This window comes from Onychostoma macrolepis, chromosome 06 (assembly GCF_012432095.1).
Source record: "Onychostoma macrolepis isolate SWU-2019 chromosome 06, ASM1243209v1, whole genome shotgun sequence".
Classification (NCBI taxonomy): domain Eukaryota; kingdom Metazoa; phylum Chordata; class Actinopteri; order Cypriniformes; family Cyprinidae; genus Onychostoma; species Onychostoma macrolepis.
This window is the reverse complement of record NC_081160.1, coordinates 32460762-32604940: the sequence shown is the minus strand read 5'-3', so window position 1 is coordinate 32604940 and position 144179 is coordinate 32460762. Positions and strand designations below refer to the sequence as shown.

General features: G+C 37.6%; 5 protein-coding genes and 1 long non-coding RNA gene across 8 annotated transcripts; all 6 read right to left on the bottom strand.

Moving 5' to 3' along the window:
• Positions 1–564: 564 nt before the first annotated feature.
• igsf8 (immunoglobulin superfamily, member 8) lies at positions 565–15682 on the bottom strand. Its single transcript, XM_058780212.1, has 6 exons — positions 15324–15682; positions 11481–11861; positions 8847–9299; positions 6930–7340; positions 5030–5455; positions 565–4160 (listed from the first exon to the last, which is right to left on the bottom strand). Exons 1-6 carry the CDS (start codon positions 15361–15363, stop codon positions 4027–4029), a joined length of 1845 nt encoding a protein of 614 aa, XP_058636195.1. The 5' UTR covers positions 15364–15682; the 3' UTR covers positions 565–4026.
• Positions 15683–27392: 11710 nt separating this feature from the next.
• On the bottom strand, positions 27393–32250 carry sp7 (Sp7 transcription factor). Its single transcript, XM_058779454.1, has 2 exons — positions 32124–32250; positions 27393–30285 (listed from the first exon to the last, which is right to left on the bottom strand). The coding sequence occupies exons 1-2, from the start codon at positions 32142–32144 to the stop codon at positions 28984–28986; spliced, it is 1323 nt and encodes a 440-aa protein (XP_058635437.1). The 5' UTR covers positions 32145–32250; the 3' UTR covers positions 27393–28983.
• A 15288-nt stretch (positions 32251–47538) lies between these two features.
• Positions 47539–72774, bottom strand: LOC131542597 (helicase with zinc finger domain 2-like). Of its 3 annotated transcripts, none has more exons than XM_058779439.1 (21): positions 72598–72774; positions 69938–70539; positions 69670–69853; positions 69297–69407; positions 67986–68106; positions 67467–67857; positions 66734–67375; positions 64270–65059; positions 64081–64156; positions 60510–63969; positions 60331–60419; positions 60055–60198; positions 59819–59959; positions 57040–57184; positions 52668–52784; positions 52320–52512; positions 50586–50720; positions 50112–50321; positions 49133–49286; positions 48784–48951; positions 47539–48515 (listed from the first exon to the last, which is right to left on the bottom strand). In XM_058779439.1, the coding sequence occupies exons 2-21, from the start codon at positions 70516–70518 to the stop codon at positions 48373–48375; spliced, it is 7995 nt and encodes a 2664-aa protein (XP_058635422.1). In that variant the 5' UTR covers positions 70519–70539; positions 72598–72774; the 3' UTR covers positions 47539–48372. The 3 variants fall into 3 exon arrangements, 2 of the variants coding, with proteins under 2 accessions (XP_058635422.1, XP_058635423.1); XM_058779440.1 differs by lacking the exon at positions 72598–72774 and adding an exon at positions 72278–72458; XR_009271736.1 differs by lacking the exons at positions 47539–48515; positions 48784–48951; positions 49133–49286; ... (1 more) ...; positions 50586–50720; positions 57040–57184 and having other exon boundaries at positions 52373–52512.
• Positions 72775–76504: 3730 nt separating this feature from the next.
• On the bottom strand, positions 76505–108220 carry LOC131542697 (helicase with zinc finger domain 2-like). Its single transcript, XM_058779611.1, has 20 exons — positions 108149–108220; positions 103527–104116; positions 103259–103442; positions 102882–102992; positions 98660–98780; positions 97412–98519; positions 92148–92937; positions 91958–92033; positions 88398–91854; positions 88169–88257; positions 87871–88014; positions 87654–87791; positions 80256–80400; positions 80006–80122; positions 79653–79845; positions 79373–79507; positions 78993–79202; positions 78249–78402; positions 77823–77990; positions 76505–77471 (listed from the first exon to the last, which is right to left on the bottom strand). The coding sequence occupies exons 2-20, from the start codon at positions 104093–104095 to the stop codon at positions 77329–77331; spliced, it is 8052 nt and encodes a 2683-aa protein (XP_058635594.1). The 5' UTR covers positions 104096–104116; positions 108149–108220; the 3' UTR covers positions 76505–77328.
• A 2184-nt stretch (positions 108221–110404) lies between these two features.
• On the bottom strand, positions 110405–112922 carry LOC131542699 (uncharacterized). The gene is made up of 3 exons (XR_009271767.1): positions 112754–112922; positions 112477–112613; positions 110405–111918 (listed from the first exon to the last, which is right to left on the bottom strand). It is a non-coding gene; the product is annotated as an uncharacterized LOC131542699 (long non-coding RNA).
• A 5553-nt stretch (positions 112923–118475) lies between these two features.
• On the bottom strand, positions 118476–143471 carry LOC131542698 (helicase with zinc finger domain 2-like). The gene is made up of 21 exons (XM_058779612.1): positions 143454–143471; positions 139651–140245; positions 139383–139566; positions 138987–139097; positions 138384–138504; positions 137845–138235; positions 137118–137759; positions 135920–136709; positions 135726–135801; positions 132140–135611; positions 131965–132053; positions 131676–131819; positions 131439–131579; positions 130758–130902; positions 130524–130640; positions 125728–125920; positions 124548–124682; positions 123479–123688; positions 122479–122632; positions 122027–122194; positions 118476–119385 (listed from the first exon to the last, which is right to left on the bottom strand). The coding sequence occupies exons 2-21, from the start codon at positions 140220–140222 to the stop codon at positions 119243–119245; spliced, it is 7998 nt and encodes a 2665-aa protein (XP_058635595.1). The 5' UTR covers positions 140223–140245; positions 143454–143471; the 3' UTR covers positions 118476–119242.
• Positions 143472–144179: the final 708 nt, after the last annotated feature.

The following is a 144179-nucleotide window of genomic DNA, read 5'->3' as shown; positions in this document are numbered from 1 at the left end:
AGAAAGCAGTATGACAAAGATTGAATCCTAACATTTTACTCCAAGTCTTTATATATACACTGCATAATTAAAGTAGTTGTAATGCATTAATTATGCCTTGTAATGCACCATATAATGCATTATATGATATTATAAATAATTGTAGCCACAGTTTTAATGCATTATTATACAATGTTGCATCTTTTCAATGCATTAAAAAACAAAACAAATATATAATTCATTCTATCTTTGGTGACAATTGCTTATGAAAGAAAATAATGCATTACAGCGTACATTCTGAATATAATGCATTATATATATATATATAAAGACTAAGTATTACTGTCTGAATCCAAGATAATGCAGCATAGTGAGGGATTTTCAAGCAATTTTTGAAAGGCTGGGCATTTTTGACCACAAACACCAAATTAGGTAAAAGTTTTTCCGCAGCACAAGGGTTAAAAAAAAAGCAAATGAAAGCAAAAACGCATTCTGTGTGAGTGCAAAACCCACAGCGCAACACTAGATTTCATGTGCGATTATTGCAGCGGTGCATTACTGTGTGCCAAATAACAATCTGACATCTCATATCAGGACGTGTTTTATTCAGGAACCTCAAGCACCATCAACACAAAATAAAAGCAGACAACAAAACCACTGACTACAAAACCTGGCAAACGCAAGAACATACAGTGTTACAAAACCGCATTACTGCATATTATATAATGCACATGAAAAGGTAAGACAACAAATGTTGGTGTCTGAGCGCGAGAGCTTCCAGTCTTGTTAATTTATTCCCAATCTACAACTCTGAGCCAAATTCAAACAATCAGAGTTTTTTGTCGTCTTGTTAGGCAGGATTGACAACATACAATTCTTTGAGCATTTTATCACAGCGTAAACCAGAGATGCCCAAACCAGGGCCTTTGATTTGGCCATGCCACATCTGAAGAGGAGGGGAAAAAACAAGCCATTGAAGTATATCTTGATTTGTAATTTATATTTGAGCTTTAACATTTTTTTTTTTTTTTGCATTGTAATTAAAAAAACAATATAAGCCAATTTGATTAAAAAAAAAAAAAAACTTTTGTTTTACTTTTGCATTGAAAAAAAACAAACAAAAACAATATAAACCAATTTGATAAAAAAAACAAACAAAAAAAAAACACTTGTTTTACTTTTGCATTGAAAAAAAAAAAAAAAAAAAAAAAAATTAAGCCAATTTGATTAAACATTTCTTATACACACAGATTTTTGTTTTACTTTTGCATTGAAATAAAAACAAACAAACAATATAAACCAATTTGATTAAAAATATTAACAAAATAATTCTATAAAATTGAATAAAATTGAATACAATATATTTGGAATTTTCACCCACAGTCCTTAATCAAATTTGATTTTTGGCCCTTTGTTTTAAAAAGTTTGTGCACCTCTGGCATAAACGCTGCAATTAAAATGATGAAAGAGAACAAGATAGCTGTCTGAAACCGAAAAACTGCACGAATGTCGTGATGAGAGGTTTCAGACCATAAACAAGAGGATTAATATCCAGAGAATATTCAGCTCTCAGCGTTTAGTCACGTGGCGTAAGAGGATAAATCAGATCTCAGAACACTGTAAATAAGTAGAGAAACACAGAATCCCTTTTCTCCATGTTAATGTGGCTTTCACATTAGTACAATCCCAGAGAGCGACTGCAGAACAATCTGCGCTAACACATCACAATCGCAATGATTCAAGTCCATTTATCTAACCCATATTCTGGTGAATGCATAGGAGAAAATGAATCAGTAATAACAGTACATCTATCATCCATTTCTTCACAAAACACTACTTTATCAGACGGGTCATTCTATGAAACGGCTGCTTTCCATTTAAAAAAGCAGCAAATTAAACAAAGAGTGTGTTAATTGCATTACATTATCTCAAGCTAAATGAATAAATATTAATAAATGGTGAAATGTAACTGTGGCACAACAGGATAAGTGGATGAGATTGCTAAAATGTCAATTTTTCAAAAATAATTCATTATATATATATATATTTAAAAAAAAAAAAAAGAAAAAAAAAAAAGAGTCACAGGTTTGAGCATGTTAGATCGTATCTTTCCAAGAAAGCTATCAAAATATAAAATATTGATTAAAGAGGAGACATATGCTGGTCCTTGGCAGAGAACAGCACAATATTTTAACCTGGAAACACAAACTCATTGCTGGAGTCATTATTTACATGTTAATGAGGGACACAAAGGCACCTGTTTTGTGGAATGACCCAGATGCACAAAACAGTAAAATTACAGTATAAAACCGCCAAACAGGTTTTAACATTGGGATGATTTACAAACATACAAGATTTGGTCCATGTCCCACTCTGGTCCTGTAAGTGCAGTGGGAAATCCTGGCAAACGTTATTAATAAACAGCATTTCAAGTAGACTCTGGACTCAAAGCTCCAGTCGTGTTTATGTGAGCAACTTCATTTATCTTTATATGAACTTCTCTCTTCTCACTTCTGTGTCTTTTTAAGGTAAAGTGGTTGTCTGATTCTCTAGGTATCATTTAGGAAATATGCTTAACTGCCTAACTCCTCGTAGCTTATTCAGACCTTCTCACTCAGTGGTTCTGATCACTTAATATTCATATTCATATATATATTTATCATATTTAATGTATTCAGATGAATCTGACAAACCCAGCAAGAAATGTCTGGGGCGTATTTGACCCTAAAATATAAAAACGGTGGGGTCTTTTGATGCCTTTCTGCATTTCCCATAATATTTAAACTTTTTTTTTTTTTTTTTTCACCCACAATTTTCATTAGTGTAATGCAAAAAAGCAATTTTCTCAATACTATTTTTTCAGTTATAAAAATAATATATTGGTTGATTATTTTATGTACAATTAGTACAACAATTATTTGCTGTACTGAATTTATGACAATATACAATGTCCAGACAGAATGCATTATAGAAATGAAAATTTGGGTTGTAAATTTGCTTAGTAAAAATATTATGTGGGATATGCCCATAAAAAATAAAAAAAAAAATAAAAATGTAAAAAGCATTTTATTCTTTAGATTTTGGGATAAAATATGACCCAAACATTTCTTTGTGAAATTCAAAATCTAATTTTCAATGCTTTTTAATTACAAATTATATTAAATAATATATTATTAGATATTTTAAGTACAATTAGTACAACAATTACTACAGTATTTTAGTATTTGATGTACTGAATTTATGCCAAACATCCCACAATGTCCATTTAGGTTGTAAACTTAATTAGGTTGTAAACAGCTTGATTTTCATGAAAGTATTATGAAAACTAAAAAACAAGCAAACAAACAAAAAATGCACAGATGCAAAAGAAAAAATTTTTCCTTTAGATTTTGGGGTAAAATCTGACCCAGACATTTCATTGTGAAATTCACCATATACAATGCAGAACATAACAACGAACTAACTTTATGAACACGTCACTGATAAACAAATGTGCACTAGAGAGGGATTCGCTCCCAATTCACTGGAACTGCTCAGGATATTCAATGCATTTCATTCCATTACAAAACATGAAAAGGTGAAAAAATATGGCATGCCGTAAAGTGTTTTATACTAACAAGTATTCTGTTGATCTTACACTGCTATGAAACGTGCTCATAATTCAGTGGATTTATTATTAGTGGTTCTCGAAAACATACCTGCATTGAGACTCTAGTCCAGACGTCCTTTCATTCATTCTGAGCAACCGCACAGAGAAATTAATATTCAACTTCGTCAAAGTGGAATGAATAGAAACAGTGCAAATCACAATGTCACAGCTTGAAGTGAATCTACATGCATGTGTGTATATGCAACTGTTAGCATCCACATATGGATTAATAAAATGTGATGATCCGTTACGTGTCAGTATCGTTCTGATTTCCTTCCCAATTGTGAGTGCACATTATGTCAAGACTGCCAAAATACCTTAAACCTGTTTAAAACCCGTTTTTCTTTGCTCCATTCAAGTCATTGAATGTTTTTCCATGAGAGTCTCTCTCATACTTCCTACTTCCGTATGCGGGAGCGCTGTCTAGCCAGTCTGTTCATGAAGCAGCACGTCACAGTGGCGATAATCAATATGCCCACGAACAGCGCCGACGACACGCCGATCACGAGAGGTAAGAGCAGCAGATCAGTGACTGTGGAGAAAAGAAATTAAAACATGTCAATAATGAGTCTTTCAGTTCAACACCAGATCACGCAAGCATGCTATGGCTAAATGCGTTTTCTGTGGTGAACAAGAATTTTTGACGAGGAAGCCACTAGAACAGGACTTTTCAAAATAGGGTCCACAAAAACTTAAGAAAAAAAGAATATATGAAATGTATTTTTTAGTGCTTTCAAATTTATTGTGCACACATGAAAAAAAGGACGGAAAAAAAACATTTATTTTGAAATAAAAATATATTGTATTCTAAAATGTATGTGTGTGTGTGCATATAAAAAAAAAAATATTTGTAAAAAAAAAAAGGTTAAAAAAAAATTGAGGAAAAAAAGAATATGTAAAATGTATTTTTAGTTGTATTGTATTTTTTATTTTTAATGTGCGCACAAAAACAACATAAATATAAAAGTAAATATTATTTATATTGAAAAAAAAAAAAGCGGAAAAATATATTTTATTCTAAAATGTATAGCTAATATATATATAGTCAATATATTTGTATTTTAATATAAAAATGTGTATATATGTATGAAAAAGAAAACAATAAGGTTAGCATGTCATTTTTTTTCTTTTCCAAAAAAAAAAGTAAATATTTTCCAGATAGTATTTTAACAATTTGAAAATATAATATAAAACAAATATATTCATTTAAATTTTAAAACAACAATATAAAATCTAAAATAATATATAAAATATATAGAAACCTTAATATTTTAGGAAGTGGGTCGTTATGTTTGGGAGCCCTTGGCATCAAAATCTTTAAAAACCTCTGGCAAGGGAACTAAATAGTGTTCAGGTTATTCCTGTACAGAAACAGCTTTCACTAATCTGATCATAACTCACCTCGTGCGTACAGGTACAGGTGTGCGGTCACTGACTGGGCTTCAGTGCCGGTGCTGTACCATCCGCCGCGCGGATCCTGCGCCCAGACCTCGGCTCGACACTGATAGTGTCCCTGATCCTCCTCAGCGGCCGAGAAGATCCTCAGCCTGAAGCAGCCGGCGGACACGCGGTCCACGCTCATGTCGCTGCCGTTGCTGTAGATGAGCGTCAGGCCGTCGTGGGTCAGAGTCGCCAGGAGGCGGCCTTTGCTGTCCTCAGAAAGCGTGGCGTCTTTCCTCGCCGGCTCCTCCGGTTTCTGAAGCCACTGGACCTCGACTCGTGAAGCTCCGCTGGCTTCCACAGAGACGTGGCAGAGCAGGGTGACGGTGCTGCCGCGCTTCAGGAGCGGCCGGCGCGGCAAATCAATGCTAGCAGATACACGCACCTCTGAACGAACACAAACACAATGCTACGTTAATAAACTCTCAACACGGCATAAGGGTTCATCTAATCCATCCCAAAGAGGCACACAATCATCGATGAAAACATCCTGCAAAGTTTTAAATCTGAAAGAGCACCGTGTATAAAGTTATTGTCTCTCAAAAGAAAGAGTCGACTCTGAATCATTGAAACGAGTCGTTTTTAAAACGAATCCAAAGCCATTTCTAGTTGCCGTCAACATGAAACATTAGCATATTGCCGCCCACTTGTTGGTCTTTTAGCGTTGGTCTGAATGAAAATGCTAATTCATTCTTTGCCACTAGGTGCATTTGCAGCGTTAAAAATAGCGGTTTCCCCGGTAACGCTGTACACAAAGCAGCACTGCAGCACAAACACTGCTTTATCAGACATTACAGGCGAGATGAAATGAAAATGAGACCAATCGACCAATCACCGCAGATTAGCGTCACGCAAATTAGGGATTTGGAAAAATAAATCGTTGAGCGAATCGTTTGGGAGTCGTTGAGGAAATAAGGTAAAAATAAATACATATTAAAGACAATGAAAGTGTTCTTTGACCTTGCATGCATGTCAACCTGTTCTTGGGGACTCCCAAAACCAAAATATGAATCTTTCATTAGCCATATTAGGGGCACTTTAAATGTTCCCTCCTGGTGGAAAGACCTGCTCAACTCAATCCCAGCAGCTGAGTCCTTAGCCATCTTCAAGAATATGCTAAAAACATATCTCTTCCATATTTATTTGACCCTCTAGCACACTCTGTTCTAATTCTATTCTTAAAAAAAAAAAAAAAAAAAAAAAACTTTGTTCAATTACTAACTGCTTTAAAAAAAACAAAAAAAACTAGCTTCTCTATTCTTTTTGTATTCTATTTATTTATTATTAGTGCTGTCAAATGATTAATTGCGATTAATCGCATCCAAAATAAAAGTTTGTTTGCATAATATATGCGTGTGTTCTGTGTATATTTATTATGTATATATAAATACACACATACAGTATGTATTTTGAAAATATTTACATGTCTAAATTTATATTCATATAATTTACATAAATATATTTAATATATAAACATAACATATTTTACTGAAATATATACATGCATGTGTGTGTATATATAAATAATAAATATACACAGCACACATACATATATCATGTAAACAAAAACGTATTTTTTTAAATCGTTTGACAGCACTATTTATTATACAATTAACAAAAAGCAAAAAAAGGCCTCTAACACTAGCTTGCTCCATTCTGCTTTCTTTTATTTATTATATAATAAAAAAAAAAAAAAACCTTGCTATGCGTACTGCGTTAGGCTAACTGAGACTTGTCATAGCACTTGCATATCATTGCTCTTTTGTTGATTTTGATTGCTTCCATTGTCCTCATTTGTAAGTCGCTTTGGATAAAAGCATCTGCTAAATGACTAAATGTAAATAAAGACTTCCTCACGCACCTTCAGTCTTCAGGCTGACGGTGACCCACTCTGATCTCTGTGTGATCGTGGCTGGACTCTCCGGTGCTGGTGTTTTCCTCCCGGCGTAGACGCTCACGGCGCAGCGGTAGAGTCCGGCGTCAGCGGGGCGAACAGAGAACAGGCCCAGAGAGAAGATCCCGTCGGCCTCCTTCTCCATGCTGCCTCCTCCTGCCCGGCTGAGATCATCGCCCCAGGCCACCACGCCGTCGGGATCCACGCGAGCCACCTCCACCTCCACGCCGCCCGCCGGCCCGCGCCGCATCCACTGCACCTGCAGCGCCGAGCGCTTCCACGCACCCACACCTGACACCTGACAGCTGAGGCGGAGCGGCGCGCCGGGCCGCAGAGAGACGCCACCCTCCGGGACAGAGCGCACAATCAGTGTCTCCGCTGGGGAGAGACAGCAATAACAGACTGGTTATTATATTCATAAGGACTAGAGCAGCACTCTCACACCGTCTGAGCTAGGGCTGTGCAATTAATCGAAATACAGTTTAGATTTTGATTTCGGTCTCCAACGATTATGAAAATCCAATAATCGAGATAAAACGGTTATTGCGCCCATTCGCCCCTTTCCAGCGGTGCGCTTTCGCTCCTCCATAAAAGCCATAATTTCACGTGCAATTCACGTAAAATCATGTGACTTTTGCAAAATGGGACGTGCTTGATTTATTTAAGTTGATTAGATTTATTCATGTTCACACAACACAGACAAGTGAAGTCATCTTTTAGCAAGTTGTGCGCCTAAACGATCAAATACATGCGTCAATAATGTGCGATTATTCACATAAACCCTCACAGGTTATGTAATAAATGGACGTAAAGAGTTGAGAGTGAAAATACATGTGTAACAGTAAATTGGATGCGTGCGGCTCTTAAAGTGACAGCAGCCTAATATTCCTGCTGCTGACTGTGAGCTTAATATTAAATCAAACAACAAAAGACAGACAAAATCACTCGCTGCTCTTGAGTGAAGGACTTTTGTAGCATTAATGAGAAACAAATGAAGTTTAATTCTTACAGTGAAAACTATGCTGTTTTATTTCACATTTGATTATTAATTTATTATTAATAGGCTGTTAAACTGAATACAAGCACATTTTGTTTCAATTGTATTTTTTTTTATTCTATTTTATTTGTCCTTTGCTTTTTTATTACTGACAGTTTTATTACTTTCAATAATTTTGAGAACTTTTTAAAAATTTTATTTTACTAATATTAGTTACTAATACTCTGCTGTGGTATTGAGGATTGTGACATTTCGCTGGTCTCTAAAATGTAGATGTCATAGCAACCATATTTACAGAAAATATATATTTGATATATATCGATATCGTTAAATAAATCATTCATATGCAGTTTTGGTCATATGGCCCACTCATAATCGTGTTAAATAATCGTGATTACAATATTGACCAAAATAATCGTGATTATAGGGGTTGCTATGTATGTTATTTTACATAAACTAATAGATCAGATGAAATAAGAGAGGTTGTTTCTATTCTATTCTATTCTCTATTCTTTTCCTATCCTATGTACTTATTTTCTTTTTATGTAAAAATTATCCTCTAACACTAACGTTCTCAAATATTTCTCTATTCTATTGTAAAAAAAAAAATAATAAAGAAATGTTCTCTATTCTTTTTCTATTCCATCCACTTGTTTTCTTTTTATTTATTATAAAAAAATAAACCTTGCTACGCATACTGCATTAGGCTAACCGAGACACTTATTATATTATTATAATTAATATTATAAATATTATTGTAAGTAATATTACTTATTAATAAAATAAGTATTAATAAGTCTGCTAAATGACTAAATGTAAATGTATTGCTTTTATTGTTGCTTTGGATAAAAGCATCTGCTAAATGCCTAAATGTAAATGTTTCTAACCAAGCGGTTGAACGGTGAGATTCCCGAGCTCCATGGTCCTCTGTGCGATGCGTTCCCATTTGCCATCCGGATCTCTGATCCACTGCGCAGCCTCGCAGAAATATGACCCAGAATCCTCCGGTGCCAAAGCGCTCATCTTCAGCACGTACAGATCCCGGCCTCCGTCACCCTTCCGCTTCTCCACAGCGATCTCTCCGTCCCGGTATCTCGTCCCGTAGGTGCCGCTGTGGCCCGGCGTCACGCGCAGCTCGCGGTCGACGGCGATGATCTCTCTGAGGTTGTGACCCAGAGACTCCGGGCCCCTGCTGCTGCGCACGCCGAACGTGACGGACACGTGAGTGTGCTGATCCGATTGGACAGACGCGGCGCACGTCAGCTGAAGCTCCGTGCCTTCGATAACAGGTTGACCGCTCAGAATGCGAGAGTGTGTTATGAGCAGCGTGTCGGGAATCACTGCGGAAATAAAGGACAAAATGCTTTCAATTAATGTTCATATGTAAGAATCAGGGTCAATGAAGTGAAAATAGTTTTAACTGTCTATAAAAAAAAAAAAAAAACTAATTTGTCTTTTAAAATTATTTTTGAAATTTTTGAGGAGCATGAATTCAAATGTCTAATCAGTGCAATTTAACAAAACAAAAACCTCAGATACACTAATGAAGGTGTAATTTTTAAAATGTGCTTTTTTGTCCAATTTAAAGACATGACACAATAGGTTATATCAAATGTTAAAACAGCAAAACCTAAAGAAAACATCATACGCATGATTTTAAAAAAGCCACCAAATTTACCAAGAAATATGTGTTTTACCATATTACAAGAAATAGCACTTTTTAATTATATTTATTTATTAAAAGTTGTGTATACTCAATTTCATTCAAGGTGTAAAGAAAATGTGTTATTACTTTATCCTGCTTTAAAATATTTGATGAAAATGGTATGAACGTTTAAAAAAAACCAGGAAAATTATATTTCATATACAGGATTTCTGCAGGTTTCAAGAAGGTACAGTTAAGACGTTGCTAAAGGACTTTTACGCGTTTCTAATCGTTGTATTTTAGTTGTGTTAACAGTATAATAGTTTAGTTGTATTAGCAAAACATTAAAGTTTGAAAATGCAACTTCCAATTAATCTGTTACTTTGTAATTAATTTCCCAAAAAGGCTTGGACAGCTCTGCTCCAAACCATTAAAATATGGAAATATTACTACCTTCTGATCACACAAAGTGCTAAAAAAAGCTGTTTTGTCAGTATATCTGTATTATTTCTGAAGATTTTCTTACTTGAGAAGCAGTCTTGTTTTGTGTGAAATCGATCAAAAGTGAGTTTATGATTAAACAAGAACAAATATCTAACAGATATTTTTGTCTTGTTTAAAGAATAGACTCACTCACTTTTGATCAGTTTTTCAAGACTTTTTACATTTTACATTTGTATCTCAAGTAAAAGTATCCTGATTTAAGGATGCTTAGATATTGATATTAAAAAAACAAAATACAGAGGACGATGTTCAATGTTTGCAATGCATGCAACATTTAATGCCATGAATTTAAGACTTCCTGCTCTGATTTAATACCTTTTTAAGGCCTTAATTACACCGTGGTAAGTGCTTTATAGAGAAATAAAAAAGCAATGCATTAAGACCTTTTTTTTAGCATTTGATGTATCATAAATACAACGTTTAAAAAATATTTTCATACTTTCTGCATACTTGCACAAAATTACAGCTTGATTGGAAATAGCACACAATAAAAATAGTGATATGTAGCATTATTTTTCTTCATATTTTATCTCAATCTTTTGACTAAAAGCTCTTTAAAAAAAAAAAAAGACCCTTATGACTGGTTTTATGGTCCAGGGTCACATTTATAAAAATGTTTTGTTCCATTTCAGCATGTCATGAAATATAAAATAACTATAATATATTGATGATTCCTCATACCATGAAATAAATATTATAGAAATATTAAGATAAAAAATAAAAATGTATATTAAAAAACTTTATTAAATTACTATAAATCTATATATTAATATGATAATTAAATATGATTCTATGGCTAATTATAACACATTATATATATTGAATAACTATATATAACAAATATATATTAAAAATGTAAGGATATTAAAAGTATAATTGTATAAATAATTTATTAAATTATTAACATTATTTAAGATGATAAATAATGTACTGAAAATATTAAAAACAATATAATATTTAATTTAGTAATTTTATAAATAATTTATTAATTTTTCTAAAAATATTTTTTCATTAATAATAAATACATTAAAATATATTTCATAACATTTATAATATTATAAACAAATGTAATATTTAGTACTGTCAAACGATTAATTACATCCAAAATAAAAGTTTTTGTCTTCATAATGTGTGTGTACGGTGTATATTTATTATGTATATATAAATACACACACATACAGTACATATTTTGAAAATATTTACATTCAAATAATTTATATTATATATATAAATAAAATGGGTGAATTAAGACTTTTTAAGGCCCGCAGAAACACCTAATAAGAGTTTAGCACACGCATTTAAATTATTATTTTTTTTAAATAATCTTCATCATCATCAACTCATCTGTCATTTTTTCTGATTTACCACCTACCTTTGACCACCACCGATGAGCTGTAGTTCCCTAGGAAGCGGGAGTCAGTGCTGGGCGTGTAACACTCGTAACGGCCCTGATCGTCTGAACGGAGCCTCTGGATGATCAGTCTGGCTTTGTCGCCCGAATCCCTCTCGACTCGAACCTCGCCGGCCTGCACGCGACCCTGGAACGGCGCATACGGAAAGCCCGCGTCCCGTGTGGACACCACACCAATCTGCCGACCCTCAGCATCCTCCCGGTACAGATACCACTCAAAATCCTGCGTCCGCGGTCCTTCATATCCAGAAACGGCGCAGGGAAGGGACAGCGAGAAACCTGCGACCCGGTACAGCGGCCCGGCCGGAAGAGTGACCTCACGGCACACGCAGCACTGGAACTCTAACACACAAACAGAACAAATGTTAATCAGTCTGAAGGTTAACCAAAGGGATCAATACATGCAAAGCGGTTTTCCAAGTGAGGTCGATAAATTAGCTCACACTGCACAATATTTCCACTCAAATCATCTCATTTAAATGGGAATATTGTACAAAAAATTTAATTTAATCTATTCCACACCTACTGAAGTACATGTGATGCTCGTGGTGTTTTCAAGCATCTGTAGTCTCAATATATGAGGACATGAACAGACAAAACTATTCACACACACAGTGATCGTTCATACTGTACATATACAGGTGTTTCTTCACCTAGGCTGCTTTTAGAAACTAAACTGCATATCTTCTAGTCAGCATTTGATGCAGTCTAAATACAATCTTAAAAAAATATTTTAACATTTTCTGCATATTTGCACCAAATTACAGCTTGATTGGAAACAGTACACAATAAAAATATTGATATTTACCTTGATTTTTCTTCATATTTTATCTCAATCTCCTCACTGACACCTCTCAGAAACTAGTTTTAGAAAATTAAATCTTTAATAGGCCAGAATGGTTGGTTGTGATAAATTATGCAATTATTTTCTACAATTCAATCTGAACTGGTATATGTTTTATACAGTATGTAGTGATATGTGTTGGTCATGGTTTTATTTCTGGTATACGTGTAAAGCGTTTCAACTTTGGTTGTTTTATTGGTGCTATACAAATAAAAAAAGAAATAATTGTTATACAGTAGGGATCAACACATGCAAAGCAGTTTTCTGAATGAGATCAATAAATTAGCACACTGCACAATATTCCCACTTAAACGAGGGCACAGTCAAATACCGCCCCATATTCCCGGGACTGGGCGCACGTATTGTTTATTCATGCCCACCCTTTGTTTGAGCATGTTGTAATGCGTCTCTGAATGAAAGGGTCAGCGTAATGAACACTAATGCCATTCTGACAGTCTACGCCCATGTTTTACAACCTGTGAGCTCACAGCTGAACTCATCGTTTTCATAGAGTGAGTCATTTTGCAGACCTGTCTGAGGGTTATTTACATACTCATTCTGCTAAAGGAACCAGAAATAAACCAGACACTCTTAACTATATAAAGCTATTGCATTACATCTGATTCATGCAGTTATAAGACCTTTAAATGATCGACATGATCAACATTTGCTGTTAAGCCTGTAGCACTCAATCTACTCCATGTCTTCTGTTGTCTGATTGATAGTTTAGAGTTTATTTATCCAGTAAAAGCTCTTTTAGTGTAATTGTAGAAGCGTCCAGCTTCAGCTGCTGCTTCTCGTGTCAAATCTTGACTGATTTTTTTATCAAGTAAACGTCATATTTCCAGATGAACACTTACTGGACTGAAGCAGCTCAGCTTTACTTGATTATCCATCAATCATTTTTTGGTAAAATCAGTGCGTCTCAAATCTGATCATCAGGATCTTTTGAGGAGCTTTACTTTCACTGTTCCTCAGCGGAGGAATGATCTTCATCTCACATCTTCTGAGGAGCATTTATTTCTTCATCTCTCCATCAGCATTGCATTATATGTTTGGATCATTTCAATCTCATCTTACTAAGAATTTTTTTTTGGAGATATAGAGTGACCACTGATATTTATATCATTTTATGTAATTAGGCCTACCTGCAGTACTGTTATAAAGATCTCATTGTCTTACATTACAAGCATTACAATTTCATCATATAAATATCAGCATCTGCAGCAAATTTAAGCAAGGTTAAATAACAGCTGAAGCATTTCTTCACTCATTTTCTCGCCAAAAAAAAGAAGTTTATTTGAAATATTTATGCTGAACTAATTCAATAAAATAGGGCAATTTCAGAGGTAAATTTGGGTTTGACGCACTAGGTAGCAAGAGGTAAACTTCTGCATCCAATGCAAAACCCTTCCCACAGTTTAGTGAGCTGTCTGTGTGACTCAGTGTTTGACTGCTGATTGTGAATGCAGATATGTAAACAAGATCAGATAAACTAGGCTATTGTAACACGGTTGAGTGTTGACATAAGCATGATGTCACCTCTTCTGTTTAACCACAACCTGAAAAACAAGACAGGTGTTGACATGCTTCCATCACAAACATTTACCACTGTGTAAACTGTTTCGCCCCCAAAATACCATAGTACTCAATATAGTCCCTGCAGGACAGGTTACTACAACTAGTGTGACTCCAAATCCATTTGCTATTTAAAGGAGAGCGCATTTTTATTAAGCAAGAAATCTGTCTGTCATTCTCATTTCTTTTAAAGAAGTATTTCTAGCTTACTGTTAAGACCGTAACTAACAATTACTGTATTTTTGTTGGAAACTACGGTTATTTCTGTAAGGTTATTATCAGGCTCTTCTGGCAGGTCAGTCTAGTTTCGGTGACTCATGGGAAGTGACCACACACACACACCCCCCGATAATGACCAGAGAACAGAAGCTGTAAGCGGATCAGACGTGTAATTAAAGCGCAACCAGAGCAGCAAGCCACTGGAAATCCTGCACAGCTTAAACGTACATTATGATGTCAGTATTACACCGTGTGGAAATGAAAGGATCGCTGTACTGTAATAAAGTACTGTTGCTCAAACACTAGCAAAGCCAAAGGTCATGGGTTCGATTCCTAGGCAAAGCAAAGCAAGAACTGGTAAAATACTTTAAATGCAATATAAGTCGCTTTGGATAAAAGCATCTCCCAAATGCATAATACAATAAATCATTGCATAAAGCTCCTGTGACGATGCCAAAATGAAGGGTCAAATAAGTGTGTCTGAACACAGTTTCAGTCTTTCAAATATTGGTAATAAAATTAAAATAGACACAGGATCAATGAATTGTACACACACACAAAAAAAAAACTCTATCAGATGGTAATACCAAAGTACATTGATATACATGACACCAAATGACCAAAGCACAATGCATTTACAAGGTACTTCCTTAAAATATATTCCAGTGGAGTATGGCGCTTGCGACAACAAGGTTGTGGGTTCGATTCCCAGGGAATGCATGAACTGATTAAAACATATCTTCAAGTCACTTTGAACAAAAGCGTCTGCCAAATGTATAACCGTTAAATGTCAAAAAAACATGGTATTTACTATTTTGTAAGTATGACACTCTCGTGACATATCCAAAAAAAAACATTGAAACATAGCTTTGAATGATTAGCATATTCCTATACAATGGTATTTACATGCTACTCCAAGCAATACCACAATAGACAACATGGTATTACCATGTTACTTTGATATACATATATATACACACACACACACCACTAAATACGTACTTCAGCTTAATATTTACTTTAATAGTAGTACATAAAGATTCCACTATGGTATTATTGCACCATCTCCACAAAAACAAACATGCTAGTATAATATTACCTCACTGTTATTGGAGGATTGACACGGATTATATGGACATTAAACATGAGCAGGTTGGACTCACCCCACAGTAAAGCGATGAACGCGATCCACCGCGATGCCATTCCGCGCTGATCTCCAACACACTGCCGTTTACACCGTTTTACTATAGTAAAAACACATGCTAACGCGTGCTGTCCTCGGGCTGGTGCTGAAATCAAACATTCATGTAGTCACGACTAAAACAAACAAACACGCGCGCGCTTCTGCGTTTTCCCGCGGATTATGTCCCAAAGAGCGCGTGTTATAAACCAGAACTGCAATTGCGCAAACGGTTCGGTGTTCCGTTCGTTATCGCTCATTTACGCCTCCTTTTCCCTCGCGATCACACCGTCCGAACGATTCATACATAAATCAGGCGGACGACTGAAAGTAGTGCGTGACGTCACGGGCGATCAGACTGACGCTCATCGGTTGATCACCGTCCAATGAGGTGACGCAGCGCGGACGAACACAGCCAATGGGAAGCCAATGCGATGTGACGCTGGAATCGGTTGTGTTTAAATCAATGTTTGAATGTAGGCCAGCACTTCCATTACCGCGAAAAAATGTAACGCTAATGGTTTCCATTAAAACACAAAAATATTTAATTATTAAATAACATTCATTCCAGTCGTTTATTTACTAAGTTACTTATATTTAACATATCTTTCTTGTATCCCTCTTCCCCTAGTTTCCTTAATTTCTTTATTTAATTAACATTATTTAGTTACTACTTTCTCTACGTAGTTACCTAATATTCTCGGACAATATTATAAATGTTAAATAATTATGTCAATACGGTTTTGTTGACTCTTGATTATTCCTCCAGGGGGCGCTCGACGCCGCCACATTAATATCAAAACAATAATTTACACCTAAATAATGAGACTGAGAAACTTTCCTGTATTTATTTATTTATTTATTTTACCATGAGGCTGTTGAATGCTTTATTCTGAGCAAATTAAACTGAATATATTTCTATTAATTGTACATTTAGGCTTCAAAACTTAATGAATAATCTGTTTTAATCACCACATAAAAGAAAATCGCTGCTCAGTATAAAAACTTTAATTTGGAGACCAGATCGTCATCATAATCATCATTAGTGTCTAATCAATATCAACTTCACGAGAATTCAAGTACATGTGATTCTAAAATGAATCAAAGTTATATACTTGACATTTAATTCCAATATTTTATTTTACATGTATTTGTTCTGTCACTTTTGATAAACCCAGCTGCTTATCAAATACACATCTATGGCTCCATCTAGTGGAGAAACAATTATTTGCTCATAAACAGACAAAAATTCAACCTCTTCTTTGTATTGTTTACAAAAGTGTCCCAGTCTAGTGTTATTAAATTAGTGGTTTATGTTTAGTTGATTAAATGTTTTGACTAAAATGTAATGTGTGAATAGTCTAATGAAGTTTGCTGAACCCACGTAAAGCTCATGTATATTGTTCATAATTAGTGATTTTAACAAATATTAAACTATTATTACTTTTATAAGTGTTCAGACTTTGAACACTGAAGAAGGTGTAACAACCATATGTGACCCTGCAGCACAAAAGCAGTCATAAGCAGCACAGCTATATTTGTAGCAATAGCCAACAATACATTGTATGGGTCAAAATTATACATTTTTCTTTTATGTCAAAAATCATTAGGATATTAAATAAAGTTCATGTTCCATGAAGATATTTTGTACATTTCCTACCGTAAATATATGTAGAGTTTATTTGCAAAAACAGATAACTCGTTTTTTTTTGTGTGTTTTTTTTTTACATTTTCAAAAATCATGTTTTTAATGTTATCATGTTTTTATTGTGTTAGTCAGCTGTATTTTATTAGTTATTTTTTTAACCCATTCAAACTAACCCAACTGCAGTTTGATTGAGATTAATCGGATGAAAAAACACGATTTTTGAAAATTGTTAAAAACAGAGTTATCTGTTTTTGCAAATTAACTCTTCATATCAAAACTTAATTTTTGATTAGTAATATGCATTGCTAAGAACTTCATTTGGACAACTTTAAAGGTGATTTTCTCAATATTTTGATTTTTTTGCACCCTCAGATTCCAGATTTTCAAATAGTTGTATCTCAGACAAATAGTTGTCCTATCCTAACAAACCATACATCAATGGAAAGCTTATTAATCAGCTTTCAGATGATGCATAAATCTCAATTTCAAAAAATGGACCCTTATGACTGGTTTTGTGGTCCAGGATCACATATAGATATGTATATATACATACATACATATACATATCTATGGTAACAACAACCATCCTAGCCACATCACAGAAACTTACATTGGGGTCTTTTTGATTAAGGTAAGCAACCAATCAGAACACCCCAACAACCGCATAGCAACGCGCGAAAACCAATCAGAACAGCTCAACAACCGCATAGCAACGCGCTAAAAGCCCTACAGCAAAAAAACATGAGCAAAATCTCATCCAATCACAACAACGCCCTTGCATAATAAACCGGATTTTCTTCAGGAAATGCACATTACATATTTTTATTATTTAAGATATGCAATTTTTTTGAAAGCAAAGTTTTTGTTGTTTCTTTCATTCTTTATGTGCAGCTCTCATGTCTCCTCAGAGGGGCAGCATTGACCTGCCCTCATTTCAAATGACTGCTAAACCAACTTTTTATCATGGGCCATTAGTTTAATCTCACTACAACATAGTATGCACATAGAAATAAACATCTTCTCAGCTTAATTAAATATTTACACAGAGTAAACATTTAATTAAACGCATCCCTTTTGTCGACTACAATGAATCCCTGGTCAGCGTTCCACACAATGAAGTTATAATATGTGTTGGAGCAGAAAAATGCATTGGAAATGATAACATTTCTATGTATAAATCTTTGGCTGTAGCAGTGCCATACCGTCTCATTTATCAAGCTTTAATCTGAGCATTTGACGAGCTGTTCACTGCCGTCTGAATTATTAAAGTAATTGCCATTGCTGAATGACTTTACTATAAACCACCACTGCAGGCAATTTATTTCATCAAATCTCCATCGAGCTCACAACACACACACACACACACACACACACACACACACACACACACACACACAGCAGCCTTGGCCCCGTCTGTAGATTCGATTTTGTGGCTTCGCCAGGAGCCAAAATCATCAGCAGATTCTGTGTATCTTATAAGAAGTCGAGTAAAGTTATATGAACAATTTTTTCCTTCCCCCAATATGCTGTGTTTCCTTTTTTGTGTGTGTTTTGATCCCGGCTCTTGCGGCGGGCCGCTCTGTGGTGAGGCGCGGGCTGGAGTGGCGCTGCTGTGTTATTTTTGGCGGCAGCGGCGGTTGGTGGCTCTAGAGATGGAGTGGAGCGTTCCGGATCCAAACCCAGGCTGTTTAAGGGAATTCTCATCTGTAATGATCAGCGTCATTATGGGCTCACACTAACTGCAGGATGAGCCGCGCGTTAATTTCAGTACGTCCCTCAACAACACATCGCCTCTCCATACATGCATCTTGACATGCATCATGCTACATGAATGTAAGAGACCAAACCTCCTTCTTCTTCTTCTGAAAGAAGAAACAAAACATCATTTTAGACTGGGTGGAACTGAAATATTGCAGTGGCCTTATTGTGTTATTTTAGTACCACTGATATATTTAAGTTTTTATGTTTATATTTAGCCTAGTTTCCATTTGAGTTTGAGTTTTAGTAATTTTGTTGTTTTTGCCATTTTTATTAGCTTTTGCTTTTTAAAATATGTTTTTTATTTATTTTTTATTTCAGCTTTAGTATGTTATGTTACTATTTCAAGTTAAACTGAATAAAAATGAGAGACATTGGATTGATAACTTGCTGAAATTTTGTATTTTTTTTATTTCAGGTAACAGTGTAAAAGTAACAAAGTAAAAATGTTTTTTTAAATGGTTCTACCTGGTTAAAAAAAATAAATAAATAAATAAATAAATAAATAAAAAAAAAATATATATATATATATTTCAAAGTTGTAAATAAAATAAAGATGATTGATTTTACAAAAAAAAAAAAAAAAACGATTTAAGTTTTTCTCATGTTTAATTCAATGTGTTACGTGCTGTTTCTTTGTAATTGTGAAATTTACTTGCGATTTACTTGTAAAAATTGCATCTACACCAAGTTTTTTCCATGTAGTTTGAGTTTAAGTTAACAAACTAAACAAATAATGTCTCTCAGCCAACTTCAGTTTTAAGAAATAGTGGTTTTCATTAAGACTTCATAATACTAAACATTAAAAAGTACTTTATGCTTCACGAATCTTCTTGTATGTACCTTCAGTGACCCACAAGAGTCAATGGATCCATGGTTAAAAACCCTAGTCTTATTCAATAACATTAATCAGACGTTTGAGCTATTTTTCATTTCATAAATAATATAAAACAATATATATATATTTTTAAATAAATGTAAAAGCAGTGGCATTTTTTGATGTTTTTATTATACTCATCACTTCTATTTAATCATTCGCATAATTTAAATGATGTCAACTCATATAATAAAACACAAATAACAAGTTCTCCAAATGTGTGCTCTGCCCTGTCAAGCATTTTTATTGTTGAACTAGAACCCTTTAACAGACTGAATGAAGATTGTCTCCACTGCTATCCTCGTATATTTTTGCAGTAAAAGTTTGCTTTAAGTTACCGGCGCTCAAATAAACACACTTCCGCCCGGCGTAACGCGGCGCACACTAGGTCAAGCGTTGCAGTTGTTTAAAGTCAGTCTTGCTATTAGAAGCCAAACTGGTTTGTGCAGCGTTGAGCATTTTTCGTCCTCCCATTACGTGCTGTAACATCATGTTAAAATGTCTCTCTAACCACTCTTGGCATTAAATGAGAGAATGAGATGATTTCAGTTTATATATTTATTTTTGGTGGTGAGTGCGCGCAAATGCATGCAAAGTCTGCGTGCTTGTGTGTGCGTGCAACAGCGTGCATGATGCCAAACAGTTGTGTCTGAGTGCGCGCATGCATGTGTGTATCGGGTTATATGCCGGCGTGCATGATGTGTTTGTGTGCGAACCCACAAAGATATTTCAATTTCTGCTGGATATTAAAGAAGCATGCGGTGGCAGCGGCCCTCGGCCTGCCAGCGGGTGAGTTGAGGGGGGCGTTGTGGCCGTGACCTGGGACGAGGGGAAGTGGCTCATGGTCAGGGCCCCTGCTGGACACACTGGCGCCTCTTTCTGGAGGACTTCAGAACCACCACACTCCTCCACCAGAACCCTGCCAACCCAAATCACTCACTTCAACATCCTTCCATTTCTCTCTCTCTCTCTCTTGCTCTCTCTCACTCTCTCTCGCCCACTCTAAAGCTATTTTCCTATCAAATTTTAATTTCTCTGAACATTTGTTTATGCAGTTTTCAAAAGTCTTCTTCTAATACTTTGGGCTGCATTTTAAAAGGAAGCCAATGCTGCGTTTAAAAATTGGATGTAGCCTACAATTGTAATGTTGTCCCACTGTTTTATAAATGATGTTGAAATAAAATGCTGAGACAAAAAAAAAAATAAAAAATTACAAAAGTACACAACTGACAATATGTTATTTCAGGGCATTAGAACATGACAGTTATAGGCCTGTGCCTACTGCAATGTATTAGATGGCTGACAGTAGTCACGATAATATGTTTTATCTCTTTATTTATTAATATTGCTATTAGTTATTATCATAAGTTATAATAGTAATTTAAATCTTAATACTATTTTAGTTTATACTTGCATGAATGAATATTTACAAGCTTGCATTTTGTTACACCATAAAAAAAATAAAAAAATAAAAAGATATATATGACTTTATCCCTGGTTTCACAAACAAGGCTTAAGCCTAAAATGTAAATCTGAGTGGTTTCAACTGAAAGAAACTTGCACTGACTGATGTTTTGTCTTTAGATGCACACCAGTAAAGGTTTTTTTCTAAGCATGTTTATAAAAATGACTTAAATGTCCTAATTGAACAATGGCTTAATCCTGGTTTAGTCTAAGCCCTGTCTGTGAAACCGGGCCTATATCTCACAATTCAGACTTTTCTACCAGCAATTCTGTGTCTATATCTTGAAATCATGAGTTTATACACTGTAAAAAAAAAAAAGTTGTTTCAACTTAAAATAATTTGTTACCCCGCTGACTTTAGTCAACTAAAATATTTGAGTTGTCCCTTAAATTAACATTGAGTAACTTAAAATTTCAAGCTGACTAAACTTAAAAAATTAAGTCAGTGGGGTAACAAATTATTTTAAGTTGAAACAACTTTTTGAAACAATTTTTTTTTTTTTACAGTGTATCTCACAATTCAGACTTTTCTGAGTTTATATCGCAATTCAGATTTTTTTTTTCTCAGAATTAGAGAAAAGTCAGAATTGTGAGAAAAAGTCTGAACTGTGAGAGAAAAAGGTCACAATTACCTTTTTTATTTTTTATTCTGTGGCAGAAACAATCAAAAAGGTTTTGAAATGTTATATTTATCGCAGTTTTGCACTTGTTTGCTCTTTGAAAAAGCAAAAACTCCAAAATAAATGTGGAAAAAACTACTTTCGTAGCTTTACACACTAAGAATGGAAGAAGTCAAATGTTCATTAAGTGAATAGACGAATGTAACAACAAGGAAGTATTAAACATCTAGAATTATAAACTCAAGGAATTAAGAGTGGATGTCTATTTTGAAATGTCACAGCTCATTTCCCTAACTTCCATTTCTTTTTTTTTTCTGGAAGCAATTTGTCATCCAGGGGACATTTAATAGGGAACATATTATCTTTTTACAGGGGCATGGAGTCTGCCACAGCCTGCCCACAGTTCCTATAAACAGAATTGGTCCATTTAGTGGTGCGTTTGATACATTTCAGGGCACCAGCGAGTTCAGTTACAGACTGGAGCCCGTAAAGGCTCAGATAAGTGCTTCTATTCACCAAACCGTTGCCAACGCAGTTAATTTAAATGAGCTAATGATGATCAATCTTCATTTGTGTTGCCAAACTGAATGCTCTCTTTCCTTTTTCTTAATCAGTTTTCCATCTGACCTTCCCTGACCTCAGTTTCTTGTTTTAGGTTACCTGGTTTTCTCTCCTCTTCTCCTTCATCATTTGTTTTGCAGCCATTGTTAGACGCAGCAGAGCCCGAGGCGTCACGGCCCTAAAACAATGAGGCGCTCACCTGCGCACACCTGCGCCCTTTCCTGTGGAAATCTGCCTCTCCCGCTCCCGAGGGCGTCCCGAGGGCGTAAATAAAGGCCTGTGGATGAGTGTGAGGGCCATTGTTACCGACTACAAACAATCAGACAGAAGGCAAACTTTTAACATTTAATCATTCAGCTACAAATGCATGCAAACACAGTTCTGTTTAATTAGCGGTGTTTGTTCAGTCGAGCAGCACTGGTTCCGTTGCTCATACTTTAGAGGGTTTCAAAACCCTAAAACTTTAGTTTTAACCCTTGCGGGTCAATTTGCCTCAGTTTTTGAGTTGTTGAAAATACCTATGATTTTATTCTTGATATTTTGTGACTTTTTCTTATTTAGGAACATGCATGCAAAGTTTCGACACTCATGGAATGTGTGTAAAAAAATCTGTTATGATTATTAATTTCATGCTTAATGGCAGCTGCACAGAAACTCACCAAAAACATATAGTTTTGAAAAATATATGTTTTTGACAATTATACTAATTTTTTTTGGGGTAAGTGGTTGCAAACAATTTATTTTAGCTACATTTTATTTGAAAGTTAGTTAACTAAATTTGTTTATTTAAATGTAGCTAAAATAAATTGATTGCAACCACTTTTAAAAATTTTGTAAATTCAATGAATAATTTTTTTCATGCGTAAATGTAAAAAGAAATATATGGGTATATATACTCATATATTTATTTTTACATTTATGCATTTAGCAGATGCTTTTTTTACGTTGATGGTGAACAATTTGGCTGGGAATCGAACGCATGATCTTGTGTTGCGAGCGCCATACTTTTACTGACCGAGCTTCAGGAAAACACAGACGTGCTTTTCCTAACTTCTTCTGTTTAAATGTTTTAAAAATGTTAAAAATAGTGTTGCATAGCATTCATTTATTTGTAATGAGAACTATTCAAAAATAAAGGTTTACTGTTTTTATCCGATTTGATATGTTTTTCAAAGTGTGATTTTTGGGGAATTATACTGAATCCAATTAAGGACATTTTTTTTTTTTTTTTTGGTTTGTCAGAAATACTGGATGATGTATTTTATTCTTGATATTTTGTGATTTTTTTTTCATTTAGGATCATGAACATGCACGCAAATTTTAGACACTCATGAAAAAAAAAAAGTATATTTTGTAATATATTTAGTAAAAAAAATATGTATTTTGTTAAGTCAGTTTTTTCATAAGGGTGTTTACATTTACTTTTTTGGCAGATTCTTTTATACAATACGTGTCAATGGTATTACATTTATTTCAAAAATACTGTTTATAAAATGTACAATTAATGAAAAAAAAAATGAAATACAGTAATAAATATTTTCTCTATTTTTTAAAAACATTTTTTAAATAAGTTCTCATGTTTGTTTATTTATTTATTTTTAATGTTTGAGACTTATTATTTTTTAATTTATTTTATTTTTTATTTTTGGTGAATTATATTGAATCCAGTTACCCGTACCACGATCATACCCAGATTTTTAACATAATGTAAGTAAGTTATCCTACACTGTTTGTGCTTGAGCACCTAAAGAAAGACTAAACTCCCTCTGAACATCTTAGCAACAGCATTGCATCCACTCACACCAACTTGTGCGCAAGAAACAGTAAAACTCAAGCTCGTATTTATCCACTGACCATCTGAGAGTCGCGTTTGAGGGGGACGAACGGGAGGAGTTCGTGCTTCCCTCTTTTCCTGTCATCTTCTTTTTTCTTCTCTTTTTCTCTCTCTCTCATGGCCCTGAGTATATTTATCTTTTTATGGCTTCACTCGAGGCAGATCCTCGTCTTTCCTTTTTTTCCCCTCCAACATAAAGGTACAAAAATAAAACAAGGTTACCGCCACCACAGGGGAGTATAAAAGTTCAAAAATAATAGTCAGAAGCCACGGACCCTCCTGTACCCCCCATATAAAGCTCCTACACCCCCACCCACGGACGCACACCCCACCCAACCCTCCACCCGCCCGGCCGGGCCTTTAAAGCTGCGGACGCGACCGCCAGCCCACTTCAGACCACCATAAACATGTCAGGCCCTGATGACAGAGCCGGCCCCGGGATGCTTTATACCAGCTGACCTCAACTCCAGCTCATTAGAGCCAGTAAATTAGAACCATACATCCCGAGTCAAAGAGGAGTCGATGAGAAGAGAGCACACTGTATGAGGGGCGATGCATGCATTTGATCATAGAAATAAAGTCTGTGATGTGTGCAATGCTTCCGGATCTCACAGCTTTTGCTGCTGCAGTTTTCACCTGCATCTCGTCATTTTTATAATTCACACAGACTTGATCTCATGCAGGAAAAGCCCATTGCTGTGTTTCAAAATCTTTACTGCATAAAAGATCAAATAAAAAGGAAAAAGTGTAATTACAATTCTGTATGCAAACTTGTTGAAGCCAAAATTCACTGAAAGAAAAACTGGTGTGTACTTTGCACTCAGAAATGGCTAGATTTCACAAAGAATTACAAAGTAACACGTTGAATTAAATGTGAAATTTTGAGGTATGAAAACTGAGATAGCATTTATTTATTCATTAGGCAAAATGTACACCAATAATCTTATTTTATTTGCAACATTAAAAGATCTTTTTTTTCAGTGAATATAAGTGGGAAATTTTCAAACTTACCTAACATTATGCTTAAATTTCATAACAATAAAAGGTTTTTAAAACAAAAATAGATAACATGCATAAGGCTGAGCTGAGTTAATTGAAAAAAAATTGTAATGAATAAAAAAAGAAGAAATTTCAAAGGTTTCCTCACAAGCACTGTAATAAAATAAAATAAAATAAAATAAATAAATAAATAAATACTACCCTCAAAAAAACACCCTCAGTGTATGAGGAGTCTCTTCTTTCATAAAATAGAATAAAAACAAGAAAGAAAGAAAGAAAGAAATATAAGTGGGAAATTTTAAAACTTTAAAGTTAAATTTCATAAAAAGAATAAGGTTTATAAAAAACAAAAATATAAAAAAAAACATAATGCACACCTGAGCTGAATTAATTGCAAAAAAATCATAAAGAATAAAAAGAGAAATTTCAAGTGCTTCCTCACAAGCACTGTAATAATAAAAGAAAAATAATAATAAAAAAATAAAAAAATAACCCTCACTGTATAAGGAGTCTCTTCTCTCATAAAATAAAAAAAACATAAAATAAAATTAAAAAAAAATTAATTCCATATTCAAACATGTTGACACCTTCTTGTCACTTAAGATTCCGAATGTGGAACATTCTCTCAATGTATGTGGGACATTTTTAAAACTTCATAAAAATATAAGGTTTAGAAAAAATTAAAATATTTAAAATATTTTTCAAATGCTTCCGAACAGACACTGCAATAAAATAAATACATAAAAAAATAAATAACTAAATAAAATGGAAAAATCCTCAGTGCATCATTTCCTCTTTTTAGTGGTCAGTCGTCTCCACCGGTCATCTCCTGCCCCGTGCTGGCCGTTATGTGGGGTAATTGTCCGGCGGTGGGGCCGGTGGGGGTAATTGGTCCTCGCAGACAGCGGGGGAGGTTTAATTTCCTCGAGTGGCGTTCTGAGAGACTCTTTGTGTGACTGAGAGCTCTGCTTTGTTTGTGCTGCTGCAAAAACTAATTAAAGCATTTGTTGAGCCGTAAGACAGTACGAATGACAGAGCAGGAGCGAAGAGCGAAGAGCAGAGAGCAGAGAGCAGAGAAACTCAAAGAAACTCAGATCGTGAGGAGTATATGGGAGCTTGATGGCACGAGGAAAACTTATCTGGCTTTATATTCTTTCCCTTCATGATCCATTACTCACGGGCCAGACATTCAAAGCAATGACACTTCATTTCTGGAGAAAAAAGCTTTTGCTCACACTTTGTGGTCAACTTATTCTGAGCATCAAACATTTGATTTATGACATCCCACATGCAGCGTCTCTGGATTCAATATGCTGGTGTGATACTGAAATATAAGCATTTTCAGGCCAAACCTCACAACATGGCATTTGGCTGAACATAAAGATGTTGTTTTTTACACAAACCGTGAATATTTCAGTATTTTCTGTATCCGCAGCATGCAGGTTTTTGGTTATTTAGATGGTTGCAGATATGTTTTTTAATATATTAAAAACAGATGCATCATGAATAAATGTGAAGGAATGTCATGAAAACATCTGCAGGTCATATTTCAACCCAAAATGACAAGAGACACAAAATTCAATATTTTTATACAGAGAATTAAGATAATTTCAGCTAATTAGGTTCATTGAGATGTTTTGCATCGCGATCCCCCTTCAATTCATCATTACTGTAACGCCTCTGAATGATTATTCTGTACTGCCAATACAAAACATCAATTCTCATAACCGTAAACAATGTAAATTAACATATATTAAAATAAATGATAACACCATCTTTTTTTTTTTTTTTTTGTATTACAGTAATGATAATTTGAGGGAAAATGTGCTAAAAATTAAAATTATGGTCCTAATAATATTAGGTTAAATTTTGGTTAAGCGTAATATTTTTTTTCTTTTGATTTAAGGGTGAAATAGGACCCGAGATGTTCTTGAAAATTTTTGTCAAACAAATAAACATTAAAAATGTAAAACTCTACTGCTTTGCACAGCCACATACAGTATGGTGGTTTAAATGCTTAACTAAATTGCTGTATATGCTTTAAGTTTGACTTTTACTGTAATCAGTTCATGGAAATCTGCCCACTGATCTTATTTCCACGATTATTTAGGATTTTACTTCCAAAATTGATATTCCATACATAATGTCTTCAGTGTTTTCTGTTTTAAAAATCTGCTTATAATATTCAGAGTCAAAAGAACTTTAAATCAATCCATCCAAATAAAAAAATAAATAAAACCATCACATGAATGAGAAGATTTAATTTATTCATAAATGACTCGCTTCATGGTCTACCTCCATTCAGCAAAACCAGTGAAACACAACATTGTCTCATAATTTAAAACATAAATTAGATTTTATGTAAATAGGAAATTAAATAAAACAATGACAAGCGACAGGACCAGTAATGAAATAAAAGAAACGATTCACTGTACACCAGATTGCCTCTTTGCAGCCTAAACTGAAGATTACGTCCTGATCAGTTTTTATCAAAGTAATGAGTCCTCAAGAAAGCATTCAGGATTACAAAAATAAAAGAAATCAATTTGAATTAAATAAAAACAGGACGAAATGTGCATCGATCGAAAGCCCGAATGTCAGATGCTCTGCTGACAGAAACTCAAGCTGGGCTTCAAAAACAGCCGTCCCTAAAAGTTGTCAAAAAGAAGCAATCTAAAACAGAGAATAAGAAATAATTCAATAATAATTTGTAGACATTAAAACGTTTAAAAATACTCCCCAAAATGTAGGCCTCTCCAGACAAACATGTGTCTGATGTTCTTTGTACATTACCAGTCAAACGTGTACAGTAAGATTTTTTATGTTTTTAAAGAATTCTCTTCTGCTCACCAAGCCTGCGTTTATTTGATCCGAAGTACAGCAAAAACAGTAAAATTGTGAAATATTTTTACTATTTAAAATAACTGTTTTCTATTTAAAATATATTTTAAATGTTATTTATTCCTGCGATAAAAGATAACTTTTTTAGCATCATTACTCCAGTCACTTGATCCTTCAGAAATCATTCTAATATTCTGCTCAAAAAAAAAACATTTATTATTATTATTATTATTATTATGTTGAAAACGGATGAGTATAATTTTTTCAGGTTTTGTTGATTAATAGAAAGTTCAGAAGGACAGCATTGTAATGTTTTGTAACATTATAAATGTCTTTATCATCACTTTTGATCAATTTAAAGCATCCTTGCTAAGTAAAAGTATTAATTTATATAAACCCCCTCAAAAAAAAAAAAAAATAAATACTGACTCCAAGCTTTTGAATGGTATATAGTGTATAATGTTTCAAAAGCTTTTATTTCAGATAAAGGCTGATCTTTGGATCTTTCTATTCATTAAAGACAAATCATGACAAAAATGTACTCAACTGTTTTAAATATTGATAATAATAATAAATGTTTCTTAAACAGCAAATCAGAATATTAGAATGATTTATGAAGAATCATGTGACACTGAAGACTGGAGTAATGATGCTGAAAATACAGCTTTGATCACAGAAATAAATTACAGTTTAACATAGATTCAAATAGAAAACAGATATTTTAAATAGTAAAAATATTTCAAAATTGTACAGTTTTTGCTGTACTTTGAATCAAATAAATACAGGTTTGTTAGCAGAAAAGTCTTCTTTAAAAACATCAAAAATAGCACTGTTAAAAAACGTTTGACTGGTAGTGTAATTCATTTCTCCAAGTCTAGAAAATGTTCATGATACGCTGCTCTCCGTGGAGCACATTCGACTAGTTCCTAAAAACAGATTGCATAATAAAACACAGGATTTCATTTTTTATACGCAGCTTAGCACCAATGCAACAGTAGCTCCACTTGTCAGAGTCTTCATCCGATTCCTCACACAGCGCTTTTATATCTCCAGCAGCCCGCTGCTGCCGTCCACACCGTTCCCCGTGCTGCTCTTTTCGTCTCCGCCAACCGTTGGGTCCTGCATGCCACCGGCGGGCCCCTGAGGAGCCACTTTACCGGAATCCGTCGGTTCCTCGGTTGCTCTGGGCTCTGCCTCTTCTTCCGGACCTTTCCCTTGCAGGCTGGCTTCTGTGTGGGTTTTCTGATGTTTGCTGAGATGGTCGCTTCTCGTGAAGCGCTTATTGCACAGGAGACAAGTGAACTTCTTTTCTCGAGTGTGGGTGCGGACGTGGCGCTCCAGCTCGTCGGAGCGAGTGAACCGCTTTCCGCAGAAGAGCCAGTTGCAGACGAAGGGTCGTTCGCCTGTGTGCCAACGCAGGTGGGCTTTAAGGTGCGAAGCCTTGCCATAAACCTTCCCACAGCCGGGAATGTGGCAGCTGTGGACGGGTTTCTTGCGCAGGGATGCAGCCGAGGCGCCAAGCCTCTCCAACTCTTGGCAATTTGGGCAATCGCAAGTAGACCTTCCGGTTGTAGATCCGCCGGTGTATCCGGGAGATCCCCGAGCCGGTTTGAGCCCCATGGAATTGTCCAGGATTCCAGAAGTTGGGACGGGTTTGGGCTTGTACATGTCCTGAGGGAGCATGTGCTGGGAAGACTGGAGCGAGCTCAAGCCAACAGACGGATATGGCGCCGGATTTAAAGGCGTAAAATCGGGAGTGTAACTAGGCATCTGGGAATTGAGGGATGCTTGAGGAGCGACGGGTTGGAGGCTCTCAGGTTGAGGTTGTCCAGCGCTTAGCCAGTTTGAGTTGGTATGGACATCCCACCAAGAAGATGTTGCGTTTGCAGGAGCAGCCGTGATCCCGGGATGGATGCCCTTGTACCAGGAGCCATAGGGATGCGTCATGTCCAAGTAGGTGTTGACGCTGGCCAGGCAGTCCGCTGTGGCTTTGGTCCCCAGGAGCGAAGGGTCCTGAGAGGCACTGGAGGTTTGGAAACTGGAGAACGGGTTGTATTCGGAGCCGTACGCTCCCGTGGGAGCAGGAGGAGGGCTGCCAGTCGGGGTTAGCAAACCCCCTGCGGAGCTAAATGAGCCGCTGTAAGAGTCTGCGACGCCCTCATTGCCGCGCACGTTATTCTTAGGGCTCTGGAGTTCAGAAGTCATGCTGTAGGCTTTCTTAACTGGTACCGTGCTTCCCGGTTTGCCGGGCGTGGCGGAGTCTCGGACTGGACTGGTGTTTCCAAACTTGTTGCAGGTGGCTGTTAGCATAGCCAAGGGACTGGATCCATAACGTGTTTCCTCCTGAGAAGACAATAAGAGATCAGAACGCAATCTATGTTGCTTTAAATACAGTCACACCAAAAATTATCCAGACACCACTTTACTAGTGGGTGCAGGACACTATAGTTCATTTATGCAAGTGAGGATAGAGAAATAAAGTGAGCTGTGATACAATATACCCAAAAATTCTACCAGTAAAATTTGGACACTTTGATTATGAATTGCTAATATGACCTTTTTACACACAGACTGAACAAAATTAAGCATTGCTTGGTAACTGGTTGAGCGAAACTGGTATTATCTAATACTTAAATTAAACAACTGAATCATTTTTTGGTTGATTGTAATCCATTACCTTATCTGACATTATCAAGACAAATTTGTTCTGACACAGTTTAACTTTGAGTTCTTCTCATATTGTATTACCATTTTCTAAACCATAACGAATAAACTGTGATAATGTGAGAAATGTTGAAGGTGTCTGAATAAATTTTGGTTTGACTGTAGCCATCATGATGTTCTCTAGCATAAAAGAGAAGTTGTGCAAACATCCTTCCTGCGCTATTAGTCTAGACAGAAATATGCACCAGCGTTGACAACACAATAATTAATGTCACCACACATGGAGTTCCTGTTTAACATGTTTACATCTCTATAGTGACCATCTGTCTGTGAAAAACAGGCGACAATATGATATTGTTTGGAAGAACAAACAATTGTTTGGTTTAGAATACTCTAATTGTGTTGTCAATCAATGTGTGTCAGCTGTGCATTTGAACAAATGCACAGGAATACAACATTTAGAGATAAAAAATGGTCAATTATTCTCGCATTGATCCAAGCACGAAGTGTTTATGCCAGTGCATGAACACAGCCACAGAAAAACATGTGGTAACCACGTTTACAGTCAACTTTGAGTAATTCAATACGGAATGACAAAAAGTTCTCAGTTTGTTAAATTAAAAAGCAGATTGGCATTTTAGGATTCCCACGACCCTAACTTAAGAGTCCAAACATCACCTTACAGTCACAGACTACGGTTGGACTTCGCTTCATTTGGAATGGCAGTGGTCTGCCCTATTTTCCGTTGGGAAGTGATGATAAATGAATGAGTAAGGCACAGTGTGTGTGATGATATTTCCCGCTGAGTGTGTGCGGTTCATCTTGGCAAAGGTTTTGCTCCCGTTTCCAGGTTAATTGCTCTCCATTACCGCGTGGAGCTTAAATTTGATGCCTACATCCAAAACCATTGCCACAAGAGTTTTATGTCCTAGACTCCTAGTTTTTTTTATAATTCAGTGTCTAGGCTGAACTATCTGGTCATAAGTTTGAAAGCTTTTTGATTGTGTTGTTTTGATTGTACTCTTAACAATAAAGGTTCCTCAGTGGATCTTAGGTTTAGGTTTAGCTTTAACTCTTACTTTTTTGCTCTGCAAGGTTCATTATGGGTTATTCACATCAGTGTATTGGTGTCTAGTTTCTTAAACACCATTAAGGTTTCTAAAGGACTACAGAATAAAAAGTTTTTGAAGAACTTTCAAAGAATGCAAACCCTACTTTTTACTGTGAATTTAAGTGCTTAGTCTTCCTGACAACATGGACTGGATTTCAGTGTTTTCTTAATCAAATTAGTTATTTTCATTCTACTTTAAATTTCATACACAAGCTATCTAATAACTTTTACACCGGACTCAGAAGAAAGTCTATGCAAACCAATAACGCACAAAACATCCATATAGTGCTAATTCAAACCTCCTCGATACGCGAAGCTACTTCATGCTTATAAATATGAATAGAAATCCGATATAAAACCAGACTGAAAGCATACACAGGTCTGAGATCATCAGTGTTTTCCATACCTCCAGAATCGACGCGGCCATCCCGGAGGAAGCAGTCCTGTGAAGTTCAGTCCAAAAGCAGGAGAAGCTCTCGGTCCAGAGTCTGATTGAAATAAACTCCGCTGAAGCGCAGCGACTCTTCTATGAGGAGACCCGGATACCGGGAGACCCGCCTCCTAATGACAGCAGACCGAGGACACTTTGAACAACCGCCGAGAGAGAGAGAGAGAGAGAGAGAGACCCAAATGGATACCTTAAATCAGATTACGAATTATTGGGGGGTTTGATCCTCCTAATTAAAGTTTGGGGGTCTTAAAATAATGGATTGCTTTTGTAAGTGTATATAGGCCTACTTTTCAACAGCGTTTTCAAACAACCGCAAAAAGTTACTTCAAGAGATACATTTATTCGCTCGCGAACAGAAAGTAAGGAGTAACCATAGCAACAGTTTCGCGATAGCGAACTAGACTTTAGGCCTTCCGATCAAAGCCTATATTAAGACGATCTCTGTACTTATCACATTATCATAGACCCCTAGGCTATATTTAGCCTACACCTCGAATATGCCATAAAAATCCTGTTTTGATTAAAATGTATAAATAGTACATAAATTTACGACTGACGATTTTCGCAGTCAACTGCGCTATAAAATCACTGACAGATTCTTTTATTTTTTTTAATCAACTACTTTGAAAATAGTAGGTGAGAATTCTCACATTTGATCGGGAATAATTATCACAAGGGCAAATATAAGTTTTACAAAATGCAGGAATGCTCGTTTTCTCTATCAGTGGTTTTGCATGTAGGTTTCTAAAAAATATAGGCTACACTAGAAGAATTCTCTGATTTCATAAATGCATTTATTATGCATTGACCAAAACTATCTATCTATCTATCTATCTATCTATCTATCTATCTATCTATCTATCTATCTATCTATCGCTAAAAAAATTGAATTTTTACTTCATATGCAAATGTTATATTGTGTGCATCAAATGCCAGTGCATTCATGCCTTTAATTGGTTCCATATTGTCACATTGTAGAAAAAACGGGCTTGATTGGTGCTTATGATCAAAAATTGTAATGATTTTCTTATGTGAATATATGGATGAGAGAAGTGCGAGAATGTGTCCATTTAAAACGTTTCAGAAAAATGAATAGGCCTAGCTAAAATCAGTAAACTAGTCGATTCCCATCTTATATCAGACATGCAAATAAGGATTTTTCCCGTAAGCAGTTTTGCAAACTAATTTTTTTCACACATTACGCTAAGCATAGAAAAAATACTGTTGTAAAATGATGCAAAAATGACATTTCTAATCATATTTTATCACAGAGTTGAGGAATACATTTCAATAACAATTCATTCAAATCAAGTGAATCATACAGAGTCCTGTTATTAAAGTGGTGTTGGTGGTTTCAAAGCGTGTAATGAACAGTCTATAGATGCAGAGCAGAAAGCATGAGTACTGCTATCCTGCCAATTTAAAGGCTAAAACAAAATCTCAGCTAATCGAACTAAGAGAAACAACACAATTTGATTTTATGCAGTTTCTTATGAGAAATAACAGCAAAATGATTGTAATCAAGCCTGGAAACAAAATCAAAACAAAAGCACGCACGTCCCTGGAAAAACTCCCCAACAGGGTGCTCGACAAAAAAATTGATCATGAAAATAGGAAAAAGTTTTTATGTCATAATCTGTTATTAAAATTTTTGTATCTCTGGAGTCCAGGTGTGCCGACTTTTTTCTATTTTCATAATCAACCCTTAAAAACACTTAAAAAGGTGAAATTATGTCTTCTGTGTTCCAAAATAAAAATAAAAATGTGCAAAAATTTTTTTTTCTCAAGTGCATGAAAGTCAAAGATGCTTTTAACAGCCTCGCTTATAAACTTCATTTGCAATTTGTTTATTTTCTTGATTTTGACAATACACAACTGAAATACCCTTTTGCTTTCTTTCCTAATTTTTCCATATTTCACTTCATGCACCGCACAGAAGTTGTCAGCTGTTAAGAGTCTCGCTCTGGCTTACAGACATCCATCAAGTGAATAAACAGTTGGAGCGGCCTTCCGACAGCCCATCTTGGTTTTGAGTGTCCTTGTGGGTGTTGCTTTTTTTCCAAAATGAGGGGAGAGAAGATTAAAATTGTTTTCAAAAATAAACATGTAATTTCATTCTTTATTTTCTCCCTCAATTACAAGGCATGGTCAGAGCAAGCTTGTAGTTTGTGAGAGTTTGGCCCTTACAGTAACACACAGACTATATTTAGCAGTCTGCTCTTCAACTGACCCTGCGTCTCTACCTTGCCGAGCACAAAATGAAATACACACATTCACAATCATGCAACACATTAATTTCTGCAATCATAGTATTGAACTGCACTGGCTAATTAGATTGGTGCCATAGGGGGCACTGTTATTTCTAACGACATGAATCACGTTGCTGTCAGAAACATTGCAGTAAAGACCACACAGTGATTTATTGGCAGATTTAAATGTTAGATTAGGTCATTTTTGGAGCACTTAGCAGCCGTAATCCACAGTCCAAGTAAATAACGCAGTAAACTCTCCCATGCTGGTACGAGATAGGAAAACCATTTAAAGACCCTATGAAATCAGTTTTGTGGCTTTTATGCAAGACTGCTAACTAAACAGTGACAAAATAAACGTTTAGCAGGTATACATATTTAAAATGCACAGTTTCTTCCAGCAAATCAGTTAAAAATACAGATATGCCCATCAAGTGATATTTTAGTAATATACCACACACTATAATTGGAGGAGGTCGAGTGAGTGTTGAAAGGTGAAGAATCATTTTCCAAATACTAATGCATGTGCATTTGCAAATTGCTGGGATGGCCTAATAAGTTTTCGCTCATGCATTTATCTCGAGTCACATCTGCTCATCTGATCCCTTGACTTTACTTCTCAAATGAATGGAAACATATGCAAAGACATGAGTTACTAAAACTGTGATGCAATTTGAAGAATGGAATGATTCATCGAAGAAGAAATGTAGACTTGTAATGTGGCCCCGAATTTTATTTTATTTTATTTTTTGCTTGATTTGTCTTTTATCATACTGCATTATAAATAAACATACAATAAAAATGAACACAAATCAGCCTTCTGCATTTTGAATGTATTAACATTAAGTATTTTTATGAAGTATTATGAAGCCATGAATCAAACCAACCATATACGAGGAGAATGACAATACTACAAACTTTAATTTGAAGCAAAAAGTATATGAAAATGGGATAAAAAGACAGGTTCAAGACTGTAATTTTATCTATTTGAACCATGTATTTTAATACACACACACACACACATTTAACTTGGAAGTGTAATGAAACTGATTCGCTTACCCATTTATGGTGGGTGGAGCTTTGCTCACTGCAACTCTGTGATTGGTGGAATCTTCTCTACAGCATCATGGGTAATGTAGTTTTTCACTGCAAATTATGCTATTAAAAAATTATTTTAAAAATAAGCTGAATTAAAGCAAACCGATGGGTTCAACAAAAGCATATACAACTGATTAACAAGCTCACAACAGGTCTGCCTTTAATGGTTTATCAGTTAGCATTAAAAATCAATATGGAGAATATGACTGGAGTTTTTCTGTTGTGGTCTATAGCAATCACATAATGAACAGAATATCACATTCGTATCCTCTAGAACTTTGGAAGAGATCTCAACAACGTCTTAAACTCAAGATTTGCCAAGTCTACAATCAAATGATCTCATTATGAACTCATACATTTCTCATCAAATGATCTAAGCTGCTCCACATTCATTTTATAGCTTTATACACTTACTGCACGACACTAGTGACTCATTTGTGCCTACTTTTATTTCTTTCAAGGCATTTAAGGAGCAACATCTGAGACAAAGTTGATACTTGAATGAAACACGAGATGTATTTGTGTACATACAGGACACAAACATATTCATCAGAGTGAAAAACTGAGGTTCAAATGGGTGTGCCTTTACACAATTTACTGAACACGCAAAGATATAAACTGAGGAGTGCGGTGCCACATGTGGAGGCTTCAGCACAGTTTGAGGGAACTGCCTTCCCAATGATTTGCATGTGGTTTCCCCATTTGGCCTAATAGCTTTCCTATTTCCCTTTGAGGATCAGAAATCCCACACCCCGAACAGGCTAAAATTGAAAGGAGAGGTGCAGCAGTGGCGTATAAAGAGCCGCTGGATGTAAGTAGTTTATTGGGATATCCTTTATCACTCTGAGGAGCTGTAAATGCTTGATCCCCACTAACAGCTTCCTTCAAAGTGGCACGAAAGCAATCTATAATTAGAGATTTAGAAGGAAACTGAAGGAAAACATTTTGTGTTTTTTATCTTTTCTATTTTTGCATTTTACATTGAAAAGTCTTCCTCTCTGGGCGAGGTAATGGCTTGTAAAAGCACCGTTGATTATTGTGTTAATGAAGGGCGTGTGTGAGCCATAAAGTGGTTTTTCCTAATAATTTACATCAATGCTGATTGATTGGTGTAAATCAGCGGTTCTCCGGCAGTTCAGATTCAAGATCCAGGTTTTACTTTGGGCATCACATGGTTGGTTGGTTAGTCGCTGTTTTAACGCCATGTCAGCTTTCTTGGCAAGTAATAAATTGAAATACTATAAAAGATCAATTTAAAAACATAAATAAAGTTTGCTTTGGATAAAAACTCTAATGCAAACCTAAAAATAAAAAACTTATTTAGAGATGATTCTTAATTTTTTTTTTCAAGTGTGGACATCAAATGGCGAGAAAAAACAGTTGTTTTATGGCCTTAAATTAATTTGTATTTTTGCATTTAACGTTGTTTCTTTTTTACCTGTTGAATGTGATCCAACAGCAAAATGGCCTTCAATTTATTAGTATTTTTTGCATTTAATATTTTCTTTCTTTTCACCTGTTGACCAAGATCCAATAGTAAAATGGCCATAAACTTATTAGTACTTTTTGCTTTTACCATGGTTTCTTTTAATCTGTTGACTGCGATCAAACAGTAAAATCGTCTTAAATTTATTCGTATTTTTTGCATTCAGCATTTTCCATTTTTATCTGTTGACTGTGATCCAATAGTAAAATGGCCTTATATTAGTATTTTTTGCATTTTACAATGGTTTCTTTTTACCAGTTGACCATGATCCAATATATTTTAGTATATATATTTTTTTGCATTTAACATTTTTTTCTTCTTACCTGTTACTGTTCTTACTTTGGGTCATAAAGCAGCACTTGAGAATCACTTATGTATGTTTCAGCGTACGTAACATTCACCAAGCAGTAGTTCACAAATGCCATGGATTTGAATGCTCTCCAAAAAAGTACCCTTATAAATCAAATTTACTTTTTTTGGAGCGCCTTTCCATTTTACATCCATTTAAAATCATTGCGACCCAAGACGGCACCATTAGCTGAAATATCAGCATTTTTGGCCAGTTTATAGATATTAAATATACGAATATACGGTCTTTTAGCATAACTCACTTTGGGCCAATTTTACAGTTTTGGGTTTTTAAGGTCTATATGCTTTCATCATTAGTCTCCGTATCAGAGTACCGAGGATTTCATTGTGGTTAAATGGGAATCAATGGAATAATTCTCCCTGAATTCCTCCCGGAGCCCGGACCCTCAGCAAATTAAACTCCTTAATAATGCTGCCACGCAAGGAAAAAGTGAAATGATTAGACGTGTGTGAGTGGCTTTGGAGATGGAAATGTGGTAAGAGGGAGATACAGGGTCAGGGACAAACTCGCCTCACAGCGAGATGGCTTTTTCCAGACCGTGTGGTCACAGAAACAGGAATTTCTATGGAAAAATAAGTGAGAAAGACCGTCAGATGGGATAAAAAAAGGGAAAAGCTTAATATCATCTACAATAGACTTTTCTGCAATAAAAAACCCAGCTTTGGTTGTGCTTTACGCAGGTCATTAACTGAAGACAGTGAAATACTCATGAATTGGATGTCAAACTGTGTGGGGCCTGAAGGAGCCAGTATGATCATAACAAAGAGGCCAATTTTATGAATTACTGGTTACTCAGCACTCTAGACTATACTAAACATGGCACCGAGTTACCACTACTGCTGCCGTCCGCCCCCGTGAGCTCCACCACAAGTGTCCTCCACAAATCATCAGTTTAACTGAGTTTAACATCACTCATGAAACGCTCTCAAAACACAGGAGCAATGAAGACAAGAACTCAGAAATACACATCGCATGGAGGGAGAGAGGAAGGGAGATAAAGACTCATGAAACCTGTCAAGAACATGTTATGTTTCACCTCAAAATCTAAATAAAATTTGAAATTATATTTTGCATAAAGAAAAGAAAACACATTATGACTTCCTTTACAATTTTCATTACAATTAAGCACTTTTTACCCCCAAATCAGGTACATTTTATCCCAAAATTATTCAAATTAAGCACGTTTTACCTCGAAATTGTTACAACTATGCACGTTTTACCCCAAAATGTTCATGAAAGTTACATGAAATAAATGCTGTATTATTTATATTGTAAAATATTTATAAACCAGTTTATAGTATTTGCATTTTCAAGTTAATTGAAGTAAAAAGTGATACAGCAATTTGAATAAACACTGACAGTAATTAAAAGGTCTAGAATGGATGAACTGAAGAAATGAGAATTTGAAAGGAAATTGTTAAATGTACTTAACGTTCATGAAAAAATATTGTGAAAATCTTAATAGACTAAAAGTACCCACCATGTTATGGAAAATAAAATGCATTATTTATTCTCCATAACATTACTGAAAAGAGTGAGCAAGCAGTCCATGTAAAAGTAAGCAGATTTTACTACAAAATCATTACAATTTTTATTACTATTAAGAACATTTTAGCCCCAAAATGTATGTAAGCTTGTTTATGCCATGGAATAAAAAAAAAAAAAATTAAAAAGGTAAGTGTGACTTTTTATTTCAATATTCTGACTTTGTTTCATGCAATTCTGAGAAAAAAACAACAACAATTCCAAGATATAAACCTGCAATTCTGAGAAGAAATGTGAGATGCAAACTTGCAATTGTAAGAAAAAAGTCAGAATGTTGAGATATAAAGTTATAATTAATTGCCTTTTTTATTTCTTACTCAGCGGCAGAAAAAAAAAAAACAGAACTTCGATATAATCTCAGAAACAAATTCAGAATTTTGAGATAAATTGTTGCAATTACTTTTTAAATGTTTTTATGTTGGAAACAGGCTTCATTAAAAAAAAAAAAAGTATAACCACAATGGAAAAAAATAGGCTATATCCTTCTGTACTATGAAAGAAATGCAGCTATTTATATTATAAAGTAATTTCAAACCATTTTTTGGTATTTTCAAGTTAACTGAATCAACATTGAGAATAATGAGAATTAAAATGTCTGGATGCATTGCATCAATGAAAATTGAGAAGGAAATCATTAAATGTGCTTAACTTTCATTAAAGTAGACCCTCATTTTATGGAAAATGAAATTTCGTATTTACTTTCTGCATGTTTTCATGAGTTTCAGCCATATAGAAAGAGCGCGAGCGAGTGGCCCGTGTAAAAATAAGCACATTTTACCTAAAGAGAGCCCTTCCTTTAAACACCAAAACAAAACACGGCAGGTCAGAAACCCACAGCAGACGCTCAAGGAGAGCTCGGACCACCCAATGCTGCACCCACACCCTGCAGCTAAAGCACAGCGACGGTGGTGAAATAAGAAAACACTGAACTCTGGGACTAAAGCTCTTTCCACCTCCTCACCGTATGGCCGTTCCGTCTCACTCATGCGCTCAGCAGCGCTATAAATGTCAAGACCACCATCAGAAACTGACATTGGATGTTTAGGTCAAGGACGGTTTGGGTTTGTCGTCCCAGACTTTGAGTGGAGGAAGTGATTGTAAACAGACTTTCCCAGATGTGCAAGTGAACGACATGCATGCGGATGCTCGGAGCGAGCGAATGCCACGCAGTCTGGGCTCCAAAATAAAGCCGAATGCTTTGACTTCCACCGGCTGGGGCGAGCGGTCTCAGAGCCGCTCTAAATCTGGAGGCCTGGCTTGAAGTAACGCGCCGTCCCCCACAGAGAGCGAGCGCGGTGGGTGTGGCCCCTGAGGAGATGGTTTTTGAGGGGGCCCCTCCCGAACGCCGAGCTGCATGCCAGCGCCCAAGGGCTCCAGTCTGCCTGACCAAAACCACCGCGAGCTACCCACGCCACGTTACACGGGCCAGCTTGGTGAACGACGCCCCCTACTGGAGCTGCAGGAACGGACAGATGCACCTCTGCACATCCCTCCACCTGCAACGCACAAAACACACGCACACAGGCTGACTTTTCACTGTTCTGTCTGATTCTCAAATGTTTTATGCATATGTCCAACCAAAATTGTCATAACCACAAAGCCACATGTTAATTAAAATAAAGTGATACAGAATCAACATTGAGAATAATGAGAATCACAGGTAAAATGTGTGGATGCAATTTGGGAATAAAGTGTTAAATGTGTCTAAACAAACACAAGTGAACACTTGCCGACTCTGTAATTTGCATTACAATTAAGCACATTTTACCTCAAAATATCTAAATTTTTATTACAATTAAGCAAAATTTACCACAAAGTTACTACAATTTTCATTAGACATTTTACACAATGCAAAAACATGTATTCTTGCTACTGTAATATGATTATTTATGTTGTAAAGTATTTACAAAAAGTTTTACATTTACATGTTAATTGAAATAAGAGTATTTTGAATCAACATTGAGAATAAAGAGAACGTCTGGATGCATTGCATCAATGATAATTTGGAAGGAAAAATATGATGAAAATCCTAATAGACCAAAAATACCCCTCATTTTATGGATTTATTTTCTGCACATTTTCATTAGATTCGGCCATATAGAAGGAGCGTGAGCTGTTTATGTACAAATAAGCACATGTTAGCCCAATATCATTACAATGTTTCTTACTATTAAGCACATTTTACCCCAAATGTGGGGAAAACTGTTTTTGCCATGGAACAGAAAAATAAAAAAGGTAAAAGAGCGTGAGTGAGCGTCCATGTAAAACTGTCATTACCACAATGCATTACCACAAAGTCACATTATCATTACTGCACTACAAAAGAAATACTGTATTATTTTATTTAAATTGTAAAGTATTTTCAGGCAGTTTTGCATAAAAGTGATGCACTGATTTAAGTTAACACTGAGAATAATGAGAATTACATGTACAATGTCTGGATGCATTGTACTCAATGTAACTCAATGCACACATCATAATACCATAGGAGGCAAACAATTATGAAACATCTTCCCTCAGGTAGGCTATTTATATTTGTATTTATTAAGCACCGATAAACACAACAACAGTTGACCATAGTGCTGCACAAATAAAATAAAAACCAGTAAAATGAATAACATCAGGAAACTCAAAAGATAATTTAACATACAAAGTTTAAAAAGCCAAGATAAGAAAATAAGATTTCTATTTAGTTTTAAACTCATAGACAGAATTTGAAGCTTTCGCTAACCTGTCTAATATCCTCAAACTGGACAGAATCATAGCATGAAGCGAAGAAATCAGAGTCTGTGACCATTATAAACTACACTTTCCAAAAGTGGGGTTTCGCAGCGATGCTATAGAAAAACCAATTTGGGTTCCCCAAAGAACCTTTTGTGCATTGAATAGGTTCCATGGATGTTAAACGATCTTGATAGAACCATAAATGCCAATAAATAATCTGTATTTTTAAGAATGTACACGATTTTCTGTGAAATCTGACGACTCAGACTGCCTGTAATTGGCAGACAGGCTCTGATTTTCATCGACTAGCATTGATTTGTCCAGACCGCAAAACAGGACAAAAGCAATGCGGTGTATCCCAGCCTTAAATCGTTAGTTCACAGTAAAAATTACATAACACAGCCAATCAGAATGTGCTTGATATTTAAATACACCATTAAATGCATCAAACCCATCGAGGTCATTTATTTCTAAAGTGGACAAGACGAACATACAGCAGATACTTACATTTAAAACCTATAGTCTTTCTTTTCCAGGAAAACAGACCAAAATACCGATGACATGATCTTGCATTCTTGGTACACGAATGGTTAGCACAAATTTTGTTGTAAATCTAAAATTTAACCATAGAGATTGGTTATCACTTGTGCTTTATTGCGTGTGGTTACTGTAAATATTTAAACTCAATCAGACTGTGTTTCACCAATAAAAAGTAAAAAAAAAAACATGTTACTCCCACCACAAGGCCTTCAAAATGGTTTTGTCTTGAACTTTCTGTATTTTCTTTTAGAAAAATGTTGACTACACACAGTATTTTACACACAACCAGGGGAATCCTTGCTGTATTTTTCTTGTCTCCTCTAACGTCTGCCTGGAGTTTAACGTTTCTTGCGATACCACGCTAACCACTCAAGCCAAACTCAAGCTGGATTTCTGCTACAGGGTTTCCATCAGGGGATCTCAGCATTGCTTTAGCATTCAGAAGGAACAACACAACAAACACTCACTTACTGGCTTACAACCACATAGCATAAGACAACCACATTTCTGACATAAAACTGGGAACATTTCTAGTCCAGCAGTCAATATATCACTGAAATTTCCAGTGTTATTATCTACGAAATTAAAATGTTCCATGACAGTTCAGTTTTCATCCATTTTGATCATTATAAATGGCAATCAGCTATATAATACTCCACCATACTACTTTAAATTGCATTGTGCCCCTAAGATAAAACTTTAAAGGCTCAGAACAAAGTTCAGTTTCAATATAACAGATGAACAAGCAATTACTACAGAATTCAGAAACATGAGACAAACAACAATAGACACATTTGTTTTTATAAAATTACAACACTTTTTCATAGCTCCGATTAGCCATAAACAGAAATAGTTTAGCAACATTAAAATATTGAAATATGATCAAACATTATAGTGACATTCATAAACATCTAAACTAATATTCATATAATTGTTAAGTGTTATTCAAATTACTAAATGAGTAACTACTTCACATTAATAACAACTGGGGTCTTCAATTTACAACTGACGGGCTTTGCTCATGAATATTAAATATGTTACGTGGAATTCGTCCAGCCTTATGGTACTACGACATATTTCATAAATGTTAAGTTATTCATAAATATTCAGTCTCTGATACTGTATCACGGCATGTGTGCGTGACTCAATTAACTGTCACACATAGCTACAATCATTTTGTATCGTTACGCCAAAAACGGTTCATGGCGCAAGACGCTAAAAACATCGATATGCCGCCGAACGTGCAAGAATTGCGCGCGCTTTTTAACCCGTGTGGAAATGAACGATCGCAACGAATCGCGATGTAAAATGTAATTTGCGTACACAGTTTATTGTAGATGTATTTTTGTGTTTAAATGTTTGTATGTGCCTTACTTGAGTACGGAGCCCTGGACATGACATGCAAGAAAAAATAAATAAATTGTGCACAGGATTACTATTTTGTTCCCTCGATTTTCTAAATCGTGCACTCGATTTGCTAATTTGTTCCCTCGATTTATAAATCGTGTGCACGACTTAGCAAATCAAGGGAACGAATTAGTAAATCTTGCACTCGATTTAGCCTACTATTTTTTCCTGCATGTCATGTGCGGGGCTCCGTAGTACTTGAGGATGATCATCATAATACGGTGCTACTCTTGCGGTCGTTCATCCTGGTCCAATTTTCAATGACAACCCTAGCGTGAGCTAAAGGATTGAAGCTGCTATAGCGAGCAGAGCCCTCTGTTGGTCAAAACAAACTTTTGCATTATTTCACTTTGCGGGCTGTTTTGAAGTTACCGTAAAAACTGGATATTGCGGGAACAGCCATCAAAAACCTTAGTCCTAGTCACATTAGATGCCATATTGAATTCAATGTGGATGAAAACAATGGCACTGTATAAAAGTTTTAGATCAAAACTATCAAAATTGTTTTATGATTTTTTTGGAAAGACGCTTCATGAGCTGAGCAATCCCCTTTCGAAAATTAACCATGGATTATTAGTAAAAGTGATTTTTTTGTTGTTGTTGTTGATTACATTTGTATAACCACAGTTTTACTACAAATACCATGGTCAAACTATGGTTAGTTTAGCAAATTCATGGTTAATTTGTGCCATTGTTTAACTATCCATGTTTTTTGGTCTTATTTGTAGTAAAACCATAGTTCATTTTGGTAAGGGTCGGTATGTTGTAAACAACAGTGCAATCCATTGAACGCACTGTACTTCTACCCTGACTAAGGTCTATCCCTGATATCTAGCATATGTTGGTTAGGTATGTTTTGAAGCATGGCTGCTGGTTTGAGCTGGTTTAAGCTGGTCCTAAACTGGTTCTGAGCAGGAGCTAGTTGCTTAGGACCAGCTAAGGACCAGATTAAACCAGCACATGACCAGCTGCCATGCTTCAAAACATACCTAACCAGCATATGCTGGATTTTTCCAACAGGTATTCCATACCAATTACCCAGAACACCCTAGTAAATGCATAGTATGGTGCTAAAAAAAAAGAGAGAGAAATGCCCTAGTGGCTTGTAGTATTAATATATTGAAATATAAGTCTCATTCTTTTTCTTTAGATGTATTTATACAAACGCATCATGGTAGCAACACTTGCATGAACAAATACCACACTGGAATCTAAAAAAAAAAAGAAATCCTTGGATTATTGAAGTCACACACATTATCTTTATTCATCCATGTAAACACCCACGTTTCCCTCTCTCAGAGAGCCGTTCACTCACAGCAGGCCTAAACAGTATTCTTCCAGTGACCTGTAATTATTTGATAGATTTTTAGAGCTAACTGCTATTTAGTAAGTTTGTAAGTGCTTCCTAAACAATCAGACATAATATGGGACTAATTTAAAGAGTAAGGCAGGCAGTTTTGGCAGCACCGGAGGGGCTGGTTTGAATCAGCGGAGGCCCCTCGCTCCAGCTCTGGTTTTAAACTGTTCTTCGTGTTTGTGGAAGTGCGGCTGGCGGTCGACTGCGAGGCCTGCGAGGCAGCGCTGTTTAATTGGGCTTTGTTGTGGAAAGAAATGGGGGAGCACGGTTCACTGTGGTCACATCTGTACAACGGTGGCGACCGGAGCGAAGAGACTCACACATGTACGTACGCATGCAAAAACACGCACGACACAGGACGTCTAGTCATAAATTGTCATAATGAAGCTATGCAGTCAGGTGACTTTATTTAATATTTACTGAATACGCACAGAGCGTGACTCGGTGTAACAACAGGATGATGATGCGTTTGCTTTGTGCGAGTGGATTTTAGCAGCGTATAATTATCACATTTACAAAACAGAGCTTCTGAATAATAAGATGTTGGATTTGCACATGTGACTGCTTGGCCTGCAACTCTCTCATGTCCTGTGGTGACATGCTGTACTTTATCTAAAATGAGCATTTTTATAATTATTGTAAAATCATTACGCAGGCAGTTTTATGAGCTCATTCTAATTGAGCTTACATGGAGTATTTGTACTGTTTGTACTTCTCAAGATACTATAGACCTTGTTACTGTTGCCTTTGGCTTGCTTTGGGTTTAAAAGACACTTACTGTTCAGTAATATTATTGATTTGATGGCACTGAAACCTTATGATGAGAACAAAACTTGAACTGAATTGAGCTTAATTTAAGATTAGTTTGAGTTTAAACAGCAGAATTTGTCTAATTTTTGATGTTGTTTGCATCATATTTTCTTGTGAAACACTGTGAAGCTGCTTTGAAACAATCTGTATTATATAAAGCACTATAAATAAATGTGACTTGACTTGACCTCTGTGGTCCTAACAAAGGCACATAGAAAACTGTTGGGAAGCAATCAATACATGGCAAAAAAAAGAAAAAAGAAAAAAAAGTAGCTTTTTTTGTCTTCTTTTGTTAGTTTTTGCTTAAAACAAGAAAAACAATATCTGCCAAGTAAGAAAAACCCTCAATTCAAAGGGAAAACAAGACTATTTTCATTGTCCCATTGACAAAAAAAAAACACTTAATTTCGATAAAAAACTAAACTAAGTCATTATGCTTCTCACGTAAATGTAGCTTGATTAAAAAGTGTTTAGATTTATAATGGAAAACAAGACAAAGCACAAGACAAATACCAAGTAAGAAAATCATTTTTGTGGTGTATTATTAATATCATGAACTATTGATATTGAATTATTGAATTATTTTATTAAGAAAACATCTGCCAAAAAAATAAACATAAATGATATAATAACTACAATTATCAAGAAATGGACCATAAACAGTGCGAACAGACGAAGCAAGAGACCATAATGTCCTGAATTTCATCATCGTGCAATAGAGAGATTCCGCCCCCCTTCCCTATATATCGCTCCTACTTTTCATCCCACATCTTTTCCCTCCATTCTCCACTTCATCTCTCCCTGTCTCATGTGGCGCTGATTGAACCCCATCAAAGGCTGCGGTGAGAGTAGACGGCCTGCTGCAGCTCCAGCCTCTCGCAGCCTAATGAGACACACACACACACACACACACACACACACACACACGCACGCATGCAATTCCAAACAAGACATGCACTACACTCATGCAACACACAAGCACATACTCACAGCTTCTTGATGCATATTTTTTATGCAATGCACTACAAGAAAAATCATAATAATTTTTGTCTTGTTTTAGAGTAAGAATATCCTTAAAACAAGATGCATTTACTTAAGAATCAATAATTACAATACATTAAAACTTGTTTTTAGAGAATGCTTGTTCTTTTAAATTTATTTTTCTCCCATATATGATATATATGCAACACACATGCAATTCCAAGATGTTCTCTCAAAACAAATCTTCATATTTTACACAATTGTGCTTCTCAAGTAATGTCTTTTCTTCATTTGTGCACTCTCATCAGTGGTTTCTTTCTCTCTTCTTGCCATGTCTCGTCACACTCCCGCAAAACCACAGCTCTCTTCAGAGTCTTTTCCAAACCAGCCTGGCGTCTGTCTCCCCTTACTGACACCCCTCTGTGTGTGTGTGTGTGTGTGTGTGTGTGTTCTTACATATCAAAATATAGCCCCAAAAAGCATTTAGACACTAATATCACACTTTTTAAAAAAAGAAGTTTGAATGTCTTTACATTAGATACAATGCATCAAAGCAAAAAGAAGCACAAACACAAGCAAAACATTCAATGGATGTGTGTTGGGTTTGAAATGCTAGATGTAGTGTTGAAGATGAAGACAGTCAGTATTGTGTTAGTTTGTGGATTATGTTAGTTTATATGATTCTTTATGCCTGTGATTTTAAATGACTTCAAAACGACCTGATTCAAACATATCGAGACTCAAACATGAAGACCAGCAACATTAGTGAAGAGAAAATAATTTGAGACACGCAGATACAGATCTAATCAATCACATTTTTATTTGTGACTTCGGTGTCCAAATACATTCTGCAGCTCTTGTATCGACTGTTGTGCAAATTATGTAAAGAGCTGCACAGTAAACATAAATTATGAAATATATACATCTTTAATAGATACATCTTTATGCACGTGAACAAATAAATACAGAACATTCAGGTTCTTGCATTACAATTATACACTCAGACACAACAGAAAACATTATGAATACAACTGAATACAAATAATTCAACAACATCTAAAAATAATTCATATACACGGTTACTAATTGCAATTTGCCTTAGCATTTGCTTTATATGCTAGTACAGCACCTCTAAGTGGTCAAACATTAACATTGCAATAGTCAGTCTAGTGGTGCTGTTCTGGTAAACTTGATTTGAAGATTGAGGTAAATAAAAATGTTACTTTATCTTTGTCTTTTTTTTCTTCTTTTTTTTTGTATTTATATATACAAAATTAAGATTTAAAAAAAAAAATTCTTGAAACTTACAAACTTGAAATTTCACAAAAATGCTGAAATTAAAATAGATATACAATCCAATTTCCAAAACTAAAACAGACTTAAAAAAATTAAAGATATTTAATATAAAATTAAAAGTTAATGTACACTAAAGTGCCATTCAAGAGTAGTTATTTTATGATGATATTAATGTATAGCACAAATATCCAACAGATCTGACGATGCAATGTTCCCTGATGTCCATTTTTCAAAACATTCACAAAATAATGCATAAATGAGTGAATGTAGAGTATATAAGTGCACATTTAACACAGCTATAAAGTAAATGCAGCTACAAAAATAAAACTGCATGAAGCACATCATCTTCTAGCAGTTCTCAGCAGACTTCTAGTGGGTTTTTGAACCTGGATGTGCCGGGCGGGATTCACTACACATCCTTTCTCCTTATAATGATCCAGAAGTCTTCTCCACAACACACTGCACCGCAGCAAGTTCTCATTACCTGTCAAAATAGCAGAATCAGGGCACTGTAATCCAAGCATCAAATATAAAACTGTTGATAATAATAAAATTCATATAAAAAAGGAGGTTTAGTGTTATAATAATACAATTTTATTAAACCTGACACTATTAACATAAACTGTACACACAAAAAAAGTGTGAATTAAAACTGCAATATGTGTGTTATTTTGCATTATTCAAATAACAGGTGTTACAGATCAAATTTTTCACACATTATTGACTCCACAAGCCTAGACGGTGTAACTAACCAATGATGCACAGGCCTTCTTGAGCCCTGGTGATGCCCACGTTAACTTGGTGTGGGTCCATGATGAATCCAAGTCGTTTCATATTCCAGGATTTGGCTGGGCGTTTTTCTATTTCAGATTCTGGACGAGAGCGCACAGTTGACATGATGACATATTTCCATTCACTTCCTGTGGCCAAAGAAACAAAGGAGAAAAGATCAAAAATAATACACTGTATTGACATGCCAAGTGTCAAGCTAAATAATGGTTAGTTCTAATGTACTGTGATGGGTTCAGGTAAACAAGTTAATGCTTAATGGTTCACTGTGCCATTAGTGATGTGAAATAGCATTTGTAAAATTGTTCTTACCTTGACTCCTCATGATGGTGTTGACCGTGATGTCACGTAAACCCTTATCAAACAGGAACTCATTAATATTTGCCACTTGAGCATTATATGGTGTGAGAATGGCAATGTCCTTGGTCTTTATCCCAGCCTCAGTCAAAAGAATGGCGATCCGCACCTGTAGGAAGTTTATTACAATTATCACATAATAATAATAATATACAAATGAGTTTTTTCTAGCTCGTGAAGTCGGCGCGGTCACACCACTTAATTTCCATTCATGTAATGTATTCATGTAACAATTAATATACATTTCTTAAATTAAACGGTACTTTCTATTATGTAAATATCTCCAATATGTCCATTAGTGACGTATTGAAATTTGAATGTTGCGAAAGGGAGCGCGCCGCTGGGAGGAGTCTTACGTCTCCTTGGAAACTTAACCGCCAACATTTGCCGCCCGACGCCATCGACTGAGGAGAAGCTGGAAGAAGAGCGTAAATCTAACACTCTCTACATCAGATCATGGGGTTAGGTAAGTAAGTTTATTAATATCAGTGTTTTGTGAAAATAACAGAATTCACACAGTATTTGTTCCATTATTTGGCGCGTGTGTTAAAGATGAATAACCTGTTGGTCTGTCAAGTTAAAATTAGCTGCTGTTCTCCCCATTTGACCTTTTCGTAGTCAGTGAGCGTTCTGAATCGCAAGATGGCGCCAATTAGCTTTTCTAGCTCGTTTTGTTATGAAAATTTAGAAACCGTGGGGTGAGAGACGAGAGTAGTAGCAGCAGTATGTGAAATATCCACATTAGTGATCATCACAGGGCATATTTGGGACTTAGCAGAGCTCTATAGATGTATATAGATAATGGAGGCATCCTTCAATTAAATATTGGAATAATATGCTATGTGTGTAGGAGTTTTGTGTGGATAGGCTATACACTTTAATTTACACCATAGCCCCAAAATACACTTTAATTCATCTACTAAAGTGCTCTTACCACTTGTTCTGCCTCTTCCAAATTTGCCTTTGAATTTTCATTCCCCCGTTCAGTCGAGACCACCAGACTATTCTCCTTTCCTTCAACATGACCAAAGACGATGCATGTTTGCCTTGATCTACTAAGGAAGAGACTTGGTTTGGGCGATGTTCCAGTTTTTAACTTTCCTTCATAGAACTCCTCCGATGGAAATGCACAAATGTCTTCTTGCTGTAAGAGACAAGATATGTAACTGAGAAATTTTAATTGGAATTCATTTGGACTATAAAAATAGAACAACTGCGGTTTAGTTGTTTAGATCATTGTCTTATTTTACTGGATAATAAATACTACTGCTGACTGAAAATGATACGTTTACATAAAAAAAAAAAAAAAAGAGCCGACATGATCTAAAGAACAGAAAAAAGAACAGTAACTGACATAAATGTTTAGAAACAAATACAGTAGTAAAGCTATAGTGTGATAATTTATTACCATTCTGTACTGAGTGTCAAGCATGAGTGCTTTCTCCATGTAACGTTCGAAAAGAGATTTGCTCATTCCCAGTCGCTCCACCACATCACAGTGGACTACAGGCTGCAGCTGCTTATGATCGCCCAGAAGAACAATCTACAACACGAAATTATTAGGATAAGAACCCACAAGTAGATTAAGCAGTGATACGTGTTGTGAATGAACAGCGCCCTCTTCCACCCTCAATACCCATGACTGAAGTGCCCTTGAGCACTGAACCCCCAACTGCTCCCCGGGTACTGGAGCAAATGGCTGCCCACTACTCCGGGTGTGTGTTGACGGTGTGTGTATTCACTGCTGTGTGTGTGCACTTGGATGGGTTAAATGCAGAGCACTAATTCCGAGTATGGATCACCATACTTGGCAAATGTCACGACTTTCACTTTTTTCACTTTTAATGCAATTATAATTTAAATAGAACACTTTCAGTTTTACCTATATTGATGTGAATGTTAACAGACACCTATTATGCAAAACTCACTTTTACATGTTGTTTGAACATAAATGTGTGTTGGCAGTGTGTGTACACAACCACCATCTCCTCCTGACTACCAGGAAAAAACAGTTTTGTGAATTTAGTATTTTGTCATGCCATTACATTGTTTAGACTTTAGAGCATAATAAAAAATGTGAAAAATAAATTTTTTGAAAAATGGATTTTAAAAAGTCCTGTCTTTAAAAAAAAACTATATGAAAACATGAATAGACATGAAAAGGCAAAAACAGTGGGATTTTTGTTTTAATCACAAATCAATTTTCATTTTTTTTATACCAAACTTTATATAAAGATGATTCTCAACTATAATATGAAAGATATTTTTAAAAACCATTTTTCTTTATGAAAAATGTGTGTAAAATGGCCATAAATGAGTTTTCCCCTTATATACAATGTATCTAATAAACTGTATCTAATTTGCATGTTAATGTGTTTTTGGGGCAACATAGAATGAAAAAAATAAGTGCAATAATGAGAGTAATAATTGGCAAGATTTTCATAATAATATCTAATATTTCACAGGAATATTGATATATAATTTTTTTCTCTATTCATTTGTTGTGTCTCCCAAAATGTGTAATAAACATGCTTTAAGTCCTGGTGTCCTCTACAGTGGACATGTGTGAAATCGATGTCCTGTTTCATAACAGGTGGTCATATTTTGATTTGAAACCCCATAACATTTTCCTGAGATGTTGATTTATGACAAACGATTTGAAAATTAGTCAGATTTAAATGATAATTACAAAATATTATCATATTTCCATAAGGGTGTTACATTTGATCACTAAATTGATGTCAGCCATTTTTAAAGACCAAGGACAGGGAGTGGTCATGGTTAAACATCCAATCATTTGGTATCTCTGAAAAGCCCTGAATGTGCTCCGTACAGGACATCCAGATTTAAAACTGTGACATGTAACGTCTCAGAGAAATCGCTAAAAATGTAATGTCCTCTACACAGGACAAAACTCCATAGCTGGTAGTCAGGAGGCTATAATGGTAAAAATCCACCTGCTGCTTTTTTAAAATCCCCATAAATCATCAGCATTGTCACAGAGCAAGCCGATCACAGAATCTGTAAAATGTGACTTTTAAAATGTGTTCAACCTTATTAAAACCCCCCCAAAAAACATGCTGCTAATGTCCAGGTTTAAGTGTTTGTCTGAAACTAAAATTGTTTTGGAATCGTGCAGTACCTGCTCAGGCTTATGAGCCACTAGTGGAATAAAGGCTTCAGGTTCAGTTGCCATGGCACATTCATCAATGATGATCTGTTTGAAGTCGAGGGCATCAGCTAAAGCAGGGTGTGAGGCTGCTGTGCAAGTGCACAAGATGACATCATGCCGCAGTAATTCATGTTTCCGAGCCTTTTGGAGAACGTCTCTGTAGCTTTAAAACAACAACAAAAAAATTGTTTTGCAACTTTTGTGAACTTTAGCTTTTCATTTCTATGAAATTGTGTCCGGCCAATTTTCAACAAACAAGAAACAATAGCATAGAACCAAAAACCATGATATGTACTGTAGTTACAGAGCCATACTTACAGTTTCTTTTCTTCATTAGTGAGCTCATCTCCTCTTGCAATTTTCATATCAAAAGCTACTATTTGTGTGGAGAATGGGTTGGCATCTTTTCGAATCAGGTGGTGAAGTGCAATGGAGCTAATAAAAAGACAGCAATACACATCTGTTAGTGAAATATATAGCACACATACAGTGCCTTGCGAAAGTATTCATACCCCTTCATTTTTGACAGGAAAAAAAACAGGTTTTTACCATATTTGCAAATTGATTTAAAATAAAAAACTTTAATGATTCAATTGCATAAGTGTTCATACCCTTATCCAGGACAGCTGAAATTTAGCTCAGGAACATTCATTTTGCATGTTACTACACTTCGAGTGAAGTTAACCTGTGGCAAATTCAATTGAATAGTATGATTTGGACAGGCACAGACGTCTTAAAGCTGCAGTCTGTAAGTTTTGCCTCTTTGTCGCCATGTCTGTTTGAAAACCTGCAATTGAAGCTGTGTGCAGAATTATCTTCCTTGAGTGGGTTGTGCGTTGGCACGGCTCCAGCGCGGATGAATCTAATGTTTTGAGGTGAATGTGTGGCAATCAGTTACCGCACCGGTGTGGATATTTACTGTACTTAACAGATTCTAGTCTATGTCTTGGAATATATAACCCAAATAAGAATTTTCACCGTACATTGTCATCTGAACAAGTCTGCCACCTTTGTTCTGACCAACTGAGGAAAAAAGCATGACCATAAATCGCTCTACCAATGGTGATTTAATCTAAAGATCAGTTAGCACATATCACATCAAACCGTGCAAATTATTATTGTTATACTTTATTCACAAGTTGTTAATGTTAACAACATCAGCATTGCGTGACTATGAGTATAGTGTGTATTAGGGTGTAGATTTCAATTTCTGTACAGTCTAATATCTAATTGTCATACCATTCGAATTTCATATAAAGAAATTCTTTTAACCAAAAAGCAAATTATTCTTCCTTCGAACTGGTTGTCTTTAAAATACAAATCTTGTGTAATCCCAAACTATCTGTAATCAGAAGCACATTTAAAACTGAAATATAATTTAATTTCATTCACATGTGTTTCATAAACACATAATCCTTTCTGGATTACAATCCACCATCAAAATGTTTCATTTAATTATTCTAGCTGCTGTGAGAAAAGGCTATAAACGATCCGCCACCTGCAGGATCCTCACATGTGATATCCTAGTAGCCGGGACAACTTCTTTATGTTTACAGACGTGACGTAATGACGCGGTAGCATGCTTAAATTTCCCACGAAAACCTACCCGTACCACTCAAATTAGAAAACATTATTATAAGCTAACCTTTGTGAATCGGGCTAAAGTAAGGTAGTAGTTTTGAACACTGGCTGGTTATGTACTTGCTCAAATATTGATTTCAAAAACCAAGCCCTGAGGTAAAAACAAAAAAACAAAACTGCCTGTTAGGGCTGCACGATATTGGAAAAAACTCACATTGCGATATTTTGTATTTCTGCGATATATATTGCGATATGAAAAAAAAAAAAAACTCCAGATGACTTGAAAAGCTCTATTTGGAAAAAAAATATTGTAGATGAGTAAATCAGCATAGAAAAATTAACAAATTACAAACATAGATAAATATAATAGAACAAAGATATAACAGTGCTTTATATTTTTTCCAGTAAGTCTAACAGTATTCAGGTATACTGGTTGAATAATCAAATGTAAAATAACACTGTATAAATTAAATCTAATAAATCTGTTAAAGCTACAAAAGTGATTTTTCTCTGTGTTTTGCTGTTTGATTAACATTCATGACACTGAAAGCCTTAGGAACATTAAACTGCTGTGAGCCTATACTATCCATTTTCTTTATCAATTTTTTACCTTCACCTAAGCCATAAGCAACTGTGTTTACAAGGATACTTGCAGAGACATGCATTTTGACAGTTTCGCGCCTATGTGTCATTTCAGGCACAAATAGACACAGAACTGAATGGAATTCAGTGTTCACATATAGTTCACATATATCTGAGTGACTCTCACCGTGTCTACAAAGGGCGCTGACAAAATACAATAGAACCCATTATAATCAGTGATGCCGTCTACACTGGATGCGGCGCGACACGGCAAATCCTTGCGAGTAAATCCCTCATTCTTTTTATGACGTACTGACACAAAGTTCAAAGGATTTGCAACGGTCGCTTTTTCGCGTCCAGTGAAGACAGTGCGTCGCGGGGTGGCGTGATGCGATAGCTGTCGCGAAAACGATCAGTATAAATATAACTATCGCGGATGTGCATATCGCGATATCGATGCTGAAACGATATATCGTGCAGCCCTACTGCCTGTAGAGCTCAGAAACAGGATTGCATCAAGCCACACATCTGGGGAAGAGTTCAGAAAAAAATTCTGCTGCATGGAAGGTTCACAGAAGCATGTAGTCTCTGTTACCCTTAATGGAAGTAGTTTGAAACAACCAGGACTCTTCCTAGAGCTGGCCTCCTGGCCAAACTGAGCAATTAATGGAGAAGGGCTTTGGTTAGGGTGGTGACCAAGAACCTGATGGTCACTATAGTTGAGCTCCATGACCATATGTGGAGATAGGAGAAACCTACAGAAGGACAAACATCACTGCAACACTCCACCGATCTGGGCTTTATGGCGGTGTGGCAAGTCTCAATCCTCTCCTCAGTGAAGACACATGGAAACACACTTGAAATTTGCAAAAAGCACCTAAAGGACCCTCAGACTGTGAGAAACAAGATTCTCTGGTCTGATGAACCTCAATTCTAAGCATCATGTTTCAAGGAAACCAGGCACTGCTCATCACCTGCAGATTACCATCCCAAAAGTCAAGTGTGCTGGTATCAGCCTCATGCTGTGGGGCTGTTTTTCAGCGGCAGGGACTGAGGGACTCGTCAGAGTAGAAGAAAAGCTTAATGCACCAAAATATTGAGATAGCCTTAATGAAAACGCAGTCCAGAGCATTCAGAACCTCAGACTGGGCAGAAGGTTCACCTTCCAACAGGACAGTGACCCTAAGCACACAGCAAGAGTGGCTTATAGACAGCTCTGTGAATGTCCTTGAGTGGCCCAGCCACAGCCTGGGATTGAACCCAATCAAATATTTCTGGAGAAACCTGAAAATGTCTGTCGGCCCCCATCCAACGTGACAGAGCTTGAGAGGTGAAGAGATGAGGAGAAGAATGGCAGATAATTGTCAAATGTTGATGTGCAAAGCTTGTCGCATCATGCCCAAAAAGACTTAAGGCTGTAAAGGTGCTTCAACCAAGTACTGATGAATACTGAGTACTGATGAATACTTATGCAATGTACTTATTTTAGTTATAATTTAATTATTCTAGTTAAATTTACAAAGTTGTGACAATTCTGTTTTTGCTTTGTCATTATGGTCTGGGGTGTAGATTGATGTGGAAAAAAAAGTAATTTAAAGCAGTTTAACCTTTTGAGCGGTACGGTCCCACATATGGGATTTAGAACGTTCGGTGACGTGGCATAACTGCCAAATTCAAACTGCATTTTCGCGCTTTGTCTGACGCTGAGATGCCGCTGCACTTGTCATATAATTGCCTCTATGCAGTGTTTTTAACCACATAATGTTTATTTTATGCTTTAGACATTTACATGCGCATAAGTACTAGTAAAACAATACATTTAGAATTCGTAATATACACTCAGATGTTTATGGAAGCAGCAATAACAATCCATTCAAATATAATTTTCAGACGTGTTTTATTAATATCAAATACACATAGTGTAAGTAACTATAAAGTTCACTCTATTCTTCTCCCATTTCACCCGCCACTTACTTGCATGTATTTCGCGAGAAATTGATGAATTTACGTGATGTAAATCGACTGACAGGACTCTCTGAACTGCAGCGCAAACAAACATGGCGGCGCCCATCTCACATTACAGATCACGATCAAGATCATTTAGAACTGTTTTTAGACGATAAAACACACTCATTTGCACATATTTGTGAATCGGAATATCAGATAGTTGATTATATGGTAAGCAAGTTTATGAATATTTTGAATAAAAAAGGAAAAACGAAATAAAAGCGATCCATCTGTCATACAGTGTTATTGTGGCCGCGGTGTGTCACATGACAATCATGACGCGTCGCCATGGAAACATTAAGGGGAAACGTTCTAAAATAACGGTCGCCTAAAAAAAACTCACTCTGGGGGGACCGCTGGAATATTTTAAACTCACCACTGAAAAGGTTAACATAAGGCAGCAACAAAATGTGAAAAAAAAATTAATGTGTGAATACTTTCGTAAGGCACTGTACACACTACATTTGTAGCTAGTATCTTCACTCAAATAAGTGATAGATGGACATTATTTGGCAAATACCTGAGCTCTGTGTTGGGTTTTTCGCCTCTTTTTGAATTGCGTGACAGCTTTAGATTGCAACCTGGGTAAGGAAATTCCAACATCTCCATCTGAGCACTGTAGATTCTGAGAGGTCTAAGTTGATTTCGAAGTTTTAGGAGATGACCTGCAACACATTTGTTAAAGTGCAGTGATGCTGATAATGTGATGCTATTTAAATCTGAATTGTGTAACTGCTGCTTTACTAGTGGCACATAACTAAATGTCATACTGAAGATAATCACTGGCTATATAGAAAAGCATAATAGATACTAGGGATGTAAATCGGATGGTTCGTCACGATACGATATGATATCGATTCTCATACCCAGCGATATGATATTTGCCGGTATCTACGATACGATTACGATTCGATTCGATATTGAGTATATTGATCGATATATCGATATTATATACCTATTTTAAACAACCATCTACATTTTTATTAACTCACAAATGCAACCAAAATATATAACATGAACATTTATCTGAAATTTTCACATCCTGTACCTCAATTGGGACATTCACAACAAAAAAATAGTCCTACACTTTTTTTTTTTTTTTAAATAATAAAGAAAATAAACAATTGGAAAAACAATTCTGGCTCCTACTATGGGCTCATTTTGATATAATTTTGTCTGTATTTATTCATCCATGCAGAAAAAAGCAGAAGAGAGCTCAATTTAGTACAGGTGCTGGTCATATAATTAGAATATCATCAAAAAGTTGATTTATTTCACTAATTCCGTTCAAAAAGTGAAACTTGTATATTATATTCATTCATTACACACAGACTGATATATTTCAAATGCTTATTTCTTTTAATTTTGATGATTATAACACAACTAAGGAAAATACCAAATTCAGTATCTCATAAAATTTTAATATTGTGAAGAGGTTCAATATTGAAGACACCTGGTGCCACACTCTAATCAGCTAATTAACTCAAAACACCTGCAAAGGCCTTTAAATGGTCTCTCGGTCTAGTTCTGTAGGCTACACAATCATGGGGAAGACTGCTGACTTGACAGTTGTCCAAAAGACGACCATTGACACGTTGCACAAGGAGGGCAAGACACAAAAGGTCATTGCAAAAGAGGCTGGCTGTTCACAGAGCTCTGTGTCCAAGCACATTAATAGAGAGGCGAAGGGAAGGAAAAGATGTGGTAGAAAAAAGTGAAAAAAGTACAAGCAATAGGGATAACCGCACCCTGGAGAGGATTGCGAAACAAAACCCATTCAAAAATGTGGGGGAGATTCACAAAGAGTGGACTGCAGCTGGAGTCAGTGCTTCAAGAACCACTACGCACAGACGTATGCAAGACATGGGTTTCAGCTGTCGCATTCCTTGTGTCAAGCCACTCTTGAACAACAGACAGCGTCAGAAGCGTCTCGCCTGGGCTAAAGACAAAAAGGACTGGACTGCTGCTGAGTGGTCCAAAGTTATGTTCTCTGATGAAAGTAAATTTTGCATTTCCTTTGGAAATCAGGGTCCTAGAGTCTGGAGGAAGAGAGGAGAGGCACACAATCCACGTTGCTTGAGGTCCAGTGTAAAGTTTCCACAGTCAGTGATGGTTTGGGGTGCCATGTCATCTGCTGGTGTTGGTCCACTGTGTTTTCTGAGGTCCAAGGTCAACGCAGCCGTATACCAGGAAGTTTTAGAGCACTTCATGCTTCCTGCTGCTGACCAACTTTATGGAGATGCAGATTTCATTTTCCAACAGGACTTGGCACCTGCACACAGTGCCAAAGCAACCAGTATCTGGTTTAAGGACCATGGTATCCCTGTTCTTAATTGGCCAGAAAACTCGCCTGACCTTAACCCCATAGAAAATCTATGGGGTATAGTGAAGAGGAAGATGCGATATGCCAGACCCAACAATACAGAAGAGCTGAAGGCCACTATCAGAGCAACCTGGGCTCTCATAACACCTGAGCAGTGCCACAGACTGATCGACTCCATGCCACGCCGCATTGCTGCAGTAATTCAGGCAAAAAGAGCCCCAACTAAGTATTGAGTGCTGTACATGCTCATACTTTTCATGTTCATACTTTTCAGTTGGCCAAGATTTCTAAAAATCCTTTCTTTGTATTGGTCTTAAGTAATATTCTAATTTTCTGAGATACTGAATTTGGGATTTTCCTTAGTTGTCAGGTATAATCATCAAAATTAAAAGAAATAAACATTTGAAATATATCAGTCTGTGTGTAATGAGTGAATATAATATACAAGTTTCACTTTTTGAATGGAATTAGTGAAATAAATCAACTTTTTGATGATATTCTAATTATATGACCAGCACCTGTATTCGTGCGGTGTAGACACGCCTGTTTGTGTGCGTGCGCAGAAAACTTTTCACACAGCACTCGACTGTTCCGCAAACAATCCAGAGCGTCTTTTATGCTTGCCTTGTGCCTTCGGGCAGTCTTTATATTGAGTCCTGATACATGAGTTTGAACGAGAATGCACGTGTTGGCGGTATGCATAGGACATTATGTGAAAATGTAGACAGTGCCAAAATAAAGGTTCCTGTTTATACTACGGATATCAATAGGTTACACGTGGAATCGATGCATCGTATCGTCAGACATCGTATCGATGTATCGACCCATATTGATGAATCGTTACACCCCTAATAGATACTACCATATTCTTACTAATTCTGCAATATTTACTGTGCATACTAAGTGTAAAGTTCCTCATGTATTGAATATCTGAATAATCTACTACTTTTGCCAAAAAATTTACCAGCAACTTTACCTGCTACAACATCAACAGATTTATTTGAAGGCCCACAGTAAAGAACAGCTCTCTTCTTCTGGGAATTCGAGGCAGGAAGTTTTTGAATGTTCTTGAACAACCAGTACACAATATGGACACCAACAACAGTTTTTCCTGTGCCTGTGAAAATGCACAACACTCATTTAAAATGAAAGGACTGAAAATCAAGCACAATGGCGTTATTGATACCAAAAAAGTCTGTAAATATCTCTCACCTGGTGGGCCTTGGATAAGAGTGAATTTGTTGGCCAGTGCCTCTCTTATAGCTTTACGCTGACTGTTGTTTAGATGGGAAAACCCAGAAGGGAGATAATTGTCAATCTCAAACCTGTCTGTCATCTCCTGCGATATTTTAGGTCCTTTGAGGAGATTTAGTATAGATTTAGTTAAACTATATTTGAAGAGATTATTTTGAAAAACATGGCTAGGAAATCACTAGTGCTGACAGTAGAGTTGCAAGATGTTATAAAGAGGCGGTCAGTCTTTAGTACCTCCTTCAGAGTTGATTCTTCCACCAATGGCAATAGTTTTTACAAGCTGGTTCGCTTTGGTGAGACTACTAATTGCATTTTCTTTACGCCTGCAAAAGAAATAAAACAAATTCATACTTAATAAAGAATACATATTTACACATTTAGTGTGCTATAGTATCTATAATTTATAGTCTTACGCATCTGGCAGAAGCTTTGGAATCAGCTCCAGAGTAAATCTTGTACTCTCACCAAATATCGCTTCTGGAATATTTGTCATGGGCATGTGGTTAATCTGAAAATCAATTTGCAAATTATTCGGTTCTTTGGCTCCTGTTTCTTCAACTTTTGTAATTATGCCATGGGCCACCCAAGTGATAGAAGGAATATCCATGAGATCTGTGCACTGAGAGGGACTACTCTGACTTTGGTGAATCTTAGTTCGAATGCAGAGGACACTGTTCTTAAGGTCACATTCAATGGACCACTGATATTTTTTGTCAAGTGGGAGGAGAAAAAAACCTTGAAGCTTCTCTTCACGAGAGTTTTTCCATTTCAAGGCTGCATCTTCAATAAGAATGCTCTCATTTTCAGCAACAGCATTGGAGGCTGACTCCATTTCACACATGGGTTTCCATATTGCCTGATAATCCATGTATGTCTTGTATGAATTCCTTGATGAGTGGAATGCATATTTTGAAAAACACTTGATTGGATCTTTCACATGCTCCAAACAAATCTCAAATTTTGGATGCACAACAAACAGCTGAATTGCTGGCATCATTAGTCCTCGTGCCGTGGCTGCACCTAGCTGTACTTCGACCGCCTCACCTGGCTTTATTCTCATCGACAGTTCGGCGTAATGCTCAGCATGCATGGGATCAGATTTTTCTGAACTTTTAGCATTTCTCAGTCTTTCATCGAATTGTCTTGCATGGATTCTTGAGCTGACGTCAAGCTCCTCAATCAGGGGAAACAATCTGTCCCAATTCTCTTCTCTAAGAGCAGCTGCTACGCATTTCCAGGTCTTTGTAGAGACATAGGCCATGACCGAGTTTGGAGTTTGCTTTTTCACTTCAGCAAGGATGTGAGGATTGGAGAATGAATATATCCTTCGCACCCATTTCAAGATCATGCAGTTGTTGGTTTCATCAAACTGTGGTTGATCTGCCAACTGAAGATCCCTGTACATAATGTCTACGTTTTCTGATATAGAGGCTCTGTTAAGTGGGAAGGATAATCTGAAGTTTGTCCTTGATGCATTGAGTTCTGCAATGTAGGCCACCTTTCTTTCACTTTGGGTCAACAGTTGTAATGCAAAACGTAGAGCATTAGATTTCCTCTCATATGCTGACTGTTGGTCGTTTTTCCTTGAAAATTTCATACAAGATAGGTCAATGTCATGAGCTGTGTACCTAACATTTGTGTTGTCATTTACAGAATGAAGAAGGCGCTGCAAAATGACATCCATGTATCGGCGGATTGGAGATGAGGCCCATGTGTAGCTGTCAAGATCTAAATCATAGTGCCCAATTCTTGAGACATGTGTTGAGTTTGAGCGCAGAATACATGATTTGTGAAACAGTCTCCTAAATGCCATAGCAAAAGGGAGAAGTTGGGGGTGAATCTCATCAGTTGCAATAAAGTCAATTATTTTGTAGATATTTTTCTGCTCTACTGCTGTCTTCAAGCATCTCAAAACAGATTTTAATATGGGGAAGGTTTCAGAATCAGAAATGCCAGCCTGAGGGTTTGGCATGGCTCTGCGGTGGATCAAACCTTGGTTATTCAGTTCATGAGACACATGTTCACACTCATGAACTTGACTTGAGAAGTGAACAGAAAGTGGAATCAAGGAGGCATTTTTGTCAAAAAGGTCAGTAAGCTTTTCACTTTTTGGCCTGTCCTGGCATCTCAGTGGAGTTATGCTCCTTGTTGTTTCATCAAACAGAAGACGTTCAGCAACCATGTGGTTAAACATGATCATCAGCTCTTCCACCATTAGGTGAGATTGTCTTCTTCCCAGAGTCACGTCTTCATCTGGCTGTTTGTAGCACCAGTCTTCCTGTCTCCTCAATCTCCTGTGGACCTCAGCAAAGGTCCATGCTTTCACAAGGCAGATTTCAAGCTGGTCAGAATGCTGATGATTTTCAATGATGTCCTCAGCTTCATCATAGGAAAATTTCTTTTTTGAGCGTATGACAGACTTCCAAAATGATCTTTCCTTTATGCAGTTTGTCTTAGTATCTACTTGAATTATCAAGGAGATTGCTCGTCTATCATGCTTAGGGATTAAACTGAAGAAATTGGTACTCAGTTCTTTTGGGAACATGTGTATTGGCTCCTTCCCACTGGGATAGAATGTAGTACACTGCTGTCTTGCATATTTGTCCAGTTCACTGTCTTTAGCCACAAAACTTGCAACATCAGAAATGTGAACTCCTATTTCATAGCACTCACCTAAATCCCGTACACTAATTGCATCATCAAGGTCTTGTGAATCAGCAGGATCAATGGTGAATGTTGGGAGCATGCGAAAATCTCTTCGTCCCTTATCAAACAAACTGAGACCTTGAAAGTCTCGCATCTGACTTCTCAAAGATGAAGAAAGTGTTCTCCTCAACTGATACTCTATGTTGAGTATATTCAGTCCATTATCTAAAGTTGTCATTTTTGGAAACACTTCCACAACTGTCCCCAAAGGATATCGGGAAAACGTCCTCCACTTAAGGACTTTGACAATGAAGAGATATTTTCCACGTGCTTCTTCATTTATTTTGATGAAACGCTTTATTCTGTGGTTCTCTGGATTTCTTACAGCAATGTGGTCTGGCTTGTCCTTTGAAAATGGTGTGTAGATTTTGGTGATGCATTTGTTGATAGGTGTCATTACCTGATTGTCATAACTTTCAATGGTGCAGACAAATTCTTTGACAGCATCCGCACTTTCAAGGACATTGATTACTTTTCCCATAGGAGGATCTGATCTCTCATTTAGGATCTCTACTGTTACCTTGTCTCCAGGGAATGCCTGTCCGATATTCTTTCTACCCTTGATATTAATTCTCAGAGTGGGCTCGTCAAGTGGTCTAGCATAAGCTCGATAAAAACACTCTATGTCCAGCTCACAGCGTTTATGTGTTGAAGAGTCAGCCAAAAACTGCTCTTCATCTAGTTCTGTTATTTGGTTGTTCACACTATTGACAAATTGCTCATGTTGAAAAACTGGAAACAAGCCTTCCTCTGTCAATGAAACGTTTATGTCTTTGCTCTCATCAAGAAGCTCTTGAAGTATTGTGTCTTCTGTGTCTAGTATTTCAGATGTAGTTGATTCACTATCACTGCTCTCTTCAACCTCACTTCTGCAGAGCTCAGATATCTCAAGGAGATCTTGTTTCAAAGAATCCAAGGTAAAGTCATGGGCACTTCCCTTGTTGATGCAATCCTCTATGTACGATCTCCATAGTCTCCAGCACATACCAAACTGGTGGCAAGAAAGGGCAGCTGCATCTCCAACAACAAATATTTGGGATTGGGCTCTTGTCATAATGGTGTTTAGCACTCGTGTCTCATTGAAAAACTCAAGACAGGTCCGGTCCGTTTCCAGTAAGCTGTCCTTGGTGTGCACAGTGGAAATCACGATTACTCTGAACTGTTTTCCTGCAAAATATAGGATAAGGCAGTATGCTCTGTAAATCACATGCATTAATACTAGTGTGATTGAACATAATCATGGCATAGTATTATATTTGAGTGATGAATCATCTTTACCTTGCACATTTTCGGCATTCTCCACAGTGAAACGGGGCAGTCTAAGCTGACGCAGTCTTTGCCTGATTTCCAACACCTGAAACACAAAAGAGGCAAAAGCATCTGGTATAAACACTGACATAAATTTGACACAATAGCAGAATGCCATTAATTAAAGCATAAGTTGGTATCTTGCAATAGATTTGATACCTGTCTGCCTTGAGAAAGGACACAGATTGATTCTGGATCTTTACCATCCCACTCCTGAGGCCATTCCTCCATTATTCCTTGCACAATGTCAACAACGCTTAGAATTTGTTCCGCATTGAACCAGGACATGCTTGTTGGGTCCAAACAGCATTCTCCTCTTACATGATGGAACTGCAAGGCATGCTGGTCTGGATGAGGAGGCACATCTCCTCTAGCCTTAATCACATCACTCTTTCCCACATAAAAATGTGTTGATACAAAATCCACAATGTCCTTTGTGGAACGGTAGTTTTCAGTGAAAATGATCCGGCTTTGTTTGGCAACAACACTGTTTTCAGCTTGGTAGTAATAGAAGAGGCGATTGAGCAGGGTTTGTTCTGAGCATTTGTCTTGTCTCACAGAGAAGAGCTTGGGTCCCATCTGCATGTGATCTCCTGCTAAAACAACACGTGTATTTTTACCTGCTAAGCCCAGTGCCATAAGAGCCTCACACTCCAACATCTGCGAAGCTTCATCAATCAGAATGTGGCTGAAGTAGTTTTCAGGGAGCTTCATGTCATGGAAGAAACGAGCCACAGCAGTTGTTGTTATGATGATTCTTGTGGAATCTAAAACAGCTTTATCAGGAAACTCAAAATGACTGCCGTCTCTGGATAAATAGCAGTATTGTAGAGTGATGGTATCAGTGGATCTGGGATTGCTTTCCTTTGCCTTGATTCTCAAAGGTCTGGCTTCACGATGAACAGCTGCATATTCATGAAAATGACCTTTTACGTAAAGATCAGCAGAACTGTGTCAAGAAAAAAGAGAAATAACTGTTTACAATGACTGCATTAAGCAATTAAAATGGCAGAAACACTCGTTCCAAAATGATGCTGCCTTCAAGGTATTCATTTTATTAGTTTATGCATTCCCTGGGAATCAATACCATGACCTTGCCCTTACTTGCACCTTGCTCTACTGTTTGAGCCAGAAGAATGCAATTTAAAAAATGTATATAAAAAGGCCATTTCCCTGTTGAAAAAACTGTGTTGTGTTTTTGATGTTGGTGTGCCAGTGTCGCCACAAGACTTTTTAACTGTGCTAAGCCAGAAACAAACAAGCATTAACCAGCATGGAAATTCATGTTATTTTGAGCTAGAAGTTTCAGAAGGATGACCTACACCTGTGGAGTAAACTTTGAAGTGCCACTGAATTTTCTCTTCGCTAGGAGTTTGATTGACAGGCGATCTGACCCATCATAATGCCAAATCCACCATTATGTTTGACAAACAAACCAGACAGGAGTGTTAGTATATTAATGTAGGTGGATGTTCATGTTTATTTCATGCTATAATTAGTAGTAAAGTGTGCTTGGCACTTGAACTGAGGCACTACAGCGGTCTGTCACGACATATTAAAGATCAACAAAATGGTATTGTTTGAATTTCTTAAAAAATGACAAAATTTGAATGCTGAGACTTGGTTAAAACCAAAAGTAACCTGCTCTTAGAGGTTGCGTTAGACTTTGTTAACATTGTCTGTCATTTTGACAGACAGGGTCGTAAAAATTCTGTCATTATTTATTATTACCCGTCATTTTAATTTTCATATTTTAATTATAATAACACATTTAACTGCTTCTATTTTTGTTCACGTTTTCATTTTTAATTATGAACCTACAGGACGAGCATATAGGCTTATGCATTTATTTATTTATGATGAGAACAGATGAACAGAGACTGTGTGTCACTTTTCATGTTCAACACCACATCCCGCAGTGACAGCGGAGGCCACTAAAGACAACAAAATATGCTTGGGCTGGGTAAAAAAACAACAACCTGATTTCTCGATTTTAATAGATTCATTTTTATGAACCAATATCGAGTCTTAAATCCCAATTGTTACTTTTGATATAAAACAAAGTCTCAGATTTCAAATTCTGTCCATTTTATTAGGAAATTCAAGCAATAAATACCATTTTGGTGCTCTTTAATGTGGAGTGATAGATTCCTGTAGACACCTCAGATCAAGCGAAGCGGCAGCGCACGTGAACTGATCATCTCTTGTGCTTTAGTGGGTACTAGCCTGCACGTAATCAAAGGCATAGCAAAAGACTCGTGACAGTTTTATTTTTGTTCTGGAGGCTGATGATCCCGCGCTCTGCTGCCACACTGGACAGGGGAGGAAATTGCAGTTATAAATTACAATAGATCACCCTCAGTATAATCTGTCAAAGTGACGGACGGCCTTCAGATTTTTCCGTCACTGCCAGAAAAATTCCATAAATGACAAAAAAATTTAGGTTAATGCGACCTCTGCCTGCTCTGTCTTGTTTTTCAGCACGTTGTCCTCTTTGCTCCGCAATGTATTTTTCACTGCATAAGAACATGATGTGTGGCGTGAGAGTGCCATGGCTAATTGGACGTAGTAACAGTAACTAAGGGGAGTCAGTAACTTTGAAAGGTCAATTGTGATGCCTTACCTGTTTGTGTGTGTGCAAATCAGGATTTTGTTCTGTGGTTGCAGCACAAGAGCCTGGGTCATCTTTGCAAGGGTTCGAGTTTTCCCTGTTCCAAAAGGTCCATAAATCAACAAAGGTGGGATGCTGCTTCTGTTGTCTGTTACACTCAGAACAAAGTTCATTGCTGCTTGCTGCTTCTCATTTAACTCTCCTGTATCTGACTGGGAAGAAATACAGAAGTTGCTGTTTTTCAGGTCAGGTAAGACTTTGTCTAAGTTGGGGAGATCATCAATGGCTTTGTGCATCTCGCAGAACCAGAGACGATTTAGCTGGAACTGGACTTCCATCTCACACTGCTGTCCATTCTGCAGGTTCAAATCAGTGCAGCATTGTTTGGAAAGCTGCAAAAGTACTTGTGTCTCTGTGGCAGCGTCTTTTAGAAATTCAGCCTCATAAATAGGCCCAAGATAATCATTGTTTTTCACAACACGAACAAGAGATCTGATAGCGTGTCTTTTCACTATGAAGCCTTGAGGAGCATCTGGAGTGAGTGGGTGAGACAGAGGCACAGCAGCAAGAAGTGTCCCGGGATAAGCACATTTCAAACCAAACCTGTCATCAGACAGGCAATTTTGCAACTTCGCAGTCCCTCGTAGATTCAGCCTGAAAATATTTTGGGACAGGGAGGGAACATTAGAATTGTTATCAATTTTCAAGTATTGGACTTACACCTAAGAAATATATATGTATATACCTGGTAAGCAGTTCACCTTCTACTTTTTCCTCCCGATATAAAAAATGGTGCATGTTGTATTTGTAATTCTCATGGTTAATCACACTGTTCATCTGATCTATTTTGACGAGCTTGTATCTGTTTAGCAGCTCTTTCTCTGCCTCTTCTCTTTCAAAAAAAGGAATGATTTCCAGGCTTTCCTCATTCCAGGGCTCAAGATTTCTGGCAGTCTCTTGTTTTTCTAGCAGAATCTCAGGTGCTGGGGTCATGACTGATGTTCCCTTACACTCATCCTCTCCAACTCTGACCTTGATTTTTTGTCGTAGTACGGGTCTCGTGTTGAAGTCAAACACTAACCACTGCTCATACAAGCCTGGATGATCAGATTTGAAGAACACTGGGATTTCATACTCTGCAGAAACAAATTATAATTTAGGTGAAAGTGATTTGTGAGCTTGGCAGTTAAACAATTAATAAGTATTAGTAAAAGCATGTTATAAGGTTTCTTTACGGGTTTTGTAAGAAATAGTCAGTCTTCACCTGTTTGGCTCTTTTTATACCAAGCACTAGTGGAATATGTCCGTTCCTCATTGGGGTCTTTGCTTAGGCTGAATTTTGCCCCCAGTTCCCGTCTGAGTAAAGCAATAACTTCTAGAGGTTCCTGGAGGGATTTAAGTTAGTTTGGAAGTGCAGATCAATGTCATTGCAGAGGCTCTCCTACATTACTGGCTCACACTTACAGCTGTCTAAAAATGTTACAAAGGTGCTTGGCAGATTACAGACCTAAAAAAACTGGAATATGTATTGCAAATTTATTGTACCATATATACTTGGTAATTAAAAACTAGCTAAATTTTTTTTTACAACTTTTGCAAGGATGGCTTGAATCTTTTTTATGTCACTTAAGCCCGGCTCACACTGTGCGATTTTGGCCACGATTTGGTCGTCTGGGACAAATTTTGAAAATCCTAAAAGATTCCTATGATCCTAGGCTAAAATCCGTAGTCTTCGATCGCTGGTTTGACATGTTCACCGACAGCCGATTAATGGCTGTTGCGATCAAATTTCACCTCCGACGAAATTCTGGCAGTGTCAGAAGATTTGGAGCACAGTCCTGCAGTGTGACCACCCCTGCGACGAATATCAAACTGTCTCCGTTTTTCAAGGCAAGCTATGAGCAGAATTAATGCTTGAGAATTATTCTATCAGCTATAAACTCCGGCGCTCCCGTCCTCCGCTCACGGAATTCATCTGATATGTTTCTTTTTTATATAAACACTGGTTGCGCCGCTGTTTTCATGTGAGTGTGTATGAATACATACACTATTCTTCTTAAACATGCTGGTATTGCCGCCGTTCATATACTTTTCATGACAGCCAACATTTCGGTGCCGTGTGCAATGCAGTTCGCAGTCACTGGACGTGTATGGGTTGATAATGTAAAACTTCGGACAAGTTTTCTTGCGCGCACCCGTTTTTAACTCGTCTTGACTGTCGTACAGTCTGACATTAATGACAACTGAGATCCCATAGTGTGACATAATCATCATGTTCGTACAGTCTGACAAGTACAATCCTAAAGGACTTTTAAAAAATCGCACAGTGTGAGCCCGGCTTTAGGGACATAAGACTAAGAGTAGATGACTTTCATCATTTAACTGATCAAGAAGTATAAACCACTGCTGAGTGAAACCCTATAATTCTTAAAACTAAGAGCAAATTTAGTAATATTATTAGTAACTGGTACTACAATATTGTAACTAAACCAACTCTACTCAAACGCTTTTTCGTAACTATTTTTACTCTTTTGGAAATTAAAGACAAATGTTTGTGTATGTGTTAAATACAAACCTTAGAATTAATGGTAAGTTTCCATGTACACTGAATTCCCTTTTTCCTTACATTCACACTGTTTATATCTGGGTCACAGCTGATAGAAACTTCAGGATGGGTGTCGCTGACCTGCAGGAATATTGATTACAAAAGCAATTGTAAAAATCCACAATTATATTTAAGTTTTGGGTGTAAATATATATAATAAAAAATTGCATGAGCCAATAAAATGTATTATTTGTTAGCATTTATAACACTAGGTTCTAATTAACTGCAAGTAGCAATGCAAAGTGTCAACGGTCAGAGGTACATCTCAACATTTGGGATACTGTCCAAGAGCGTTACTCACTAATGACATTATACACTGTTCATTACTAAATGGCTCACTTACAATCATTTTCTTGTCATTGCTGTATCTGTATTCCTCCAAAAGCTTGTCCTGATAGGACAGTAGACCCATCTCGGCTGCATCTGTGGCCCTTTTTCGTGAAGCCTTGATTCTTTTTTCCCATTCACGAAGTTCCTCTTGACTGTGTGCCTTTGTGCAGTTATCACCATACTCACATATCAGGGATCTATGGGAGAACGTTTTATAGGCTGCTTGAACTTACTTTAACACAAGCAAACATCTAATGCCATGTCACACTTCATATAAATACCTTCCACACAGTTTCAGGTCCTTGTGTGTTGGTGGTGGATCACGGTATTTCCAAGTCCGAGAGGTGTCTTCAAAGATCAGTCTCCTGTGCTTCACAGTGAAACAGTGATTCATCAGTTTCTCATCTGTCGGGAAGTGGACTTGACATAATGTGCAGTCAAACTGTCCTCCTTTCTTTTGAGACTTGGACTGCAGTGTCCTTTGGTTTTGTTTTATCATATTAACAATCTGAGGAATTGTCAGTTGTTCATGCTTCATGGTGTTCCATAGCGCTGCTTCCTCTGAGCTCCTAGCAAAGGTACATCTACTTCCATGCTTTTTGCATCCGGTTTCTTTTGTGTAGTACCAACAAACAACATACTTGCGAGGTCTGGGACGGCCTGGCCGGGGGGCAACAGGCCTCCACACTGAATTTTTACGTTTCCACCTGATCAGCAGGATGTCTTCTGAACAGTGATGGATGACCTGGTTAAGTGAGTACGAAATCTCATTGTGTTTTTTACTGCATTTGTTACATCTGACACACAGACTGAACCTCTTTTTTAACGTTTGAAGAGAATAATGATTTCCTGCAAGATCCATGATTTAGAAGATATAAAATTCCTGTGAAAAGAAATAATTTACAATTAGATTAAGATTTCATAATGTCCATTTACAACTTAATTTTTTTGTTATTGTTTTTAAGCAATTATATTTTAATTATGCATTTTAATTTTGATTTTAATTTTCAGCCTTCAGACTTAATGAACATTAGCTGTAAGGAACATATCTTTACATACAGTAATTCATGTTTTTATAAAAGGCACGGTAATTAAAAATTATCAGGCTGCCAACAAAACTTTTACATTTAGATACATTTAAATGCTAAAAAATGCTAAATGTTAAAATTTATATGCTTGAAACCTGCAGTGCTCATGTTTATTCAATGAAGGCATAGCCTTTTGGAAAATCTATTTTTGGTGGTCTGGTCAGTTTGGTCAGCATAAATAAATAAATGTAGGAAACACATCCCACAGCACAACAACCTGAGCCCAACTTCAGTCTACTCATCACTTTAACTTTAACTGCGTTTGTAGTCGGCGCCACTAGCCAGACTAATGAACAAACTAGGGATGTGCGGGTCTAGTCGACTAAACGGTACAAGCTCCTGCTAGTCGACACTGAAAACAATAGTCGATTGCACGAGAGAGAAAAAAACCATGATGATTTTATCATTCAAATTACTATCATTTTAACGTTACATTTAAAACATTTTAAATAACAAGTTAAAATAAAACTTCTGAAAAAGAAGGCAGAAACTAAATTTTTACCTCAGACCTCGCATGTGTTTTTCACACGCGAAGAACCAGCAAGGTGTGGGATTATTTGAATTAGAAGGAAACGGAAAAGTTTTGAGTAAACTGTGTAATGTCAAATTGGCTTACAATAACTCTACTGGAGCGATGTGTAATCATGTTCAACGTATGCGTTAGCTTGGAGGCTAGCCAAAGCCAACAAATGTCAATCATGTCATACACTACAACTACACTACAACTACGCTACAACTACGCTGTGGTCCGCGATCCCATCCGTGCCGTCTAATCCTCTAAAACCCACTTCGGTGGTGGTGCGGGATTTCCAGGCTCTTTTCAAAACTGTCTGCTTGCTTGTAGTTATCTCTCTGTGTGCCTATGACTTCACTTCCTGCTGAGTTTTTTTTTTTTCAAGTGCAGAATCGCCTCTAGTCCCGTCTTTCGCCAGACCACATTAACATGTTAAATTCACTGAACAAATGCGCATGGTCTGAGTAAGTAAAACGACCATTGTTTTGTTTTTAGACAATATAGCCAGCACATTTTTAAAAGCCGTTTTAATGCTATTCCTTGATAAACTTTGCTATTGTTTTTGACTTGTGTTTTAATATGTTGGCTAACGTTATTATTCTGTCAGTCTATTGATTAATTTTCCATTTCTGCATTGCTCCAGCCGATCTGAATAAATAAGCTATGCACTGGTTTATGTTGAGTGTATGCTCTTCCTTTTTTTCTGTTTAACAACCGCCTAAAATTAAATGATGATAACGCGAGGCAAGCATAATCATGACCTATTTTTAGCAGATTTCATAGAGGGATTTGACAGTGTGATGCAAAGATTAAGTATTTCAAGTGTAGGCTGTTACATAGACACACACACAAGTTTCTAGCTTTTAGACTAGTCGACTAGTTGGATACAAAACTTCCATTTAAACGACAGTCAAATTAGTCGTAGTGCACTTCCCTAAAACAAACACAGACCGGAAGTTATCTTTGGGCCAGGTGCGTGTGCCCGATGAAACTGTCAACAATAACTTCATGTCACTTACTTTTAAGGAACAGTTCACCCAAATGAGATTATGTAATGATTTATTTACTCGGTACGTGCTGGGTATGACTTTCTTTCATCTGTGTAACACAAAAGGGTATGTTATCAGAAATAGAGACTTAGTCCCTATTCGTCTTTTACTGTATGGAAAAAAGAAGCATTTAAAGTAAATGTTGACTGAAGCTACAAGCTTTTGAGTTACACAGATAAAAATTTAATGATCTTTTTTTGCAAAGCTTCATGAATTATTTTCCACTAAATAATATACTGTACACAAATGAATCAGGCAACATGAATTAGTAATGCATAGCATCATCTTACTTTCATATTTTCATTCCCGCCACAGTAGTTTTCTGATATTTCATGGTCTTCCTTTAACACTGGATGTTTCAGTCGTTCTCAGTATCATGTGCGTCTAGAGATGTTTAAGCAATATGATAAGCCACTCCCTTCCTAAAATTAAAGAATAACTTCCATTTCCTGGTTAGTGTGCTTGTACTGAACGCAGTGCAAACGCAGTTTCAGCTTTCAGTTTCAATACTGATGAAAACCACAGGAAGCAAACAGGCAGAGTTTAGGCCCATCCTTTTACTTGCAAATTGACAAACAAATCTTAATGTAAGTTGTTTCCTATTAGTTTCCTATTTTAAAAGGACACTCAAGAGATAGAAAACTAGGACATTACCACAGTTTACTATTATACTTACTATTAATCCTTACAACCAAATTAATTTTTTTTTTAATTCAAAAACTCCCCCTGCACAGTAGTACTATTTTGGCTGGTAAATTTGGTAAAAAGTGAAACTAAAACACTACAAAATACAAATATGCTGAGCATTGCTTACAAAAACAAATAAGGCTTGAGGTTATTGCACATGATTTTATCTGTGGAAACTGAACATGCCTGAGTTGACCACAGACTGGAATGGTACACAAACGATTAAACAAATCAGGTGAATTAAAGTGCTTTAATGGTGCCTTGACTGACATTATGTCTATTTGAAGTGTTAATATTTATTCATCTATACCGCCTGACTGCTCCCTTTCAGTGCCATTATATTTAAAGTCTGACACAAACAAAACAGTTTTACATCATGGTTGCATGTCCCTTGTCCCCCATTCTTCTCTCTCTGACTTTAGGACCCAGAAATGTCATAATTGTGTGTACTTTTAGATGTGTTTTCAGATCTGCCTACCTACAAGAACCCAGGAAATACACACACACACACACACACACACAACAAATGTTTTTGCTGCAGTGTGTCCTTAGCTTGGCAAACAAAAGCAGCAGTGTCTGAACAAACACAACAGCTTAAGTTTCATTTAACTGTAATTTCTGTCACACTTTGGCCAGAGTTTGCCTTAGACACACAATGACTCATCAATTTTACTGAGCTTTTATGATTGTTTTAGTAGTAATTGAGAGCCTTAGGCCTATATGCAGAAACTACTGGGTCTAATGGGTGACACACACACACACACACACACATTGCTTTCGATGGTGATAACAACAAATAATGTTAATCTAAAGAAATCCTGATGTGTTGCCAACATAAATAATCTCTTGGATGCGTTCTTCATTTCCCTCAGTTGCATAAAAATGACAGAGACACATTATAAACTTGTTATACTTTAATCTTATTTTAAATGGTTTTCAGTAATTAGTTAGCGGCATATAGCTTAGACATTTCTCTTTCAGGTCACTGAAAAACAAACCAACAAACCTGAGTCAGTGACTCTTGATTAATCTAATTCATCTAAACTACCAACATGAATGAATGATATCAGTGCAGTGTAAATGTGTATAGAGTCATGTTTTTCTTAGTTTTGTGAGATTCAGACCTGCTAAACAACCAAGACCAGACTAAATGAACAGATCATGCCATTGCTGGTTACACATACGGTATGTTTGTGTCCAGCTCCAGCTGCAACAACAATCATCTTAATTAGCTCATGTCACTAACTTACCAGCAATGCCAATCTAAAACAAGTACATCTTGGAATTTAAGCTGGTCTGTTTTTTTTTTTGTTTTTTTTTCCAGCAGGCAGATACATTTCATGGCCAAAAGTATGTGGACACCTCTTACTAATAAATGCATTTGACTAGTCAAATAATTACAAATCTTAGTGTTACTCCATACAATGACATTCTTGAGAAATGTTCATCAGCTTTAATCAAAGCCTGACAAATTCCTTGAGCAGGTGACTGCGATTCTGCCAAGTAGGCAATGTTCCTGGATCAACATCAGCCAGTCAGACTTTAGAAATAGGTAAAAGGGTTTGTTTAGGGTTTGGCTCAGGACTGGAGCTAGAACCAACATTCTTATCAACTACCCTCAGATTTTAGCCATAATGTTTAGGTAAAGGTTGGGCTTAGGGATAAGGCGAGGACTTCTTGTTCTAAAATCAACAGAAAATGTTGATTTAGGAACATCACACAAGTCCATTAAGAAATGTTAAAGATCTTGACTGATTTGCACAAATTCCAGACCTGAATACCTTTGAGAAGAACAGGACCACTGACTCCCAGAAGAACTGCAGGTGCCTATGTGCCAGCTGCCTATTGCCCATTATTCTGAATAAAACATACATTTGGTTGTACACATGCTTTTGTCCACGTAGTGTACTGTATGTGGGGTGCTGTTTTATGCTCCCATGTTTATTGATAAGGAAAACCGATAAGGTGAGTCTGATATGACCTCTTAAGACAGTGTGGCCAGAGAATGAGATATTCTCCAAATGCAGTCGTGATTGGACGTCTCAAAGCTCTGGCGTCAAAGAGTGTCCTCAGCCAGAGAGTTCAGCGTGAAGTTCCTTACACAGAAAAGAGAGACAGGGTAATAAAAGTTCAACAAATAAGAACTGTTCTGTAGTAACCAGGAAGGAAAAAGAACTAGGTCTTTTATTTTACTGACAATAAAGTACAGCTGTAAGCTTGTTAACTTAAGGAAAACAACATGGATAAAACGTTCAGTGACTGAAAAAAAAGTTGATGGGTCCTTAAAAAGTCCTATAAAGTCTTAAAAAGTTATAGCACTTGCATATCATTGCTCTTTTGTTGATTTTGATCGCTTCCATTGTCCTCATTTGTAAGTCGCTTTGGATAAAAGCGTCTGCTAAATGACTAAATGTAAATGTAAAGTGAGGGTCACACTCCCGCAAATCCACAGCTCTCTTCAAAGTCTTTCCCAAACCAACCTGGCATCTCCCTCCCCTTACTAACACCCCTCTCTTTGGGTGTTTTCTTACATATAAAAGAAATAGACCTACAGTGGCCCCAAAAAGCATTTAGAGACTAATGTGAGTCTCTTTACATTAGAGTGTCTTTACATTAGATACAATGCATCAAAGCAAAAAGAAGCACGAACACAATCAAAACATTCAATGGATGTGTGTTGGGTTTGAAATGCTGGATGTAGTGTTGAAGATGAAGACGGTCAGAATTGTGTTAGTTTGTGGATGATGTTAGTTTATATGATTCTTTATGCCTGTGATTTTAAATGACATCAAAACCATCTGATTCAAACATTGAGAGTCGAACAGTGACATTACACCCAGGTGAAAAACAAGTACACTTCCATAATGTACTTAAAGTGCTCTATTTTCACGCACTAACTTTGTACTTAATATACTAAAAATGACCCTTTAGTACTTCTTAAGGTCATCTAAGTGTACTCAACTGTGCTATTTTGTTTGTTTTTGGTACATGTAAACATTGTCACATTCTTTACTTGCATAAAAAACTGCTATTTTGAGACACCATGAATATGAACTAAAATGCACTTTTAACATACTATCTTTGTATTTAAAAACTGTATTTAGCTACCACTTGTAGTACACTTGAGTGTACTAGTGTATGAAAGATGGGTTCAAGTGTACTACAAGCGGTAACTAAATACATTTTTTAAATACAAAGATAGTATGTTAAAAGTGCATTTTAGTTCATATTCATGGTGTCTCAAAATAGCAGTTTTTTATGCAAGTAAAGAATGTGACAATGTTTACATGTACCAAAAACAAACAAAATAGCACAGTTGAGTACACTTAGATGACCTTAAGAAGTACTAAAGGGTCATTTTTAGTATATTAAGTACAAAATTATTGCACGAAAATAGAGCACTTTAAGTACATTTATGGAAGTGCTCTTGTTTTTCACCTGGGAGAGAAAAGCATTTGAGACACGCAGATACAGATCTAATCAATCACATTTTTATTTGTGACTTCGGTGTCCAAATACATTCTGCAGCTCTTGTATCGGCTGTTGTGCAAATTATGTAAAGATACAGTAAGCATAAATTATGAAACATATTACATTCACAGATACATCTTTATACTTGTGAACAAATAAATACAGAACATTCAGGTTCTTGCATTACAATTATACACTCGGACACAACAGAAAACATTATAAATACAATTGAATACAAATAATTCAACAACACCTAAAAATATGTCATACACAGTTACTAATTGCACTTTGCCTTAGGATTGCTTTATATGCTAGTACAGCACCTCTAAGTGGTCAAACATTGACATCGCGATAGTCATAGTCTAGTGGTGCTCTCCTGGTAAAATTGATTTGAAGATTGAGGTAAATAACAATGTCCTTCATTTCTATATTTCGTAATTACATGGACAGAAATGTCACGTTTTTTGTATTCATGTATACAAAAGTAAGATTTGTTGTAACAAACTTAATGCATAAATGTTTTTCTTTATTAATTTATGGCTGAGTAATGCAAACTTCACAAGAAGGCTGAAATTAAAATAGATAAATACAATATAATTTCCAAGTCTAAAACATTAAATATATTTAATATTTAATTAAAAGTTAAGATATACTAAAGTGCCATTCAAGAGTAGTTATTTTATGATGATATTTATGTATAGCACAAATATCCAACAGGTCTGACGATGCAATGTTCCCTGATGTCCTTTTTTTTTTTAAATCACAAAATAATGCATAAATGAGTGAATGTAGAGTATATAAGTGCACATTTAACACAGCTATAAAGTAAATGCAGCTACAAAAATAAAACTGCATGAAGCACATCATCTTCTAGCAGTTCTCAGCAGACTTCTAGTGGGTTTTTGAACCTGGATGTGCCGGGCGGGATTCACTACACATCCTTTCTCCTTATAATGATCCAGAAGTCTTCTCCACAACACACTGCACCGCAGCAAGTTCTCATTACCTGTCAAAATAGCAGAATCAGGGCACTGTAATCCAAGCATCAAATATAAAACTTCATAATTATAAATTATATAATGTAGACATATTAAAAGGAAGTTTAGTTTTATTTTAATAGCATTTGACATTAACTGTCACTATTAACATAAACTGTACACACACACAAAAAGATAAATTATATCATATTAGGCTTATAGGACCTAGTAATACTTAAAATGCTTAAGAGACAAAAATGCGATGTGTGCATTATTCAAATAACTAGCAGGTGTTTACGGATCAAATCATTCACATATTATTGACTCCCACAAGCATAGACTGTTTGTTCATCAGATTCAGAGCAGATGGCGTAACTAACCAATGATGCACAGGCCTTCTTGAGCCCTGGTGATGCCCACGTTAACTTGGTGTGGGTCCATGATGAATCCAAGTTGATTTGTAGTCCAGGATTTGGTTGGTTCTGTTTCGATATCAGATTCGGGACAAGAGCGCACAGTTGACATGATGACATATTTCCATTCACTTCCTGTGTTTCACAACAAACAAAAGAGAAAAGATCAATAATAATTAATTCAGAAACAATATCTACATGCCTTTGTCAAAACATGCAACCAACAATTTTTCAAGTAGGCTATGTATCTGCCTTAAAAGCAAGAAAAGAATAAAAAATCCTTAATTAGTTGTAATATTCTGTCATGGGTCAAGGTTCAGTGTTAAAAGTTTTAGTAATATTATATGTTTATTGTGTCACTTGTAAAATGGCATTTGTTAAAATTGTTATTACCTTGACTTTTCATGATGGTGTTGACTGTGATGTCACTCATACCCTTATCGAGCAGGGAATCCTTAATATTTGACACTTGAGCATTATATGGTGTGAGAATGGCAATGTCCTTTGTGTTTATCCCAGCCTCAGTCAAAAGAATGGCGATCCGCACCTGTAGGAAGTTTATTACAATTTGAAATAAATTGATATGATAATATTTTGAATTTACAACAATAAAGTCTTTGTGGCAAAATTGGGTGGGGCATTTAAATAATTTCTTTATTTATATATGTATATGTACCTAAGACTTTTGACACATCTTCATGAACTGTATTCATGTAAGAATCTCAGTAATTAATATAACTTTTTAAATGAAAAAAGCTACTTTTATTATACCTCCAGTAGTTTGAAATCTGAATGTTACGAAAAGGAGTGCGCCTCTGCGAGGAGTCGTTATGTAAATTAACCGCCAATTTTGCCGAACTACGGCATCGACTGAGGAGAAGCTGGGAGAAGAGCGTAAATCTAACGCTCTCTGCATCATTCAGAGTTATTAGGTAAGTAAGTTTATTATTGTGTTTTGTGAAAATAACAAAATTTACACAGTATTTGTCCATTATTTAGAAACGGCTGTCATGTTTTAAGTTTTGACGGATGTGTTAAAGATGGACAAAGCCATGCCATGTTAGATTTTTAGATTAGTCTAGATAAAGTCTAATTTACAATATACTCGTAATTTAATCTACTACACTTCTCTCTTACCGCTTCTTCTGCTTCTTCCAAATTTGCTTTTGAATTTTCATTCCCCCGTTCAGTCGAGACCACCAGACTTTTCTCCTTTCCTTCAACATGACCAAAAACGATGCATGTTGGCCTTGATTTAATAAGGAAGAGACTTGTTTTGGGTGATGTTTTAGTTTTTAACTTTCCTTCATAGAACTCCTCAGATGGAAATGCACAAATGTCTTCTTGCTGAAAGAAACAAGATATGCAATGGAGAAATTTTTGAAAAAGTGAAACTACTGCTGTTTAATTGTTTAGATCATTGTTAAATATCACTATATTAAAAAAAAATATTATTACAAATATAGTAATAGAGCTATTTATTTTATTGTTTAAATAGCTATTTATTAATTTATTACCATTCTATACTGAGTGTCGAGCATGAGTGCTTTCTCCACGTAACGCTCAAAAAGAGATTTGCTCATTCCCAGTCGCTCCACCACATCACAGTGGACTACAGGCTGCAGCTGCTTATGATCGCCCAGAAGAACAACCTACAACATGACATTAATACAATTTTAAGAACCTAGAAGTGAATTCAAATATGTTGCATCTTTGTTCAATGCAAACATAATGAAATGAAAGTGCTAATATCCAAATCAGGGTTTGTCTAAAAAGAACACTACTTTGGAGTCGTACCTGCTCAGGCTTATGAGCCACTAGTGGAATAAAGGCTTCAGGTTCAGTTGCCATGGCACATTCATCAATGATGATCTGTTTGAAGTCGAGGACTTTAGCTAAAGCATGGTGTGAGGCTGCTGTGCAAGTGCACAAGATGACATCATGCCGCAGTAATTCATGCTTTCGAGCCTTTTGGAGAACGTCTTTGAAGCTTTAAAAAAAAAAAAAAAAAAGTAGTATATTATTATCATTATTATTATTTTTACTTTAAGCTTTTCATTTCAATAAAATTATTTCCAAACAATTTCTAACAAACCATAAACAATAACATAGAATAAAAAAGAGATTTGTAGTTACTGCACCATACATACAGTTTTTTTTCTTCATTAGTGAATTGATCTCCTCTTCTAATTTTCATATCAAAAGCTAATATTTGTGTGGAATATGGGTTGCCATCCTTTCGAATCAGGTGGTGTAGTGCAATGGAACTAATAATTCAACAACAACAACAATACACATCTGTTAGTGAAAAGCAAGGTTTAGATTTATAAACATGCATATTACATCGGCAGTTATATCTACACTCAAATAAGTGATAGATGGACAGCATTTGGCAAATACCTGAGCTCTGTGTTGGGTTTTTCGCCTCTTTTTGAATTGCGTGACAGCTTCAGATTGCAGCCTGGGTAAGGAAATTCCAACATCTCCGTCTGATCACTGTAGACTCTGAGAGGTCTAAGTTCATTTTTAAGTTTTAGGAGATGACCTGCAACACATTCATATAAAAAGTTTAAGTTGCAGTGATCCTTGGTTATGTTCAAAAATCAATTCCAATTCCAGAATCAGATACTTAAGGTCAGGAATCGGATACTTTTTGTAATTTCAATTCCACCTATCGAATCCTGTGTGCGCATCTTCTCTTTTTTTCCATCTGTGAGGACCCGACCTGGCGATTTGCCAGGACCTTCTTCGCTAATCTAAGCGCTCCAATGTTTGGCTAGACTTGCCATGAAAAGCTGTAACAGCTAAGTGTAATATTTGTGATAAGCTAACGGGTTGCAAGAGAGGTGTCACCACCAACATGACAAAGCACTTTAATTTAGCAGATCGTTAAAGATCGCGAACACAGTTCAAACACCAACATGATCTTATTCCTTAATGGCAATGATTCAGCTGTTAAACCTGTGATGTGTGTGATCATAACAGTGTGATCAACTGTGTTTATCCCTGTGTGATTTAAACACTCAAATCTGCGTTCGCACTGCCACTGATCTAAAGAGAGCAGCTGTCATGTAGATTTATGAAACAGCTTCACAAAAAGTCTTTTCAACGACCTACAGTGGGGGAAAAAATTATTTGATCCCCTGCTGGTTTTGTACATTTGCCCACCGACAAAGACATGATCAGTCTATAATTTTAATGTTAGGTTTATTTGAACAGTGAGAGACAGAATAACAACAAAAAAATCCAGAAAAACGCATTTCAAAAAAGTTATAAATTGATTTGCATTTTAATGAGTCAAATAAGTATTTGACCCCTTCGCAAAACATGACTTGTTGGCAATCACAGAGGTCAGACGTTTCTTGTAGTTGGCCACCAGGTTTGCACACATCTCAGGAGGGATTTTGTCCCACTCCTCTTTGCAGATCCTCTCCAAGTCATTAAGGTTTCGAGGCTGACGTTTGGCAACTCGAACCTTCAGCTCCCTCCACAGATTTTCTATGGGATTAAGGTCTGGACACTGGATGTAGGCCACTCCAGGACCTTAATGTGCTTAATGTAATTGTTTTCTTGGTGACTATGATCCCAGCTGCCTTGAAATCATTGACAAGATCCTCCGGTGTAGTTCTGGGCTGATTCCTCACCATTCTAATGAAACTCCACGAGGTCAGATCTTGCATGGAGCCCAAGTCCGAGGGAGATTGACAGTTATTTTGTGTTTCTTCCATTTGTGAATAATCACACCTACTGTTGCAGTGTTAATTTCGATTAACTTAAAGTTAGTGAAGGCGGGATAATGAATCACACTGATAGAAGCGCTCTCTCTCGCGTACGCTCCACTTCTTCAGTTCTCATACAGCGTGCGATCAGTTCTCAGTGCTCAAATACACACACAGCAGTCCAAATGTCTATTGTGTAAAGTATCTCACATAAATACAGTCGGTTATGGCTTAAGTGAGCGTAAATGGGTGAAAACGTCTCTAGGTTACGTATGTAACCCTAGTTCCTCGAGGGAACGAGACGCTGCGTCCGAAAACGCTAGGGGAACGCCTTCAGCGTGACCGGCTCTGAATACAAGTGTAATCTGTCCAATGGATAGGCGATACGTCACGGGCGAGGTGACGTAATGACCAGCTGGTATAAAAGCACGTGTGGTGAAACCGGCATCAGCTTCTAGGAATGAAGCAAGCGCGGGCAGGGATGCCGGAAGTGTGGCCTCGAGACGCAGCGTCTCGTTCCCTCGAGGAACTAGGGTTACATACGTAACCTAGAGACGTTCCTCTTCAGGAACTCGAGCTGCGTCTGAAAACGCTAGGGGAACGAGATGCACACGCCGCGAGGCTTCCAAGTCCCTGCCCAGTGTGTATCCCTGCGGAGCACATCTAGGGCGAGAGGACAGAAGAGCCCGGAGTGGCCCGCATGTCAAGGCCATAAAACCTGACAAAGGTCAGGGGCGTAGACCACCCCGCAGCGTTGCAGATGTCCTGAAATGGGACACCTGCGAGAAAGGCCTTGGAGGCCGCCACACTTCGCGTGGAGTGAGCTCTGACTCCTATCGGCGAGGGGAGATCAGAGAATTCATAGACCATGACAATGGCCAACACAATCCACCGACTGAGGGTCTGTTTGGAAGCAGAAAGACCTCTCTTAGGGGGACCATAGCAAATCAGCAGTTGGTCCACTCTTCTCCACAGGGCAGTTCTGTGGACGTATGCATCCAGCGCTCGCACTGGACACATACAGTTATGCTTCTGCTGGTCTGGCTCCCTGAAGGGAGGAGGACTGAAGGCCTGCAGTACGACAGGCTGTGGCGTGACAGAAGGAACTTTGGGGACGTACCCTGCACGAGGATACAAGAAGGCTTTGGCCATACCAGGCGCAAAGTCCAAATGAGTAGGGGCCACTGAGAGGGCCTGCAGATCCCCAACTCTCTTAAGAGAAGAAATCGCCGGAAGAAATACAGTCTTCAGAGTGAGATGGCGATCAGAGATCTCCTCAATAGGCTCGAAAGGAGGCCTACAGAGAGCATCCAACGCCACAGCCAGGTCCCATGGAGGAACACGGGACCGCACTGGAGGCCTTAGCCTCAGCGAACCGCGGAGGAAACGTGTAACCAGGGGGTGTCTGCCCACTGACTGTCCACCAAGAGGTGTGGTAGGCCGAAATCGCCGCCACATAAACCTTCAAGGTGGAGTGGGTTAACCCTGTGGAGAGTCGAGCCTGCAGGAACTCCAGGTCTGTACCAACCGGGCAGTTGACTGGGTCGAGCTGGCGGTCTCCGCACCATGAAGTGAAAAGTTTCCACTTCAAGGCGTACAGTTTCCTCGTTGAGGGAACTCTGGATTGGAGGATGGTCTCAACAACCTCGGTCGAGAGACCGGAAGCTATGAGCTGTGCCTCTTCAGGGGCCATACCCACAGCTTCCACAACTCCGGGCGGGGGTGCACAAGGGTGCCCCCTGCCTGTGAGAGGAGATCCGGAGAGAAATCAGGTCCGAGAACCATACTCGGCCCGGCCAGAACAGGGCTACTAACAGCAGCCGGACCCCGTCCCGGCACACTCTCTCCAGAACTCCGGGGAGCAGAGCAATCGGGGGAAAGGCGTACAGACGAAGCCTCGGCCAAGTCTGTACCATGGCATCCAGCCCCAGTGGAGATGGATGAGTCAGAGAGTACCAGAGGGGACATTGCGATGTCTCCCAAGTCACAAATAGGTCCACCTGAGCCTGGCCAAACACTCCAAATCTGCTTCACCACCTCTGGGTGAAGCATCCATTCCCCGGGCCTCGGCCCCTGTCTCGACAGGATGTCTGCTCCCACATTGAGATGCCCAGGGATGTATACTGCCCTCAGCGAGAGGAGTTTGCCCTGGGACCACACAAGGATCTGGTGCGCCAGCCTGTACAGGGGGCGCGACCGCAGACCTCCTTGGTGGTTGATGTAAGAGACCACTGCCGTGTTGTCGGTGCGCACCAACACATGGTGATCTCTTAGGTCTGGGAGAAAGTGTTTCAGAGCCTGAAACACAGCCAGCATCTCCAGCCAATTGATGTGCCACGTGAGATGGCGACCACTCCACAGACCGCGGGCAGGGTGGCTACTCATGACCGCTTCCCAGCCAGTGAGGGATGCGTCCGTCGCTAGCGATACGCGGCGACACGGAGCTCCCAGTACTGGGCCCTGAGACAAGAACCAAGGTTGTCTCCACATGTCTAAGGCACGTAGGCACCGCCGCGTGACCTTGATCATGCGAAGTGGGTTCCCTCTCGGGGAGAACCCCTTGGTCTTGAGCCACCACTGTAGGGGTCTCATGTACAGCAGGCCAATAGGTATCACGTTGGACGCAGCTGCCATTAGACCCAGCAGTCTCTGAAACTGCTTGATAGTGAGTGACTGGCCTTCTTTCACTCCCCTGACTGCCGTGAGGATCGACTTGATCTGAGCAGGTGACATACGTGCCTGCATCGTGGTCGAATCCCACACCACACCAAGATAAGTGGTCCTCTGTAATGGAGAAAGCACACTCTTCTTGGCGTTCAGTCTTAACCCCAACACTTTCATGTGAGCGAGAACAACATCTCGATGTTGAGCCGCCATCTGCTCTAAATGAGCGAGAATCAACCAATCGTCGATGTAATTGAGTATGCGGATGCCTTGTAGCCGCAACGGAGCTAACGCGGCATCCGCACACTTTGTAAAAGTTCAGGGTGAGAGTGCTAGGCCGAAGGGAAGAACCCGATACTGGTAAGCTTTGCCCCCGAACGCAAACCTCAGGAATTCCTGTGATTAGGAAGGATGGAGACATGGAAGTATGCGTCTTTTAGATCGATTGTAACAAACCAGTCCTGGGACCTGATCTGAGACACAACCTGAGCGGTTCAACTGACACAGATCTAAAATGGGACGCAACCCTCCATCCTTCTTTGGAACTATAAAGTACCGGCTGTAGAACCCGGACTCTCTCTCGTGAGGAGGGACCACCTCGATGGCTTCCTTTCTTAAGAGAGTAATTACTTCTCGTTCCATTACCAGAGCCTGCTCGGGACCCACCAGAGTGGGATTCACCCCGTTGAATCGAGTCGGAGGAGAACCGAACTGGATTCTGTAACCTCTCTCTACAGTGTGCAGGACCCACCGAGACACATTTGGCAGTAGTTTCCATGCTGCAAAATAGTCTACTAAGGGAACCAGTCTATCGAGACTGGCCTCTGGTGTAACAGCACACCGGCAGGAGACAACCGAACTAGTACCCCGAAGGGGTAGCGAGCATCTCAGCTCCGCTACGTTTTCGGGTGGAGAGAACTGAGATATGTGCTCGCTGGAGATCGCTGCGCCCTGGAACACCGTACATTTACATTTACATTTACATTTACGCATTTAGCAAACGCTTTTATCCAAAGCGACTTACATTGCATTCAAGTTACAGTTTTTACATTTTATCAGCTCTTGCTTTCCCTGGGAATCGAACCCATGATCTCGGCGTTGCTAGCGCCATGCTCTACTATTTGAGCTACAGTAAAGCCTGTAGCTTACAGGCAGTACGTGGCAGGGTTAGCAGAACGATCTCCTGAGGGCACTGAGGAGAGACGGGCACCGCGTAATGCGGTGAACGCTGCTCTTCCCCAGCGGGGGCTACCCTCATAAGCCCTGGGCCATAAGCATCAGGGCCTCTTGGCCGAAGACCTCTTTGCCTGAAGGACGGTCCGTAGATCCGGCTTAGGCTTCGAGGCCCCCGACCGAGAGCCTTTCTTACCGGCCCGGCTCCGCCGCGGGGGAGCACGGGCGGCGACACTCTCTTTCTGCGCCTCTCTATGTGAGGAGCCAGCACGCGGCAGGGGCTGCTCTCGCCCAGCAGACCCCTGAGCTAGAGAGCGGCGAGGGAGAAACTGCTGGAATGCCGCCGCCTGCTTCCTGGCCTCCTGGTGCCTGTCGACGACGAAACCAACAGCGTCGCCGAACAGGCCCGAAGGGGAAAGCGGGGCGTCCAGGAGGAAGACCCTGTCACGGTCTTTGATATCTGACAGGGTCAACCAGAGATGCCTCTCCGACGCCACCAGGGCTGCCATAGACCGCCCAATAGCACGGGCAGTCTCCTTGGTGGCGCGGAGAGACAAAGCGTTTTTCTTTGTTGTACCTTTGTTGTTATTCTGTCTCTCACTGTTCAAATAAACCTGCCATTAAAATTATAGACTGATCATTTCTTTGTCAGTGGGCAAACGTACAAAACCAGCAGGGGATCAAATAATTTTTTCCCCCACTGTAATAATGAAATAAGTAAATATTGAGTCTGTCATTTAATCATTAAATTCATAAATTACATGTGATTTTTGTTTAATTGTCTAATGTTTTTTCTTCAGAATTGTGAGAGAACCACAACCTCTATTAAAAAAAAAAAAAAAAATCTCTGGATAAATCTACATGATTTATCCAGAATCATGCAGCTCTATTTTGCACACAAACAGCTCTTAATCGTGTCTAGTTTTTATGTAGCCTGCTGATTTTTGTTCATGGTATTCAGCTGCAACTAAATGTTTTACAAAAAGAAACACACAATAAGTATGTTTGATAGCTAAATGTTTGACTTCATTATTTTAATGACAATCTATGTCGCTCTCACAGTACACATCACGTTCTCATGCAGTAAAAAATACACTGTGGTGCAAAGAGAAAACTGACAAGACATCGACCTACAAGACAGAGCAGGTTACTTCTCATATCAAACAAGGTCTCAGCTTTCAAATTGTGTCTTTTTTTAAGAAATTCAAACAATAAATACCATTTTGTAGCTCTTTAATGTGTTGTGACAAATCACTGTATTGCTTCAGCTCCAGTGGCATGTGAACCGATCGCATATTGTCTTAAATCACGAAATAAACATGAATGATATTGATAAATCAGAATGTTAAATGATAATGATAAATCAGAATGTATTTTATTTTAACCTGCGGAAAGACATCAAAACACAAAATTTTTCAAGTTTAAAGGTGGGGTAAGTGATTTCTGGTAGCCAATGTTGACATTTGAAATCACTAAAACACGCCCCTACTCCAAAAGGGTCTCGTCCCTATTTTGATAGCTCCGCCCCAAACATACGTACGCATCCCAGGCAACGATTAGTTCTGTGAAACAAAGCAAAACCAATGTTACTCCCCTAGAAGAAACAAAGCAACCTCGTCGCCCAATCGCAGGCCTTCCCTCTCCTCGAGTTCTCTCCAGCGCTGGAAAGCTGATCCGATACTTACACGGGTCTTACTTCGTGCCTTATCGTAACACTGTGTCTACACCGGATGCGAGCAGTGCAGTAAACTGCTGCTGCATTCTATTTATGACATATTGACAAAAATTTCAACTGATATTCAACGGTTGCTTTGTTGCATCCAGTGTAGACAGACCGTGACAGGACAACTGTCGTGTCTGGTGTAGACACGTTGTAAAGCCGTCTTTTGTTCTGCAGACGTTTCCTCTTTTGTTTTTTATCCGCCATCTCTATCTTTTTATCGTCACTCGGCTCGGCTAATGTCCGTCATGTGCACTGATGAGCTCTCTATTCTCTGCATCATTAGTAGACACACTCCTTACTGCTGATTGGCTACAAGTTTGTTTTGGTACTCGGCCCCGACTCGTTTTCTAAAGCGTGTTTGAAAAAATGCATACCCCACCTTTAAGTCCACCGAATTGAATCCACTCTCTTGTCTGATTTGTTTGTTGGGCAAGATGGCAGATTCACCATTATGATTGTTGAAAAAGAGGTTGATTGACAGGCGATCTGACCAGTCAATTGACTATATCGAAAATTTACCTGCGACAACATCAACAGACTTATTTGAGGGGCCACAGTACAGAACAGCTCTCTTCTGTGAATTGGTGGCAGGAAGCTGTTGGATATTCTTGAGCAACCAGTATACAATATGGACACCAACAACAGTTTTTCCAGTCCCTGTGAAAATTCACAACAAACAGAAATTACAATAGCCTAAGGCCAAAGAAACCAAAGAAAGTACAAAAATATCTCTCACCTGGTGGTCCTTGGATAAGAGTGAATGGGTTGTTCAGTGCTTCTCTTATAGCTTTACTCTGACTGTTGTTTAGATGGGAAAACCCAGAAGGGAGATAATTGTCAATCTCAAATCTGGCTGTTGTCTGCTTTGAAAAGTTGCATCCTTTGAAGAAATACAGTGTTAAACAAAATGAAACGACATTTGAATGGATCATTTTTAAAAAGATGACTCATTATCATTAGTTTTGATAGTAGAGTTTAAAATATAGATATGCAAAACATTATAAAGAGGCGCAGTAAAAGTCAAACCGTTGTACCTCCTTCAGAGTTGATTTTCCTGCCCATGGCGATATTTTTTACAAGTGTGTTGGCTTTGGTTAGACTGTTAATTGCATCCTCTTTGCGCCTGCAAGTGAAATACAAAAAGTATAACAATTAATGAAGCATACATATGTCGTCATAATCTAAGGATACACATAAAACAATGCAGTGTACATAAATTGAGCATTTCTAATAAGCTATAGTGTCTTTCATTTGTAGTCTTACACATCTGGCAGAAGCTTTGGAATCAGCTCCAGAGTAAATCTTGTCCTCTCACAGAAAATCGCTTCTGGAATATTTGTCATGGCCATGTGGTTAATCTGAAAATCAATTTTGGAGTCAATTTCTTCAGCTTTTGTAATTATGCCATGGGCCACCCAAGTGATAGAGGGAACATCCATAAGAGCTGTGCACTGAGAGTTTTCCAGAAAGGGACTACTCTGACTTTGGTGAATCTTAGTTCGAATGCAGAGGACACTGTTCTTAAGGTCACATTCAATGGACCACTGAGATTTTTTGTCAAGTGGAAGATGAAAAAAACCTTGATATGTCTTTTGAGGAGAGGTTTTCCATTTCAAGGCTGCATCTTCAATAAGAATGCTCTCATTTTCAGCAACAGCATTGGAGGCTGACTCCATTTCACACAAAGGTTTCCATATTGCCTGATAATCCATGTAGGAGTTGTATGTATTCCTTGTTGAGTGGAATACATATTTTGAAAAACACTTGATTGGATCTCTCACATGCTCCAAGCAAATCTCAAATTTTGGATGCACAACAAACAGCTGAATTGCTGGCGTCATTAGTCCTCGTGCCGTGGCTGCACCTAGCTGTACTTCGACCGCCTCACCTGGCTTTATTCTCATCGACAGTTCGGCATAATGCTCAGCATACATGGGATCAGAATTTTTGGAACTTGTAGCATTTCTCTGTCTTTCATTGAATTGTCTTGCATGGATTCTTGAGCTGACATCAAGCTCCTCAATCAGGGGAAACAATCTGTCCCAATTCTCTTCTCTAAGAGCAGCTGTTAGGCCTTTCCAGGTCTTTGTAGAGACATAGGCCATGACTGAGTTTGGAGTTTGTTGTTTCACTTCAGCAAGGATGTGAGGATTGGAGAATGAATATATCCTTCGCACCCATTTCAAGATCATGCAGTTGTTGGTTTCATCAAACTGTGGTTGATCAGCCAACTGAAGATCCCTGTACATAATGTCTACGTTTTCTGATATAGAGGCTCTGTTAAGTGGGAAGGATAATCTGAAGTTCTTGCCAGATGGATTGAGTTCCACAATGTATGCCACCTTCCTTTCATTTTGGCTTGAAAGTTTTAATGCAAAATGTAGAGCACTCGCTTTTCTCTGATATGCTGACTGTTGGTCATTTTTCCTGGAAAATTCCATACAAGACAGGTCAATGTCATGAGCTGTGTACCTAACATTTGTCTTGTCAATCACAGAATGAAGAAGGCGCTGCACAATGACATCTATATATCGGCGGATTGGAGATGATGCACATGTATAGCTGTCAAGATCTAAATCATGATGCCCAATTCTTGAGACATGTGTTGAGTTTGAGCGCAGAATACATGCTTTGTGAAACAGTCTTCTAAATGCAATAGCAAAAGGGAGAAGTTGGGGGTGAATCTCATCAGTTGCAATAAAGTCAATTATTTTGAAGACATTTTTCTGCTCTGCTGCTGTCTTCAAGCATCTCAAAACAGATTTTAATATGGGGAAGGTTTCAGAATCAGAAATGCCAGCCTGAGGGTTTGGCATGGCTCTGCAGTGGATCAAACCTTGGTTATTCAGTTCATGAGACACATATTGACTTTCGCGTGCTTGACTTGAGAAGTGAACAGAAAGTGGAATCAAGAAGTTATTTTTGTCAAAAAGGTCAGTAAACTTTTTACTTTTTGGCCTGTCCTGGCATCTCAGTGGAGTTATGCTCCTTGTTGTTTCATCAAACAGAAGATGGTCAGAAACCATATGGTTAAACATGATCATCAGCTCTTCCACCATTAGTTGAGATCGCCTTCTTCCGAGAGTCACATCCTCATCTGGCATTTTATAGCACCAGTCTTCCTTTTTTCTGTATCTCCTGTGGACCTCAACAAAGGTCCATGCTTTCAAAAGGCAAATTTCAAGCAGGTCAGAGTGCTGAGGATTGTTTTCAAGGATGTCCTCTGCTTCATCATAAGAAAATTTCCTCTTGGAGTGAATGACAGACTTGCAAATTAATCTTTCCTTTATGCGGTTTGTCTTAGTATCCACTTGTATTATCAAGGAGATTGCTCGTCTGTCATGGTTAGGAATCAAACTGAATAAATTGGCACTCAGTTCTTTAGGGAACATGTGTATTGGCTTCTTTCCACGTGGATAGAATGTAGTACACTGCTGTCTTGCATATTCGTCCAGTTCACTGTCTTTAGCCACAAAGCTAGCAACATCAGAAATGTGAACTCCTATTTCATAGCACTCACCTAAATCCCGTACACTGATTGCATCATCAAGGTCTTGTGAATCAGCAGGATCAATGGTGAATGTTGGGAGCATGCGAAAATCTATTCGCCCATCTTCAAATAAATTAAGACTTTGAAAGTCTCTCATCTGTATTTCCAAAGATGAAGAAAGTGTCCTGCTCAACTGGAACTCTATGTCAAGAACCTTTAATCCATCATCTAAAGTTGTTATATTGGGAAACACTCCCACAACAATCCCCAGGGGATATTTGTAAAACTTTCCCCACTTAAGCACTTTGACAACGAAGAGATATTTTCTGTGTGCCTCTTCACTTATTTTGAGGAACTTCTCTACTTTGCGGTCCTCAGGATTTCTTATAGCAATGTGATTTGGTTTGTCTTTCCAAAATGGTGTGTAGATTTTGGAGATGCATTTGTTGATAGGTATCATCACTTGACTGTCATGTCTTTCAATAGTGCAGACAAATTCTTTGGCAGTATCTGCACGTTCCAGGATGTTGATTACTTTTCCCGTAGGAGGATCTGATATCTCACTCAGGATCTCCACTGTTACCTTGTCTCCTGGGAATGCCTGTCCTATGTTTTTTCTGCCCTTGATCTCGATTCTTATGGAGGGCTCGTCAAGTGGTTTTGCATAAGCTCGATCAAAACTCTCTTTGACCAGCTCACAGTGTTTATGTGTTGAAGAGTTAGTCAACAATTGCTCTTCATCTACTTCTGCAATTTGGTTTCTAACACTACTGATGAATTGCTCATGTTGAAAAACTGGAAACAAGCCTTCCTCTGTCAGTGGAATGTTTATGTATTTGCTCTCATCGAGAAGCTCTTGAAGTATTGGGTCTTCTGTGTCTGGTATTTCAGATGTAGTTGATTCACTATCGCTGCTGTCTTCATCCTCACTTCTGCAGAGCTCAGATATCTCAAGCAGATCTTGTTTCAAAGAATCCAAAGTAAAATCATGGGCACTCTCCTTCTTGATGCAATAGTCTATGTACGATCTCCATAGTCTCCAGCACATACCAAACTGGTGGCAAGAAAGGGCAGCTGCATCTCCAACAACAAATATTTGGGATTTGGCTCTTGTCATAACTGTGTTCAGCACTCGCATGTCATTGAAAAACTCAAGACAGGTCCGGTCCGTCTCCAATAGGCTGTCCTTGGTGTGCACAGTGGAAATCACGATTACTCTGAACTGTTTTCCTGAAAAATATGGGAAAGTAAATCACCAGTAAATACTAGTGTGTTTGTACATAATTATGGCATGGCATTACATTTGAGTAATGCATTGAGCAGTGCATTTTACCTTGCACATTTTCTGCATTCTCCACAGTGAAACGGGGCAGTCCAAGCTTACGCAGTCTTTGCCTGATTTCCAACACCTGAAACACAAGAGGCAGAAGCATCTGGTATAAACACACTTACATGAATTTGACACGATAGCAGGATGCCATTAATAAAAGTATAATATTGGTAACTGGCAATAGATATGATACCTGTCTGCCTTGAGAAAGGACACAGACTGATTCTGGATCTTTATCACCCCACTCTTGAGGCCATTCCTCCATTATTCCTTGCACAATGTCTACAACGCTTAGAATTTGTTCCGCATTGAACCAGGACATGCTTGTTGGGTCCAAACAGCATTCTCCTCTTACATGATGGAACTGCAAGGCACGCTGGTCTGGATGAGGAGGCACATCCCCTCTAGCCTTGATCACATCACTCTTTCCCACATAAAATTGTGTTGAAACAAAATCAACAATGTCCTTTGTGGAACGGTAGTTTTCAGTGAAAATGATCCTGCTTTGTTTGGCAACAACACTGTTTTCAGCTTGGTAGTAATAGAAGAGGCGATTGAGCAGGGTTTGTTCTGAGCATTTGTCTTGTCTCACAGAGAAGAGCTTGGGTCCCATCTGCATGTGATCTCCTGCTAAAACAACACGTGTATTTTTACCTGCTAAGCCCAGTGCCATAAGAGCCTCACACTCCAACATCTGCGAAGCTTCATCAATCAGAATGTGGCTGAAGTAGTTTTCAGGGAGCTTCATGTCATGGAAGAAACGAGCCACAGCAGTTGTTGTTATGATGATTCTTGTGGAATCTAAAACAGCTTTATCAGGAAACTCAAAATGACTGCCGTCTCTGGATAAATGGCAGTACTGTAGAGTGATGGTATCAGTGGATCTGGGATTGCTCTCCTTTGCCTTGATTCTCAAAGGTCTGGCTTCATGATGAACAGCTGCATATTCATGAAAATGACCTTTTACGTAAAGATCAGCAGAACTGTATCAAGAAAAAGAGAAATAATTGTAGCTTACTATGACAGCATTAAACGATTAAATTTTCTGACAAAGTCATTCCAAAATGACACTGACTTCAAGGTATGCATTTTTATGAGTTTATGCATTCCCTGGGAATCAATTTCATGACCTTGGCCTTACTTGCACCATGCTTTACTGTTTCAGCTAGAGAAATGCAATTTAAAGGAGTCATACTGAGAACCCAAACTTTCCTTGATCTTTTGATATAGCTAAGACATCATTGTACAATAAAAACATACTGTAAATTTCAGAACTCAAAACTTTGTCATTGAAGGCAGTCTGCCAAAACAACAGCTTTTGGAATGTTCTACTCTATGATGTAATAGTGCAGATAAGCGCTGCCTAATAGATATGTGCCGGTATTCGGTAATGCGATCACGATAATAAATATGCACGATATTGTTATCGTGGGCTCTTCAAAATACAGAGAATATTTATTTATTTCAAATTATTCAGACTTGCATTTTAAGAATGCTTTTCCCATCAATTGGTCACAATGCACATACCGCTGTATGCCGCGTGTGCACTCTGATGTAAACAAGCACGGATGAGAAGCGCATGGCGGAGCTCGTGAGAGACACATTCACTCTCTGACAGCAGATGGTGCTGAACAGTAGAAATGCAGTCAAAACCCCATAAACAAAGCAGCTGCGCTACTTTTTGTTTCTGAAACGTGTTTAAAGGAACACTCCACTTTTTTTGGAAATAGGCTCATTCTCCAACTCCCCCAGAGTTAATAAGTTGAGTTTTACCGTTTTTGAATCCATTCAGCTGATCTCTGGCTATATAGCTGGGTACTACTTTCAGGCGCTACGTAATATCACTGCGCCATGGTACGGCAGCAAAGTTCCTTGATTATTACGCCGAAATGAGAGGATGGTTCCTAGCCAGATCGGCCTAGAAAATCGCAACTTTTCATTTTCTGCCGGTCTTAGTACACGATATAACTACAGAAGAGTCAAGTTTTAAATAGGACAAATATCGAAACTCTTTGGTCATTTTTGAACGCGATGCTACTGGTCTAATAGGATTCAATGATCTATGCTAAGCTATGCTAAAAGTGCTATCGCCAGACCCGGAGATCGGCTGAATGGATTCCAAAACGGTAAAACTCAACTTATTAACTCTGGGGGAGTTGGAGAATGAGCCTATTTCCAAAAAAAGTGGAGTGTTCCTTTAAAGCCATTCAGATTTTTGTATTTTGCTATGGTGTTCATCACAGCACCGTATACTTAAATATTTAGACTCAATAGGATATTTATTTTAAAACTTTTATACATTTTAATCTGGACTACAACATTGTCTGAAAATGTTTTGATTCTTTATTGTTTATTCACATTTTACATTAGGGCTTCATTAGTTGACATTAGTTAATTCATTAGTTAACAAAAACTGCCAATGAAAAAAATCTTCCAAACATTCATTAATCTTAGGTAATTCCAATATTTAATAACACGTTAAAATCAAAAGTTGCAACTATGTTATTTAATGAGCTAACGTGAACTAAGAGTTATTTTTTAACAAAGATAAATAACCTTTGTAGCAAATGTAGCTATTGCTCATTGTGAATGTTAATTCATTAAGGTTAACTAATGAGATCTTATTGTAAAGTAATACCTATTGGTCTTTATAATTCTTTTGCACTTTAATCTGTGTAAAAAATGTTTTTACGTTATACATTTTTATGTATAGCTTTGTAATGGTGGCGGCCCCCAAATTAAATTTTGAGTTAGTTAAACTTAAATACTTTTAATAATTTTCTTTTTTCGGGGCGCCAGACAAGACAAAATTTGTCAAGTCAAAATATTTATATATTTTAGTTTTTTAGTTTTTAGTTCCCAGATAAACTCAAGATGGAGCACAAACAAAGCCACCAATACACAATGTGCCAGTCACACAATAGCACAAAAGGAAAAAAAATTGGGTTTAAATAACACACTTTCACGCATTTCAAAGATGGCCGCCGAGTGACAGGACTTGTCTTAAAGAGACTTTGTGAACAGACAACGCCATGGGAAAACAAGAGTTAGGGAATTTGAAAGTTCGATGTGGCTTCACGTAAGAAAGAAGTTTAAAATCTTAAAAGTACCTGCAGCAGGTGAACTTGTCTCGTCTGGAGATATGTTGCGACTGGCAAACCATGCGGAACCAATTTTCTTTTGATTTTTGTGATCACACCTGGTCTATGCATACACAATCCAGCACACGCCGCATCAGCTGTCAAGTAACACTTAAGCCGCTTTTCCACTATCGGGCCGAATGGTTCTCTTTACTTAACCGTTCCGTTCCGTGCCGATCCGGGCCAGTCAGCACGGATACCGTTTCGTTTTCCACTGCGGGGCTTATAACTGATCTTTTTGGAATGCAATTCAAATGCGTCAGTCATTGCCATGGTAACACAAGTGTTTACATATGATATGAGGTGTAAATAACCGCTGCGTTATGGAGGATGATCAGAAATTTCTTTAGATTTTATTACTAATTTGTGTTTACATTGCTCAAAATAGTGCGCTTATAGCAAGCTACGGAGAAACTAGCAACCAGGCAACAGAAAAGTGACAGATCCTGAGTGGCGATGTCACGCACACACACTCTTACCAGCACGGCTCAGTACGGTTGTCTAACCGTGCCGAGAATTCCGTGCTGAGAACGGTTTGTAATCGTGCCGCGCCGTACCAGGCTCACGTGGAAAAGCAACTGGAACCGTACCTGACCGTTCTTAGAACCATTCGGACCGATAGTGGAAAAGCAGCTTTAGATTTCCTTTCCCACATGCACCTTCACTTCCGTTTTACTCCTTATATATCGTTTTCCGTTTTCCCAAACTTTCGCCTAATTGTGAGTAAGATACAAGAACCAGCACAGACTTTTTTCCGTTTTGCCGCAGCTTTAAATATTCAATTATTTTTGTTATAAAAAAGTTATTGAACCTGTTATACTGTATTATGACAACACTTTTTTGCAACTAAATTTCTATATTGTGATAATACGATAAATTTCTATATCGTGAACTCTGTTTTTTGTTCACTTAATTTTACCGCAGATTTGTTTACAAACAGGGCACAAAAAAGACTGAAACTAAAAGACGATGCTGTGCCCAACTATATTGGATCCGGCAGTCAAGAGTGAATGAACACAACTGTATTTATTACATGATCACTATTTTGTTTGATATGTACTGAGTAAGTATTTATGCGTTTTTAACGTATTAACGTAGACTATAAAACATACACAAGTCAATCATAGCAGTGGGCATTTACTTCCAAGTCTACAATCGCCATGCATATTCAAACAGAGCGTTCTGATGAGGGGGGTCAAAAACAGAACAGAAAATAGCTTATTACTTCTAAATTATGTTTTTTTATGTAAAAGTCTTGATAACATTATAAGTGGACTTCAGAGAACAGTACACAATAAAAAAAACAATGAAATGTATATTAAAAGGCCAGTATATGCAGTATTTTGGATGTTGGTGTGCCAGTGTCGGCCACAAGACTTTCTAACTGAGCTAGGCCAGAAACAAACAAGCCTTAAAGGAAAACTCCACTTTTTTTGGAAATAGGCTCATTCTCCAACTCCCCCAGAGTTAATAAGTTGAGTTTTACCGTTTTGGAATCCATTCAGCCGATCTCTGGGTCTGGCGATAGCACTTTTAGCATAGCTTAGCATAGATCATTGAATCCGATTAGACCAGTAGCATCGCGTTCAAAAATGACCAAAGAGTTTCGATATTTGTCCTATTTAAAACTTGACTCTTCTGTAGTTATATCGTGTAGTAAGACCAGCGGAAAATGAGTTGCGATTTTCAGGCGATTTGGCTTGAACTATACTCTCATTCGGCGTAATAATCAAGGAACTTTGCTGCCGTACCATGGCGCAGCAGGCGCAGTGATACGCGCGCCTGAAAGCAGTCCCCAGCCATATTATAACCAGTTACCCAGCTGGGGACTGCTTTCAGGAGCCGCGCATCACTGCGCCTGCTGCGCCATGGTACGGCAGCAAAAGTTCCTTGATTATTACGCCGGAATGAGAGTATAGTTCCTAATCATATCAGCCTAGAAAATCGCAACTTTTCATTTTCCACCGGTCTTAGTACACCTATATAACCACAGAAGAGTCAAGTTTTAAATAGGACAAATATCGAAACTCTTGGTCATTTTTGAACGCGATGCTACTGGTCTAATCGGATTCAATGATCTATGCTAAGCTATGCTAAAAGTGCTATCGCCAGACCCGGAGATCGGCTGAATGGATTCAAAACGGTAAACTCAACTTATTAACTCTGGGGAGTTGGAGAATGAGCCTATTTCCAAAAAAAGTGGAGTGTTCCTTTAACCAGCATGGAAATTCATGTTATTTTAAACTGGTAGTTTCAGAAGGATGACCTACTTCTTTGGAGTAGTACTCTAAAGTGACATTGCATTGTGATGCCTTACCTGTTTGTGTGTGTGCAAATCAGGATTTTGTTCAGTGGTTGCTGCACAAGAGCCTGGGTCATCTTTGCAAGGGTTAGAGTTTTCCCTGTTCCAAAGGGTCCATAAATCAACAAAGGTGGGATGCTGCTTCTGTTGTCTGTTACACTCAGAACAAAGTTCATCGCTGCTTGCTGCTTCTCATTTAACTCTCCTGTATCTGACTGAGAAGAAATACAGAAGTTGCTGTTTTTCAGGTCAGGTAAGACTTTGTCTAAGTTGGGAAGATCATCAATGGCTTTGTGCATCTCGCAGAACCAGAGACGATTTAGCTGGAACTGGACTTCCATCTCACACTGCTGTCCATTCTGCAGGTTCAAATCAGTGCAGCATTGTTTGGAAAGGTTCAAAATGACTTGTGTCTCTGTGGCAGCGTCTTTTAGAAATTCAGCCTCATAAATAGGCCCAATATAATCTTTGTTTTTCACAACACGAACAAGAGATCTGATAGCGTGTCTTTTCACTATGAAGCCTTGAGGAGCATCAGGAGTTAGTGGGTGAGACAGAGGCACAGCAGCAAAAAGTTCCCCTGAACAAGCCCATTTCATTCCAAACCTGAGATCGAACAACTGATTTTTCAACTGCACAGTGCCTCGTAGATTCAGCCTGAAAAGAGAGAGTACAGTTTGTGAATTAGAATTTTGTTGCAAATTGTAACTGTCAAATCCAAATACATTTTTATGTACATACCTGGTAAGCAGTTCACCTTCTACTTTTTCCTCCCAATATAAAAAATTGTGCATGCTGTGCTTGTAATTGTCATGGTTAATCACACTGTTCATCTCGTCTATTATGATGAGCTTGTATCTGTTAAGCAGCTCCTTCTCTGCTTCTTCTCTTTTAACAAAAGGAATGATTTCCTCATTCCAGGGCTCAAGATTTCTGGCAGTCTCTTGTTTTTCTAGGGGAATCTCAGGTGCTGGACATGAGACTGATGTTCCCTTACACTCATCCTCTCCAACTCTGACCTTGATTTTTTGTCGTAGTACGGGTCTCGTGTTGAAGTCAAACACTACCCACTGCTCATACAAGCCTGGTTCTTCAGATTTGAAGGACACTGGGATTTCATACTCTGCAGAAACAAATCACAATAATTTAGATGAAAGTAATTTGTTAGTTTTGCAGTTAAGTCATTATTGTATTATTAAGAATAAGTAAAAGCATGACATTATGTTTTTTTTTTTCTGGGTTTTGTAAGAAATATTCAATCACCTGTTTGGTCCTTTTTAAACCAGTCACTATTAGAATATGTCTGTTCTTCATCGGGGTCTTTGCTGAGGCTGAATTTTGCTCCCAGTTCCCGTCTGAGTAAAGCAATAACTTCTAGAGGTTCCTGGATAGATTTAAGTCAGTTTTGGAAGTACAGATCAATGTCATTGCAGAGGCTCTCCTACACTATTGGCTCACACTTACAGCTGTCTAAAACTGTTTAGAAAAATTACATAGGTGCTTGACAGATTACAGACCTCAAAAACTGGATCGCACCTTATACACGACATATCCACTTGGTAATAAAAAGTTGCTAACAATTTTGGCAAGAGCTTGTTAAGTTCTTCAAAGACGGCTTGAGTCAAAGGTGGGGGCAAGTCACATGTTCAAATCACAAGTAAGTCTCAGTTCCTTACCTTCAAGTCTCAATTAAGTGTCTAGCTGCAGTGCAAACAAAATAAAAAAAAAGTCAAGTCAGTGGCTCCACCTCTAGCTTATTTATTTTTCTCCTTAGAATTTAACTTTCCTAATAATACATTTAAAATAATATTCTAAATGTAAAATCCTAAACATAGAAATACAGTTGATCAGGGATGGACTGGGAGTAAAGAACGGCCCTGGAAGGCCCACCACAACTATAAACAGTCGCTACTATCTCACAATATTACAGCAATCCTATCCTATTTATGGCAAATAACATCACAAAACCCATGGCGACCCTGCTGACAAAAACAATAGAAACCATCACAGAAATTCGAATGATATCCACTACAAATACCATTACAAACATGACAAACCATCAACTTTTAACCATTAAAACCATTAAATAATGGTCTCCTGTAGTGTGTTTTGGGACATATTACATTAGGATTTAGTGGTTTTAATAAAAGCCACGAATAGAAGGTGACCAATTACCAGTAGAGACTATTAACTATTTATTACCTAAAAATAACTACCTATTTTTTAACTCAATAGCTCTCAAATGTAACCCGTTGTAGAATTGATGCTGTCTCTTTATGAATGAATGGAATATTCATGCCAGACAATGCAGAGTGATAAATAGCAGTGGACGCTCGGACTAGGGTTGTCCTGGGATTTTACTACAGTGCTATAAGCTACATGCTGTGTATAGTGAGAGAGGCGGGGAAAGGTAACCTGATGTAACTGTTCGTTTTTTTCCCTTTTAGCTTCTCCGAACCGCCTTTATCGTTAAGTTTTTTGCTTGCCATCATGAGCCCGCTCTCCTTCGCATCAGCTTCGGTTTCTTATAAGCAAAAATAGATTGCATTAGCGGCCCCTTTTGTTGGCTGTCAACGTCACTTAATCTGACACTTTTTCTTTGATGATGAACCAGCCAGGCCGGCGGTTGTCGGATGGACGGCCATTCTGGACTTCTCCAGAACGTCCAGATGGCCAGTCCGCCCCTGCAGTTAATACTTTTAATTATTAAGTTAAAACTGGCAGTAGGTGGCGGCAAATCGCCATCTTAATGAGTGAGTCATACAAGCATTCATTCAATAGATTCATTCAAAACCCAAGAGCAAAGCAAGAATGGGTCAATAAATCACTCAAACGATTCATTCAAAACCCCAGATTCGTTCAGATACAAAAGATGATGTGCGCCAGGTCTTCAGAAAGAGCAAAAGAAGAAAGGCACCAGCCTGTCTGAAATCCTGTGCTGACCAGCTGGCCCCCATCTTCACACAGATCTTCAACAGATCACTGGAGCTGTGTCCCTTCCTGCTTCAAACACTCCACCATCATCCCCGTCCCAAAGAAACCCAAGATAACAGGACTTAATGACCATAGACCTGTGGCTCTAACATCTGTGGTCATGAAGTCATTCGAAAAACTGGTTTTGGCTTATCTGAAGGACATCACTGGACCCTTACTGGACCCCCTGCAGTTTGCCTACAGAGCAAACAGGTCTGTGGATGATGCAGTCAACATGGGACTGCACTTCATCCTGCAGCATCTGGACAGACCAGGGACTTATGTGAGGATCCTGTTTGTGGACTTCAGCTCTGCTTTTAACACGATCATCCCATCACTCCTCCTGCCCAAACTAACTCAGCTCTCCGTCCCCACCTTTGTCTGTCAGTGGATCACCAGCTTCAGACAAACAGGCAGCAGCTAGCGAGGCTGGGAAAATACACATCTAACACCTGTACGATCAGCACTGGAGCTCCTCAGGGCTGCGTTCTCTCCCCACTGCTCTTCTCCCTCTACACCAACGACTGCACATCTAAAGACCCCTCTGATCACACTGATCGGAAGTTCAACCTGCCACAGGAGCTGCTGAAACAGTTCTATTCTGCCATCATTGAATCCATCCTCTGCACTTCAATAACTGTCTGGTTCAGCTCAGCTATCAAATCTGACCTCAGAAGACAACAGAGGGTAGTCCGGACTGCTGAGAGAATCATTGGTACAACCCTCCCCACTCTCCAAGAACTGTACTTATCCAGAGTGAACAAAAGGGCTGGCAAAATGACTCTGGACCCCTCACATCCAGCACACTCCCTCTTTGAACTGCTGCCATCTGGTCGACGCTACAGAGCTCTGAGAACCAGAACGACCAGCACAGGAACAGTTTCTTCTCTCAGGCAATCCATCTCATGAACATTTGAACAATTAACAATAAACATGAAACACACAACACTATCATACTTTATTTATTTAACACACATACTTATTACATTTCAAATTTGCACCTAACATACCTGTACATACTAAACTGTCTATTTTGTGTATTGTGTTTGTGCTATTTTGCACATTGTCTATTTTGTATATTTGTATATTATTATTTTTATTATCTGTGTCTTGACTTGTCACTGTCATTCTGTCGCACTGTGGAGCTTCTGTCACCCAAACAAATTCCTCAAGTAATTTTCTTTATTTAGTCAAGCAAGTCACAAGTCCTTACATTTGCGATTCGAGTGGAGTCATATGACTTGAGTCCCCCACCTCTGTCTTGAGTGATTTTTCTCTTATTTTACTTGAGGACATAAGGAATGACTTCCTCAAGGTTTGTTATCAAATTATGAGCTGAACCCCGTAATTCCAACACATTCTCACTCCCAACTCGTCACATATTGACGCTTGGTCAGGACCCTTTGATGTCACTTTTTGACGTGCAGGGTTCTCCATTGCTTTAAATAAGAAACCCTTGGCATCAATATGCTGACGCGAAAGGCACTGGGAACTTTATCGTCGTGATTAAATTATATATTGTGTAATAATATTGCCATTCTTGCATATATGTTGGTGTGTGATTTTTCAATGTAAACAGTCACAACAGTTTTATTTAGATTACACTATTTACACATTCATGAGCACGTAACCCAACCCCCGCCCCTAAACCTACTATTTGTCAATAAAACACAAGATATAACAGGCAGATACAACTACAGTCATAATTTATTCAAAAAAATATTCATATTCCAAGTCTTCCGAGGCAAAATAATTGATTTGTGAGAGGAATAGATGCGATCGCCGTCTCTGTCCACAGTAAAGCTCATCCTGTGTGCTGCTGTTTGTGAGGAAATTCAAAAAATGCAGCTGGAAGAAGCCTTACATCAGCTTTGGTTGTGAAATGCTATTGGCTCTTGTGTCTCGTGAGGGATTGCGTCATGCTATGGGATGGAAGTATTTTTTTGAATGAGATGTTTTACTCTCTTCTTCGAATAAAGTTACAGAATGGCTTCAGAAGACTTGGAATACAACGTGACATGTTTGTAATGGTTTTATACTGCTTTTTTTATGGTCAGTTTTTGCAATAAATACCTGTGACTGATCTTCTATTTGCCTGTTATGTGTTTTATATTGTTCAGAAGTGAGTAGGTTTAGGGTAGGGATGGGGTTAGGTGCTCCAATGAAAGTATACATTTATATAAAATTGTTTCTATTTTTACAAATGCATGCAAATCATTAAATTAAGACAAACAACTGAAAACAATGGAGGACCCTGCACATCGAAAAGTGACCCTAAAGGGGTACCTTGAGCGTCAAAAAGCGACGCCAAGGGGTCCTGACCAAGTGTCAATATGCGACGAGTTTGGAGTGAGAACGAGTTGATAATTCAATATGATCAACTGTAATAGTATCATTAGTAACTGGTACTACTATATTGTAACTAACACTGTTAAATGTTACAATGACAATCTTTTTCACCCGTGAATTTGGAATTTAAGACAAATGTTTGTATACTTATTAATGTACAAACCTTAGAAATAATGGTAAAATTCCATGTAAACTGTATTCCCTTTTTCCTTACATACACACTGTCTATATCTGGGTCACAGATGATAGAAACTTCAGGAAGGGTGTCGCTGACCTGCAGGAATATTTAATCAATGTTTATGACTTTGTAAAAAACTATTGTAAAAATCCACAATTATATTGTAAATGTATAATAAAAATACTAGCATGAGCAAATTAAATGCAATTGTTAGCATATATAATACTAGGTCCAAATTAAATGCAGGTAGCAATGCAAAGTATCAAAGGTCAGAGGTACATCTGTCAACATTTGGGATAGTGTGCAAGAGCTTTACTCACTAATGACATTATACACTGTACATTACTGAATGGCTCTCTTACAATCGTTTTCTTGTCTTCGCTGTGTCTGTATTCCTCCAAAAGATTGTCCTGATAGGACAGTAGACCCATCTCGGCTGCATCCTTGGCTTTCTTCCTTAAAGCCTTGATTCTCTTTTGCCATTCACGAAGTTCCTCTTGACTGTGTGCCATTGTGCAGTTATCACCATATTCGCATATAAGGGATCTATGGGGGAACATTTTATAGGCTAATTTAATTTACTTTGACACAAACAAACATCTAATGCCATGTCACACTTCATATAAATACCTTCCACACAATTTCAGGTCCTTGTGTGTTGGTGGCGGATCTCTGTACGTCCAAGTCTGAGAGGTGTCTTCAAAGATCAGTCTCCTGTGCTTCACAGTGAAACAGTGGTTCATCAGTTCCTCATCTGTTTGGAAGTGGACCTGGCAGAATGTGCAGTCAAACTGTCTTCCTTTTTCTTGAGACTTTGACTGCAGCATTCTTTGGTTTTGTTTTATCATATTCACAATCTGAGGAATTCCCAGGTTTTCATCCATGATGTTCCACAGTGCTGCTTCTTCTGAGCTCCTAGCATAGGTACATTCATTTCCGTGCTTGGTGCATCCACTTTTTTCAGTGAAGTACCAGCAAACATCATATTCGGAAGGTCTGGGACAGCTTGGAAGAGGTCCAACAGGCCTCCACAATGAATTGCTACCTTTCTGCTTGATCAGTAAGATGTCTTCTGAGCAGTTATGAATGATCTCTTTATAGGAGTATGAAATCTTATTGTGTATTTTACAGCACTTATTACATCTGACACACAGCTTGTATGTCTCTAGTAATGCTTGAAGGCTTCCTATGAGAGCCATGACTTAAAAGACATGAATCTCCTGTGAAAAGAAAACGTTTGGAATTAGAATGAGATTTCACAACTGCCATTTACAAGTATTGTAGACCAATATGGAGCCGCGGATGGCTGCCTCGGCATGAAGCTCTTCATTTGTTGTACTGTTTTTTTGTTTCTCAAACATGTTTCTCAAACATTTTTCGAACTCTGCTGCTCTGTGTTTCACAGAAACCTCACTGAATTATGCCATTCTGGACAGTGCGTTAAGTCTGCTAGGCTTCCAGCTGTTCAGAGCAGATTGCGACTCAGAATCAGCGGGGAAATCACAAGGCAGCAGGACATGTTTCTACATCAATTAAAGGTGGTGTAGAGATATAACAGCGTTGAAGAATATGTGCTGTCCTGATCTAGAAGCACTCTTCATCATCTTTAAGCCTTTCTACTTCCCGCCACAGTTTTCCTCATTCATTCTGGTTAGTGTTTACATTCCTCCGCAAATGCATGTAAATGCAGCATTACAACAGCCGACCAATCAGATCGTAGACACAGAGGAACAACACCCAGACTCTGTTATAAACATTCTTGGGGACTTTAATAAAGCAAACCTCTCACATGAACTGCCAAAATTCAAACAACACATTACATGCCCCACCAGAGACAAAAATATTTTGAACCACTGCTACATCACAATAAAGGATGCATATCACTCTGTCCTCTCTGACCACTGCCTGGTTCATCTTCTCTCAACATACAGGCCAAAACTTAAATCTGCTAAGCCTGTAGTAAGGACTGTAAAGAGATGGACCAACGAAACAGAGCGGGCATTACAAGCCTGTTTCGACTGCACTGATTCGAATATTTTTGAAGCTGCTGCCACTGATCTGGATGAGCTCACAGATTCTGTAACATCATATATACATTCTTACCAGGACTTATTTACTGTATTGACCCCAATATAAGACGACCCCCCCTTTTTCCAGATGTACCTTTTGGGAAAAGGCTTTTTGAAAACCAAATCTTGTTTTTTTTTTCAGTAAAACATTTTTTTCTTAAATTATTTTCATATTGCATATTTTTCCTATTTTCATTTTTGTTTTGAAAGTATGGTAAATACTGGTAAAATGTACCAACAATAACATTTACAAATATACACTTTTTGATATACCATAAAAAAATAACAGGTAGCCCATCTACCTGTAAGATTTTCTTTTTGTCTTGTTTTCACTCGCAATCTTTACAACACACATTACATTACGTATTTCATGGCACACTCGTTTTACGCGTATTTGGCGCCACCTATTGTTGTGGCCGTATTATTGACATGTCAAAGTCTAGACCAGGGGTGTCAAACTCAATTCCTGGAGGGCCACAGCCCTTCAGAGTTTAGCTCCAACCCTAATTAAACACACCTGATCCAGCTAATCAAGTCCTTCAGGCTCAATTGAAGACTACATGGTTTGGGTGTTGAGCAGGGTTGGAGCTAAACTCTGCAGGGCTACGGCCCTCCAGGAACTGAGTTTGACACCCCTGGTTTAGACCCTGAATATAAGATGACCACGTTTCTTCACATGTATTTCCAAGAAAAAAACATTGCCTTATATTCGGGTCAATACGGTAATATTCAACAATGATAAGCCATGGTTCACAGCAAAACTCAGACAGCTTCGTCAGGCCAAATAGGATGCCTACAGGAGTGGGGACAGAATCTTGTACAGTCAGGCCAGGAACAAATTGACAAAGCAGAACAGAGTGGCTAAGAGAAACTATTCTAAAAAGCTGAAAATCCAGTCTTCAGCCAGTGACCCTGCTTCAATGTGAAAAGGCCTGAAAGACATTACAAATTACAAGACACCATCCTCCAGCACTGAGGTGGATCAACAGCTTGCTGAAGAGCTGAATGAGTTTTACTGTAGATTTGAAACTCCCGGTCTCACACCCCACACCTGCCCTGACCATCTTTCTATACAAACCCTGAACTCTGCATCATTGAAGATAATGTGTGTTAGATCTTCAGGAAACAAAAGAGAAGGAAAGCACCAGGACCAGACGGTGTTTCACCAGCCTGTCTAAAATTCTATGCTGACCAACTGGCCTCCATCTTCTCACAGATCTTCAACAGATCACTGAAGCTGTGCGAAGTCCCTGCCTGCTTCAAATGCTCCACAATCATCCCCGTCCCAAAGAAACCAAAGAGAACAGGACGTAATGACTACAGACATGCTGCTTTAATGTCTGTGGTCATTAAAGGGATACTCCGCCCCAAAATGAAAATTTTGTCATTAAACACTTATCCCCATGTCGTTCCAAACCCATAAAAGCTTTGTTCGTCTTTGGAACACAATTTAAGATATTTGGATGAAAACCAGGAAGTTTGTGACTGTCCCATTGACTGCATAGTAAACTGCACTATCAAGGTCCATAAAAGTATGAAATGCATCGTCAGAATAGTCCATCTCCCATCAGTGGTTCAATCTGAATATAATGAAGTGACAAGAACACTTTTTCTGCGTAAAGAAAACAAATGACTTTATTCAACAATTCGCCTCCTCTGGTTCAGCGTAGCGCCATTTTGGCAGATGGACTATTCTGACGATGCATTTCATACTTTTATGGACCTTGACCGTCTCTGTGTACTAGAAGCTTGTGACATCAGAACAAATTCCTTGCATGCACAAACATACTTGGCAATAAAGCTCTATCTGACTTTTGTCACTGTTTTTGTTCCCTTTTGACCTCATGGCTGCAGCCAGTGTTGGGCTAGTTACTCAAAGAATGTAATATATTACTCATTACTAGTTACTCCTTTCAAAAGTAATATTGTTACTTTACTTATTACTTTCTGGCAACAGTAATTAGTTACACTACTAGTTACATTACTTTTTCTTCACACCCCACAGAAGTTGTAACTGTGTATCTTCCAGATAAAATTCTTCTAGAATGTTACTAACAACATATTTCTGCCTCATCATTAAAAACACTCAATAGTGATTGATAGTGGCATTCATTGGCATTAACTGTCATGTGTAGCTTGAAGTAATTTTTCCGTTACCCATATCCGATTAAATTTCGTTATGTATTTTATGAAATCACATGAGTTTGTAAGAAACTGTTTAATTTTCCAAAAATATTTTAAATTATATTATATGAATATAATGTAGCCTACCACATGCCGATAATGCAGTATTTCTATCTGCTTATCCATATTCCAAGCTTGCCTGCCGCACTGGGGACATCACATGCATGTGCGAGTCATGAAAATTATGAAAATAAATCTAGGAATTATTTGATTGTTAGATTTTAAATCAGCGGGGTTGAAACATCAAAAGTAACTAAGCTGTTTTACGGAAAGTAACTGTAATATTATTACTGAAATCTTATTAGTAATTAGTTACACTACTAGTTACTGCAAAAAGTAATATTATTACAGTAACTAATTACTAGTAACTAGTTACTGCCCAACACTGGCTGCAGCACTGTTTTACACATTCTAATATTGGTCAATAAACTTTTCAGCCTTCGGACAGAATAAAAATCAGTAGAGAACATATCTTTACATACAGCAATTTGTGTCTACAAGAATGGCTGTGGTAATGGAAAATTATTAACCTGCCAACAAAACTTTTACATTTAAATAAATGTAAATGTGAAAACAAATGTGCAGTTAAGGGACAATAAGCACAATGCACAGAACTCTTTCAAATTTCTGTTTAAGGATATAAACTGATGATTAAAGTAAATACCTTCTAACAATAATTTCAAGTCACCATCTCTTAAAGGAACAGTTCACCCAAAAGAGATTATGTAATGATTTATTCACTCTGTCCTGCTGAACATGACTTTCTTTCATCTGTGTAATTCAAAAGGGAATGTTTTTTCAGATTGAGAGATTTTCACGATTTACTATATGGAAAACAGTAATTAAAGTAAGCAGTGACTGAAATTGTCAGCTTTGAATTCCACAGATGATTACGAAATTTAATCTTTTTATTAATGATCTTATAATTTTCAATTAAATAATAAACTGTTCACAAAAGAATCAGGTAACATGAATCAGTAATGCACTGCATCATCTTACCATCATATTTTCCTTCCCATCCCAATGTTTTTCTGATATGTCACAATCTTCTGGTAACACTGTAAGTTTCAGCCCTTCTCAGTGTCATGTGCGTCTAGAGGTGTTTAAACAATTTATAGAGTTGTTGCTGAGCGACGCTGGATAAGCCACTCCCTTCCTAGAATTAAAGAATAACTTTATTTTTCCAGCACAGTGTGCTTGTACTGAACAGTGCAAACACAGTTTCAGCTTTCAGTTTCAATACTGATGAAAACCACAGGAAGCAAACTGACAGAGCTTAGGCCTTTCCTTTTACTAAATCAGAAAAAAAGAACCCTTAATGTTCCTATTAGAATCAGAATCAGAATGAGCTTTATTGGCCAGGTATGTTTACACATACAAGGAATTTGTTATAGTGACAGAAGCTCTACAGCGCAACAGAAAGACAGCAACAGGACAGGACACAGATAATAAAAGAATAATATACAAATAGGCAATGTACAAAATAGCAAAAACACAATATGTAATATAGACAATTATGTGTGTACAGGTCTGATATGTGCAAATTTGAAGTGAACAAAATAAGTATGTGTGGTGAATAAATAATGTATAATAGTGTTGTGTGTTCCACGTTTAATGTCAAGCGTTCAACAGATGGATTGCCTGAGGGAAGAAACTGCTCCTGTGCTGGTCGTTCTGGTTCTCAGAGCTCTGTAGCGTCGACCAGATGGCAGCAGTTCAAAGAGGGAGTGTGCTGGATGTGAGGGGTCCAGAGTGATTTTGCCAGCCCTTTTGCTCACTCTGGATAAGTACAGTTCTTGGAGAGTGGGGAGGGTTGTACCAATGATTCTCTCAGCAGTCCGGACTACCCTCTGTTGTCTTCTGAGGTCAGATTTGGTAGCTGAGCTGAACCAGACAGTTATTGAAGTGCAGAGGACAGATTCAATGATGGCGGAGTAGAACTCTTTCAGAAGCTCCTGTGGCAGGTTGCACTTCCTCAGCTGGCGAAGGAAGTACAACCTCTGCTGGGCCTTTTTGACAATGGACTCAATGTGAATGTCCCACTTCAGGTCCTGAGAAATTGTGGTGCCCAGGAATCTGAACGACTCCACTGCAGTCATGATGGTGAGTGGGGGAAGAGCAGGGGGGTTTCTCCTGAAGTCCACGATCATCTCCACAGTTTTGAGTGTGCTAAGCTCCAGGTTGTTAAAACTAAGCAGGTCTTTAGGCCGATCAGTGTGATCAGAGGGGTCTTTAGATGTGCAGTCGTTGGTGTAGAGGGAGAAGAGCAGTGGGGAGGGAACGCAGCCCTGAGGAGCTCCAGTGCTGATCGTACGGGTGTTAGATGTGTATTTTCCCAGCCTCGCTAGCTGCTGCCTGTCTGTCTGAAGCTGGTGATCCACTGACAGACGGAGGTGGGCACGGAGAGCTGTGTCAGTTTATTCTGAAGGGTGTCCGGGATGATCGTGTTAAAAGCGGAGCTGAAGTCTACAAACAGGATCCTCACATAAGTCCCTGGTCTGTGCAGATGCTGCATTATGAAGTGCATCATCCACAGACCTGTTTGCTCTGTAGGCAAACTGCAGGGGGTCCAGTAAGGGTCCAGTGGAGGCCTTCAGATAAGCCAAAACCAGTCTTTAAAATGTTTTTATGTTTTCATGGCCCAGATGTTAGAGCCACAGGTCTGTAATTTTGGGTTTCTTTGGGACAGGGATGATGGTGGAGCGTTTCAAGCATGAGGGGACTTCGCACAGCTCCAGTGATCTGTTGAAGATCTATGTGAAGATGGGGGCCAGCAGGTCAGCACAGGTTTTTAGGCAGGCTGGAATGGTACACAAACTATTACACAAATCAGTTGAATGAAACTGCTTTAATTGTACCTTGACGACGGACACATATATGGAGTGTAAATATTTATTCTATCACCTGACCACTCCCTTTCCGTGCCATTTTAAGTAAAGTTATGAAAAGTTTGGACAAACAAAACAGGTTTACATCATGGCTGCATGTCCCATTTTGACTTTAGGACCCAGGAATGTCATAATTGTGTGTACTTTTTATTGTTTTCAAATCTATCTACCTATAATTCTGGTGATACACAACAAAAGCAGTATCTGAGCAAACAAAACTTCAATTTCATTTATCTGTAATTTCCATTACACCATCACATGGCCAGAGTTCGTCATGAACACATGATGACACGTAGACAAACGCCCTGACTGATTCAGCAGTACTTGATTGCATACGAGTCTTATCAGCAGCTATACAATCATAATGGTTTAGAAACTATATTCAGAAACTACTATGTCAGTACTTTCCATATTCAATACCAGGTCAAAAACTTGCAAGATATAGAAACTTCACGGATACTCAGGAGACACAAAATTGCTATAGATGGTGATAAACAACTTAGATATTCTGAAGTGTTGCCAACATAAATTATCTGTTGGATGTGGTCTTAGTTTCCCTCAGTTGCAAACATGACAGAGACACCTTCTTACGAACTTATGCTTTAATCTTATTTTAAATGGTTTTCAGTAATCAGTTAGCAGCATATAGCTTAGACATTTTTCTTTAGGTCACTGAAAAACAAACCAACAAGTCTGAGTCAGTGACCCTTGAAATTTATCTAATCTACCAACGTGAATGAATCATCCTATAAAGTGCAGTGTAAATGTGGATACAGCCATGGTATTTGTTTTGTGAGATTCAACCCTACTAAATAACAGCCTAGACCAGACTAAATGACCAGATTGTACCATTGATGGTTACAAATAAGGTATGTTTTGACAGTTTCAAGCTGGTTTTATCTTAACCACTCGTCTAGATGGTGTATCGCAACAACCCTCTTAATCAGCTTGTGTCAGAGTAACATACCACTAATGCCAATCTAAAAACAAGTCTTTAAGCTGGTCCAAGTTGTTTTTTTTATCAGCAGGCAGATAAACTTCATGGTCAAAAGTATGTGGACACCTCTTTACAATAAATGCATTTGGCTAGTCAAATAACTCCAAATCTTAATTCTACTCCATACAGTAACATTCTGGAGAATGTCCAACATCTCTGGACAATGCTTTTCAGTTTCAGCATGACAAAGTCCTTGTGCACAAAGCAGGTGACTGCGATTCTGCCTAGTAGGGCATGTTCCTTCCTGGATCAACATCAGCCAATCAGATTTTAGGAATAGGTAAAAGGGTTTGTTTAGGGTGTGGCTGAGGACTGGAGCTTGAGCGACATTCTTATCAACTTCCCTCTGATTTTAGCCATAATTTGTGATAAAGGTTGGATATAGGGATAGGCATAAGACTTCTTGTTCTAGGATCAACAGAAGATGTTGATCCAGGAACATCACACAAGTCAAGGTCCATCAAGAAATGCGAAAGATCTTGACTGGCCTACACAAAGTCCAGATCTGAATACCTTTGGGATGAACTGGAATAATGACTCCCAGAAGATCTAGACATTTTATGAAGAACGGATTACCTATTAATGTCCATGCTTCTGAAATTAAACAATCAACAATCATGTATGGGTGTGGTGTTTGGGTGCTCACATACTTTTGTCCATGTCGTGTATGGGGGATGCTGTTATAAGCTCAGACATTTATTGATAATGAAAACTGATAAGGTGAGTCTGATATGACCTCTTAAGACAGTGTGGCCAGAGAATGAGATCTACTCCAAATGCAGTCATGATTGGACGTCTCACGGCTCTGGCGTCAAAGAGTGTCCTCAGCCAGAGATCTCAGTGTGAAATTCCTTATTCTTACGGACTTCTGCAGCATGAAGCTCCTGACAAAGAAAAGAGAGACAGCATAATAAACATCCAATAAGTAAGAACTGTTTTGTAGTAAACAGGAAGGAAAAAGAACTGTTCTCTTTTTTACTGACAATAAAATACAGCTGTAAACCCGTTACTTTAGAAAAACAACATGCAATAGGAACTGTGGAAAGATAAAAGCCCATACTACTTCATTATACAAACATGTCAAAATAAAACAGCATTCCCAGCCCATTTTATACTTTCTTGATTTTTTGGGACTTGATTTTATTCATTGGATTTTGAAAAGTATGTTTCAAACTAAATCCTTTCCCATAGCTCAAACAGTAGAGGCACCAGGTTCAATTCTTAGGTAATGCATGAACTGATGAGATATACATTTCATATGCAATGCCAGTTGCTTGGGATTAAAGCATCTGCCAAATGCAAAAATGTCAAATGAATTCAGATCTGAATGAGAACTTCAAAAATGTTGAGGAGGCACTTTGAATGGGACGTTGGAGGCTGAGAGTCATATTCTTTATGTAATAACACACACTGATTCATTAAAAACAACCAGACAGACTCACCTTCCCTCTCAGACACTGCTGAAGAGCATTAAGACGGGCCATGCTCGGTCATCTTGCTGTAGTTGTTTTTGACCTCCAAGGTCCTTCTCACGCTTCCGTTTCTCTGCCAACTGCTTCAGCAACTGCTTCTCCTTAGTCTACAGAAAGAGGTGCAGAAAGGTGATGACAAATTTAATGACACAGTGAAGAAAATTTCTTACATTCAAAATGTTCAAAGGAGAGAAGCCAAACAGCAAGACAAAGTCATGAAAACAGCTCGAAGGCAATGGACACATACAAAAGAGCCAAAGAGGACTGTATCAGATGGCAATATCATGATAGTAATTGCCATATTCATATGATATGGTATCTGTGTCGTCGTGTGTGTCTTGTGTTCCTGCCTCTTGTGTCCTTATTTGGTTTTTCCTGTTCCTGTCCTTGTTAAATGTGATTATCAGTTAATTCTTGTCCAGCTGTGTTTGTCTAATTATCTATGATTATCCTGTGTATTTATAGTCCTGTCTGTTCAGTTAGTGTTTGTCTGGTCTACTCGTTACTCCCCGGTGTTCCTGTGTGTCAGCCCTGCCTTGTCTACATTAAAGATTATTATTTTGAAGTTATTCCTCGTCTCCGTGTTCCTCGTTCCTTCCCGCTGTGTGCACTGTGACAGTATCTACATGGTAAAATCTTAAAAAAATTATGGATCCAAAAGGGAGTTTTCAAACAGTGCCATAGAACAGGGGTCGCCAACTGGTGGACTCTGGTCCGAATCCAGACCGTGAAATGCGTCCATCCGGGCAGTGAGACATAATAGCCCCTTTCACACATAATACCAGTAAATTGGTGTAAAATTACGGTAAATTCAAAAATGCGCTGTTCACACAGGCAACGATGTTCCATCTTTTTTTCTGGAAAAACACCATTCACACATTGGTTTCAAATTACCAGTAAATTCTGTGATATAGTTAACCAGAAGTTACCTCTAAATGGCTGCGTCTCCTAGTGTTGTGTTTGTAAACATGAAGGGGTATACGCGATCAGTATTTTTGTTTTCATTTTTGTGTCAAACGTTCACATTCATGCAGCGCTCTTGGCCAAGAGATGTCACGTTACACACGACTTCAAACCGAACTACACAGCGTGGAGTAACAGTGTGTTTCCATTACAGTGTCAAATAGTGTTGTCAAAAGACCCGGTACTTCGGTACCAAGCCGGTACTAAAAAAATGAAAACGTCACGGTACCAGGTTTTTTTAAGTACCGGTGGTACCGAGTACCCGGTCAACCCGGTTCTTGACGCGTAGGCCCTACGCCCCTATGATTTCCGCGATGCAGAAAACGCGGACGGAATAGCGGAACCTAGTTTAAAAACGGAATTTACAGTTTAACACAGAATGTCATGAAATTTGTCAAAGTAGGTCATTACACTTAAATCAAATCGTGATATGGACTAGTATCTGTAAATATTAAGCCGCAAAAGTCAATTCAAATATGAATCCCGCAGTCCCGCATGTTCTGCGAGTCTCAGTTTGAATGAATGAATGGCAGAGACGCGCGGTTTTGTTACATACGCTGTCGAGGTAAATTCAGCGTCTGCCGTCTAAATGAGGACATAAATACATAAACAACATCTCCAGAACTGCTCTGAGAGTCGCTTCACGAGCATTTTACGGTTTCATTTGAGTAAAACCAGCGTCATATCATATACACACAAAAAGGTAAAGGTATTCACGGCAACCCGTCAAAATAAAAGTTCGGTTTAGACATTGTGCCAGAAATATATTAGGCTACTATTAGTAGAATGTATGTGATACTACTACTACTACTACTACTGTTTAAAAAATTAATAAAACGTAATTTTTTTAATAAATAATCGCACAATATTTCTTCCATATTTTAATTTTAATAGTAACCCCCCTTTATTTAGGCCTACCAAAAAATAAAATGTTTAAATTTCATTAATTAAAAGACAAATTAAATTTGGGTGAATCTTGTTTACAGTTTTCCATACTTTTATTACTTGTGGAAAAACTTGAAATACTATTTTAAATAAGCATAAAGAATGGCATTGATTTTTGTAAATTTTATTTTTGTTTGACTTATAGTGTGAAATAGTGTGTTTTTTAATTAGCATGTTTTTGTGTATTGCTTTGGTACCGAAATTGGTACCGAGAACCGTGGATTTTCACTGGTATTGGTACCGAATACAGAAATTTTGGTACCGTGACAACACTAGTGTCAAATCTGCGCTTAGTGCCGCTGGCGACGCTACGACACCACTGCTTTGGGGCGTGTCAAATTTAGGGCAGAGCACGCCTCTAAAAACAATGTTTACACCCTGTTTGCGTTTCATCTTCTTTTCACAGCGATTGGTTGTCGCCTGCATTTTTCGCTCGATATTTGCATAAAGACGAGGAATGCCCACACTTTTTGACGCTCTCGGCCGCTCTCAATGCTTTCAAGCCCATAAGCGTTCAAGCTTAGGAATGAACTGAAAACGTTCGCTACGTGCCAGTGGAAACACCGTAAGTGCGTCAGAATGTTATGACTGGCCCAGAGCAGATGAGTTTTGAATTTCAACGGAAATGAATTCATACATGCTCATACCAGTAATCTTCATTCTGCATTAGTGATGGGAAGTTTGGATAATTTTACCAACTCGGACCTTTGAGTCTCATTCACAAAATGAACAAACCTTTTTTCGAGTCATTTCACTCATTTTACCAAAATATAATTAAAATGAAGTAACACGTCTACTACTTACGCAAACGTTCATCACACTACAAACAATACAAAACTATAATGCTATAAGAAACAGAAAATATTAATGTTTACCTGGGTCTTCAGTCTATGATTAGCTCACCTCTTATCTGACAAGTCTTCAGGTTTGAGTCATTCGTTCATCACGTGACAGCCCCATAAACTTAACCAATGCAGTCTGAAAGAGAATTAGTTCATCTCTCGAGTCTTTCGAGTCTTCGTTCTTTTGTCACGTGACGTGACAGCATTGGATAGAGAAATTACTTAATTTACACGCTTCCTTACAAACGGGTGCATAGTAATTATTATTATTATTATTATCATTAACAATATAATTATTATTTAGTTACGTGATGCGTTTCTGGTCTCAAATTGTAGCTTTTTATTTCTTACAGTTTATAAATGTGTGACTTTCTGTCATGATGGTTCTTTTCCATAACACTGAATGTGGTAATAAAGAGTTGGTTATTATTATCAAGTCTCTTTCCGGCTCAGACTGCAGAGGTTAAGCTTATGGGACTGTCTTATTAAGACTCGTAACAGGTGAACTACTTGACTAATTCCAGTACAGAACCTATAGGATGTTGCGCATGTGCGACTGAACGAATCACTCCCCGAGATGACTCGTTCTTCCCAAGTCACATTAAAGATTTGTTTAAAATGAACGAAACGTTCAAGAACGACCCATTACTATTCTGCGTTTACGCACAGCATCATTCCAGCAACTTACTGGTAATGCTGCAACTTCTCATAAAGAATGAATTTACCGGTATTTTTGAAAAGGTCCTGTTCAGACATGATCTCTTTACAGCAATTTACCGGTAATTTTCCAGTAAAGTCTGTATGTGTGAAAGGGGCTATTGAAATCAATAAATGCCAAATGCTATTTTATAATAAAATCCAATTTAAATCAGGCATATCAAGGTCAGTTCGTTTGTGTCCTACAGCACTATTGTGCTACTTTTGTGCTACTACAGTCAAAGAGTATAGAAGACCAAGAGGTGAAACTCTGGTGCTTTTTGGGCAATGGCGGACGGACTGGACAGTGCGCTGGTTCTGGATCGGGGCCGGACGTTCTGTAGACACCGGAGGATCCCTTCCCTCCAGCTTAGCCCAGTGGTGGCCGGGAGGTCCATGGGACGATGGTAATCAGCCCCGATCCAGAACAAGTTCGTTTGTGCTGCAGAGCGGCTCTCTCACGCTGTATGAGGGGACAGACAACTAGTCGTCCAGGGGTGCGTTTCCCAAAAGCATCGTTAGCCAACTATGGTCGCAAGTTCCGTCGTTATCAGCATAGTTCAACGATTCGGTGTTTCCCGAAACCATAGTTCAAACGAACGTTCGCAATCAGCGTCACAAACTTACGTGGTTGGAACTGCAGCTCTCGACCTGTGGTTAGAAGCATAGTTTCTTGTTAATAAGCTATATAGGCTTAAATAAATATGCTCTTGGGCACACCACACAAGCTAACATGCAGTACTATCTGTATCTTCCATTCTATCTAAATATAAAATGCATTTTAATTATGTATTTTTGCGCGTCCTTTGTAATTAGCATTTTTGAAAAGTGAGCTCGGTTACAGAATGCGGTTGTCACGCCCGTAAATAACCGTACTGTGAGTGAACGTAAGCACTCAAATACAGGATTGTCAACCGTATTCTGCTGCTGTGTGAACGTGGCCAATATGTAGGAGTGAGGAGACGAAGAGTAGGTCAGAAGAAATGACATTTCAACAAATGTCTTTTAATGACAAGTAATCCAACGCAGGAACACGGGAAGACATATAACAGCGGACAAACAACCAGGGGAGAACACAGGACTTATAAACAGGGAACGTAATCAGGAAATTACGTTCGAAACAGGTGCGGAGTAATTAATCAGAAACCATGGAAACTAATAATTAGAACAGGAACTAAACCAAATAAGGACAAACAGGAACTAAACGGGAACACACACACGTGACAGAACGTGACAGAAGTCTGTAAAATAAACTGTTAAAAGGATTTGATGATCAGTAGTATAGTGATTGTACGTTATTGTTGTTATCGCTCAGGTTGTATTTCAGCTTTAATGTACGGTTTTTTAAACAAAGTAGCTGATAATTGCCATAGTGACAGCAAGAATCTAGTGGAGTGCCGAGTCACTTTCACTCCAAAATGGCGGAAGCACAGGGCTGCTGTTGCAATGGAACGTTCTATTGGCTTTCACTTCTTGTCAGTATACGTTCTTTGCTACAGTTAACTGTTACTACGTTCTTACGTGCAGTGAAGAGAGCAGAAAGCGGCGCCCAAACAGATGAAACTTTCAGTGAGTGAAAAAAAGTTGATGGGTCCTTAAAAAGTCCTATAAAGTCTTAAAGAGTGAACCACCCCCGCAAAACCACATCTCTCTTCAGAGTCTTTCCCAAAGCAGCCTGGCGTCTGTCTCTCCTTACTAACACCCCACTTGTGTGTGTGTTCTTACATATCAAAATATAGCCCCAAAGAGCATTTAGACACTAATTTCACAGTTTAAAAAAAGTTTTCATGTCTTTACATTAGATACAATGTATCAAAGCAAAAAGAAGCACAAACACAAGTAAAACATTCAATGGATGTGTGTTGGGTTTGAAATGCTGGATGTAGTGTTGAAGATGAAGACAGTCAGTATTGTGTTAGTTTGTGGATGATGTTAGTTTATGCGATTCTTTATGCCTGTGATTTTAAATTACTTCAAAACCATCTGATTCAAACATATTGAGAGTCGAACAGTGACATTAGTAAAGAGACACGCAGATCTAATCAATCACATTTTTATTTGTGACTTCGGTGTCCAAATACATTCTGCAGATTCTGTATCAACTGTTGTGCAAATTATGTAAAGAGCTGCACAGTAAACATAAAGTATGAAACATATTACATTCACAGATACATCTTTATACATGTAAACAAATAAATACACTGCAAAAATGCTTTTCTTACTTAGATTTTTAGTCTTGTTTCCAGCCAAAATATCTAAAAAAAATTAAATCAAGAAGGATTTTCTAGAGAAGTAAAAATTATTGTCTTGTTTTCAGAAAAAACATGTCAAAATTAAGTGAGTTTTTGCTTGAAACAAGCAAAATAATCTGCCAATGGGGTAAGAAAAATAATCTTATGTCAAACAGAAAACAAGATTATTTTTTTTGTTTTTTGACATGTTTTTTCTGAAAACAAGACAATAATTTTTACTTGTCTAGAAAATCCTTCTTGATTTAAGAATTTTTAGATATTTTTCCTGGAAACGAGACTAAAAATCTAAGTAAGAAAAGCATTTTTTGCAGTGTACAGAACATTCAGATTCTTGCATTACAATTATACACTCATAGACACAACAGAAAACATTATGAATACAATTGAATACAAATAATTCAACAACACCTAAAAATATGTCATATACAGTTACTAATTGCACTTTGCCTTAGGATTTGCTTTATATGCTAGTACAGCACCTCTAAGTGGTCAGACATTAACATTGCAATAGTCATAGTCTAGTGGTGCTCTCCTGGTAAAATTGATTTAAAGACTGAGGTAATTAAAAATGTCCTTCGTTTCTATAATTCGTAATTACATGGACAGAAATGTCACTTTACCATCATCTTTTTTTCTTTTTGCATTTATATATACAAAAATAAGATTCGCCGTAACAGCCATAAATTAATAAAGAAAACTTTTTTGCATTAGGTTTGAGTAATGCCAACTTCACAAAAAGGCTGAAATTAAAATAGATGAATACAATATCATTTCCAAGACTAAAACAGACTTAAAATGAACGATATTTAATATTTAATTAAAAGTTCATACATATACTAAAGTGCCATTCAGGAGTAGTTATCTTATGATGATATTAATGTATAGCACCAATATTCAACAGATCTGACAAAGTGCGATGTTCCCTGGTGTCCTTTTTTTTTTTTGTAGTATAAATGAGTGAATGTAGAGTATATAAGTGCACATTTAACACAGCTATAAAGCAAATGCAGCTACAAAAATAAAACTGCATGAAGCACATCATCTTCTAGCAGTTCTCAGCAGACTTCTAGTGGGTTTTTGAACCTGGATGTGCCGGGCGGGATTCACTACACATCCTTTCTCCTTATAATGATCCAGAAGTCTTCTCCACAACACACTGCACCGCAGCAAGTTCTCATTACCTGTCAAAATAGCAGAATCAGGGCACTGTAATCCAAGCATCAAATATAAAACTGATAAAATAAAATACATATATATAACACTATCATTATCCATATCATATATCCATATCATTTAATATCTGCAGACTGCAGCCACACAGCACAGCACAGACCGTGAAGACTGAAGTTGTTGTCATTCATTGTAACAAACAAAGTGTTTGAACGGATCGATTGAATGAATGAATCAGTGACAAAGACAGTGACTTGCTGCCACCTACTGGCAGTTTCAAGTATAAATTGAGTCATTTAATTCATTGAAATTTCTATATTTAAAACATTAGTCTCATAACATTGTTATTATGAGATGCATTAATGCCACATCTGAGTCATGTCAAAAAAATTCTTAAATTCTGTAAATATTCCTTAATGCCACATTTGTGCTCTTCTGTGCCATGCAAAGATGAATTGTTGATGCTGATTTCATTTGACTGGAAACTTATTCTTACTGATTGTTATGGTTATATCTTATTATTTTAATTGAATTTATTGTTTAGTTAAACATTTTTTGATAAAAGTTAATAAATCTACATTTAAAAAAAAAAACTTTAAGGAGTCAAATATCAACAGGAAGGTTCCCAGAAGATTTCTGGGTCATTCCTTGGATTCGGTAATATTTCACTTCTAAAGTGGTGGTTCACCAAAATGAGTTGTTAGAAGCTTTTCACAAAACTTCGGGATGCCCATTATAATTAATAAAAATAATGATTGAATTTTTATATTTTTAGCATAAAATAATGACTTATATCTGTCTTGAACCAAGCATTTTGTAATGTTCCTGAGTTTGTACTGTTAATGATTGAAAATTATTAACAAAATGTGCATAGTGTCTGTGATTTTTGGCAACAATGAAAGCATTTACTTGTGTTCCTTTCTTGTAAAAAATATTTTTCTAAAAAAAAAAAAAAAGCAAAATATTTGATAAAAAAACAGACTTTAAAGTTATGTCTCTCAGTCCAAACTCAACCCCGTCACACTAACCATTCTACGCCCCTAAATAATTTAGTCTCCACTCATATGTGACTTCATTCAGGTCTCTTTAATAGTGTTGCAGAAAATGGTTAGTAGTATCATACTTTTTCATATTTTTGAGGCATGTTATAGTCAGGGAGGGTACGGTCAAGCTTAACAACTCAACCCCGGCATATAAAATTAAGTTGGAAAATTATTACTTTTACAACATTTTATTTTAATTCATAAGTATATACAATGTGTTTATTTTATTGCTGCCATATATAGTCTACTCTCCTATGCTACATGAGCAGCAGTGGCCATTTTGTGTGAAAAACACTCAACCCCATCACAAATATACTGTATGTATTTCTCATTGTTACAGGGTTGTAAACTTGTGACAGGGTTGAGTTATTTGCTTCATTTATTAATAATTTTAATGAAAAAATATAAAATAGTCATCGTTTCAGTAAATATATATACTCCAAACTCATGACAACTCATATTTTTGTTTTAAATAGAATTTTTGACGTAATATGTCCACTTAAACGCTGACAAGCATCATAAATCAGATATTGCGCCCACATGGGGACAATATGAGAGAGAAACAAAACCAAAAATTTAAATTTAAGGCAGTGTATCCCTTCAAATGTGTTACAGTCTTCAACCCCATCACACCGTGTCACATTAATATTTTTAGAAAAATATAGGGAAGACAATTAAGAACAAAAGTATTTCTTGCTGATTACCATCTGATATGTTAAGGGCTAAAACAATAAAATTGTGGTTTTAGTTAAAATTTTAAATTAAAAATATTTTTTACAAAAATAAAGAGACTGTAGACACACAATTTGTGTATTTTTAGCTTCAGACCTATTAAAATGTGAAAATGATGATAAATGTTACATTTATTATCATTAAATTGTTATCAGGGACACAAGAGCAGTAGGTAGATGTTTGTTTTATAACGATTTCTGTGTAAAATCCTTTTTTAACCAATCCCATTTTGTCCGTTACGGGGTTGAGAAAAAAAAAAAAAAGTAATAAAATAATAAAAGGTCTTTAATGCCTGAGGTGGGAAAATATGATATTTTGAATATGATATATTAAAATATGATGAATATTTTTTGGAGGTTTGATTTGTGCCTAATGATGTGGGGTATTTAGAAGTTGAATCACATGTAGTTGAAAAACATGTATATAAGTTGAAATGTTACCGAATCCCAGGAATGACCCTCCTGTCATTGATCAGAAGGTCTGTTCCTATTTTTATTTTATTTTATTTTATTTTATTTTTTAAGTAGGAGCACTAGTGTTCCTGAAAAGAAATGTAAGCATAGAGTCCTCAAGAATGTAATATTAAAAACTAACTGCAAACGTTTTTGCAAAGTAATATGTGCAAATTCACACACAATGTATCTTTAATTTGGCCAGAATTGCAGGTGCTTGTCTAAATATACAAGAAGGTTTAGAGAAAATATTAAATAAGTTGTTAAATGTTATTATATTAAATACATCCGAAAGGTCATCTAAAATTACCATTATTAACCCCCCCACATTATTGACTCCCACGAGCCTAGATGTTGGTTGCAACTCCTGTTGTTTTAAATGTGCTTTATAAATAAATAAACTAAACATAAACATAGTAACTAACCAATGATGCACAGGCCTTCTTGAGCCCTGGTGATGCCCACGTTAACTTGGTGTGGGTCCATGATGAATCCAAGTCGTTTCATATTCCAGGATTTGGTTGGGCGTTTTTCTATGTCGGATTCGGGACAAGAGCGCACAATTGACATGATGACATATTTCCATTCACTTCCTGTGGCCAAACAAACAAATGAGAACAGATCAGAAATAATAAGCTGTATTGACATGTCAAGTGTAGAAAGTACGAATGCCTTGAATGTGTTTAGTTGTGTCTTAAAAAAAACTTAAAACCATAGAATTCCTGAATATGTTTATTATACATTTATTTTTCTAATTTATAAAAGGGAGCTAAATAATGTTTAGTTTTAATGTGCTGTCATGGGTTCAGGTAATGATGTTCATTATGTCATTAGTGCCATTACTGATGTGAAATAGCATTTGTGAAATTGTTCTTACCTTGACTCCTCATGATGGTGTTGACCGTGATGTCACGTAAACCCTTATCAAACAGGAGCTCATTAATACTTGCCACTTGAGCATTATATGGTGTGAGAATGGCAATGTCCTTGGTCTTTATCCCAGCCTCAGTCAAAAGAATGGCGATCCGTACCTATAGGAAGTTTATTACAATTATCACATAATAATAATAATAATATACAAATGAGTTTTTTCTAGCTCGTGAAGACAGCGCGGTCACGTGAGGTCTTTTACTTTCGATTCATGTTATGTATTCATGTAACAATTAATAAACATTTCTTAAATTAAACGGTACTTTCTATCGTATAAATATTTCCAATAATGTCCATTCGTGACAAAAACTTATGTTTTGAAATTTGAATGTTGCGAAAGGGAGCGCGCCGCTGGGAGGAGTCTTACGTCTCCTTGGAAACTTAACCGCCAACATTTGCCGCCCGACGCCATCGACTGAGGAGAAGCTGGAAGAAGAGCGTAAATCTAACACTCTCTACATCAGATCATGGGGTTATTTGGTAAATTTATTAATATCAATGTTTTGTGAAAATAACAGAATTGACACAGTATTTGTTCAATTTTGGCGCATGTGTTAAAGATGAATAACCTGTTGGTGTTAGGTTCAAATTAGGCTATAGTCCGTTTTGTAGTCAGTGAGCGTGCTGAATTGCAAGATTGCGCCAATTAGCTTTTCTAGCTCGCTTTGTTATGAAAATGTAGAAATCGTGGAGTGAGAGACAAAAGTAGTAGCAGTATGTGAAATATCCGCATTAGTGATCATCAGGAGCGCTTCTATGGTGCATATTTGGGGCTTAGCAGACCTCTATGGATGTATATAGATAATGGAGGTATCCTTCTCCATTCTCCATTAAATTTCGGAATGATATGCTATGTGTATAGGAGTTTTGTGTTTAACATAATAGGCATTTTAAATTGCACTATAGCCCCGAAATACACTTTAATTCATCTACTAAAGTTCTCTTACCACTTCTTCTGCCTCTTCCGCATTTGCCTTTGAATTTTCATTCCCCCGTTCAGTCGAGACCACCAGACTACTCTCCTTTCCTTCAACATGACCAAAGACGATGCAAGTTTGCCTTGATTTACTAAGGAAGAGACTTGGTTTGGGTGATGTTCCAGTTTTTAGCTTTCCTTCATAGAACTCCTCAGATGGAAATGCACAAATGTCTTCTTGCTGTAAGAGACAAGATATTTAACTGAGAAATTTTAATTTTAATTAATTTGGACTATAAAATAGAACTACTGCGGTTTAGTTGTTTAGATCAGTTTTATTTTACTGGATAATAACTACTATCACCGATTGAAAATTATACATTAGCATAAAAAGCAGAGCTGCCATGATCTAAAGAATGGTAAAATGAACAGTAATTGACATATATGTTTAGAAACAAATACAGTAATAAAGCTATACGGCCAGTTTTACTAAACGACAAATTAGCGCAAAAGAGCACAATTCCAAAACAGCGCCGATGGCCGTGGAAATATCTGCAGGTGATTAATTACAACGCACAAATTAAAGAACACATACACAATATCTCATTTACAAAAGTGCAAATTAGTGTATGTTCCGATTCGGATAATGTGTTCTTCTGGCATTCCAAATAAATTAATACGTGTGGAAAAAATCCTCTCCTTTCTAACACACGCTTTCTGTTCTCTGCGGTGCCTCCTCCTAGCAACAACAAATGCAGCTATTTCAAGCACAAAATAGTTTAAGACATGTTTTTTTTGGGTGTTAAATATGGCACAAATACCAGTAATTTGATGAGCGCAAACATTAGTAAGTTGCGATGCGTCATTCTTTTTAATACTCTCCTCCCATAAATTTTGTGCCTGAAAGGGAACTTCCTACAAATGCATATTCAATTAGGTCAGGCTCAAAAAATAACTGTGTCCACGCCTTTTCAGTGCTAATTCTTCACTGCGTGTCTTTAGTAAATCCTGACAGTACTATTTTTATTCTAACGGCAAAAGACGGTTTGCGCTGGCGCAAGCTGATAGTAAATCTGGCCCATAGTGTGATAATTTATTACCATTCTGTACTGAGTGTCAAGCATGAGTGCTTTCTCCATGTAACGTTCAAAAAGAGATTTGCTCATTCCCAGTCGCTCCACCACATCACAGTGGACTACAGGCTGCAGCTGCATATGATCGCCCAGAAGAACAACCTACAACATGAAATTAGTAGGATAAGAACCTAACAGTAGATTCAGCAGTAATGCAAGTTGTGGTCAATGCAATTATAATTTAAGTAGAACATTTTTTGTTTTATCTATTGATGTGAATGTTAAGCTACAGCCTCCAGTAACCTTTAATGTGTGTTAAACAACCAATCTATGCTGCTAATGTCCAGGTTTAAAGGGGTCATCGGATTCTCATTTTCCACAAGTTGATATGATTCTTTAGGGTCTTAATGAAAAGTCTATAACATACTTTGGTTAAAATTTCTCAATGGTAGTGTAAAAAACACCTTTTTTACCTTGTCAACATCAGCTCTGTTTAAAGCAACGTTTTGTTGCATTTTGCTTTAAATGCTAATGAGCTCTGCTCACCCCGCCCCTCTCTTCCATGGGGTGATGAGCAGACTGTAAACTTTAGCCGCATTTACTCGTGAAACTTGCTAACTAGCACATTATTAGGAAAGGCGATTTGCAAAGATTCATAAAAAACCCTTATACTCACTTCTTCTGTAGATGAATGATTCACGCGAACATTTAGGCAGATCGGGGATCGGCACATTCCCTTCAAAAACTAAAGTAACGTTAATCCTCTGCGTCTTCAGCGGCTCAAATGTTGGGAGTAAATGACGACTGCTATGTTCATTATTACATCCAACAACAAAACACCTCAGTCTCTTAACCTGAGACGTTCTTGTCTTCCCCTGCACTGGAGTCGACACAATGGCGGACAGCTCACACCTCACTCAGGGCGGGTCTAAGGTAAGACAACCTTGTCAATCGTGGGAGCGGCATGTACAGAACTACGTCATTCTCAGAATCTCAGAACAGCCTGATTTGAGAAAGGGAATTTTAAAATAGGGATTAAAAAAAAAAAAAAACACTGGGTGGATTTTTAGCATTATAGGGTGGATATGTACACACACTTCCAACACACATTTATGTTATCTCACATTTATGTAAAAGTGAATTTTGCATCCGATGACCCCTTTAAGTGTTTGTCTGAAACAAAAATTGTTTTGGAATCGTGCAGTACCTGCTCAGGCTTATGAGCCACTAGTGGAATAAAGGCTTCAGGTTCAGTTGCCATGGCACATTCATCAATGATGATCTGTTTGAAGTCGAGGGCATCAGCTAAAGCAGGGTGTGAGGCTGCTGTGCAAGTGCACAAGATGACATCATGCCGCAGTAATTCATGTTTTCGAGCATCTTGGAGGATTTCTCTGTAGCTATAAAACAACAAAAAAAATTGTTTTGCAACTTTTGTGAACTTTAAATTAGCTTTTCATTTCTAAGAAATTGTGTCCAAACAATTTTCAACAAACTAAAAAATAGCATAGAACCAAAAAGCATGTGAGATGTACTCAGTGTTGGGGAGTAACTAGTTACATGTAATTAAATTACATAATTTAATTACAAAATAAATGTAACTGTAATCATTTACAGTTATTGATCAAAAATGTGAAATCAAATTACAGTTACTCATGAAACCATTAATGATTACAAAAGGGGTTACATCTGATTTTTTTCACACACACCCACATACATATTTAATTGATTTCTTTCATAAATTGCAGTGACTGCTCTAAAATATGAGACACCAATTTTTAAGGAGTTTAGGACACAGGATAGGTTACTACTTAGGTTTATGCATATGCTTTAATTTTTAAAATTAAATGTTTTTTTCCCCATGGCATCGTTAGATGCCAGTTGTTTCCTGTCGTAACTATGCAAATATTTGATTTCAAAAACAGTATCATAGCTACTAAACTATTTCTTGTTATGGTTTAAAATCTGTATTTAAGCCACTGATCTATATATATTAACTGGATCACTCATTACGTCCTTAACTGCCGACAGGCGGTGAAGCCACTGGAAGTGTTCGAGCCGCTATCGTAATATTCCCTACTGGCAGAGATAACCATTGACCTAACACTGACCTAAAATCACCCGATTTGAAGCGTATCAGTCACACAATATTAGTTTTTATGTTATGTGTACAGTCATGGCCAAAAGTATTGGCACCCTTGGTAAATACTGTATGATCAAAGAAGCCTCTGAAAATAAACCTGCATTATTAATCCTTTTGATCTTTTATTTAAAAAAAAAAATCACAAGAATCTAACCTTTCACTGAACTAAAACAATTGAAAATGGGGGAGAATCTCATTATGAAATTAATGTTTTTTTGTTGTTGTTTTTTTTAACTTTTACTTAATTTTTTTAAACTGCTTTTTCTCTATTTTTTTACTTTTCATTTTTTTTCTTTAAATTTTGCTTTCAAATCATCAAGCCAGTTTGCTTGGTAGACTTCCAGTATTATTTGGACAGTAACGGTTTCTGCATAGACAAAAAAAATATATACACTTTCGTGTACAATATGGTAAATTGCTCATTAGTTAATGCATTAGGTATCATGAAATAACAATAAACATGCTACGGCATTTGTTAGTTTAGAATGGTCATTGTTAATACAGTCATGGCCAAAATTATTGGCACCCTTGGTAAATATAATCAAAGAAGGCTGTGAAAATTAATCTGCATTGTTAATCCTTTTGATCTTTTATTTAAAAAATTCACAAAAATCTTACCTTTCATTGGATAATAAGAATTTAAAATGGGGGGAAATATCATTATGAAATAAATGTTTTTCTTAAATACACGTTGGACACAATTATTGGTAACCCTAGAAATTCTTATAAGTAAAATATCTCTGAAGTATATTGCTATTCATATTTACAATTTTGAGCACACTAGCGTGATTATAAACATGAAATTATCCAGCCATGGCTTCCTGTTTCACAGAAACATAAATAGGAGGGAAAACAAAGGCCAAATTCCCTTATTCATCCATCACAATGAGTTAAACCAAAGAAAATAGTTCTGATTATCAAAAGATAATTGAGCTTCACAAATTAGTGAAGTGGCTTTAAGAAAAGAGCTAGAGAAGTGAAATTTCCACCATCAGGGCAATGATTAAGAAGTTCCAATCAATATAAAATGTTACGAAACTGCCTGGAAGAGGACGTGTGTCTATATCGTCCAAATGCACGGTGAGAAAGAGAGTTTGAGTGGCTAAAGACTCTCCAAAGACCACAGCTGGAGAATTGCAGAAAATAGTTGAGTCTTGGGGTCAGAAAACCTTAAAAAAAAAAAAAAGTCAAACAGCCCCTACATCCCTACATGTTTTTCAGGAGGGTTTCAAGAAAAATTCTCCTAGCTCATCCAAACACAAACTCCAGCATATTCAGTTATCAGACACGACTGGAACTTCAAATGGCACTGGCTTCTATGGTCAGATGAAAGCAAAAAATTTAAATAAATGAATGTGAAATTAAAACCGCCAGCAGGTGGCAGCAAGTCACTGTTAATAAGCGAGTCATTGTGACTGAACCAAATCATTTAAAGGTTGATTCATTCAGAAACAAAACATTGTCATGTTGCTCAGAGACGTAAAAAAGTGCTGTGGCTGTGTTTGGATTTTTTTTTTTTTTTTTTTGTTGGCGAAATGGAGCAAAAACAGGCAATATGGTGTCTAAAACATAAGTCTCTTAATATTAACTTATTGTTTATTGAATTGTTGTATAAAATCAATATCACAGTTGTAATAATGCTTATTTTTTAAGATAATTAGCACTCTTTGTGTGATATTAACTAGGCTATATGAAATACAAGGTCCTCTTTTCTCATTATGGAGTTGGATTGGGTTGAACAGACAGCACACCTCACGCAGGAACGTGCTCAGTCGGTGATGAACTGCCTGAATATGTTCAAGAGCAGGACGGCGGTCCCACTGAAACGGTTTCAGAGGCTCCTGGGGCATATGGCAACTGCAGCAGCAGTCACGCCGCTGGGACTGCTTCATATAAAACCGCTTCAACACTGGCTCCATGGCCGAGTCCCGAGGTGTAACCCAAAAGATATTTTGAAGAATTTGGGTTACCAAACAGTAGCTGGTCCTCATTGACTTTGATAGTAGGGGAAAAAAAATATTATGGAAATCACTGGGGACCAGCGACTGTTTGGTTACCTACATTCTTCAAAATAACTTTTATGTTCAACAGAAAAAAGAAACTATTTCAGGTTTAAAACACCTTGAGAGTGAATAAATTATGGTATAAAAATAAAACACTATGACAGAATTGACAGACAGATGACAGAATTCTAATTTTGGGTGAACTATCCCTTTAATGTTAATAAAACAACAAAACAGAGAAAAATCACACACTGCTCTTGACTGATGAACTTTATGAACTGATGCTTTAAAAAATATGTATATAATCCTTTCGGACCCTAGTGGAAAAATAATGGTTCGATGCTGACCAATAGCTCTTGTTCAGGTAGCAGCTAAATGGATGAGTTCTTCTAAAAGGGCCAGGAGTCTAAATACAAAAGAGTGGCTAGCAGTCATGCTAGATGTGTGACACACAGACTATGCACTAAACCAAAAAAAAAAAAAAAACTGTTGACAGTATTAGTCTCACAGAGGAGTGTCATGGTATACATTAGTTTGTTTGCAAATTTAGTGTTTTATTTAGAGTCTTTATTTAGTGATGTCTGTCCATAACACTGTTCTACTTTGATGTGTAATGTTGAGGTGTAATGTGTTTCTGCACTCATCTATTTTTAGCAAATCAAGAAAATTTTTTGTCTAAAAAAATGGTTTATATTTTTTGTGCTCTGTATGGAACATAAATGCCTGTTTAAGTGATGAGTTAACTCCATTACTTGTGTTTGTTTTCAGACATGAAAACAGATGCTTTATACTTGTGCTACAACTGTTTGGTCTGTGCTACAAAACTTTCAACCTCTGTAGCACAAGTGCTATGTGCAAAAAAAGTTAACGTAACAGTCTCAGGTATGTTTCCTCGGCAGACTTTCTACCATTTTCCAAGAGGGTTACAATCACTTCAAATCTTGCACAAATCTCGCACAAGACACCGAAAGGGGCAGCATCCATGACGCTTTGGGAGGGATCCCAATTGACTCGGAGTGGCCGACTGAAAGGGAGTGTCTCGGTTACGTATGTAACCTTCGTTCCCTGAAGGAGGGAACGGAGACGTAACGTCCCGTCGCCACAGCTGCTGTACCACCACTGAGCAGCCGGGTTACCGGCTCAGCTCCTCAGCAAAAACCTGAGTATGCGCTGCACCTGCTGCCTAGTTATACTCGCGCTGCGATCAGCGGCAGCTGGATGCAATCATCACATGCCAATGTGCATTGGCTCGTTTAGTTTACACTCTAAGTGGATTGGTCTCGCTAAGCAAGATCCCAATTCGTTGGTCACCGACGTGACGTCTCCGTTCCCTCCTTCAGGGAACAAGGGTTACATACGTAACCAAGACATTTCTTATTAATTCAATGGAATGTATGGAATAGGGAATACCAATATGGGGACGCGGTGGCTTCACTTTTATAACGTCATGAGCAATCCTGTTCTCTATTATAAATCAGTGATTTAACCTCAGAATGATCTAAAAGTAAGTCTTATTTTGTGGTGGCTGTGCTTTAAAATTAAATTATAATCTTAATTCAAGCGATGAAGGATTTTGAAAATGATACTAATCAGTCTTGAGTACTGTAAGATTAACCCTGCCTGGTATACATGTTTGAAAATGATTAACAGTTGTAAAGATTAGAAATGTATACAAGTAATCAAAAAGTAGCTTAATCAAATGTAATCAGTTACATTACTTTAGTAAAGTAATTGAAATACTGGTAGTTACACTACTTATTATTACATTTTAGACAGGGTAACTTGTAATCCGTAACCTATTACTTTTCCAAAGTAACATTCCCAGTGCTGTATGTCTGTAGTTAGAGTCGTACTTACAATTTCTTTTCTTCATTAGTGAGTGCAACTCCATTTGCAATTTTCATATCAAAAGCTAGTATTTGTGTGGAGAATGGGTTGCCTTCTTTTCGAATCAGGTGGTGAAGTGCAATGGAGCTAATAAAATGACAGCAATACACATCTGTTAGTGAAGCATACAATACACATATACACTACAGTCGTAGTTAGTACCTACACTCAAATAATTGATAAATGGACAGTATTTGCAAATACCTAAGCTCTGTGTTGGGTTTTTCGCCTCTTTTTGAATTGCGTGACAGCTTCAGATTGCAGCCTGGGTAAGGATATTCCAGCATCTCCATCTGAGCACTGTAGACTCTGAGAGGTCTAAGTTGATTTCGAAGTTTTACGAGATGACCTGCAACACATTTAAACACTTAAAGTGCAGTAATGTGTGATGCTATTTAAATCTGAAATGTGTAACTGCTGCTTTACTAGTGGCACATAACTAAATGTCATACTGAAGATAATCACTGGCTATATGGAATAGCATACTAGATACAAGCACATTCTTACTAATTCTGCAGTATTTACTGTGCAAACTAAATGTAAAATTCCTCATGTATTGAATATCTGAATAATTACTACTTTAGTGTATAATATACATATAAAATACAAAATATTATTATGACAGATTTTTTAATTAAACATGCAATTGTGATAAGGTTATGTGACAACAATGTAGCATACTTCAGATTTTTTGTTTTGTTTAATGCATTGTTTCACTTGTTTTCTAAAAATAAAACAAAACTAAACATTAGGCAAGTATTCCATTCTTAAAATGCAAAGCAAAAAGGAATAAACAGTAAAACATTTATACAGAGCTGCTAAAATGCTTTAATGGAGCATGAGAAACGTGTGCCAAATATGCCAAATATGATTTGCAAAATTTACCTGCTACGACATCAACAGATTTATTTGAAGGCCCACAGTAAAGAACAGCTCTCTTCTTCTTTGAATTGTAGACAGGACATTTTTTAATATTCTTGAACATCCAGTACACAATATGGACACCAACAACAGTTTTTCCTGTGCCTGTGAAAATGCACAACACTCATTTAAAATGAAAGGACTGAAAATCAAGTGCAATGGCCTTTTTGATACCAAAGAAAGTCTGAAAATATCTCTCACCTGGTGGTCCTTGGATAAGAGTGAACTTGTTGGCCAGTGCCTCTCTTATAGCTTTACGCTGACTGTTGTTTAGATGGGAAAACCCAGAAGGGAGATAATTTTCAATCTCAAACCTGACTGGCATCTGCTTGGAAATTTTAGGTCCTTTGAAGAGATTTAGTGTAGATTTAGTTAAACTACATTTGAAGAGATCATTTAAAAAACATGGCTAGGAAGTCAATAGTTCTGACAGTAGAGTCTGAAATACATGTATGCAAGATGTTATAAGGAGGCAGTCAGTCTTTAGTACCTCCTTCAGAGTTGATTCTTCCACCAATGGCTATAGTTTTTACAAGCTGGTTCGCTTTGGTGAGACTACTAATTGCATTTTCTTTGCGCCTGCAAAAGAAATAAAACAAAATCATAATTAATAAAGGATACATACACATTTAGTGTGCTATAGTATCTACAATTTGTAGTCTTACACATCTGGCAGAAGCTTTGGAATCAGCTCCAGAGTAAATCTTGTACTCTCACCAAATATCGCTTCTGGAATATTTGTCATGGGCATGTGGTTAATCTGAAAATCAATTTGCAAATTCTTCAGTTCTTTGGATCCTGTTTCTTCAACTTTCGTAATTATGCCATGGGCCACCCAAGTGATAGAAGGAATATCCATGAGAGCTGTGCACTGAGAGTTTTCCAGAAAGGGACTACTCTGACTTTGGTGAATCTTAGTTCGAATGCAGAGGACACTGTTCTTAAGGTCACATTCAATGGACCACTGAGATTTTTTGTCAAGTGGGAGGAGAAAAAAACCTTGAAGCTTCTCTTCACAAGAGTTTTTCCATTTCAAGGCTGCATCTTCAATAAGAATGCTTTCATTTTCAGCAACAGCATTGGAGGCTGACTCCATTTCACACATGGGTTTCCATATTGCCTGATAATCCATGTATGTCTTGTATGAATTCCTTGATGAGTTGAATGCATATTTTGAAAAACACTTGATTGGATCTTTCACATGCTCCAAACAAATCTCAAATTTTGGATGCACAACAAACAGCTGAATTGCTGGCGTCATTAGTCCTCGAGCCGTGGCTGCACCTAGCTGTACTTCGACCGCCTCACCTGGCTTTATTCTCATCGACAGTTCGGCGTAATGCTCAGCATGCATGGGATCAGAATTTTTGGAACTTGTAGCATTTCTCTGTCTTTCCTGGAATTGTCTTGCATGGATTCTTGAGCTGACGTCAAGCTCCTCAATCAGAGGAAACAATCTGTCCCAGTTTTCTTCTCTAAGAGAAGCTGTTAGGCCTTTCCAGGTCTTTGTAGAGACATAGGCCATGACTGAGTTTGGATTTTGCCGTTTCACTTCAGCAAGGATGTGAGGATTGGAGAATGAATATATCCTTCGCACCCATTTCAAGATCATGTAGTTGTTGGTTTCATCAAACTGTGGTTGATCTGCCAACTGAAGATCCCTGTACATAATGTCTAAGTTTTCTGATATAGAGGTTCTGTTAAGTGGGAAGGATAATCTGAAGTTTGTCCCTGATGCATTGAGTTCCACAATGTATGCCACCTTCCTTTGGCTTTGGGTCAACAGTTGTAATGCAAAATGTAGAGCATTAGATTTCCTCTGATATGCTGACTGTTGGTCGTTTTTCCTGGAAAATTCCATACAAGACAGGTCAATGTCATGAGCTGTGTACCTAACATTTGTGTTGTTAATCACAGAATGAAGAAGGCGCTGCACAATGACATCCATATATCGGCGGATTGGAGATGACGCCCATGTATAGCTGTCAAGATCTAAATCATGATGCCCAATTCTTGAAACATGTGTTGAGTTTGAGCGCAGGACGCATCCTTTGCGAAACAGTTTCCTAAATGCAATAGCAAAAGGGAGAAGTTGGGGGTGAATCTCATCAGTTGTAATAAAGTCAATTACTTTGTAGATATTTTTCTGCTCTACTGCTGTCTTCAAGCATCTCAAAACAGATTTTAATATGGGGAAGGTTTCAGAATCAGAAATTCCAGCCTGAGGGTTTGGCGTGGCTCTGTGGTGGATCAAACCTTGGTTATTCAGTTCATGAGATGCATGTTTACACTCATGAACTCGATTTGAGAAGTGAACAGAAAGTGGAATCAAGGAGGCATTTTTGTCAAAAAGGTCAGTAAGCTTTTCACTCTTTGGCCTGTCCTGGCATCTCAGTGGAGTTATGCTTCTTGTTGTTTTAGCAAACAGAAGACGTTCAGCAACCGTGTGGTTAAACATTAGCATCAGCTCTTCCACCATTAGGTGAGATCGCCTTCTTCCCAGAGTCACGTCTTCATCTGGCTGTTTGTAGCACCAGTCTTCCTGTTTTCTCAATCTCCTGTGGACCTCAGCAAAGGACCATGCTTTCACAAGGCAGATTTCAAGCTGGTCAGAATGCTGATGATTTTCAATGATGTCCTCAGCTTCATCATAGGAAAATTTCTTCTTGGAGCGAATGACAGACTTCCAAAATGATCTCTCCTTTATGCATTGTGTCTTAGTATCTACTTGAATTATCAAGGAGATTGCTCGTCTGTCATGGTTAGGGATTAAACTGAAGAAATTAGTACTCAGTTCTTTTGGGAACATGTGTATTGGGTCCTTTCCACGTGGATAGAATGTAGTACACTGCTGTCTTGCATATTTGTCCAGTTTACTGTCTTTAGCCACAAAACTTGCAACATCAGAAATGTGAACTCCTATTTCATAGCACTCACCTAAATCCCGTACACTGATTGCATCATCGAGGTCTTGTGAATCGTCAGGATCAATGGTGAATGTTGGGAGCATGCGAAAATCTCTTCGTCCCTTATCAAACAAACTGAGACCTTGAATATCTTGCATCTGATTTCTCAAAGATGAAGAAAGTGTTCTCCTCAAATGATACTCTATGTTGAGTATATTCAGTCCATTATCTAAAGTTGTTATTTTGGGAAACACTTCCACAACTGTCCCCAAGGGGAAACCGCCAGTCTTTCTCCACCTAAGGACTTTGACAACAAAGAGATATTTTCTGTGTGCTTCTTCATTTATTTTGATGAAACGCTTTACTTTGTGGTTCTCAGGATTTCTTACAGCAATGAGGTCTGGTTTGTCCTTTGAAAATGGTGTGTAGATTTTGGAGATACATTTGTTGATAGGCGTCATCACTTGATTGTCATATCTTTCAATGGTGCAGACAAATTCTTTGACAGTGTCTGCACTTTCAAGGACATTGATTATTTTTCCAATAGGAGGATCTGATCTCTCATTTATGATCTCTACTGTTACTTTATCTCCATGGAATGCCTCTCCAATATTCTTTCTACCCTTGATATCGATTCTCTGTGTGGGCTCATAAAGTGGTCTGGCATAACCACGGTCAAAATACTCTTTGACCAGCTCACAGTGTTTGTGTATGGTAGAGTTAGTCAGCAGCTGCTCTTCATCTACTTCTGTAATTTGGTTGTTTGCACTATTGACAACTTGCTCATTTTGAAAAACTGGAAACAAGCCTTCCTCTGTCAATGCAACGTTTATGTCTTTGCTCTCATCGAGAAGCTCTTGAAGTATTGGGTCTTCTGTGTCTGGTATTTCGGATGTAGTTGATTCACTATCACTGCTGTCTTCATCCTCACTTCTGCAGAGCTCAGATATCTCAAGGAGATCTTGTTTCAAAGAATCCAAGGTAAAGTCATGGGCACTTCCCTTGTTGATGCAATCCTCAATGTACGATCTCCATAGTCTCCAGCACATACCAAATTGATGGCAAGAAAGGGCAACTGCATCTCCAACAACAAATATTTGGGATTGGGCTCTTGTCATAACTGTGTTCAGCACTCGCATGTCATTGAAAAACTCAAGACAGGTCCGGTCCGTCTCCAATAGGCTGTCCTTGGTGTGCACAGTGGAAATCACGATTACTCTAAACTGTTTTCCTGAAAAATATGGGAAAAGGCAGTATGCTCTGTACATCACATGCATCATTACGCTTTTATTTGCGTTTGAACATAATCATGGCATAGTATTATAAAGTGATGAATCATCTTTACCTTGCACATTTTCTGCATTCTCCACAGTGAAACGGGGCAGTCTAAGCTGATGCAGTCTTTGCCTGATTTCCAACACCTGAAACACAAGAGGCAGAAGCATCTGGTATAAACACACTTACATGAATTTGATACAATAGAAGGATGCCATTAATAAAAGCATAATATAAATTGGTAAGTAGCTATAGATATGATACCTGTCTGCCTTGAGAAAGGACACAGACTGATTCTGGATCTTTATCACCCCACTCTTGAGGCCATTCCTCCATTATTCCTTGCACAATGTCAACAACACTTCGAATTTGTTCCGCATTGAACCAGGACATGCTTGTTGGGTCCAAACAGCATTCTCCTCTTACATGATGGAACTGCAAGGCATGCTGGTCTGGATGAGGAGGCACATCTCCTCTAGCCTTGATCACATCACTCTTTCCCACATAAAAATGTGTTGATACAAAATCCACAATGTCCTTTGTGGAACGGTAGTTTTCAGTGAAAATGATTCTGCTTTGTTTGGCGCTGTCACTGTTTTCAGCTTGGTAGTAATAGAAGAGGCGATTGAGCAGGGTTTGTTCTGAGCATTTGTCTTGTCTCACAGAGAAGAGCTTGGGTCCCATCTGCATGTGATCTCCTGCTAAAACAACACGTGTATTTTTACCTGCTAAGCCCAGTGCCATAAGAGCCTCACACTCCAACATCTGCGAAGCTTCATCAATCAGAATGTGGCTGAAGTAGTTTTCAGGGAGCTTCATGTCATGGAAGAAACGAGCCACAGCAGTTGTTGTTATGATGATTCTTGTGGAATCTAAAACAGCTTTATCAGGAAACTCAAAATGACTGCCGTCTCTGGATAAATGGCAGTACTGTAGAGTGATGGTATCAGTGGATCTGGGATTGCTCTCCTTTGCCTTGATTCTCAAAGGTCTGGCTTCATGATGAACAGCTGCATATTCATGAAAATGGCCTTTAACATAAAGATCAGCAGAACTGTATCAAGAAAAAGAGAAATAATTGTAGCTTACTATGACTGCATTAAATGATTAAATTTTCTGACATTTCCAAAATGATACTGGCTTCAAGGTATGCATTTTTATGAGTTTATGCATTCCCTGGAAATCAATTCCATGACCTTGCCCTTACTTGCACCATGCTTTACTGTTTCAGCTAGAGAAATGCAATTAAAAAAAAAAGCCATTTCCCTGATGAAATGACCAGTATGTATTTTGGATGTTGGTGTGCCGGTGTCGCCGCAAGACTTTTTAACTGGGCTAGGCCAGGAACAAACAAGCATTAACCAGCATGGAAATTCATGTTATTTTGAGCTGGTAGTTTCAGAAAGATGACCTGCTTTTGTGGATTAATACTCTGAAGTGCCACTGCATTGTGATGCCTTACCTGTTTGTGTGTGTGCAAATCAGGATTTTGTTCTGTGGTTGCTGCACAAGAGCCTGGGTCATCTTTGCAAGGGTTCGAGTTTTCCCTGTTCCAAAGGGTCCATAAATCAACAAAGGTGGGATGCTGCTTCTGTTGTCTGTTACACTCAGAACAAAGTTCATTGCTGCTTGCTGCTTCTCATTTAACTCTCCTGTATCTGACTGAGAAGAAATACAGAAGTTGCTGTTTTTCAGGTCAGGCAAGACTTTGTCTAAGTTGGGAAGGTCATCAATGGCCTTGTGCCTCTCGCAGAACCAGAGACGATTTAGCTGGAACTGGACTTCCATCTCACACTGCTGTCCATTCTGCAGGTTCAAATCAGTGCAGCATTGTTTGGAAAGCTGCAATGCTACTTGTGCCTCATTGGCGGCATCCTTCAAAAATTCAGCCTCATAAATAGGCCCAATATAATCTTTGTTTTTCACAACACGAACAAGAGATCTGATAGCGTGTCTTTTCACTATGAAGCCTTGAGGAGCATCAGGAGTTAGTGGGTGAGACAGAGGCACAGCAGCAAAAAGTTGCCCCGGATAAGCCCATTTCATTCCAAACCTGAGATCGAACAGCTGATTTTTCAACTGCACAGTGCCTCGTAGATTCAATCTGGACAGAGAGAGTACAGTTTGTGGATTTGAATTTTGTTATAAATTGTAACTGTCAAATTTAAATATGTATTATTTATACATACCTGGTAAGGAGTTCACCTTCTACATTTTCCTCCTGGTATAAAAAATTGTGCATGCTGTGTTTGTAATTGTCACGGTTAATCACACTGTTCATCTCATCTATCATGATGAGCTTGTATCTGTTTATCAGCTCTTTCTCTGCCTCTTCTCTTTCAAAAAAAGGAATGATTTCCAGGCTTTCCTCATTCCAGGGCTCAAGATTCCCTTCAGTCTCTTGTTTTTTTAGCGGAATCTCAGGTGCTGGGGTCATGACTGATGTTCCCATACACTCATCCTCTCCAACTCTGACCTTGATTTTTTGTCGTAGTACGGGTCTCGTGTTGAAGTCAAACACTACCCACTGCTCATATTTGCCTGGTTGGTCAGATTTGAAGGACACTGGGATTTCATACTCTGCAGAAACAAATCACAATAATTCAGGTGGAAATAATTTGTGAACTTGGCAGTTCAATTAATGAATTAATGGCAGTTCAATTAATAATTATTAGTAAAAGCATGCCATACGGTTTCTTGTTGGGTTTTGTAAGAAATATTCAGTCACCTGTTTGGTTTTTTTTAAACCAATCACCACTGGAATATGTCCGTTCCTCATTGGGGTCTTTGCTGAGGCTGAATTTTGCTCCCAGTTCCCGTCTGAGTAAAGCAATAACTTCTAGAGGTTCCTGGAGGGATTTAAGTCGGTTTGGAAGTATAGATCAATGTCATTGCAGAGGCTCTCCTACACCAATGACTTACACTTACATTAAGAGGAAATGTAGTAGTATTGTAACAGATACATTTTTGAAGTTGATGTTAAGGCTATAGGGTTGCGTTTATGTGTTTGTATTGCTTTCTGTACCTCGGGGCTTGCCATAGGCAAGGATTGGGCATGCACATGTTAACGAGAGCGCCCGGGTGTGCCATGTGGGTTTTTGGAGTTAAGAAGAATAAAAAAAGTACATATATATAGCGCTTAAGTTTTGCTTTCTTTACTTTATTATTTGAAAAGTGTTGAGGCGAAACCGATGCTTAAGCTTGGTCACATTATCATTAGTAACTGGTACTACTCTATTGTAACTAACCCAGTCAAATGTCACAATGACAATCTTTTTTACCTATTAATTTGGAAATTAAAGACAAACGTTGTACGTGTTAATGTACAAACCTTGGAATTAATGGTAAATGTCCATGTACACTGTATTCCCTTTTTCCTTACATACACACTGTCTATATCTGGGGCACAGCTGATGGAAACATCAGGAAGGGTGTCACTGACCTGCAGGAATATTGATTCAATCAATGTTCATGACATTGTAAAAAGCAATTTTTAAAAATGTACAATTATAATAAAGCTTTGGTTGTGAATATATAATAAAAAAAAATTTGCATGGGTCAATAAAATGTATTTGTTAGCATACATAACACAAGGTTCAAATTAAATGCAAGTAGCAATGCAAAGTATCAAAGGTCAGAGATTCATCTGTCAACATTTGGGATACTGTCCAAGAGCGTTACTCACTAATGACATTATACACTGTTCATTGCTGAATGGCTCTCTTACAATCATTTTCTTGTCGTTGCTGTGTCTGTATTCCTCCAAAAGCTTGTCCTGATAGGACAGTAGACCCATCTCGGCTGCATCACTGGCATTTTTCCGTAAAGCCTTGATTCTCTTTTGCCATTCACGAAGTTCCTCTTGACTGTGTGCCTTTGTGCAGTTATCACCATACTCACATATCAGGGATCTATGGGAGAACGTTTTACAGGCTACTTTAACTTACTTTGACACAAGCAAACATCTAATGCCATGTCACACTTCATATAAATACCTTCCACACAGTTTCAGGTCCTTGTGTGTTGGTGGTGGATCTCTGTACTTCCAAGTCCGAGAGGTGTCTTCAAAGATCAGTCTCCTGTGCTTCACAGTGAAACAGTGGTTCATCAGTTCTTCATCTGTCGGGAAGTGGATCCGGCAGAATGTGCAGTCAAACTGTCCTCCTTTCTCTTGAGACTTTGACTGAAGTGTCCTTTGCTTTTGTTTTATGACTTTCACTAGCTTAGGAATTGTCAGGTTTTTAACCTTCATTATGTTCCACAGCACTGCTTCTTCTGAGCTCCTAGCGTAGGTACATCTGCCTCTATGCTGGATGCATCCACTTTCTTTAGTAAAGTACCAACAAACAACATATTTGGGAGGTCTGGGATGACCTGGCAGGGGGTTAACAGGCCTCCACAATGAATTGTTACCTTGCTGCTTGATCAGTAAGATGTCTTCTGAGCAGTTATGAATGATCTCTTTATGGGAGTACGAAATCTCATTGTGTTTTTTACAGCACTTATTACATCTGACACACAGCTTGCGTGTCTCCAGTAATGCTTGAAGGTTTCCTGTGAGAGCCATGACTTAAAAGAGACATGAAATTCCTGTGAAAAGAAAAGGTTTGCAATTAGAATGAGATTTCACAACTGCCATTTACTATTTATTTTTTGTTACTGTTTTTGTTACCTTGGGATTTTCCTATGGGTTTTTATGTGGTTTTTCGAAATATGAATAAAACAAGGTCTGTGATAAATATAAATGAACAATACTTTGATGTTTTGCTCTGAAACCTAAAACGTGAATTTTGAAGCAGTTACGTTTATTTTTTAAAACCAATGTTTGTACACAGAACCATTTGGTGTGTCAGCGTGTGCATTAATAACAAGTATTGTTAAGTTATGCTTACCACAGACCTTGTTTTACTCATATTTTTGAAGTCAACATGACGAATTACTCTTCCAGGTTTTGACGTCATGGCTGCAGCACTCTATTACACATTCTAATATTGATCAATAAACTTTTACAGCCTTCAGATAGAATAAACATCAGTAAGGAACATTTCTTTACATATGGTAATTTTTGTCTACAAAATTGGGTGTGGTGTTAATTATTAACCTGCCTACAAAACTTTTACATTTAAATAAATGTAAATGCGAAAACAAATACTGTATAAGGGCAGTTAAGACACAACATAAGCACAATGCACCGAACTCTTTCAAAATTATATTTAAGGCCAGGGCTCCAGACTAATTATTTTTATTAGGAGCACTATAGCCCCTGACTGAATTTTTATAGGAGCACAAGCAGAAAATTTAGGGGTACAACTTAAATCAGCCTGCAATGAAATTGTTCACATATTTCCCCATTTTAACTGTATAACTGACAAATGCTTTGATAATGAATAGACTTAACTCGTAGAAATTACAATGTGCAGTATTCTTTTAATTTTTGAGTGATATGACAAATATATGATATAATAAAATTACTATTGTTTTGCATTAATAAGTGCAGTTACTAATAATATTACATGTTAATTTCTTGTTTATTTCATGTTTATACTAATTTGACAGTAAAGCACTAAGCTCATGTGCAAAATCTAATTTAATAATCTAAGGTTCATTGTTAACTAATGTTAACAAATGACGCCTTATTGTAAAGTGTTACCCTAATTTTTATGTAGAAAAGGTATATATTGTACTCTTAATAAATGTACCATTATTCTTCTATAGTCTTATATTTTGCTTGTTGTATTCCTCAATTATAAGTCGCTTTGGATAAAAGGTGCTTAAGGTTCATTCGTTAACTACATTAGTAAACATGAACTAAGAACGAACAATACTTCCACAGCATTTATTAATCTTAGTTAATGTTAATTTCAGCATTTACTAATGCATTATTGCCAAATGAATAAATGTAAATGTAAATATGTTACTGACCAACAACTTAAGTGATTGTGTGATTTAGTCGCAAATTGAAGAAAAGTTTATTTTTCAAAGCACTTTGTGACTTTTCTTACTTCATACACAAAAAAAGAGCAAAGTTCTGACAAAATCTGATTTTTGGTTGATTTGATATTTTATAATAGTGATTTTATAATTGTTATAAAATATAAAGGAAAAAGTGTAAATAAATGACTAATAAGCCAATAAGTGCTCCTCAGCTGCCATCTACAGGTTATAATGGTGAGTTTTTTGCACCACAGTATATTTTAGTCATCCCATTGAAAATAACATCCAAATAGGATAATTTAGGAGCTTTAAAGTGCTGGAAACAGTTGTGTGAAATGCTTGTAAGTCATTGAAAATTGCTTGAATTTCTCTCTCAAAAAGTTGAACTAACCCTGAAATGAATGATGTAATTACATTCGACTATTTCTACCACAATGGTTATAATTAGCATTACTACTTCTGGTTTTCAGCGTCAGCGTTGTTTGATCTGTTTATAAGATTTCTGTCCAGAATATGAAGGCATCTCACTAGATCTTGCAACAGTCTTTACTCATTCTGCGGCGAGTTCAAACGCTTCTTGCTGGATCTCGCAGCGCTGTAACAGTTTTGCCAAATGTAAGTGCGGCAGGAACGTAAGAGAGAGTCAATCTCCACGATGATTGGTCGAGAAGACATGAGATGAGAGACATGTGTAACCACGTTCAAATCATGAAGGTAGACATAGGATCCACTTGGGGTGTGAATCGACACTGGTTTCACAATTCAATTTGATTATCATGTCAACGATTCAATTCCATATAACAATGCATCACGATTATATAAAATTTATTTTGTGCATTTTTATTAAATTATATAGGCAGGCTACTTTTTAAAATAATTATGTTAATTAATTTATATATAATTAATTAATTGTTAAGAATGAAAAGTAAATATATCTTCAAAACGTACAAGCAAATATAAAATAATAAAGGGGGAAAAGACGATTACAAGTGATGAGCAAAAAACACTTCCAGTAGCCTATCGCAAGTTCACAGATTCCTCATAATTATTGCCATTTGATTATTACTGATGAGATCATAGACACTGGCAGCTTTAATAGACTGCATTCACACTAATGCACAGATCTATTTCCACATATCAGATGTTTTGTCCTGTTCTGAAAACTGAGTGTCTACATCAATTTCGTATCATAATAGTAATGCAGTGCATTTAACCGCAGCCGTGATTGATAAACAAACACAGCACGTGGAAGTCTTTCAGTAGTACGTGAGTTTAGTGCATCTAATACGTACTCAAACGACAGAAATTAAAGCATGTCTAAAGTAAAAGACTAAAATAACACACAGCTAGATCAATAAGTATAGAAGCCCGATGATTACAACGACTATCATTTGGTGTCACAAAATTCTGAAATTATAGTTCATACTGATCTTACATCGTACAGAGGTCACAATTATGGTACAAACCACGCACAAAATTTACTCGCACCGGCAGAAAAAATGGTTGCATGCAGTCTGGAGCCCTGATTTAAGGATATAAACTGCTGATTAAAGTAAACACCTTATAACAATAATTTCAGGTCACCATTTCTTAAAGGAGCAGTTCACCCAAATGAGATTATGTAATGATTTATTCACTCTATGCTGAGTAGGACTTTCTTTCATCCGTGTAACACAAAAGGGGATGTTTACCAGAATGTGGTGACTGAAGCTGTCAGCTTTGAATTCCACAGATGATCACGTAATTTAATTATCTTTTTTTTTTTTTTTTTTAAGAAAGATTCATTAACTATTTTCAATTAAATAATACACTGTTGACAAAGGAATCATGCAACATGAATTAGTAATGCACTGCATTATCTTACCTTCATACTTTCCTTCCCATCCCAGTGGTTTTCTGATATGTTATGATCTTCCTGTAATACTAGAAGTTTCAGCCCTTCTCAGTGTCATGTGTGTCTAGAGGCGTTTAAACAATTTATAGAGATGTTGCTGAGCAACGCTGGTTAAGCCACTCCCTTCTAAGAATTAAATAATAACTTTCCTTTTCCAGCACAGTGTGCTTGTACTGAACAGTGCAAACACAGTTTCAGCTCTCAGTTTCAGTACTGATGAAAACCACAAGAAGCAAACAGACAGAGCTTAAAGCGTCAAAATCACAAACAACCCTTACGGTTCCTATTAGAGCTCTTATAGTATCTACACCAATTTCAGCATACATCAGTTTATGCTTTAATATGTTTTTGATATCATACAGAGACAACATTAGAAACTAATGGTTGCATGCAACATGCTTTTTTTTTTTTTAAACCATGACTAAATAAATACTTATGTTTTCTGGAGCAGAATTACATTGTAGTTTCAAAAACAATTAGCTTTGAAATGTGCCTTTCAAACAATCAAATTTAAATGAAGGAATATTGTTTCCAATGGTGTGGTCCTTCAAAAGGATACTAAGTAACACTACAAATGGCATAAGATGTAACTGATGTGCCCACATTTTCTATGCTGAGCATTGCTTATGAAAACAAATAAGGCTTATCGCACATGACCGAATATGCCTGAGGTGATTACAGACTGGAATTTTACAC

Bases quoted from the DNA above. Each gene is read 5' to 3' on its own strand.
- igsf8 (XM_058780212.1), bottom strand. From the start codon at position 15,363: ATGGCATCGCGGTGGATCGCGTTCATCGCTTTACTGTGGG. The intron at 9,300-11,480 runs GTAGGTGGTAAA...TTATTTCCGCAG, and splicing joins CTCATCGGTGGTGGTCAAAG to TGATTCCCGACACGCTGCTC. The intron at 5,456-6,929 runs GTGCGTGAGGAA...GTGTTCGTTCAG, and splicing joins CGTCAGCCTGAAGACTGAAG to AGGTGCGTGTATCTGCTAGC.
- sp7 (XM_058779454.1), bottom strand. From the start codon at position 32,144: ATGGCCGCGTCGATTCTGGAG. The intron at 30,286-32,123 runs GTATGGAAAACA...TTGTCTTCTCAG, and splicing joins TGGCCGCGTCGATTCTGGAG to GAGGAAACACGTTATGGATC.
- LOC131542597 (XM_058779439.1), bottom strand. From the start codon at position 70,518: ATGGATCTTGCAGGAAATCATTATTCTCTTCAAACGTTAAAAAAGAGG. The intron at 68,107-69,296 runs GTTTGTATTTAA...AAATCCCTCCAG, and splicing joins AACTTACCATTAATTCTAAG to GAACCTCTAGAAGTTATTGC. The intron at 52,785-57,039 runs GTATTTGCCAAA...TCTTTTTATTAG, and splicing joins AAACCCAACACAGAGCTCAG to CTCCATTGCACTTCACCACC.
- LOC131542697 (XM_058779611.1), bottom strand. From the start codon at position 104,095: ATGGCTCTCATAGGAAGCCTTCAAGCATTACTAGAGACATACAAGCTG. The intron at 77,991-78,248 runs GTAATAACAATT...TGTGAAACACAG, and splicing joins CACCATCATGAAAAGTCAAG to GAAGTGAATGGAAATATGTC. The intron at 77,472-77,822 runs GTTAGTTACGCC...CTATTTTGACAG, and splicing joins AGAAGGCCTGTGCATCATTG to GTAATGAGAACTTGCTGCGG.
- LOC131542698 (XM_058779612.1), bottom strand. From the start codon at position 140,222: ATGGCTCTCACAGGAAACCTTCAAGCATTACTGGAGACACGCAAGCTG. The intron at 138,236-138,383 runs GTGACTGAATAT...TTGTTTCTGCAG, and splicing joins GTTTAAAAAAAACCAAACAG to AGTATGAAATCCCAGTGTCC. The intron at 131,820-131,964 runs GTACTAAAGACT...ATCTCTTCAAAG, and splicing joins AAGAATCAACTCTGAAGGAG to GACCTAAAATTTCCAAGCAG.